Raw genomic sequence first — 112572 nt, 5'->3', positions numbered from 1 at the left:
TACCGTTAGAATAGCGTTGATTTTGGTTGTTTTTTCAACGTTGTTTCAATAGTAGCCTAATATTGGTGAAAATACCGTTAGAATCGCGTTGGTTTTTCATAATTGTTTCAATATTAAATAAGGGTGCAAAATGATGATGGGTCAACATAGTCTGACGTTGGTTCAATGAAATTAGCGTTGAAAGCGGAATGTTGATTCAGCGTTGTTTCAATGAAGTTTGCTATCTGGGTTAGTGCTTTAAAAAGGTGGTTTGGGGTGCCATAACTTGTCATGGAAGGGAATTTCCAATCTTGCTTAGCATCAGTGGCGATCGATGTGTCCTGGCTTAGGTTACTGAAATGAATTTGCGCAACAGGGATCCACCTGCTTCAGGACAAGCTCTCCCAGCTGAACGTGCCTGATTCCACCTGCAGGTGGATCACAGACTTCCTGTCTGACAGGAAGCAGTGCGTTAAGCTGGGAACACAAGTCTCTGACTCCCGGTCCATCAGCACCGGATCACCTCAAGGCTGCGTCCTTTCTCCTCTGCTCTTCTCCCTGTACACCAACAGTTGCACCTCCAGTCATCCGTCCGTCAAACTCCTGAAGTTTGCGGACGACACCACCCTTATTGGACTCATCTCTGGTGGAGACGAGTCTGATTATAGGTGGGAAGCGGCCAACCTGGTGACCTGGTGCAGCCAGAACAACTTAGAGCTCAATGCTCTTAAGACAGTGGAGATGGTTGTGGACTTCAGGAGGAACACAGCCCCACTCACCCCATCACCCTGTGTGACTCCCCAGTCAACACTGTGGAGTCCTTCCGCTTCCTGGGCACTATCCTCTCCCAGGACCTCAAGTGGGAACTGAACATCAGCTCCCTCATCAAGAAAGCACAACAGAGGATGTACTTCCTTTGGCAGCTGAAGAAGTTCAACCTGCCAAAGACAATGATGGTGCACTTCTACTCAGCCATCATTGAGTCCATCCTCACCTCCATCACCGTCTGGTACGCTGCTGCCACTGCCAAGGACAAGAGCAGACTGCAGCGTATCATCCGTACTGCTGAGAAGGTGATTGGCTGCAACCTGCCTACCCTCGAGGACCTGCACACCTCGAGGACCCTGAGGTGAGCGAGGAAGATTGTGGGCGACTCCTCCCACCCTGGTCACTCCCTGTTTCAGTCACTCCCCACCGGCAGAAAGCTGCGGTCCATCAGGACCAATACCTCACGCCACAAAAACAGTTTCTTCCCTTCCGCTGTTGGCCTCTTCAACAAGGCCAAGGGACCACACTGACTCTAATGACTGCCTGCTTAAAACATACTGCTTTTTGCACTGCATTACAAAATTGTATCTTGTACATTTGTATTTTTTGTAATATTTGTATTTTTATATTGTAATTTACGGCAACTTATATTTTATTTTATTGTATATTTAATTCAATTCTAATCCCACTTAGTACTGCTAGTTTATGTACCCTTAGTATAGATAGTCCACATATTTAAATTTTAGGTCCCTATATGTTTATTGTATGCACCTTCCTGCCAAAGCAAATTCCTTGTCTGTGCAAACTTTCATGGCAAATAAATCCCAATTCTGGAATCAGAATTCTGATTCTGATTCACCTGTGGGATCCACCTGAACAATAAATATACTTCAGTAGAGAACTGGGTTGTGGATCTGACACGGCATGCGTAGTGCTATGGCTAACTCTCATATCCACCTGTTTTTTAACCCTCGACCATACACTTGGTTCAGAAATGGCAGGTGGGTGATGTAAAAACAGCAGATCATATTCAACATTTATCGGTGCGTTTATTAATTACTACAATTTCACAGCAGTTATTCAACAAGTAACCAGCAGATATAGCCTACCCGCTGCACACCTCCCACACCGTTGCATTTAGTATGCAGGCATCATAGCAGAGGCCTGTTCCTTAAAGCGAGTTTACCGAATAAGACAGATTTAGGCCTATGTCAGTTAGTCGGAATAATTTCGAGTTCATTCGGTTCTATAAAGCTAGCTCAACGTAGTTCGAACTCAGTTACTATGGTAACTTATAATTCGAAACTAGCCTGGTCCGGGTCAGGCTAATTGTCAGGTTTAGACCGTGTTCTTGCTTAACCCTCGTGCTGCCTTCGGGTCACATGACCCAAAGGTTCATAACGAACCATCGTTGTGTTTACCCAATTTTACCCAATACAAAAACAAATACAAATAATTTTCTTTTAACCATTCCAATGTGGGGGGTCTGAGACAGCCCGACAGTTAAAAGAAAATGCTTCACTTTGTTTTTGTATGAGGTAAATTTGTCGCAATACGACGGTGGGTCACAATGACTGATGGGTCAGAATGACCCGAAGATAACACAAGGGTTAACCAGACGTTCCTGTAACACTGACTCAACGGGAAAACGATGATTTACCACGGACTCTCATTTTCTTATTCTCATCAGTTCAATATGTAGGCTACATTTATAGAAATTCAACTTAAATAATAAATAGCCTACAACATTTAGCCTAATGCATTAAACAATGATGAACAATGATTTGATACACACCATAGCCGTTAAATGTATGGCTTTGGTAGTTTGTGATTTCAAATGTTTAGGCAGTGGCGGTGCATCAATAGTGGGCGCAAGTGCGCCGCCCCTCTTAAAAAATTTTGATAAAAATATGTCAAAAGACATGTCAAAAAACATTATATACCAAATAATACAAATAAGACATGTACCGTGTTTACGCTTTAAATGTGTGTGGGAGACCGTGAGCCCCTGACAACAACCACTTAAATGTGACCAAACATTATATATTGCCATTCGTCATTACTGAGAGAAAAGCCCCTCCTTCAGGGGAAGGGCACCGGTAACAGCAAAGTCTATGGAAGCGAGTTAACGTTTCGCTGTCATTTCAGCAGGGACAGCTTTTCATTGGCGGATTGAAAGTTCAATTCTGGGGCGCAAATCTTTGCGCCCTAACCAATGACATGGTTTTCTATCGTTCTTACTTCAACGCGATTGACTGATTCGGCGAATCAGCGGCCTTTAAAATTACCTTAGTTACCAGAACAAGCATCTACGAGAGCAGCATGGCTAGCATAAACTTTGCTTTTGTGAATCAGTGGCGGTGCGTCAAAACAAATTCTGTCATTGACTTAAAAACTTTCACTAGACGTTCGCTGGAAGATAAAAAGAGGATAAAGGATCTCGGACCAACACGATTTACAAATCCAGCAGCAGGCTAGTGACCGAGGACGAAGCTAACCGGTGCTACAGTACTTTGAATTTTGTATCGTATTGTCTTGCTCTTCTTAAATACATAGTTTAAATAAAGTAGTGGTGGTTGTTTTGCCCAGTTTCGAAGTGTTTCTGTTTATCCCCCCCCCCCCCCCCCCCCCAAAAAAAAAAACGCCCCCCCAAAATAATGTATCACCAGCCGCTACTGTGTTTAGGCATCAGGCATAGGCCTATATCTCAATCTAAATTAGTATAATTATCATAGCTATATAATTGTTAACAGTAGCCTGTTGCAAAACGAACCTAAAATCCATAGGACATCTATCCTCCATTTTCCCGACACAAAAACCATGTTAAAAAGTTAGGCTACTGGATAATGTATTGATTAATAGTAGGCTATTTATTTTAAACAATGTCAAAAAAGTCCATTTAGATGTGTTTAGAGGGTGTCTGTTTTTTAATCAACGAAGTAAAGGTCTAAAAAAGGACCACGACCTAAGTAGTTATAGTTCACTCTTTAGCCCCGCTTGACTAATTAAACTAATTCAAGTCAGGTTTGGGACTTCAAGTCCAACTTTCTTGAGCGGCCTTTATGGAACAGGCCTCTGGTCTAGGTCTTTTTAAGCCGTCATGTCTTAATATGTACGTTGTTTGTTGACTCCCATTTAAAAAATAGTTGTAGGCATCAGACTTTTATAGGCTCCAATAACCTCTTTACTGACAGTAAACGCACTCTACCAAATACTATTTGGTAGGCTAGCTACTATTTGAAATAGTGGTAGACATCGGGATAGATTAGCTCTAGCTCTTAGGTAGGCTATTAATTTCAGATCAGCCTAAAATAAATTATAGACTAAAATAAATAACGTTCTGATCCAGTGGGTCGGTTAGGGGACACTATTCGATGTATCGCTGCTATTCACAGCCAGTTAAAGATCCTGTAAAGTGGACCTGGAAACAAGTTTTAAGTTCGCCACATCACAGAATAATGTGTTATTAACTACCAATCCAAATTCGAATGAAAAAATAACACCGACAAGTATGTTAAATTAGGCTTTGAAATCGTGAAAAAATCAGCATTCTTCTCTCCTTGAGACTGGGGGGGCGTGTCGCCTGAAGGAGCTGAAGCTACGCCCCTCGCTGCCTAGTGCCTACCTCCGACCCAGATAATGGACGCTATGTCAAGCCGAACAAAACCGTATAGAATTAGTATTTATTTGTTCAATGAGTGAAACATACAGATGCATATAAATGAAATGTTCCCCTGAGCTGTAACAGTAAAAATGGACACCAGAGACAGCAGACAGTGAACTCTCCAACTAGGCTACTTCTAACACATTAGCTACCATTTCACCAAAATACCATCATTCTACACCGAGTAGCCTAATATCAATTTAGCGGTTTGCACTAACTCATAGCAGAGATACCTCTGGAAAAGAACGGAAGAGAAACTGTTCTTCGGTTTAACTCCACATTTCAGTGTGACAAAGTTTTAGCGCTTTGCACATGCTTTCAGGAACTCATCAGAATCAGAAATCAGAAAGGGATTTATTCGCCATGAAAGTTTGCACAGACAAGGAATTTGCTTTGGCAGGAAGGTGCATACAATAAACATATACCTAAAATTTAAATATGTGGACTAACTATACTAAGGGTACATAAACTAGCAGTACTAAGTGGGATTAGAATAGAATTAAATATACAATAAAATATAAGTTGCCATAAAATATAAGTTGCCATAAAATATAAGTTGCCATAAAATATAAATTGCCGTAAATTACAATATAAAAATACAAAAATACAAATATTACAAAAAATACAAATGTACAAGATACCATGTTGTAATGCAGTGCAAAAAGCAGAGTGTTTTAAGCAGGCAGTCATTAGAGTCAGTGTGGTCCCTTGGCCTTGTTGAAGAGGCCAACAGCGGAAGGGAAGAAACTGTTTTTGTGGCGTGAGGTATTGGTCCTGATAGACCGCAGCCTTCTGCCGGAGGGGAGTGACTGAAACAGGGAGAGTCCAGGGTGGGAGGAGTCGGCCACAATCTTCCTCGCTCGCCTCAGGGTCCTCGAGGTGTGCAGGTCCTCGAGGGTAGGCAGATTGCAGCCAATCACCTTCTCAGCAGTACGGATGATACGCTGCAGTCTGCTCTTGTCCTTGGCAGTGGCAGCAGCGTACCAGACGGTGATGGAGGTGAGGATGGACTCAATGATGGCTGAGTAGAAGTGCACCATCATTGTCTTTGGCAGGTTGAACTTCTTCAGCTGCCAAAGGAAGTACATCCTCTGTTGTGCTTTCTTGATGAGGGAGCTGATGTTCAGTTCCCACTTGAGGTCCTGGGAGAGGATAGTGCCCAGGAAGCGGAAGGACTCCACAGTGTTGACTGGGGAGTCACACAGGGTGATGGGGTGAGTGGGGCTGTGTTCCTCCTGAAGTCCACAACCATCTCCACTGTCTTAAGAGCATTGAGCTCTAAGTTGTTCTGGCTGCACCAGGTCACCAGGTTGGCCACTTCCCACCTATAATCAGACTCGTCTCCACCAGAGATGAGCCCAATAAGGGTGGTGTCGTCCGCAAACTTCAGGAGTTTGACGGACGGATGACTGGAGGTGCAACTGTTGGTGTACAGGGAGAAGAGCAGAGGAGAAAGGACGCAGCCTTGAGGTGATCCGGTGCTGATGGACCGGGAGTCAGAGACTTGTGTTCCCAGCTTAACGCACTGCTTCCTGTCAGACAGGAAGTCTGTGATCCACCTGCAGGTGGAATCAGGCACGTTCAGCTGGGAGAGCTTGTCCTGAAGCAAGGCGAGGATGATGGTATTGAAGGCAGAGCTGAAGTCCACAAACAGGATCCTGGCATAGGATGCTGGGGAGTCCAGGTGCTGTAGGGTGAAGTGGAGGGCCATGTTAACTGCATCGTCCACAGACCTGTTGGCTCTGTAGGCAAACTGCAGGGGGTCCAGTAGAGGGTCAGTGATGGATTTAAGGTGTGCCAGCACCAGGCGCTCGAAAGACTTCATTACCACAGAGGTCAGGGCGACGGGTCTGTAGTCATTATGTCCTGTTGGCCTTGGATTTTTGGGCACAGGGATGATGGTGGAGGACTTGAGACAGGCTGGCACATGGCATGTCTCAAGGGAGGTGTTAAAGATGTAGGTAAACACCGGAGACAGCTGGTCAGCGCAGTGCTTGAGGGTGGCTGGAGAGACAGAGTCCGGCCCAGCTGCTTTGCGGGGATTCTGCCTCTTGAAAAGTCTGTTAACTTCACCCTCCTGAATGGAGAGAGTCGTCACTGTAGAGGGGGGGAGGTGGGAGGCCTCCTGGGTGGGAAGGGGTAGTTCAAGACTGTCCAATTGTCTTTCAAATCTGCAGTAGAACTCATTCAGGTCGTTGGCCAGGCGGGAGTCGTTAGTGGAGTGGGAGGCTCTGGGCTTGTAGTTGGTAATTTGCATGTACCAACTACTCATTTCACACGTATATAATGTACTTAGAAGCAAAACATGGAATTTACTTTACAGGATCTTTAATTGATGGTAATATGCGCCAGTCATGTTAACTCGATGGTAAAGTAGCTAGCGACTAATGTAGGAAACGCACTAGCCGGATGTAGTTCTGGGGCCTGTTCCATAAAGGCCGCTCAAATAAGTTGGACTTAAAGTCCCAAACCAGACTTGAATTAGCTTAACAAGTCAAGCGGGGCTAAAGCGGTTCCATAAAGGCCAATTTCAGCTCACGCAGTCCTACTAATTCAAGTCAGATTTAAGTAGTCAAGCTAATTGCACGTGCACCCTATTCTTAAGCAGCCCGAGAAGTAAAACATGGATCATACAATCCACCATGGCAAAAGCAATGCACACGGCCACGTGACTTCTTCCAGAAAGAACGTTCCCTTTAAGCCTTGTACTATGACAGCTCCCTCATCCACCGCTTCATCAAAATGAAACGACACGCCATGATTGAAATGAACGATAGGCTATGTAGGTCGAGGTCCTTTTTTAGACCTTTAGTTACTTTGTTGATTAAAAAACAGACATTCTCTAAACACATGTAAATTTACTTTTTTGACATTGTTTAAAATAAATAGCCTACTATTAATCAATACATTACCCAGTAGCCTAACTTTTTAACATTGTTGTGTCAGGAAAATGGAGGATATAGATGTAGCCTACGGATTTAGGTTTGTTTTGCAATTGTATACTGTTAACAACTATACAGCTTTGCTAATTATACTCAGATAATTTAGATTGAGATAGGCCTATGCCTGATGCCTAAACATTGGAAATCACAAAATAGGCAAGCCATAGGCTACGTTGAAATCAGTTCAAATGTTGAACATATTGAACTGATGAGAATAAGAAAATGAGAATATCCGTGGTAAATCATCGTCTTCCCGTTGGGTCAGTGTTACAGGAAGGTATGGTTAAGCACCAAGTCACGCTAAGCCTGACAGTTAGCCTGCCCCGGACCAGACTAGTTTCGCAGCCTAAGTTGCCATAGTAACCGAGTTCGAACTATGTTGAGCTAGCTTTATGGAACCGAATGAATTAGAAATGAGTCCGACTAACTGACATAAGTCTGGCTTATTCGGTAAACTCGCTTTATGGAACAGGCCTCTGGGCCTTACGTTCTAAACTGATCTGTTATTGTTTACGTTCCAAAAAAGGTCTATAGTGAATAACATATGGGTTTATGAGATCTGCAAATCATTTTATTCCGTTTTTTATTATATTTTACTCAACGTCCCAACTTTTGGGGAATTGGGATTGTATGTGTTACTGTCAACGATTTTTTTTTTTTTACAAACATTAATTTATGTTTTCAGGCGTTTTGCAAAAGAAATCTAACGTTTTTTAACGTTAGCTAACTCTGATATTTTATAGTCCGCATAGCTCATAGAACCAACACCGGCTTTCCCTTGGCTGAGCTATTAGCCCGAAAGCTAACGTTATGTTAGCAAGATTCAGAGGCATTAACATTGTGTACAGTTGACAAACAGTAAATATAATTTTACAGTATGTTTGACAAGAAGATTTGCTAGCTAACCAGCCATGTCACTGTCCCAAAATCAATATAAAGATTTTCACGAAGTATCGGCCATACTAGTTCTAGGCTACAGTACGGCCGCAGCCTGTGGAGCGAGTTGAGTCGAAAATGGATGTGAGATGACCGCATCAAAGTTGACATATTCTCCAAACAGTAATTATACTTTTACAGTATGTTTAACAACAAGACTAGCCAGCTATCGAGCCATGTCATTGTCCCCAAATAAAATCAAGATTTTTAAGAAGAAAATAATCGGCCATGTGTAAAGTTGCTGCTACTGTCGTGTTGGCTGCAGCCTGTCTGCAGTAACTAGATTGAATAGCGAGCTGAAAAGCGAATGGGATGTGAGATGAGCGGTTACGTGACACTGACACACTACATTCAGAAAAGTAACATTTTTCAAATAGGTTAAAATAAATATTCAAGTCACTCATTGTTGTAAATACAAGTTAGCTTGTTAAAGTCTTTCAAAATTGTAAATGGAGGCTTTGACTCCGTCCCCGTTGTTACGGTTACTTATTTCAGACCCTTTGAACAGGCTCATATCCTATGTAGCCAGCGGAATAATTTAGAACGGTGAAAAGACAGTTTTGCTGCAATGACGCAGTAGGTGTCTGTTATCACCCGATAATGGACACCCCTGCAGCCAATCAGAATCGAGTATTCACCCAGACCATGGTATAAGACTGAACAATGTATGTTTCCTAAGTCAGAATTGATGGCATTGTTATGGTCAAACAAGCTTATTTTGTGATGTGTGTAAAGTGATTTGGTGGTTTGAGTGAGTTTTGGAAGTGAGATTAACTGTTTGGGCAAGATGCAAGTTGGTAATGCAGACTGTGTGAAAAGTTTAGAAGGTAGCTTAAGTATTGAGTCATGCATGCAATACACCTATTGTTGATTTTCCTCTGAATAACGTCAAGCCAGCGTGACGTAGTTTCTTTTGTGGTCAGACTGGATCGTACATTTGACCCGCTGGAGATCACGCGCAGCCGCCGCTGCGTCTGCTCGGTAGGTGGCGGCAGTGCACGCACAAACAACACTCGAGGATCGAGGATTGTTTGGTGAAATGTGATGCTCGCGCCCCCGAAACCCATTCGCTTTTTACCGTGACCGCACTTATCACCGTGAGCCGAGCAATCACTTTCTCAGATTGTCAGCATGTAGAGCAGCGAACCGTTATCTAGTCTACCAAGCTGTTATATGATTCAAATCCTCAGTCTACCTTAAACATGCTCGATGTTTAAGACTTCAAAAACTAGTTAAACCGTAGTTTAGATTTTAAATATATAGGCCCATAAATAAATAATAAAGCCCCGGAACTGTGACAGCGGGCTTTCTTCGTCTCTTCAAGTTTCACCGAGGAGTTGTGGAGGATGCAGGGAAGGATGGCCGGGCGTCTGGACATACAGAAGGGCGTTTTGAACTTTTTATGCGCGTGTTTGTCTCTTACTGTAGTTACCTCCTACAACATTGACTTGGAACATCCCATAGTGTTCCGTGGACCGAACTCCAGTTTTTTCGGATATTCAGTTTTGGAGCATTATCATGACAATACACGTTGGTGAGTCCTGAGATCAGTAATGTAACTGATTATTAGACAATTAATGTGGAAATGATTTCTTAATCAATAACTCACCGCCCAAATAAATTAAATGACTTGCGCAATTGTCCGAAAAGGACTTTTAACTTCGAACCTTAGGTCTTTTTTGCCAAGCTTCGGACCAGCTGTTGTATGATAATTATTATCGTAAAAGGATATACCCTTCGAAAATAACCCAAATTCTTTAAGGGAAGAGTAAAATTAAATAATAATTTAATTGTGAACTTTAATGGACAGTTTATCAATTGTGACTTATCAGACGAAATAACAGTGAAAATGAAAAAGCTTAATTTAGCTTAAAAACAGGTTTAGCTGCACTGCGTGGGCCTACCAGTTTTTCCTGTCAGCTCCCACCGTGGGTTAGGGTGTGCAGCCTGCATGGTGAGGCTGACGTCCGTGTTGCAGGGTGCTGGTGGGAGCTCCCAGAGCCAGCTCGGCCTACAGCAGCGCGGTCCACACCCCAGGAGCCCTGTTCAAGTGTCGGGTCCACAGCAACCCGGGTCGCCGCTGCACGGAGATGGACCTCGGCCGAGGTTAGTGGACACACACACACCCTCACACATACACACACACACCCTCACACATACACTCACCCACCCTCACACACACACATACACCCTTACACACACACTCATCCTCACACATACACACACACACTCATCCTCACACATACACGCACACACCCTCACACATACACACACACACCCTCACACACATACACACACACACACACTCAAACATACACACACACACCCTCACACATACACACATCCTCACAAACACATACCCTCAAACAGAAACTTGGGCTGTGCTGCCCCGGCAACGATCAGACAAGCAGTGCTGACCACATGCACACATGCTCGGGCAACTTCATGGGGCTTAGAGGGTGTCTGATCAGGCAGACCATCCCATGGACACACACTATTTCACACGCACTACCATACACACTCAGTTACACACGTGCACTCACACACTACAACTCCTCTGTGTGAGGGTCAGGGTTGTGTGAGGTTGTGTGAGGGTCAGGGTTGTGTGAGGTTGTGTGAGGGTCAGGGTTGTGTGAGGTTGTGTGAGGGTCAGGGTTGTGTGAGGTTGTGTGAGGGTCAGGGTTGTGTGAGGTTGTGTGAGGGTTAGGGTTTGTGACATTGACCATGAAACACTGAACTGCTGTTCTTCTATTTTTCAATCAAACAAAAATGTATGGAGAAAAACTACTTGGTGAGCAAGTCTAGAAATATTTTGATAGATATGATTAATGTTTCAGATAATATTTTCCGAGCCATCCAGCCAAAACCTTCTAGACAGTTCCAGTTCCTTTTTTGTGGCGGTGAAGTGAGGGTTCTGTGGTTTCAACATAGCCCCACCCCCTGCTGCCGTCTTCAGGATCACAGTGTCACAGAGAAGATTATTGAGATTTTGATAGATTGCATATTATTACGGTGTTACACTATTATTTTATAGAAATGGCTCTGATAGGGAGATGAAGAGAGAACATAGAGCACCAACACAGACAAACACAGAGAACACTGAGCACCAACACAGAGAACACAGAGAACATAGAGCACCAACACAAAGAACACAGAGAACACAGAGCACCAACACAGACAAACACAGAGAACACAGAGAACATATAGCACCAACACAAAGAACACAGAGAACACAGAGCACCAACACAAAGAACACAGAGAACACAGAGAACACAGAGAACACAGAAAACATAGAGAACGCAGAGAACACAGAAAACACAGAGAACATAGAGAACACAGAGAACACAGAAAACATTGAGAACACCGAGAATACAGAGCACCAACATAGAGAACACAGAGAACACAAAGCACCAACACAGAGAACACAGAACACTGAGCACCAAAATAAAGAAGATTGAGCACCAACACAAAGAACACTGACAACACAGAGAATACATGAAAATGAACACATCAATGAGCGGGACATATCTGAGAACATATCTGCAATATTGTTCATGAGCCTTTTTCTCGTGTGTGTGTGTGTTTGTGTGTATGCGTATGCATTTGTGTGTGCTTGTACAAGTGTATGTGTATGTGCTTGTTTGTATGTGTCTGTTTGCATGTGTATGCATGTGTGTTTGTGTGCATGTGTGTGTATGCATCTCTGTGTGTGCAGGTGGCAGGCCCAGGGAGTCCTGTGGGAAGACCTGCCAGGGAGACAGAGACGACGAGTGGATGGGGGTCAGTCTGGCTCGGCAGGACAAACCCAACGGCAAGATTTTGGTGAGTCCTGAACCCCCCACCTTAGAACCTCTGAACTTTAGAAGGTCAGTAGGGAGGCTTTGGGGGAGTGCAGGGGAGATGCTGGGGGAGGGCTTAGAATAACACACACACACACAAAATTCAGTCCAGAGGGGTTATATCATGAAACATGCATGTTTATATACAGTAGAATGTTCTGGAATGTTCTGGAATTTTCTAGAAGTCTGTGGCTCCTCTGGCCATGGTCACACTGCTGTTCACATCCCAGAGCTGATTGGTCCAGAGGACCGGCCCTGATGACATCATTGAGTGTTCCAGTCCTCCAGTGGAGGACTGTGAGATACACACACCCACCCCTTCACCCCCCTTCCAACCAACGAGGGTCAACGGTTGAGAGGCCTATACTCCAGATATTCTGGTGTGGCCTGGTCCTGGTCCTAACCCTGATTGTGGTCTTGATCTTTTCTGGAGCCAGATGAATAAAAATAGACCTAGTCTTAGACTTAAATGTAACTTTAAGTCCGACTTGCCATAGACACTTCAATTGACCTGTTGCATAAAGCTTTACGATCAGTGACTAACGTTAAACTGACTTAGATAGCCTGTTGTGATTTGCATTATGGGTAAAATAAGACACTTTAAGAAAAAAGAAAAGATGGCGGACAAAACAGTGACACTTAACGGAGGAAGATTGATACATTTAAACCTGATGAACACTTAGATCTGTTTGAGGAATACAATACTGAAAAAGTTGTCTTATTAACAAATAGTGTTGCGATTTTAAGGTTTTTAATTTAAACCCAACGCTAGTTCCATTTATCAACAATTCCAACGCAGATGGCTGTTGCTAGCGTCAATAAAGTGAGTTATGTTGTCATCTACTCACTTGTTTAATAAAATGACATTTTAGTGGAAAAGTAGAACCCAGTCAACTTCTTCTGCAGTTATAATTAAAAAACTTAATTCCTTTCGTAATAAATCATGCTAAGATAATGACGTAGCCTGCTAACAGATCGTTGGCATAACAACTAAGCCCTTACCGCAAGGTTTAGCCAGCAGGAGAGGTGGATAACCTTTTACCTCAAATTAAGTCAGTCTTACTATTTATGCAACAGACAGGCATAGGGCCCTATTTTAACGATCTGAAACGCAAGTATCAAACCCGAAACTCAAGTAACTTTGTGGGCGGGACTCAGCGCTGCTGCTATTATACCGGCGGGATAAATGACTCTTGCACCCAATGCAAATCTAAAATGGGTTGGTTAGCTACATTACTACATTAGCTACATTACTCATTGGTGTGGTTTGGGCAATAAACCAATCAGAGCGTCATCTCACATTCCCTTTAAGAGCAGGCACGCTTGTTCCATGGCGGATTGATATTATAATGGCGAATTTGCCAGGCGCACGCCAGGAGCGGTTCACAGCCGAGGAAACAGACGTTCTCGTCAGGGCCGTAAAAGATAGAGAAGTGACATTATATGGGGATGGGAGAAGAAACCCACCCAAATTAGCTTCGGTTAAACAGGCGTGGGAGGAAATTTGCCACAATTGTTACAAATCAAGTTCACATACATAGAGATTTCTCATGAAAATCTTTTTAATCATTGACATGAAAGAAATGTAACACAGCCATACAATAAATCAAAAAAATGTAATGTAACTTCGCAGGAAGAAGACCCTGGCCTCGCCAGCAGTGCGCACAGGCCAAGCATGCGCTCTTAAAATAGCATCTGAATAACGCGCCACTGACTTTAGACTACGTTTTTCCTGGTCTGTGGCAGAATTGTTTTCTGACACTGCAAAATAGCACCAGGGAACGTTTGCGCTGGAACACACTTCCTCTTTTCGCTGAACCGTAAATTAGGGAAGTTCATTCCCTAATTTACCAACGTGCGTCTGTGGAGGAAAAAGTCCGCTGTGCGTCGAGTGCAAAATAGGAATGATGCATGTGTCGGTGTACAAAGTCAATTGCGCTGGGTGCAAGATAGGGCCCTTAGTTTGACTAGTCTAACCTGACAGCTTACAGTCTAAGGCTGAGACTAGTCTTAAACTAAGTTTATGCAACTGGCCCCTGGTCTGGTCCCGGTCTAGTCTTGGTCTGGATTCGTCCTGGTTCTGGTTCTGGTTTTGTATGGATGTTTGGGAGCTCAGATGTTGTGAATTCTTGTCTTTCACCACATATGAAAACATAAAAACATAAACTGATGTTTATGAAGCTGGCCTACATTCACACCACAGACCAGAACAGGGTTGTGTGTATCAAATTTGGCTTTGGCTCCATGGAGACATAGTGACTCCAGCTCACATAGAAAGAATGGTCTTATGCTCTGTGTGTGTTTGTGTGTGTGTGTGTGTGTGTGTGTGTGTGTGTGTGTGTGTGTAAGCCAGGCTTGTCATCTGCTCTTAGTACATGAGGTTAAACAATCAACAGGGACAAGGATGGCCATTAGTGTGTTTACGAGGTCATAACTATGTGTTACCATGTTTCTCTGTGACCATGTCTCTCTTTCTCTGTGTGACCATGTCTCTCTGAGACCATGTCTCTCTGTGACCATGTCTCTCTGTGACCATATCTCTCTCTCTCTGTGACCATGTCTCTCTGTGACCATATCTCTCTCTCTCTGTGACCATATCTCTCTCTCTCTGTGACCATGTCTCTGTGTGACCATGTCTCTCTGTCTGTGTGACCATGTCTCTCTCTGTGTGACCATGTTTTTCTGTCTGTGTGACCATGTCTCTGTGTGACCATGTCTCTCTCTCTGTGTGACCATGTCTCTCTCTCTGTGTGACCATGTCTATCTGTGACCATGTCTCTCTCTCTCTCTCTGTGACCATGTCTATCTGTGACCATGTCTCTCTGTGACCATGTCTCTGTGTGACCATAGCTCTCTCTCTCTGTGACCATATCTCTCTCTCTCTGTGACCATGTCTCTCTGTGACCATATCTCTCTCTCTCTCTGTGACCATATCTCTCTCTCTCTGTGACCATGTCTCTGTGTGACCATGTCTCTCTGTCTGTGTGACCATGTCTCTCTCTGTGTGACCATGTCTCTCTGTCTGTGTGACCATGTCTCTCTCTCTGTGTGACCATGTCTCTCTCTCTGTGTGACCATGTCTCTCTGTCTGTGTGACCATGTCTCTGTGTGACCATGTCTCTCTCTCTGTGTGACCATGTCTCTCTCTCTGTGTGACCATGTCTATCTGTGACCATGTCTCTCTCTCTCTCTCTCTCTGTGACCATGTCTATCTGTGACCATGTCTCTCTCTCTCTCTGTGACCATGTCTATCTGTGACCATGTCTTTCTCTCTGTGACCATGTCTCAGTTCAGTTCAGTATGCTTTATTGGCATGACAGTTTGGGTTGAGCAGTATTGCCAAAGCAGTCCATATTGAATGGACATTTTAACATATATATATCATAACAATTAACAAGGAGCCTAACAATAATAATATGGCAAAACAACAGTAGCATAGTAAGTTGGGGACTGTAGAAAAGTAACAGATAAATGCATGTTAAGATGACAGAAGACAAAAAGTTTAACAGTCATACAAGGTTGATTCACTGTCCATCAGGTTGTGACATTGAGATACATATCTAGCGGAAAGGCTTGCAGTAGGCCCTTTGCCCAGAGATATCCTTAATTTCTCATTTATGTCAAGTTCTGTGTAGTTTAAATTAAATGTTTACATTTTTCCAGATATTGGTTTCTTATACTTTTATACTTGTAACATTTAAGTAGGAAATGTTTTTCTGTTTCAATTTCCCCTGATGTACAGTGCCCACAGATTCTATGCTCTTTAGGTAACCATGTTTTTTTATGTCTTCCTTTTTCGGGGTGTGTTCACTCATTCTGTATTTTGTGAGCAGCTGTCTTTGCTTTATGTCCTTGACAATATATAGATATTCAGCCATTTCCTAGTTTCTGTTTAGGCCCCGATAGCAATCTAATTTGTATTGTGTCTTGGTTTCTTTTTCCCAGTGTTCTAGGTAGGAGTTTTTGTTTTCTGTTGTGATTAGTTTTATTCTGTTTGGTGTTAGTAAAGAGGAAGGAGGTGTGCCGGGCGGTACCTGGTTTGTTAGTCTCATAACCAGCTGGCACAGGGGGCTCCTCTCAGGGTTACCTTCATGGACTGCAAGGGCTTTACAGTGGAGGGTTTCCCTCAGGACTGGATTTTAAATGGGTGTAAAATGTTAATGATCTTTTCTGGATTTCTAATGTTAGTGGGAATTGTCCTAATTCTGCACGACATGCGTTTGTGGGGGGTTTTCTTTGTATATTTAATATATTTCAACAGAAATCAGCATGTAGAGTCTCTATTGGGTGCTTTTCCCAATTGTTGAAGTCTAGATGGCTGGAAGCTACCAGAGGCTGCCATTTGTAGGCCTAGGTTTGTATAACTCATTGTGTGTTCTATAGTTTTGTTTTCCCGGTGTGAATATGTGCCTCTTTTCCTGACATTTAGGCTTTTTTTGTGTGACCATGATTTTAGTCTTTTTTGTATTGACTTCCATGGCCCAATTTTGGCAGTATTCTTCCAGTAAAGCTAGTTGCTGTTGTAGCCCTTCTTTTGTGGGTGACATCAGAACCAGATCATCTGCGTAACACAGGGATTTGATTTCTGTGTCATGGAGAGGGAGGCCGGGTGCAGTTGATTGTTCGAGGGTCTCTGCTAGTTGATTGACAAGATATGAAATATAGTGGGGCTTAGGTTACAACCCTGGCGGACACCCCTCTTTTGAGAGAAAATATTAGTGTGTTGGTTTCCAATTTTAATACTGCATTTGATGCGTAAGTACATAGATTTAATGATCTCAAATGTCTTCCCTCCAATGCCACATTGAAGTAGTCTTTAATAGAGTCCCTCATGCCAGATGGAATCAAAGGCTTTTCTAAAGTCCACAAAACAGGTAAACATTTTGCAATTTTTCGTTTGATTTACATTTATGTAGGGTGTAAATGTGGTCCGTGGTGCGATATTTTGGAAGGAACCCAATTAGATTTTTGCTGAGTGTACTATGTTCATTAAGGAAGTTTACAAATCTGTTGTTTAGGATGCTACAGAATAACTTCCCCAGATTACTGCTCACACAGATACCTCTGTAGTTGTTGGTCACATTTGTCTCCACTCTTGTAAATAGGTGTTATAATGCCTTGATTCCAAATGCTAGGAAAGTGTCCAGATTTGAGTATTATATTGAATAACTTGAGTACTCCTGTCTGCATTTTTGGAGAGATACTTTTCAGCATTTCATTTCTAATGCGGTCGGGACCACAGGCCTTTTTGGCTTCAAGGGACTGGATCTTTGTTACCTATTATTCCTTTGTAATCTGGAAATCAAGTGGGTTTTGATTGTTCTTAATGGTTGCTTCTAGTTTTCTTAGTTGTTTGATTGTTAGATTTTGGTTTTGGTTTATACTTTCTAGTAGGATTTCTTCGTATAGGCTTTCAAGTGTTTTTTCCAGATTTCCCCATTTTGGATAGGTGGTACCACTGCTCTTGATATTCCACCTTTCCCAGAATTGGTTTTGGTCAATTTACTGTTCTATATAATTAAGTGTTTTCTACATATAATTGAGCTTTTTCTTTTTAATAGTTTGTTTATATTGTTTGAGGATTTCGCAGTACCTCAGGCGTGGGACATTTTTATCACAGAAGCATTTAATTTTGTTGGTAATTTTTGTTGAATTTAAGGCTAATGTGAATTTGTTGGCACTGTCTGTGTCCCATCTGTAGGGCTGGTTAAGTTTGTACAGTTTAGAGGGATCACTCATTGTGCCATTATTGCAATTTGGCTTTTTCAGGAACACATTCATTTGATTGTGGTCTGAGTGGGCTTTGTTGACTTACAGTGAATGCATTGAAGGAGGAGGGGTCCATGTCTGTGACTGCATAGTTTACTACGCTGCTTCGTAGTGTTGAGGAGTATGTGTAACTCCCTAAGGAGTCCCCTCTGACTCTGCCATTTCGGAAGAACAGGCTTAAGGTGTGACAAATATGTATTAATTCCCTCCCACTATTATTTACTCCCCCATCTAGACTATTCCTCTGAGTTAAGCTTGGTGTCATGTAAAGAGGACTCAGGCCAAACACATGGTTGTTGCCCTGCGGGTCTATATGGTCAGGTTAAGTTCCTGTCCTTGCGTTCAGGTCTCCGCACAGCAGCACATTTCTTTGCGACTGGAAATGGCTAATTTCAGTGAGGAGGTAAAAAATATCCTCATTGTAGTGGGGGGATTCTGCAGGGGGGATTAAATTGCACAAATGTATATATCTTTTTCTATGCTGCTAAGTTTTTGTAGTTTTAGCCAAACGTGTGACTTCCCTAGTTTGACTACAGCAATGTGGTTGGCCAGGTTTCCTTTGTACCATACCAGAATTCCACCAGAGTTTCTACCCCGGTGGACAGTGCTCAGTTTTAATGAAGGTACTGAGACTTCATAATATCCAGATGGACAGTAGGTTTCTATGTCTGCATTGCACCATGTTTCTGTTAGGATAAGGATGTCAACATTTTCTATAGATTTTAGGAATTCAGCATCTGTACTCTGCACACGAAAGGCTGAAGAATAAAGGCCCTGAATGTTCCAACAGCTTATGTGAAATGAACTCATTAAATTAGCAAAAAGAACCTTTTTTTCGTGAGACAGGATTTAAATGTAGCTCTGTAGATGGATATATTAAATATAAATAAATACATAAATAATAACAAATAAAATAAGAAAAAAAAAAAAAAAAGAAAAAAAAAAAAAAAAAAAAAAAAAAAAGTTATAAAATAAATAAATAAGAAAATACAAATGAATTAGAGGTAAAAAATTAATATAAAAAAAAATATATATATGCACATAAAAATAAATAAATAATGATATACTGTGTATATATTTTCTTTCTTTTCCCTTTCTCTTTCCCCTCATCCCCTCTCTCCTTATTTTCTTCCTCCCTTTCCTTCTTTACTAATTTGTAAAAATTATTTTTTAACTTCCTTACTTTCTCTCAAAATGTAGATGTGGCTGCTCTCAGTTTGTTGCCAGTCTGCTACATAAGTAGTGGAGCATGTTTTTGATTTCTCCCAGTTCTGATGAGCCCGTGGGTGCAGGTTGGGCGAGGGCAGCAGAGTAACTCCGCTGGCTCAGCTGTTGGGGGGTTCTGGTAGTGGGAGGTGCTCTCTGGCTGGTCCTTATGGTAGCTGGGTGCAGGTTTGAGGAGGAGGTCTGGCTGGTCCTTATGGTAGCTGGGTGCAGGTTTGAGGAGGAGGTCTGGCTGGTCCTTATGGTAGCTGGGTGCAGGTTTGAAGAGGAGGTCTGGCTGGTCCTTATGGCAGCTGGGTGCAGGTTTGAGGAGGAGGTCTGGCTGGTCCTTATGGCAGCTGGGTGCAGGTTTGAGGAGGAGGTCTGGCTGGTCCTTATGGCAGCTGGGTGCAGGTTTTAGGAGGAGGTTGTGGGGCGTGGGTCAGTAGGTGCGCCTCTGCTGTTGTTCTACCAGAGGCTGGGGGATGTATCTGTAGTGTTGGGGAGGGGGCGGTCCATAGTGGCCTCCTCTTCTAGGGCCGAGAGGGGGGGTTCCTAGACTGCGACCCAAGGCAACGTCTTTTAAGGTCTTAGCGAATAACTTTACTCCCTCCCTGTGGAGATGCAGTCCATTGTAGAGGTCCCAGGTGCCGATGGTCTGGTGGTGGGCAAGGTAGATGTTTGGAAAGGCTGCACATCTTCTGCTGATCTCTGTGTTGATGTCGTGGATCACGTGTGGGGGGTTGTCAGTGCGGGGTAGCAGTGTTGATATGACAATCCGTGAGTCAGGAAATTCTCTGCAGGCCTTTTCGGCTACTTTCCTTATTGCTGTAGCTGTGCCGTGGCAAAGGGATTTAAGGTCATTTGTACCAGTATGGATCAGGATGAGTTGTGGGTTCCCAAGAAGGTGATGGTTAAGCAGCTGCAAGGCCTGAACTGTGTTTCTACAGCGTTTGTATAGTACACTTTGTCCAGGAAAGAGTTTGTTGGTGTCAATGTATTTTCCGTTGGAGTCCATCAGGAAAACCACCTCTGTACCTTGCTCCTCTGGAGTGGGGGGGATAGGAGGGTTGAAGGTCTGTTGTGTGGCCTCTTGTGCATGGTTCTCGTCAGGGTTAGGGTCAGGGGACTGTTCGGAGATAACCTCATTGGGTCCTGTTTGTAGGCAGGAGGTAGGGTGGGGGGCAGCATGATGATGGCAGGCCGTGGTGTCTGAGATGGTGGTTTGGATCTGATGGAGTTGATCTTCAAGGAACTGCAGATGACTGATAATTTTGACATCTTCTCTGCATCTTCCTTCTGTTTTGACATCTACCCACAGAGGACTCTGTTCTCTACCTCCAGCTCTTTCAGTGTTCTTCTGAGGTCTGAGATTGTCGTCCGGCTCTCTGTCTGGATTTGCTGGATCTCTTCTTTGAGCTTCTGGATGGAGCTGCTTGATGGTTTAATGAGCCTGGCCTGGGTGAACTCTTTGAATTCAGCAAAGTTCATCTCAAGTAGAGCTAAGCTTTCCATCACTTTTTTGGTGTCACTGGGTGGAGCAGGGTCGATCATGTTAGTGGTGATCTCTGTCACTGGGTCCCCGTAACTGTCAGAGATGAGAGTTCCAGTTTGTTGATTTTCTACCTCTGCTTTTAGAGAAGAACAAACTGTTTCGAAATCGTTCAGGTTGTCCTCAGTTCCCTGTAGGAGGACTGTACCCTTAGTGTAGTATGTACTTTTCAGTACTGGGTTGTCAGTGGCCAGGTTCTCATCTTCACATATTGTGAGTCTGCCACCTCTTCCAATGCCCTCTATTAGTACATGTTGATAGTGTTTACATAAGATTATCTTCCAGGCTTTAAAACATCCAGTGTAGAATATAATATTGTTCTTGGTCCTTCTGTTATTTTGCTGAACATAGTCGGCAAAGAGAGTGGGGGGATGGTCATGTAAAGTATTTTCTTTGTGCTTTTTCCTAGCATTTAGACTTGTACAGTTTGTAGGGTACTTTATCTCTAAGCTAGCTCCTGTGCTGTGCACTGCTACCTGCATTGTTGGTTGTCATGGTAATCAGGTATTGTTTATGGTTCTCTAGCTAGCCAACTGTCAAAGCTAGCAAATATGTTAACGTTTGCTTGTCTGCTTGTTCAATTGCTTGTTATGTAGACCAAGAAAGACCTTTTGACTTTACCAGGTTTCTGTTTGGTTTGTCTTCTTGAGTTCTGTGACAGTATCTTTTGGGTTAGGTTTGTCACTGTTGGTCCAGTAACTAGCTGGTGATGGGTTGATTGTTGACACTTGAATGTTGTTCTCTGCTGGAGATAGTTTCTCTTCTTATTTTAAGATTGGTATATTTTTATACCAGAACTATATAGGAGAAGGTTATGTTGTTTAATTGTAACTTGTTTAACTACATGCTCTTATGGTTCTTCCCTTTGGCACTTACTTTGGTTGTTCACAATGTGTGCTTCATGTTTTAGCTACTCGCGATGTTTTTTGGCTATCTTGTTGTTATGATCAGTGACCTTTGCACTTTGTAAAGCTCTCTCTTGGAAGTCGCTTTGGATAAAAGCGTCTGCTAAATGAATAAATGTAAATGTTATGTCCTTCATATTATTTATGTTTTTAGAGTTATTTACGCTCTCTGTCTCACTTTTTGGTCAATTTTTTAAAGATTTTTAGGAGCTCATTTTTGTTGTGGCTGCTCTCTCTCTCTCTTTCTCTCTCTGTGACCATGTCTCTCTCTCTTTGTGACCATGTCTCTCTCTACTGTGTGACCATGTCTCTCTGTGACCATGTCTCTCTGTCTGTGTGACCATGTCTCTCTCTCTGTGTGACCATGTCTCTCTGTGACCATTTCTCTCTGCGACCATGTCTCTCTGTGTGACCATGTCTCTCTGTGACCATGTCTCTCTGTCTGTGTGACCATGTCTCTCTGTCTGTGTGACCATGTCTCTCTCTCTCTGTGACCATGTCTCTCTGTGACCATGTCTCTCTCTCTTTGTGACCATGCCTCTCTCTACTGTGTGACCATGTCTCTCTCTGTGACCATGTCTCTCTGTGTGACCATGTCTCTCTGTGACCATGTCTCTCTACTGTGTGACCATGTCTCTCTCTGTGTGACCATGTCTGACGTCACTACCTTTAGCAGAATATTAGTTTAGCAGCTCCTTAACTTCTGGGAGATAGCTAGGCTAACTATAGCTTTACTGCAAGGCAGCTGCAGAAACGCCACAAGCAAAGAGGCCAGGGTGATAACTATTTACTCATTTTACTTTGTGATATGAAACACAATTATGAAGTGTAATGTACAATATAAGCTGATATTATCAAGGAAGTACATCTACTTTCGGAAGCATAAGCATCATGGCATTACGCCTGGGACACACTGCCTGCGATCGGCTGCGATCTGCTGCGACGCGCCTGTAAGCGCCTCTTTTTTCTTTCGGCGCCCATGTTATCAAATGGGACCGACCACACTGGCCGCGAAGCGCCGCGATCGCCTGCGATCGTTTCGGCAGCTGGTCGAATTTTTTCGCGAGACGCTTGCAAAATCGGCTGCAGGATGATGAAATACACCATATTAGTTGATATATTTGAATAAAAAAACATGTTATTAAGATTGTACTCCATTAATTGTAGACTACGGTGAACATTTGTAAAGTTATAATTACACAATATTGGTAACGGACGGCCATGTGGTTACCCTGATGAAAACGAATGAAAATAAACGGATTGATCTGTTGAGCTAGCATGCCCGTAGTTGTTTTGTTTCTTGAAACTAACTGAGCTACGACCGTGAAAGTGTTTTTATCCTCGAGAGACATCATGGCTTGCAAACGAACGAAGCATTACCTTTGCTCAGTTTGGATGTAGCTACAAAGGAAAACAAAAATATTTTTACAGTTCCTTCATCTGAGCCTCTGAAGACCCAGTGTCTTAATTTTATTTTCTCTGGAAATGCGCCTACACAACTTCTGTTGTAGGCGCATTTGTTTTGTATGTCTGCGCCAAACACTTCTGCCACGACTGTTTCCTCAACTTGAGCTAATACAAAACTGGCCTTGCTGAAATTAAATTCTGGATCAGTACTATCTCTCCTTCGTCCAGCTACTAACCTCGGACAAGTAAGTTAACTAACGCTATATCATTTTGTAGCTTTACTGTATATGATTACCTAGCTTGCTACCCTTAGAATGTGGCTGTAACATTAGCTCTGCAGCTAACAGCTGAGTTACTGTCGCTAGTGTAAAGGTAGATAGCATCAAGTATGTGTGTGAATAAACATGCTGCAAAGTGATTGTTGTACACTTCTTTGTTATTTGGATAACCGTTCTGCTGTTGGTGTTATGGCGCGCGCGATATCCGCCTTTCCCCTCATTGAAATGACTGAGTGTGTACCTCTGCAAACCAGAGTTATCAGATGAGAATGAGCAAATTCGAGGCATCTTACAGCAACGGGCTACAGCCATTGCGATACATCCATTGTAAACATTAGCGCATGGTGCCGCCCCTCCGCTCCTCATTAGCATTTAAAGCTACAGACACCAAAACAGCACGTTCTGAGGAAAGCTCCTTGTGGGACTGCTAGTAGTGGCTGTAATTCTGCACCAAGGCTGAATTTCGGGAAAGAGACTTATGATACAGTATTAGGGGACCACTAAGGCCTATATAAAAGCATCCAAAAACAGCATGTCATGTCACCTTTAATGCAACAACCAATGGGAAAAAAGCATATCCTGTAATTTTTCACGTGATTCTGCTACAACGTCTTCCGAAAGTTTCGTTCACCTACAGAGCAAACCACTGGAGCACGAGCATCACTTTGAGCACAGTCATGATATCCTGTTTTAATGTTACAACAAATTCACAACTTGTTTGACACAAACAATGACAACTTGACTGCTGTTAGAAAATGTTTCCCAGATAATTAGCATCAGTTTTTCATGAGTGTCTTAACCAACAGTTTTACAGCCTGTTCACTGACAACACCTGCTCAGAACAAGTAGTTCATAGATGTAGCCGGTGTCTATCGGTGAAACTCACTCCTCAGCAGGGATGTAGTGGGGACTAAACGCACGTAAACGCCGTTTACGCACCTCCCGAAATTCGAAAATAGTGTTTATCCACCTCTAAATTGCGGAAATTGCGTTTATCCACCTCTAAATAGCGTTTATGTGCGTTTACGATCTAAGTTCTTTGCGCCTCGTATTCTGCCGTTGGAATAATACGAAATAAATTTGGTGTAATTTTAAAACGCCAAAAACTGAATTTCATATTGTTGAACATATTGTAGCGACCCACGGATTGGTCGCTGTTAACTCGCGCTGTTGGCGCAAAGGATTGTGGGTGGCGCAATTCACATACTTGTTTCATGTTTAATTAATGTTGCATGCATGTTTGAGTTGAGTGTTGTTGTTCTGTCGATTAGGTTTGTCAGTGGATGATGTATCGATGTTAGTAACTATAAGTTGTCGTTGTTGCCATAACTGTGAATTGTATGTGAGTTAATGACTTGTTGTTGGCATTCACATGTGATTGGAGGTGTAGTAATAAAACCTGTAGTCGAGCGGTGTATGGGACACAGGATAAAAAGGTTGTCTTCTCGGCGTCACATCTTTGAGCATCCACTCCATTATAGCCCTCTAGCGCCATTGATACAATATAAACGCTGTAGTCTGAATCATTTCAACTGCGCTGTATATGGTCTGTGACCCTCCAATCAATGCGTTGCGGCTGCGGCGTCAAAACCAATCAGGATCCACGAAGTAGGCCTACTATGTAAACACACGTTGTGGATTAGCCTACCTGTTCGGAATGGATTAATTAGCCATGGATATCAGGCGATTTTTGAAGAGATCACGGATGCCCGCAAAAGGCCTCAAGTACAGAGTAAGATCAATTCACGTTTGTAAACGTTGTTTTGGTTCGCACAACATCGCATTAAGACAGGGACAAACGCTAGCGGCGAGCCTAATAACGTGCTTTCAAATACGATGATGCAGGTACAAGCCAACCTTACTGGTTCCATCTAAATAGGCCTAATGAAACGTAATAATAAATAAATAATAAAATTCATAGTTTAGCCACCTCTAATTTTACCACTACACCACTGTGTGTGACCATATGTCTCTCTCTGTGTGACCATGTCTCTCTCTCTGTTTGACCATGTCTTTCTGTGTGACCATGTCTCTCTCTCTGTGTGACCATGTCTCTCTGTGACCATGTCTCTCTCTCTGTGTGACCATGTCTCTCTCTCTGTGTGACCATGTCTCTCTCTACTGTGTGACCTGGTCAGGGTGTGTGAGTGGAGGCAGTGAGTCTCAGCACCAACTGACATAGGGGACTCTTATCTGGGTTCAGCTCTTGGGTTTGGAGGGCTTTGGAATGGAGGGTGTCTAGAGGGCTGGATTTAAGGTGATTGAAGAAATTTAGTGCTCTCTTTTGGATATTAATTATCATTGGGTATCTGCCTAATTCTGCTCTACATGCATTTGTTGGCGTCTTTCTGTGAACATGTAAGATGTATCTGCAGAATTCTGCATGTAGAGATTCTGTTGGGTGTTTGTCCCAGCGGGTATAGCTATGATGACTGAGTGGACCCCATACTTCACTACCATACAGCGCAATGGGCTGGATCACACTATCAAATATTTTAAGCCAGATTTTAAATCTGGAATTTGCAAATTATAAAATGTTCTTCTAATTGCATTTAGGGTAGGGATGGGCGTGGTTAATCGAATATCCGGATATCGTAAAGTAAGTTAGTAGTCGAATACTTTTTTCGAATACTTATGAGCATAGTTTAATTAAAAAACGTTTTTTTTAATGAAAAACCATTGCGTTGTGGTGTGAATTCTTATAGTTGTGACATTAGAAATGATGAAAACCATCAAAAAAGGTATGCTACGTGACCCTGCGTTCTGCTGCGAGTCTCCTTACATTTCATTTGGCGCTAGAAGAAGCTTAGTTTCCTGGCTAAGCAGTAGGTACCTCGCCGCAACCTCAGTTCCTGCAGAATCGTTTCTACGCCGGCCTGCTAGTATATCGACTCCGTACTCGCCTCTCCCCGTTTATATGCTCATTTTCCTGAATAAAAATGCAGTTGCTAATGCAGTTGTGGCTTATTTTATTTTTTTACCAGTAGCCATGTAGAGCTAGCATAATCGGCTATTTATGTTTACATTGTGTGGTGGAGCACCGTATCCTAGGATTCTGGTTCCAAGTTAATATCAAAGTTAATATGCCATAGTTCTCCATGCGTGTCTTTCGTTTTTATCGAGGATAGCCTACCCAATGTGTTTAATTTTGTCCAATGTATTTTTATTTTTTTATTTACTTTTTAATACACATAATAGCTCAGCGCTATTCCGCCAATTTAAGAGCCTATACGTCTGAAGACGCAGCGTTTTTTCAAGTTCATTGTCTTTTCGTCATGTTGATAAATTGATCTTTCATTTGTTTTCTTTATTCAATCCTTATTTAATCTAATAGCTTAACAGTCCCAATTATTGCCAGAATGTTTGGTGGTTCATGTGTTTACTGTATGCTTTGCGTCATGTCAGTCTAATTACATAACGGAACCGCATTAATAAAAATAGATTATCCGGATATTCGAAAATAATTTCGGATACTATTCGAATAGTGAAATCAGTTCAAATCTCCATCCCTAATTTAGGGCTCTTCGAGGTTTTTCTTTTAGTGCATTCACTGCCATGTTGAAACTCCCTGATGCTGTTATGGTTAAACCAAGATAGTTATAACTCATAGTATGTTCAATTACATGATTTATAATAAACTGGTATTTCTCTTCCTGGCATCTGGGGCGTTTTTGAAATATCATGATATTAGTTTTCTTCATATTTATTTAGCAACAAGTCTCTGAGCAAGAGTCATTGTGATCCTTGAGGAAAATTTATTGCAAGGGCCCAGTTTTGACAGTATTGTTCAACAATGTCCAGCTGTTGTTGTAGTCCTTGTTTGGTTGGAGACAGTAAGATAAGGTCGTCAGCATAAAACAGAGACTTCACCTCTTTGTCCATGAGGGAGAGGCCAGGAGCAGTACATTGATCTAGCTTAACAGCAAGTTCATTTATATATATATTAAATAAAGTTGGACTTAAATTACAGCCCTGACGAACACCCCTTCTTTGAGTGAAGAAATCTGTTTGTTTATCCCCAATTTTGACAGCACATTTATTTTCCAAATACATTGATTTAACCTTTAGTCACACACACAGTATATAATCTTTGTACAGATTTTCAAAATGTGCTCTCAGATGTCACCATTTTTTTGGTTGAAGTTGTTCCACATATAAGTTTTTTTTGCGTTGAAGTTGTTCCACATATCCCAAAATTGATTTTGATTAATTGCGTTCTCAATATCTTCAAGTTTCATCTGGGTATAGTTTTGTTTTTTGTTTCTAATTGTACGTTTATATTTTTTTTAAATGTCATTGTACCTAGTGCGTAGGGCTGGGTTTTTTGGTTGGCAATGTTTTTCATTTGCTATTTTCCTTAGGTCTTTTCAGATGGTTTTACATTCTTGATCAAACCATTTTTCAGTATTTTGCCTTTTAATTGGTTTCCGTCTGTGTTTGAAAAGGTCTGCTTTGATAGCTGCTTTGTGAAATATCATATTTACATTATCAATGGCATTGTTTACACCATCTATGGTTGGGGCGTATTGATTTTGGTCATATTTTGATATGTCACTCATCAGATCAGGTGAGTTCAAGGCCATGATGAACTTGTCTCCACTGTCAGGGGCCCATTTGTATGTAGGATGTAATTTATACAGTTTATTGGGTTCCTTCTTTGTTTCACTCAGTTGACCTGGCAGTTTAAAAAACAGATTGATTTGGTTGTGGTCTGAGAGGGGGGATTGCTGTCTGACAGTGAATGCACTGATAGTGGAGGGGTCCATGTCAGTGATTGCATAGTCTACCACACTAGACCCAAGAGCTGATGAGTATGTGAATCTCCCCAAAGAGTCCCCTCTGAACCTACCATTAACTATGTACAGGCCTAAGGCCCGACAGAGATGCACAACCCCCTTGCCACTTTGATTTATTACAGAGTCAAGGTTGTTCCGGTGGGTGATGGTAGGTGTGGTAAACAGGGGAGACTGACCAGACACATGGTTGTTGCCCTGTGGGTCGATTATGTCAGGTTCGGTTCCTGTCCGTCCATTCAGATCTCCAATTAGGAGCACGTTTCCCTGGGTTTGGAAATATGTAATTTCGGAATGGAGAGTTTCAAAAATGTCTTCTTCAAAGTAAGGAGAATCTATTGGGGGTATATAAATAGCACATAGATATAGATCTCTATCAGTGATGCCCAGGGTTTGATCTAACCTTAACCAGATATAGGATTTACCCAGTTTAACTGGTGAGATATGATGGCAAAGACCTTCTTTATACCACACCAAGATCCCACCCGATGTTCTGCCCTTGCGTATGTTAGTTAGTTTTAAAGAGGGTACCATGACTTCATTGTATCCTGGGGGACAGTGAGTGAACAGATTATTTTGACACCATGTTTCTGTCAGCACAATTATATCAACATCTTTGATAGAGTTCATAAATTCAGGGTTTCCACTCTTCAGTTCAAAGGTTGAGGAGTGAAGACCCTGTATATTCCAACAACTTACATGAAATGAACGCATTTGAAAACAATCAAAATGAACCTGGATAGTGAGACAAATTAAAACACCTACAATTATTTCTCTATTAATAACACTATATAATAAATGTATATGTATTTTATGGAGGCGTACTGTTTTGCAAATATTACCGCTGTATGGGTTACTACTATTTCTATTACTACTACTACAAACAGTATAGTTCCATGTTGTTCTGTTTGTCAACTGGGAAGGTGTACAGTACAACTTAGCTGGATAGAAGCCTGGTGCACAGGGTGTGCAGCATCTCCCTGATGTCTCCCAGCTCAGAGGTAGCAGGGGAAGGGGCTGTGGCAGCAGCCTGGGCTACAGCTGCAGCATAGCTCCGCTGCTGTGGGTGTGGAGGGGGACAAGGGGCTGCAGCATAGCTCCGCTGCTGTGGGTGTGGAGGGGGACAAGGGGCTGCAGCATAGCTCCGCTGCTGTGGATGTGGAGGGGGACAAGGGGCTGCAGCATAGCTCCGCTGCTGTGGATGTGGAGGGGGACAAGGGGCTGCAGCATAGCTCCGCTGCTGTGGATGTGGAGGGGGACAAGGGGCTGCAGCATAGCTCCGCTGCTGTGGATGTGGAGGGGGACAAGGGGCTGCAGCATAGCTCCGCTGCTGTGGATGTGGAGGGGGACAAGGGGCTGCAGCATAGCTCTGCTGCTGTGGGTGTGGAGGGGGACAAGGGGCTGCAGCATAGCTCTGCTGCTGTGGGTGTGGAGGGGGACAAGGGGCTGCAGCATAGCTCTGCTGCTGTGGGTGTGGAGGGGGACAAGGGGCTGCAGCATAGCTCTGCTGCTGTGGGTGTGGAGGGGACAAGGGGCTGCAGCATAGCTCTGCTGCTGTGGGTGTGGAGGGGGTTGGAGGGGGTTGGTGGGCAGAAGTTGGGGAGGGGGAAGGTGGTCTCCTCTGGTTGTGCCTCACAGTGGTGAGGTGGTGGCTGTGTGGGGAGTGGGATGTCCAGGCTGGATTGTTGTGTCTCCTCGCAGCAGGGGGGATGATTCTAGGGTGGTGGTGGTTAGGAGGAGGGTGGTCTCTGAAGCTCCCAGTAGGGGAGGGGGTGGAGGGGCTGCGTCCCAGGGCTGCATCTTTGAGGGTCTTTGCAAATATCCCCACCTTCTCTTTGTGGAGATGGAGTCCGTCATAAAGGTCCCAGGTGCCAGGTGCCAATGGTTGGTTGGAAGGCCAGGTGGACATTAGGCAAGGTGGAACATCCTCTTCTGACCTCCATATTAATATCATGGATGACATGAGGGGGGGTGTCTGTCCTAGGAAGTAGAGTGGAGACCACAATTCGGGTATCAGGGAACTCCATACTGGCCTGCTCCGCCATCTTCTTTATTGCTTCAGCGGTGTCCTTTCGGAGGCTGTGCAGGTCGTTCCTGTGTGGATCACCAGGCACTGAGGGCTCTTGAGGGTCTCCTTTTTCAGCAGCTTCATTGCCTGGCCTGTGGTGCTGCAGCATTTAGACAGCACTTTTTTACCCGGAAAAGGTTTGCTTGTGTCCAAGAATTTCCCATTTGAATCGGCCAGCAGGACCACTTGTGGGGCTTGTTCTTCAGGAGTGGAGGTGAGCTGGGATGGGCAGGGCTGGCCGTTGGCAGCTGGGTGTGTGGATGTATCAGGAGGTGTCAGGGTGTTGTTGGTCTGGGTGCTGGTTAGTGAGGATGGGACAGAATCAAGGCAAGGATTTGGGACACTTGCAGGGAGAGTCTGTGTCTCTGTACTTGTTGTTGTGGGGATTGATGAGAGTTTGTCTGTCAGGTGTTGGACTTGTCTGATGAAGCTCCTTTCTCTCTTCTCTGCATCTTCCTTTATGTTTGTTAACTGAGCACGGAGTACACTGTTTTCCTGTCTGAGTGCCTCTAGACTTCCTCTGAAGTCAGATGCAGAGGCCTGGTTGTCCCTCTTGAGCTGCTGGAGCTCCTCTCTAAGCTGCTGTAAAGTGCTGTCTGGGAGGTTGGACAGCCTGGCCTGGGTCAGCTTTTTGAACTCAGCAAAATCCAGTTCCAGCAGGGCCCTACTCTCCTTGAACTGATTGGTGGAGCTGGCAGGTGTGGGAGGGGCCGAGATGGAGAAGGTGGTGGGGTTCTCTTCCGGGCTCTCATCTTCACTGTTAGAGGAGACATTGGTCTTCTTGGTGGCCACCTCAGCTTTTAACAGGGGGAATGCCTCTTCAAAGGACTCCAGGTTGGCTTCATTTCCTTGGATCATGACCTTTCCTTTGGTGTAGTATGTGATGGTGAGCAGAGGGTCATCCTTGTCAAGGTGTTCATCTTTACAAATCTTTAATCTGCCTCCTGAGCCGATGCCCTCACTGGATACATATGTGTAATTGTTGCACAGGGTATCTTTCCAGATGTAGATGGAATCAGTGAAGAATAAAATGTTGTTCTTTTTTCTTCCGCTTTTTTGCTGAACATAATCTATGAAGAGGACTTCTGGGTTTTCTTGTAGAGTCTTCTCTTTGTGTTTCTCTCTAGCTGTCCCACTCTTACATTTGGCAGGGTATTCTACCTCTCTGCTCTGTGTTGTGAGAGCTGTGCTGCACTTAGGTGCTAGCTGGTAGGTTTCCATGGCGACCAATTGTCTCGCTCCAAAAAGTTAGCTTAGCTATTTACTCAGTTTAGTTTTGACAGTGTTTAGAAGAAGAAACAAAGTATAGTTGACAGGATACACATTTTATTAATTAACTAATAGTCAAAGTTACCGACAATAATCCTTATAATCTTCTGATCTTCATAAAAGTAATATTTTCCCTTGGAATGTTGGTAACTGTCAGTTGACAGTTGAGAGCTAGCAGTTTATAGCAGTTGATAGCTAGCTAGTTTGTTTGATAAAAATTTATCCAAGGTGTGTTTTTTTTCTTCTTTTCGAGTTGATAGGTGTTGTTACCTCATCTTTAAAGTCCTTTTAGGAAATTATTGAATGGTTGTCTTATGGTGATGTCCCACTTCTAGGACCTTATTCGAGAGATATTCAGGAGCACATTTTTATGCAGCTTGTTGCCCGGAACTCTCTCTCTCTCCCTGTGACCATGTCTCTCTCTCTGTGTGACCATGTCTCTCTGTGTGACCATATCTCTCTCTCTGTGTGACCATGTCTCTCTCTCTGTGTGACCATGTCTCTCTCTCTGTGTGACCATGTCTCTCTCTCTGTGTGACCATGTCTCTCTCTCTGTTTGACCATGTCTCTCTCTCTCTGTGACCATGTCTCTCTCTCTCTGTGACCATATATCTCTCTGTGTGACCATATATCTCTCTGAGTGACCATGTCTCTCTCTGTGTGACCATATATCTCTCTGTGTGACCATGTCTCTCTCTGTGTGACCATATCTCTCTCTCTGTGTGACTATGTCTCTCTGTGTTCCAGGCGTGTGCCCACAGGTGGAAGAACGTGTACTATGACACAGAACACATCCTCCCTCACGGTTACTGCTCCGTCATCCCCTCCACCCTACAGGGAGTCTCTCGACCACTCATCCCCTGCTACGAAGGTTGAAACACACACTTACACACACTTACACACACACTTCAGGGCTCCAGACTAACTTGTTGCCTTGGTTGCACTGGTGCGCCTAACTGTTTTATTTAGGTGCACCAGCACAACATTTAGGTGCACCCAAATTTTTCCTTGCGTCGCCACAATTTCAAGGTCACCTTTTTATCACGCTCCATATACATTCATATATATTATGTAAATGATCTTAAACAAGAATAAGGTGTAGGTAAATATATTTTTTATTTGAAGCACAATCATACTGTATATATATATAAAAAAAAATATTTTAAGTGATTCACTGAGCTACCAAACTAAAACATTTTAAGCAAAATAAAACATTTCAAAATAGAAAGTGCTACTGTTTAAAAGTGCTTCCCTGAACTGAGACCTAACATTTCTTGGCTCAAAGTCTTATAGCGGGTCCCATCTTGCTGTTCCATGCCCTTCAGATGGCCAACACCTGTAATTTGGCCTTCTTTCCCTATGGCCTTGGCTAAATCATCTTGCCACACTCTCCCTAGCATCAAAATCCTAGCTCCATGGGTTAACTCCATGACCCAGCTTCATAACTCAGGGGTCCGCAATTCATTTTTACAAGGGGCCACATGAGAAACCTGAAATGTGAAACTCATCAATTTGCTCACTATTCATTTTCTCCCATTGTAAAAAGCAGTAAAGTATATATTTTGATTAGCTGCTACTGGTTATCAGAAGAATAAGGATATTCTGTAAATATTTATATAAATATTTTAGATTTTGGTGTAGGTCAAATAGGAAAGATTATAGAAGTAATAAACAGTATAAACAACAACGTGTTTCATTTTATTTGTAACCAGTTAATCTTCACAAACACTGAAAAGTTGTTTTGCAGTATGTTAAAAATGTGGAATTGATCAACTTTATACAAAAAGCAATACGTTTTTTCAGTTCATTTTGTTCTGTGAGAGAAATCCAATGGGCTTGAACAAGTGCATCGAAATCTGTCTGAATGTCTGAGGTGGATATGCGAAGGACAGCTGACAGGTAATGATCAGGGTCTGCAGTTCAACTAGCAAACCATCAGCCCGCGCCCACTGAATCAGTCAAGTTCTTATTATGTCCGCGTTAGTTTTTTCTTCTTCACAGCTTTCACTTTGACCTCAGTAAACAGATACTTAGAAGTCCATGTCTAAAAGTTAGTCTATGTTAAAAGTTAATCAGTGGCAAAGTTTTTCATTTTCGAGGGCTAACCAACAGCTAACTCTCCTGTCGGTGAGGTTGCGCAAGTGCACATATGTAAATCGCCTGATCACTGTAGTCTTTCAGGACTACATATTTACTACCGCTCAACACATTTATTTATTTTAAATTTTTTATTTACCTCACGCGGGCCGGATTGAGACAGCCTGTGGCCGGATATGGCCCGCGGGCCATACAATGCCCAGGTCTGCTAAACTGACTCTGGTGCTCAGGTCGTAATTTCAATCACACAGCACGGAGCTACAGGAATATCTGGACCACAGCCAATCAGAGGCAAAGACCCGCCCCATCTCTGTCTCTGATTGGTTTAGACCACGATATGATCCAACCATGAGTGTCAGTTTCGTCTTAGGATGACAAACGCTTCGTTTGAGGAGAGACAGCGGATGCGAGGAGGTTAGGTGCACCGGTGCGACCTTGGAAAAAATTTAGTCGCACCCGTACACATTTTGGGCGCATAGTGCGACCAAATTGGTTGCACTCTAGAGCCCTGCACTTACACTTTCACACACACACACACACACACACACACACACACACACACACACACACACACACAGCTGCTGTAACGAGTCTGCTTCTGAGATTCAAGCCCAAGATTTTCTGCAACAAAACTGAGCAGTTTTGTCACCCCCTCTACCCTCCCCCTCCCTCTCCTCCTTCCACCACCTCTAACCTCCCCTTCCTCCTCCCATCCCCTCTAACCTCCCCCATCTCTCCCTGAAGTCAGTTAGCTGCAGAAGAAATGCAGGTTAATCTGCAGGCTCAGCCTCTCTGCCAACTCGTGTGTGTGTTATGTGTGCATGTGTGTATATTTCAGACCATAAACAGAAATACGGGGAGGAGCATGGCTCATGCCAAGCGGGCATCGCTGCAGTCTTCACAGAGGTTAGTATTGGTCCGTACATCTGGACCATGTGACTGGGCTGCTGCAGTCAGCTGCTCCACAGCACCAGGGGTTACAGTGAGGGGGCAGGGGTTAGAGCGAGGGGCAGGGGTTAGAGTGAGGGGGCAGGGGTTAGAGTGAGGGGGCAGGGGTTAGTGTGAGGGGGCAGGGGTTAGAGTGAGGGGCAGGGGTTAGAGCGAGGGGCAGGGGTTAGTTTGAGGGGGCAGGGGTTAGAGTGAGGGGGCAGGGGTTAGAGTGAGGGGGCAGGGGTTAGAGTGAGGGGGCAGGGGTTAGTGTGAGGGGGCAGGGGTTAAAGTGAGGGGGCAGGGGTTAGAGTGAGGGGGCAGGGGTTAGAGTGAGGGGGCAGGGGTTACTGTGAGGGGCAGGGGTTAGAGTGAGGGGGCAGGGGTTAGAGTGAGGGGGCAGGGGTTAGAGTGAGGGGGCAGGGGTTAGTGTGAGGGGGCAGGGGTTAGAGCGAGGGGCAGGGGTTAGTGTGAGGGGGCAGGGGTTAGAGTGAGGGGGCAGGGGTTAGAGTGAGGGGGCAGGGGTTAGAGTGAGGGGGCAGGGGTTAGAGTGAGGGGGCAGGGGTTAGTGTGAGGGGGCAGGGGTTAAAGTGAGGGGGCAGGGGTTAGTGTGAGGGGGCAGGGGTTAGAGCGAGGGGCAGGGGTTAGTGTGAGGGGGCAGGGGTTAGAGTGAGGGGGCAGGGGTTAGAGTGAGGGGGCAGGGGTTAGTGTGAGGGGGCAGGGGTTAGTGTGAGGGGGCAGGGGTTAGTGTGAGGGGGCAGGGGCACCATCCCAAGATGGTGGCAGAGCATTTGACATCAGGTGAAGCTGGAACTTGTCTGCTAATGAGCTGCTCCACATGATTCCTGAACTGTCTGTATTTCTGGATCTGGGTCGGGTTCAGCAGGTTTTACTGGAAACAGAGACAGAACCCAAACCTTCCTTCTCTTCCTCCTCCTCCTCTTCCTCTGTCTCCTGGCAGAAAAAGCAATGTTTAGACAGGAGGCATCTCTAGATAATTACGTTTTTGATTATGTTCACTTGCTACAGACACCTCAACACCTTCCTTCTCCTCTTCGAATTCCTCCTTCCCCCTCCTCCTTCTCTCCTTCCTCCTCTCCTTTCTCCTCCTCCTCCTCTCCTTCCTCTTCCTCCTCTCCATCCTCTTCCTCCTTCTCTCCCTCCTCCTGAGAGTCTGGGAGAAAGAGAGAAAATGAAAAAGAGACAGTGAGAGAGAAAGAGGAAAAGAGAGAGGGATAGAGAAGGAACTAGAAGGGGAGAGAGGACAGATGTAATCTTACATTTACATTTAGTCATTTAGCAGACGCTCTTATCCAGAGCGACTTACAGTAAGTACAGGGACATTCCCCCCGAGGCAAGTAGGGTGAAGTGCCTTGCCCAAGGACACAATGTCATTTTGCAGAGCCGGGAATCGAACCGGTAACCAGAATCAGAATCAGAATGGGATTTATTCGCCATGAAAGTTTGCACAGACAAGGAATTTGCTTTGGCAGGAAGGTGCATACAATAAACATATACCTAAAATTTAAATATGTGGACTATCTATACTAAGGGTACATAACCTTCAGATTACTCCACACCGCTCAGCCACCTGACTAATCTTACATAAGGGTAACTACCCGATACCCTGGGACACCAGGCTGCCCCTCTCCCACACACAATACAAACGATGTGTGTGTGTGTGCTTTTATTGAGTGTGAGGGTGTGTGCATGTGTGTGTACATCTGTGTTTGTGCTGGATTAAAAGGTTATCACCCCAGCTGAACTGTATTGTGTGTGAAGATTTATTCAGGATGGGGGGGTGAGGTGCAGAGGAGGTGTGCGGTAGAAGGGGTGGGGGGAGTCAGAGGAGGTGATGGAGTGGGGTGTAAGGGGGGTCCATCACAACTGAAAATGTTTTAGAGAACATAAAATCTACAATGTAAAAATATGTGTTCTTCCTGTCTGGCTGTGTGCGTGCACATGGGGTGTGTATGGGGTGTGTATGGGGGGTGTATGGGGTGTGTATGGGGGGTGTATGGGGTGTGTATGGGGGGTGTAGGAGCTGGTGGTGATGGGGGCTCCGGGGTCCTACTACTGGAGAGGAACAGTGAAGGTGTTCAACCTGACATCCAACACCACTTACAACCCCGACAAGGACCATGTTGACTCCCAGAGATACAGCTACCTGGGTAACCCCCCTGCATCTACCCCTGTATCTGCCCCTGTAACTACCCGCTGCATCTGCCCCTGTATCTTCCCCCTGTATCTACCCCCTGAATCTGCCCCCTGTATCTACCCCTGTATCTGCCCCTGCATCTGCCCCTGTATCTACCCCCTGTATCCACCCCCTGTATCTCCCCCTCTATCTACCCCCTGCATCTGCCCCTGCATCTACCCCCTGTATCTGCCCATGCATCTGCCCCTGTATCTGCCCATGCATCTGCCCCTGTATCTACCCACTGTATCTATTCCTGTATATACCCCCTGTATCTACCCCTGTATCTGCCTCTGTATATCTACCCCTTCATCTGCCCCTGCATCTGCCCCTGCATATACCCCTGTATCTAACCCTGTACATACCCCCTGTATCTACCCCTGTACATACCCCCTGTATCTACCCCTGTACATTCCCCCGTTATCTACCCCTGTACATTCCCCCTGTATCTACCCCCTGTATCTACCCCTGTACATTCCCCCTGTATCTACCCCTGTATCTGCCCCCAGGCTATGCTGTGACAGCGGGACGTTTCTCCTCCCCCAGTGTGGTGGATGTAGCAGCAGGAGCCCCACAACACAGTGGCGTGGGGAAGGTACGCACACTCACTCACACACATGCGTACACACACACACTCACAACCACACTTTCATTCACACTCACAAACACGCATTGACACACTCACACTCGGACACGTATGCACACACACAACGTACGTGTGTCTGGTCCTCTTTACACTGACCTCTATGCACCTCCTCCTACACCTCTTCTCCCTCCTCCTCTCCCTTCTCTTCCTCCTCTCCCATCTCCTCCTCCTCTCCCTCTCCCTTCTCCTCCTCTCCCTCTTCCTTCTTCTCCTTTTCTCCTTCCTCATCCTCCTCTCCCTTCTCTTCCTCCTCCTCCTCTCCCTTCTCTTCCTCCTCTTCTCCCTTCTCCTCTCCCTTCTCTTGCTCCTCTCCCTCTCCCTTCTCTTCCTCCTCTCCCTTTCCCTTCTCTTCCTCCTCCCCTCCCTTCTCCTCCTCCTCTCCCTTCTAATCCTCCTCCTACACCTCTTCCTCCTCTCCCTTCTCTTCTTCCTCCTCCTCTCCCATCTCCTCTTCCTCCTCCTCCTCTCCCTTCTCTTCCTCCTCCTCTCCCTTGTCTTCCTCCTCTACCTTCTCTTCCTCCTCCTACACCTCCTCTCCCTTCTCCTCCTCCTCTCCCATCTCTTCCTCCTCCTCCTCTCCCTTCTCCTCCTCCTCTCCCATCTCTTCCTCCTCCTCCTCTCCCTTCTCCTCCTCCTCTCCCTCCTCTTCCTCCTCCTACACCTCCTCTTCCTCCTCCTCTCCTTTCTCCTCCTCTCCCTTCTCTTCCTCTTCCTCCTCTCCCTTCTCCACATCATCTCCCTCTTCCTCCTCCTCCTCTCCCTTCTCCTCCTCTCCCTCCTCTTCCTCCTCCTACACCTCCTCGTCCTTCTCCTCCTCTCCCTTCTCTTCCTCTTCCTCCTCTCCCTTCTCCACATCCTCTCCCTCTTCCTCCTCCTCCTCTCCCTTCTCTTCTTCCTCCTCCTCTCCCTTTTCCACCTCCTCTCGCTCTTCCTCCTCCTCTCCCTCCTCCAGGTCTACATATTCAGAATAGATGGACAGTCACTAGTGAAAGTCTTTCAAGCATCTGGAAAAATGGTATGTGGATCCTGCGTCCTCATCGACATGGCAGCGTGGGCACCTCGGTGTTTACTCATGACTCTTAGGATTGTTTTCCAGTTTCTCTTATTTTTATAGTTTCAATCTGCTCAATCTAAAACACCAGACATCAGGTCTCCACCTCTCTATAAACTCCCAGAGATGAAGAGGTCAATAGCTTCTCTCCTTGAAACAACAATGTTGATGTTTAGACTGTGTGTTTACACAGCAGTGATGGTTACAGGGGACAAGGGGGGAGGTAGTGGTTCCTGAATCGTGCCAGAAGGGAGGCAGGGATGTAGAGATGCAAGAAGGGAGGGAGGAAAAGAAGTAGTGAGGGTGGAGAGGAAGACAGGCAGGGAGGTAGTGAGTGGAGCAGGAAGACAGGCAGAGAGGTAGTGAGGGTGGAGAGGAAGACAGGCAGGGAGGTAGTGAGTGGAGCAGGAAGACAGGCAGGGAGGTAGTGAGTGGAGCAGGAAGACAGGCATGGAGGTAGTGAGTGGAGCAGGAAGACAGGCAGGGAGGTAGTGAGGGTGGAGAGGAAGACAGGCAGGGAGGTAGTGAGGGTGGAGAGGATGACAGGCAGGGAGGTAGTGAGGGTGGAGAGGAAGACAGGCAGGGAGGTAGTGAGGGTGGAGAGGAAGACAGGCAGGGAGGTCGTGAGGGTGGAGAGGAAGACAGGCAGGGAGGTAGTGAGGGTGGAGAGGAAGACAAGCAGGGAGGTCGTGAGGGTGGAGAGGAAGACAGGCAGGGAGGTAGTGAGGGTGGAGAGGAAGACAAGCAGGGAGGTCGTGAGGGTGGAGAGGAAGACAGGCAGGGAGGTCGTGAGGGTGGAGAGGAAGACAGGCAGGGAGGTCGTGAGGGTGGAGAGGAAGACAGGCAGGGAGGTCGTGAGGGTGGAGAGGAAGACAGGCAGGGAGGTAGTGAGGGTGGAGAGGAAGACAAGCAGGGAGGTCGTGAGGGTGGAGAGGAAGACAGGCAGGGAGGTAGTGAGGGTGGAGAGGAAGACAGGCAGGGAGGTAGTGAGGGTGGAGAGGAAGACAAGCAGGGAGGTCGTGAGGGTGGAGAGGAAGACAGGCAGGGAGGTAGTGAGGGTGGAGAGGAAGACAGGCAGGGAGGTAGTGAGGGTGGAGAGGAAGACAAGCAGGGAGGTCGTGAGGGTGGAGAGGAAGACAGGCAGGGAGGTAGTGAGGGTGGAGAGGAAGACAAGCAGGGAGGTCGTGAGGGTGGAGAGGAAGACAGGCAGGGAGGTCGTGAGGGTGGAGAGGAAGACAGGCAGGGAGGTAGTGAGGGTGGAGAGGAAGACAGGCAGGGAGGTAGTGAGGGTGGAGAGGAAGACAGGCAGGGAGGTAGTGAGGGTGGAGAGGAAGACAGGCAGGGAGGTAGTGAGTGGAGCAGGAAGACAGGCAGGGAGGTAGTGAGTGGAGCAGGAAGACAGGCAGGGAGGTAGTGAGGGTGGAGAGGAAGACAGGCAGGGAGGTAGGGAGGGTGGAGAGGAAGACAGGCAGGGAGGTAGTGAGGGTGGAGAGGAAGACAGGCAGGGAGGTAGTGAGTGGAGCAGGAAGACAGGCAGGGAGGTAGTGAGGGTGGAGAGGAAGACAGGCAGGGAGGTAGTGAGGGTGGAGAGGAAGACAGGCAGGGAGGTAGTGAGTGGAGCAGGAAGACAGGCAGGGAGGTAGTGAGTGGAGCAGGAAGACAGGCAGGGAGGTAGTGAGGGTGGAGAGGAAGACAGGCAGGGAGGTAGGGAGGGTGGAGAGGAAGACAGGCAGGGAGGTAGTGAGGGTGGAGAGGAAGACAGGCAGGGAGGTAGTGAGTGGAGCAGGAAGACAGGCAGGGAGGTAGTGAGGGTGGAGAGGAAGACAGGCAGGGAGGTAGTGAGGGTGGAGAGGAAGACAGGCAGGGAGGTGGTGAGGGTGGAGAGGAAGACAGGCAGGGAGGTAGTGAGTGGAGCAGGAAGACAGGCAGGGAGGTAGTGAGGGTGGAGAGGAAGACAGGCAGGGAGGTAGTGAGTGGAGCAGGAAGACAGGCAGGGAGGTAGTGACGGTGGAGAGGAAGACAGGCAGGGAGGTAGTGAGGGTGGAGAGGAAGACAGGCAGGGAGGTAGTGAGGGTGGAGAGGAAGACAGGCAGGGAGGTAGTGAGGGTGGAGAGGAAGACAAGCAGGGAGGTCGTGAGGGTGGAGAGGAAGACAGGCAGGGAGGTAGTGAGGGTGGAGAGGAAGACAAGCAGGGAGGTCGTGAGGGTGGAGAGGAAGACAGGCAGGGAGGTAGTGAGGGTGGAGAGGAAGACAGGCAGGGAGGTAGTGAGGGTGGAGAGGAAGACAGGCAGGGAGGTAGTGAGGGTGGAAAGGAAGACAGGCAGGGAGGTAGTGAGGGTGGAGAGGAAGACAAGCAGGGAGGTAGTGAGGGTGGAGAGGAAGACAGGCAGGGAGGTAGTGAGTGGAGCAGGAAAGCCAGTGCTACTGCTTTAGAGTAAATCAAAGTAAAAGAGGGGGGAGGCGGCGGGGGTGGGGGTGGCAGAAGGGTTTGTTCATGTGATGAGATGTGACGTGATGAGATGAGACGCACTTACCTGGTGTTCTGCTTTCGTCCAGATGGGTTCATATTTCGGCTCTGCGCTGTGTGCGGTGGACCTGAATGGTGACGGCCTGTCTGACCTGCTAGTGGGGGCGCCCATGCACACCTCCCAGAGAGACGAGGGCCAGGTCACCCTGTACCTCAGCCGTGCCAATGTGAGGGGGGGGGGGGGGGGGAACTGTGTGTTTGTGTGTGTATCTCTGTGTGAAGATTGGTTTGTATGTTTATTACCCATAGAGGTTTTTGTGTCAGTCGGGTGTAGTTTAACAAGAGTTGCTGTCTCTTGTTAGCAAGGAGAATCTCTGTAGCGTTTGTGCATAGCTCTTACAGTGTTATCCACACACACACACCCACATCACTTATCTACAGCTTGTTATATCTGTAACACTACAGCTTGTTATATCTGTAACACTACAGCTTGTTATATCTGTAATACTACAGCTGTGTTGGGGGATGTGTTAGTGTGTTGGGGATGTGTTTGTGTGTTGGGTTGGGGTATGTGTTAGTGTGTTGAAGGATGTGTTTGTGTGTTGGGGGATGTGTTCATGTGTTGGGGGATGTGTTAGTGTGTTGGGGTATGTGTTAGTGTGTTGGGGGATGTGTTCATGTGTTGGGGGATGTGTTCGTGTGTTGGGGATGTGTTCGTGTGTTGGGGGATGTGTTTGTGTGTTGGGGGATGTGTTTGTGTGTTGGGGGATGTGTTTGTGTGTTGGGGGATGTGTTTGTGTGTTGGGGTATGTGTTAGTGTGTTGGGGTATGTGTTAGTGTGTTGGGGTATGTGTTTGTGTGTCGGGGGATGTGTTCATGTGTTGGGGGATGTGTTCATGTGTTGGGGGATGTGTTAGTGTGTTGGGGGATGTGTCAGTGTGTTGGGGGATGTGTTTGTGTGTTGGGGGATGTGTATGTGTGTTGGGGGATGTGTTCGTGTGTTGGGGGATGTGTTCGTGTATTGGGGGATGTGTTAGTGTGTTGGGGGATGTGTTTGTGTGTTGGGGGATGTGTTCGTGTATTGGGGGATGTGTTAGTGTGTTTGGCTTTTGAAAGCCCAAGCTGACCATGGGCTCATTCTCTCTCTCCCACTCTCTTTCCCACTCTCTATCCCACTATCTCTCTCCCACTCTCTCTCTGTCTCTCTCCCACTCTCTCTCCTCCCTCTCTCTATATGTCTCTATCTCTCTCCCTGTCTCTCTCTCTTTCTCTCTCTCCTCTCTCTCTCTCTCTCCCTTCCAGTTCAGTTCAGTATGCTTTATTGGCATAACAGTTCGGGTTGAGCAGTATTGCCAAAGCAGTCCATATTGAATGGACATTTTAACATATATATCATAACATTTAACAAGGAGTCTAACAATAATAATATGGCAAAATACCAGTAACAGTAGCCTCCCTCTGTGTCTTTCTCTCTCTCTCTCCCTCCCTCTCTCTCTCCCCCTCTGTCTTTCTCCCTCTCTTTATCTCTGTCTGTCTCTCTTCTCCCTCTCCCCCCCCCCTGTGTCCAGGGGGTGATGGAGGAGGGGGGTCTACTGAATGGAGACCATGCCTACAACGCCCACTTTGGGGAATGCATCGCTGCGATAGGAGACATTGATGATGACGGATATCAAGGTCAGTCTACATCACCATGGCTACCAAGGTCAGTTCACAGTCTACACACTCACTCACACACACACACACACACACACACACACAGGAATTTGTCATTCACATCAAACACTCACCGATGTGCTCACTTAGGCGACAGACAGAGATGTTTACAGAGACCCAAACCCTAACCCACTAGACACACATTTGAACATAGTGTTTAACTTTGGCACTCGTGTGTGTGTGTGCGTGTGTGTGTGTGCGTGCGTGTGTGTGAGAGAGAGAGGCTGATTTGGGTCTTGGAGAGAGGCTGTGAGGGAGAGAGGCTGTGAGGGAGAGAGGCTGTGAGGCAGAGAGACTGGAAGGGAGAGAGGCTGGGGGACTGGAAGACTGGGAGTTAGAGAGGCTGTGAGGGAGAGAGGCTGTGAGGGAGAGAGGCTGTGAGGGAGAGAGGCTGGGAGGGAGAGAGACTGGAAGGGAGAGAGGCTGGGAGGGAGAGAGACTGGAAGGGAGAGAGGCTGTGAGGGAGAGAGACTGGAAGGGAGAGAGGCTGGGGGACTGGGAGACTGGGAGTTAGAGAGGCTGTGGGGGAGAGAGGCTGGGGGGGAGAGAGGCTTGGAGTTATAGAGGCTGGGAGGGAAAGAGGCTGGGAGTGAAAGAGGCGGGAGAGGCTGAGTGGCTGGGGGACTGGAAGACTGGGAGTTAGAGAGGCTGTGAGGGAGAGAGGCTGGGGGGGAGAGAGGCTTGGAGTTAGAGAGGCTGGGAGGGAAAGAGGCTGGGAGGGAAAGAGGCGGGAGAGGCTGAGTGGCTGGGGGACTGGAAGACTGGGAGTTAGAGAGGCTGGGAGGGAGAGAGGTTGGGAGGGAGAGAGGCTGGGCGACTGGAAGACTGGGAGTTAGAGAGGCTGTGAGGGAGAGAGGCTGGGAGTTAGAGAGGCTGGGAGGGAGAGAGGCTAGGGGCCTGGAAGACTGGGAGTTAGAGAGGCTGTGAGGGAGAGAGGCTGGGGGACTGGAAGACTGGGAGTTAGAGAGGCTGGGAGGGAGAGAGGCTGTGAGGGAGAGAGGCTGGGAGTTAGAGAGGCTGGGAGGGAGAGAGGCTGGGGGACTGGAAGACTGGGAGTTAGAGAGGCTGGGAGGGAGAGAGGCTGGGGGACTGGAAGACCGGGAGTTAGAGAGGCTGGGAGGGAGAGAGGCTGGGGGACTGGAAGACCGGGAGTTAAAGAGGCTGTGAGGGAGAGAGGCTGGGAGTTAGAGAGGCTGGGGGACTGGAAGACTGGGAGTTAAAGAGGCTGTGAGGGAGAGAGGCTGGGAGTTAGAGAGGCTGGGGGACTGGAAGACTGGGAGTTAAAGAGGCTGTGAGGGAGAGAGGCTTGTATTTAGAGAGGCTGGGAGGGAAAGAGGCTGGGAGGGAAAGAGGTGGGACAGGCTGAGTGGCTGGGGGACTGGAAGACTGGGAGTTAGAGAGGCTGGGAGGGAGAGAGGCTGGGAGTTAGAGAGGCTGTGAGGGAGAGAGGTTGGGAGGGAGAGAGGCTGGGCGACTGGAAGACTGGGAGTTAGAGAGGCTGGGAGGGAGAGAGGCTTGGAGGGAGAGAGATTGGGAGGGAGAGAGGCTGGGCGACTGGAAGACTGGGAGTTAGAGAGGCTGGGAGGGAGAGAGGCTGGGGGACTGGAAGACTGTGAGTTAGAGAGGCTGGGAGGGAGAGAGGCTGGGAGTTAGAGAGGCTGTGAGGGAGAGAGGTTGGGAAGGAGAGAGGCTGGGCGACTGGAAGACTGGGAGTTAGAGAGGCTGGGAGGGAGAGAGGCTGGGAGGATGAGATAAAGGTGTCCCTTTCCTGCTTGCTCTGCTGAAAACAGGAGCTCAGGAGCTGTCTCTCCAAACACTCCCTTGTCTCCCCCCAAAAGTTCAAAACTTTAACAACGTTATTGTTCAGCTGAATTGCAGGAGTGCCTGAAATATCCTGCTGGTCAGCATTTGTTCCGTATACTGATGGTGAGGTATGTTAAACTGTTCCTTCTGCCAAGGTATTCACCCCCCCTTGCAGAGATGGGGTAGAGGGACGTTGTTTTAATCCTTCTGCTGTGTTTTATGGCCCAGTTTCCACCCCCTCTGAGCCCCCCAGGTCTAAAAGCTCTGACAAACACTTGAGTGTCTGTTAAGAGACTTAACAAGGTTCTCCTGCTTGCCTGGCCTGGAGCTGACAGCTTTATGGGGTCCAAACATACACTACAGCTATTAGTAGACTCTTCTCTCTTTCTCCTCACTCTCTCTCTCCTGCTTTCTTCCCCGATCTCACCTTTTCATTGTCTCTCTCACTCTTCCTTCTTTCTATTTTTCTGTTTTCCGCCCGTCCCAGATGTTGCCATAGGAGCACCGAAGGAGGATGACTACGGAGGTGCGGTCTATATTTATCATGGTGACGCCTCGGGAATCATCACTAAATACTCCATGGTAACCACAGCCACAACCTTCAACACTAGTTGACACCAGCAGATACCTGTAGTCACCAGTAAACACCAGCAGATACCTGTAGTCACCAGTAGACACCAGCAGATACCAGTAGTCACCAGTAGACACCAGCAGATACCAGTAGTCACAAGTAGACTCCAGTAGATGCCAGTAAAAACCAGAAGATACCAATATATATCAATAGGCATAAGTAGATACCAGTAGAAACCAATAAAGACCAGTAGACACCAGGATAGACAAGTCGACACTGGTATAGACCAGTAGACACCAGTATGGACCTGTGGAGATCAATAGAGATCAGTAGACACAAAGGGTGCAACAATTCAACAAGCCCATAGTTCGCTTCTGTTTTTTGGGTCACGGTTTCGGTTTTGTTAAGCAAATTAAGGGGAAGAAAAAAACATGACCATTTCAGTGTTTTCTCTGTATTTTCTGTGTATTTTCTGTATATCCGGCTAAGTGGGAGGTCCTGAAGCGCAGAAGGGGGGTGGATCCGGCGACTCAAAACGGGGTTGGAGGAAACCGGAAAACCGAACACAAAAAAATACACTGCCTACATAGCTTCTCTGACTAAAAAAACCTGCTTGTACATCAGAGCAATGTATATTTTAATTTCAGAACATGCACTGCATGGGTGTGAAACGTTAAAAATAAACACGGCAACAATCGTTTTTACAAGCAGCAATTATCCATTGGATTAAATTAACCAAAAAACACAGGCTACTTGTTGGACTTATTTGAAAAAGTTAAGCACATTTTGTTGTCTTTTTTACATTTTCCCCCTGAGGGAAACGAGGCTAACAGCTAGCCCTCTCAACCAGCACAAGCTCAAGTGAGGGAAACGAGGCTAACAGCTAGCCCTCTCAACCAGCACAAGCTCAAGTGAGGGAAACGAGGCTAACAGCTAGCCCTCTCAACCAGCACAAGCTCAAGTGAGGGAAACGAGGCTAACAGCTAGCCCTCTCAACCAGCACAAGCTCAAGTGAGGGAAACGAGGCTAACAGCTAGCCCTCTCAACCAGCACAAGCTCAAGTGAGGGAAACGAGGCTAACAGCTAGCCCTCTCAACCAGCACAAGCTCAAGTGAGGGAAACGAGGCTAACAGCTAGCCCTCTCAACCAGCACAAGCTCAAGTGAGGGAAACGAGGCTAACAGCTAGCCCTCTCAACCAGCACAAGCTCAAGTGAGGGAAACGAGGCTAACAGCTAGCCCTCTCAACCAGCACAAGCTCAAGTGAGGGAAACGAGGCTAACAGCTAGCCCTCTCAACCAGCTCAAGTGTCACTTGAAGCGTCTCCCCCTCTGTCTTAACCTGAAAATTCACCTCAAAACGCATCGAAAATGCAAACACAAGATTTTTGTGAAACTTCAATGGAGGATAAAGACTAACAAGACATATAACAACATTGAACACTACACAAAAATTAAAAAATAATAATAATTTAGGCAAGTCATTTTCCATAGTGACAAAAGGTGCCATATCCAATAAAAAAAGGTTCCGGAATAGCCCTGGTTAGATCGCCAGATATAGCGAGAAAGTCGCTGGCAACACTGCTCTGCGGGTGTTCGGTTGTGTACCCCTAGTAGACACCAATAAAGACCATTAGATACCGCTATGGACCAGTGGACACCAGTATGGACCTGTGGAGAACAATAGAGATCAGTAGACACCAATAAAGACCATTAGATACCGGTATGGACCAGTGGACACCAGTATGGACCTGTGGAGAACAATAGAGATCAGTAGACACCAATAAAGACCGTTAGATACCGGTATGTGTGTGTGCTCACCCTCCCATGTGTGTTCCCTTTCTCAGCTGTGTGTGTGTGTGTGTCTCCAGAGGCTGTCTGGTCACAGTGTTCAGCCTGGTCTACAGATGTTTGGACAGTCCATCTCTGGCAGCGTGGACATGGATGGCAACGGATACCCAGGTACGGTCCAGAACACACACCCATACACACACATGCTACAGACACCCATGCACACGCATGCTACGCACACACGTAGCGTGTGCTCTACGTGTTTGTGTGTGTGGGGGGGGAGGGGGGGGCGTGTGGAGGGAGTCAGGTGGCTGAGCGGTTAGGGAATGCTCTACGTGTGTGGGGGGAGGGGGGGTGCTCTACGTGTGTGTGTGGGGGGAGGGGGGGGGTGCTCTACGTGTGTGTGTGGGGGGAGGGGGGGTGCTCTACGTGTGTGTGGGGGGAGGGGGGGTGCTCTACGTGTGTGTGTGGGGGAGGGGGGGGTGCTCTACGTGTGTGTGTGGGGGGAGGGGGGGTGCTCTATGTGTGTGTGGGGGGAGGGGGGGGGTGCTCTATGTGTGTGGGGGGAGGGGGGGGTGCTCTATGTGTGTGGGGGGAGGGGGGGGTGCTCTATGTGTGTGGGGGGAGGGGGGGGGGTGCTCTACATGTGTGTGTGGGGGGAGGGGGGGTGCTCTACGTGTGTGTGTGGGGGGAGGGGGGGTGCTCTACGTGTGTGTGTGGGGGGAGGGGGGGTGCTCTACGTGTGTGTGGGGGTGCTCTACGTGTGTGTGTGGGGGGAGGGGGGGTGCTCTACGTGTGTGTGTGGGGGGAGGGGGGGTGCTCTACGTGTGTGTGGGGGGAGGGGGGGTGCTCTACGTGTGTGTGTGGGGGGAGGGGGGGTGCTCTACGTGTGTGTGGGGGGAGGGGGGGTGCTCTACGTGTGTGTGTGGGGGGAGGGGGGGTGCTCTACGTGTGTGTGTGGGGGGAGGGGGGGTGCTCTACGTGTGTGTGTGGGGGGAGGGGGGGGTGCTCTACGTGTGTGTGTGGGGGGAGGGGGGGGTGCTCTACGTGTGTGTGTGGGGGGAGGGGGGGTGCTCTACGTGTGTGTGTGGGGGAGGGGGGGTGCTCTACGTGTGTGTGTGGGGGGAGGGGGGGGGTGCTCTACGTGTGTGTGTGGGGGGAGGGGGGGTGCTCTACGTGTGTGTGGGGGGAGGGGGGGTGCTCTACGTGTGTGTGTGGGGGGAGGGGGGGTGCTCTACGTGTGTGTGTGGGGGGAGGGGGGGTGCTCTACGTGTGTGTGGGGGGAGGGGGGGTGCTCTACGTGTGTGTGTGGGGGGAGGGGGGGTGCTCTACGTGTGTGTGTGGGGGGAGGGGGGGTGCTCTACGTGTGTGTGTGGGGGAGGGGGGGTGCTCTACGTGTGTGTGTGGGGGGAGGGGGGGTGCTCTACGTGTGTGTGTGGGGGGAGGGGGGGGTGCTCTACGTGTGTGTGGGGGGAGGGGGGGTGCTCTACGTGTGTGTGTGGGGGGAGGGGGGGTGCTCTACGTGTGTGTGTGGGGGGAGGGGGGGGTGCTCTACGTGTGTGTGTGGGGGGAGGGGGGGTGCTCTACGTGTGTGTGTGGGGGGAGGGGGGGGTGCTCTACGTGTGTGTGTGTGGGGTACGGTCGTTCCCATGATGTCCAGGGATCTTGTTTACAACATTACACTCTGGACATTCCCAACACACCAGCAATTAATAAGGTAAACCTACTTTCAAGAGCTCAAAGACTGAATCTATAAATGACTGACTCAGTTACATCATCTACCTCCACCTGTCAGAAAGCAGCAGGTCCAGCCACTAGTCCTTTGACAGGTGAACTGTGCCATAGTTGGCATCTGTGTTAGTTCTGGTTGTTTTATTTTCATAGTGGTTCTCAGTGTTTCCCCTAGGACTTTTTGTCAGGGGGGGCAGCCTCCCATTCATTTTCAATGGAAGTCACGTGACAGGTCCCGCAAAGCAGTGTGATACACCTGGCAGCGCCAACAGGTAGCCAAGCAAGAGAAGCAAACCCTATTAGAGCATTTGTCGATGAGCAACGTCAGTATGTTGCCAGTCAAAACGAAACTAGCTAGCACAAAACAGCTAGCACCGTATATGCAAGGAAGTAAATACTATTCCCAGCACCACATGGATCCATTCGAGAGGAGCGAATAGGTCAACATCAACAGGTGATCAGGTGCTGCCGGTGGATATAGTGTGCTCATCAACAGGTGATCAGGTGCTGCCAGTGGATATAGTGTGCTCATCAACAGGTGATCAGGTGCTGCCAGTGGATATAGCGTGCTCATCAACAGGTGATCAGGTGCTGGCAGTGGATATAGTGTGCTCATCAACAGGTGATCAGGTGCTGCCAGTGGATATAGTGTGCTCATCAACAGGTGATCAGGTGCTGCCAGTGGATATAGTGTGCTCATCAACAGGCGACTCATCGACAGGTGATCAGGTGTAAATAACAAGGGCACCGTTGTGCAAACTTTAGTCGCAAATGAATCAAACTTTTGAAGGGACGAGCAAGAAGCAAATTGCCTGTATGTATGAAAACAGCTTTATCTTATTATTAAATTTTTTTGTCACACTGCTCCTCCAAAACAAGGGTTAGGGTTATGGTTAGGGTTGGGGAATCACTGGGTTCTCCTGAGAGAAGGTCTGAATCCACGTCTCCTCCACTCATCGTATTTCTCTCCTCCAGATCTCACCATTGGTGCGTTCATGGCTGACAGCGTGGTCCTGCTGAGGTGAGTGACCCGATGATGGAGGACCCAGGTGCTGGCCTAGTTCTGAGAGAACCACAGCCGAACCAGTACCACAGCAGAACACTAGAAGAACCACAGTAGAATCACAGTCCAACCATAGTAGAACCACAGCAGAACCACAGCAAAAGAATACATCTTTAAGTGGTCGCTCCCATGTCCTGGTCAGGGACAGGGGCAGGAGAGAGATCTATTCTGCAGGTTTATACATGTATATTGGGGTTATTAGCGGAGGAACCCATGTATTGCTACCAGGAACAACAATAGAACCACTGCAGAAGCAGAGCAGAACCAGTACCATGACAGAACCACAGCAAAACCAGAACTATGACAGAACCACAACAGAACCAGTACTATGACAGAACCAGAGCAGAACCACAGCCGAACAAAAGCAGTACCACAGTAGAACATATCTGAATCAGAAGCACTGTAGGACTATTGTAAAGCCACAGCAGAACCACAATTCAACCATTGTAGAACCACAGTAGCAGGGGCGTTGTTAGACGTAAAACTCTACTGGGGCACAGGCCCCTATTCATATCCCTTTTTTTTTTTACTTTCAAGCTTTCTGCGCACAATGCACTACTAGGCTATAAAAAAGCCCCTTGCTTAACCCACTTTACACAGTTCAGGGACACAAGATGATATCAGCTTTCAGGGGCATCAATAGTTAATGTGAGCGCACAAATTTTTTTGGCATTCATTTGAGCGTAAATACGTTTTTTTGAGCTTCAGGTAATATTGTTTTTATTTTTTAGTCAAAATAAGATGATAATTTAGAAACTATTTTAGTCATGTTTTCTTAGCCTACCTCAATTCTGACTTGTGTGCCGAGTCCGACACCTGGACTTCTGTGTGCGTGCTGCAGTGGCTATTTGGCACACAGAAGAGCGCGCTGACATGGAATTCTGCGTGCATCGGTTTGTTTTCGGTTAAACTGCTTTGATTTTACAAGCATTGATTGGGATACTGCGTTAATTTTTTGCGGGATTATCAATCTATTATTAATGCATTGACTAATAAAGTAAATTGTTAAAACTCAAACTTTGGATTTATACTGGGGCACAGCAGATTTATACTGGAGCACTTGCCCTGAGTAAAAAGGGTCTAACGACGCCCCTGCACAGTAGAACCAGAACCACAGTAGATCCATAATAGAACCACAGTAGATCCATAATAGAACTACAGTAGAATGAAGATGGGTGGTTTTGACATTGTTGATTCTGTTATACAGTAGGGCTGCAACAAATGATTATTTTGATAGTTGACTAATTTAACGATTATTAGAACGATTTATCGACTAATCGTTGAGAGACACTCACCCATATCGTTCTGCATTTAATTAACAAGTAACTGCCTGACTGATGCAGCATTCTTCCTAATACCTCCTTTTGTATGTCATATGAATATGCAACAGAACAAGGGTGAGTGATAAGACATTTTATTTGTGTATAAACTATACAATGTTTTATCACATGTCTCTCATAATCCAAACTGTCCCGACTCCTATGATAGATCACTTTTCTATGCCAGGGGTCCCCAAACTTTTTTCTGCGAGGGCCAGTTAATTTTTCCTTTCTTTAATGTGGGGCCGGGTCTGTCGGTAACAGAAGATTACATGGGCCGGAGTAACTACCAGTATTATTGTGGAGATTTTATTGTGATTTTAAATGTATTTATTATGCTAGATTAGTTTATTATTTTGTTATGCACCATACATCCATACAAATCAAGTGATATATAGCCGATTAAAAGAGCATTATTACTATTGTAATGACCTTTTTTCATATCCATCGCTATGGAAATCAAAACATTTACTTACATATGCATATTAATCAGTGTGAACTTTGTTTTGTTTTTTTATACAAAAAAAAAGAAGAAAAGAAAAAGTCTGGTATTGTTCAGTATTCGGCCCGTGGGATGTAGTTTGGGGACCCCTAATCTATGCAAACCAAACTACCACTTTACTGCAATAATGTTTTTTATATATTTTTTTTTCTTATTTTCATTCACAAATAAAAATATTTAACACATACGTATATATATATATATAACACAACATATTTAAGGTGCTTTCCTACTCAGAAGTCGGAATTTCAGAGTGTCATTAAAATGGTTGTGCACTACTGTCTAACCGCTGTCTGCTGACAAGTTGCCACGGTGTTAGTTGCACGGTGTTAGTAAGCCTATGTGTGAAATATGAGAGGACACATAACTAGCCCTTTTTTATCAAGTGGTGTCATTAATAATGGCTATCCTGTGTCCTCTTGTGCCGGGATGTTTCCGCTTTAAATGCTTCAACATGCCCGTTGTGCTCCCATGAAAGGCATGTTCCGCCCTGCAGCACAGCAAAGCTCTGCTAGTTTGGCTTTGTTTGCACTCCGACATTCTCGTAAGCATTGTGTTGTCTGGTCTTCTATTGGATTGCATACAGGAGTGTTACAGTCTAGCGCTACTGCGCCGCGCTGATCAAATCGCTTTCTTGCAGGCCCTTAAAATAGGTCATATGAGATCAAACGACTTGTCAACAACAGAAATATTTGTTGACAATTTTCTATTGTTGAAGTTGTTGATAATGTCGACAAATCGTTTCAGCCCTATTATACAGTATTCTACAGTATAGAGGAGTATGGTGTGGCATATTGCGATATAGTGTAGTATACTGCTGCATTGTGGGATACAGTGCTGCACAGTGTAGTATAGTGTAGGAGAGAGGAGTATAGTGTACGAGAGTGTAGTGTAGTGTAGGAGAGTGTAGTATAGTGTGCGAGAGAGGAGTATAGTGTAGGAGAGTGTAGTGTAGTGTAGGAGAGAGGAGTATAGTGTAGGAGAGAGGAGTATAGTGTACGAGAGTGTAGTATAGTGTACGAGAGTGTAGTATAGTGTACGAGAGTGTAGTATAGTGTAGGAGAGAGGAGTATAGTGTAGGAGAGTGTAGTATAGTGTAGGAGAGAGGAGTATAGTGTAGGAGAGAGGAGTATAGTGTACGAGAGTGTAGTATAGTGTAGTATAGTGTAGGAGAGTGTGGTATAGTGTAGGAGAGAGGAGTATAGTGTAGGAGAGTGTAGTATAGTGTAGGAGAGAGGAGTATAGTGTAGGAGAGAGGAGTAGAGTGTACGAGAGTGTAGTATAGTGTACGAGAGTGTAGTATAGTGTAGGAGAGAGGAGTATAGTGTAGGAGAGAGGAGTATAGTGTAGGAGAGAGGAGTATAGTGTACGAGAGTGTAGTATAGTGTACGAGAGTGTAGTGTACGAGAGTGTAGTATAGTGTACGAGAGAGGAGTATAGTGTACGAGGGTGTAGTATAGTGTACGAGTATGGAGTTAGATTAGTTTCATAATTCACAAACAAACGTAACACGATTCACAAATGTATTTCATGATTCACAAATAAATGTAACACGATTCACAAATGTATTTCGTGATTCCAAATGTAACGCGATTCACAAATAAATGACCCCATTACATTTGTTTGCAGCCTGACGAATACGAGTTACAAATCGGAGAACACGAGTTACAAATCCCTGCATTTGTGTGTGTGTATTTTTTTAATTTTCCTGACGCGCTTAGATTTACAAATTCCCTGCAGCCTATCAGATGTCTCTTCCAATTTTAGCCAATCACAGCTAGCTTGCTAAACGTTAGCCTAGGAAACACTTACAATTAGTAAACATGGATCCTGCCATTCTCAAGAATATTCAATCACGTATGATAACCGGTTTAATAAGATTAACAAGTAATATTTCACCTACATGCTACCAGACGGCATTGCTCTTGATCTGAAGGAGACATTTTGTCTGTTATTATGGCAGGTTGTTGAAGTCCACATAGACACGTTAATGTGATTGGTTAAAATTTGAAGAGACAATCTGATAGGCTGCAGAGAATAACTTTTTGAAGAAAATGCATTTGTGAATCTAGGCGCGTCAGGAAAGTTCCAAAAATCCACACACAGAAACGCAAGGATTTGTATTATTTGTGAATCGTGTTACGTTTGTTTGTTTGAATTATGAAAATGATCTAACTCCATATACAAGAGTGTAGTATAGTGTACGAGAGTGTAGTATAGTGTACGAGAGTGTAGTATAGTGTAGGAGTATAGTGTACGGGAGTGTAGTATAGTGTACGAGAGTGTAATATAGTGTACGAGAGTGTAGTATAGTGTACGAGAGTGTAATATAGTTTAGGAGAGAGAATATAGTGTACGAGAGTGTAGTATAGTGTACGAGAGTGTAGTATAGTGTACGAGAGTGTAATATAGTGTACGAGAGTGTAGTATAGTGTACGAGAGTGTAGTATAGTGTACGAGAGTGTAGTATAGTTTAGGAGAGAGAATATAGTGTACGAGAGTGTAGTATAGTGTACAAGAGTGTAGTATAGTTTAGGAGAGAGAATATAGTGTACGAGAGTGTAGTATAGTGTACGAGAGTGTAATATAGTGTACGAGAGTGTAGTATAGTGTACGAGAGTGTAGTATAGTGTATGAGAATGTAGTATAGTTTAGGAGAGAGAATATAGTGTACGAGAGTGTAGTATAGTGTACAAGAGTGTAGTATAGTTTAGGAGAGAGAATATAGTGTACGAGAGTGTAGTATAGTGTACGAGAGTGTAGTATAGTGTACGAGAGTGTAATATAGTGTACGAGAGTGTAGTATAGTGTACGAGAGTGTAGTATAGTGTACGAGAGTGTAATATAGTGTACGAGAGTGTAGTATAGTGTACGAGAGTGTAGTATAGTGTACGAGAGTGTAATATAGTGTACGAGAGTGTAGTATAGTGTACGAGAGTGTAGTATAGTGTACGAGAGTGTAGTATAGTGTACGAGAGTGTAGTATAGTGTAGCATTGATATCAGTAATAAGAAAACTAACCTCCTACACCCCCCTGTCCTGCCCTGACTATGGTTGGCATGGTAACAGGTCTCGTCCGGTGATCACGGTGGATGTGTCCATCTTCCTCCCCGCTTCCATCAACATCACTGCCCCGCAGTGCCACGAGGGAACGCACCTCAACTGCTTCAATGCCACTGTGTGTCTGCGCTTCAGGGGCAAGCAGCTGCCAGGACTCATAGGTAGGAATGGACGCAGCACTGACACACACACAGAGGTAGTCCTGTAACAGCACCACTGAAACACACACACACACAGGTTTACACAGCACTGACACACACACATTTACATTTATTCATTTAGCAGACGCTTTTTTCCAAAGTGACTTCCAAGAGAGAGCTTTACAAAGTGCATAGGTCACTGATCATAACAACGAGATAGCCACAAAACATTGCGAGTAGCCAAAACATGAAGCACACATTGTGAACAACCAAAGTAAGTGCCAAAGGGAAGAACCATAAGAGCATGAGTTAAACAAGTTACAATTAAACAACATGAACTGCTATAAGTGCAAGTGTACCTGTGGAGAAAATAAAAAAATAAAAACAATATATCACAGCGAGTACAAACAATTTTAAATCAGTTACCACTAACCACAAGAGCAACAAGTCTCTGAGCAATAGTCATTGTGATCCTTGAGGAAACTAACATCGGGTCAAGCGAACCATTCCTAAGTACCGTTGTACTCCCGGAACAAGTGTGTCTTGAGCCTTTTCTTGAAGGTGGAGAGACAGTCAGTGTCTCTGATGGAGGTGGGGAGTTGATTCCACCACTGGGGGGCCAGACAGGAGAAGAGCTTGTGTTGGGACCGGGCGGTCTTGAGCGGTGGGACCACCAGGCGGTTGTCTGAAGAAGACCGTAGGTGACGGGTGGGGGTGTAAGGCTGCAGGAGAGACTTGATGTAGACGGGTGCAGTCCCGTTCACTGCTCGGAAGGTCAATACCAGGGTCTTGAATCTGATACAGGCCATAATAGGTAGCCAGTGGAGAGAGATGAGGAGCGGGGTAACATGGGAGCGTCTGGGTAGATTGTAGACCAGGCGGGCCGCTGCGTTCTGAATCCTCTGAAGAGGGCGGGTTGCACATGCTGGGAGACCAGCGAGCAGCGAGTTGCAATAGTCCAACTTGGAGAGGACAAGTGCTTGGACTAGCAGCTGGGTGGAGTGCTCAGACAGGTATCTCCTGATCTTCCAGATGTTGTAGAGGGTGAATCTACACGACCGGGAGACCGCAGCAATGTGGGCCGTGAGGGAGAGCTCGTCGTCCATGGTAACCCCAAGGTTCCTGGCAGAGGATGAAGGGGTCACCGTCGCAGATCCCAGGGTGATTGAGAGATCGTGGGAGATGGAGGGTTTAGCCGGGATGATGAGAAGTTCTGTTTTGGCGAGGTTCAGCTGGAGGTGGTGCTCGGTCATCCAGGCGGAGATGTCTGTGAGGCAGGCCTCAATCCTAGCTGAGATCCCCGGATCGGTCGGGGGGAACGACAGGTACAGCTGCGTGTCGTCAGCGTAGCAGTGGTAGGAGAAGCCATGGGAGGTGATGATTGGTCCAAGTGAGGTGGTGTACAGAAAGAAGAGGAGGGGTCCAAGGACGGAGCCCTGTGGGACACCAGTGGAGAGCTGGCGAGGGCCTGACAGTTTGCCTCCCCAGGAAACCTGGTAGGATCTTCCCGACAGGTAGAATGAGATCCACTGGAGTCCAGTGCCAGTGATGCCCATCTCAGAAAGTCTGGCGAGCAGGATCTGGTGGTTAACTGTATCAAACGCTGCAGATAGGTCCAGCAGAATGATGATGGATGACCTGGAAGCCGCTCTGGCAGACTGGAGGGCAGTGGTGACAGAAAGGAGGGCAGTATCTGTGGAGTGGCCAGTCTTGAAGCCCGATTGGTTGGGGCCAAGCAGGTTGTTCTGAGAGAGAAAGTTAGACAGTTGGTTAGATACAGCACGTTCAATTGTTTTTAAAAGGAAGGGTAACAGTGATACCGGTCTGTAGTTCTGGAGGACGGCGGGTTTAAGGGAGGGTTTTTTGAGTAGAGGGGTAACTCTAGCCTGTTTGAAGGCAGAGGGGAAGGTGCCAGAGGTAAGAGAGGAGTTTAGGACATGGAGAAGAAAAGTTATGATGGAGGGGGAGATGGTTTGAAAGAGAGGGGAGGGGATAGGATCAAGGGGACAGGAGGTGGGGCGATGAGAGACAATGAGGTCAGAGATCTCTGCCTCAGACAGGGGAGAAAAAGAGTTTAGACATTTAGTTGGGTCAGTCATGGAGGGTGAGAGGGTAGGAAAGGTGGGTTTAGGGAACCGACTGCTAATGTCGCCGACTTTTTTCTCAAAGGAGGAGGAGAAGTCGTCTGCTGTCAGGGTGGGGTGGGGGAGGTGGGTTAAGAAGGGTGGAGAAGGTAGAATAAAGTTTGTGGGGGTTTGAAGCAGAGTTAATTTTGTTCAGAAAGTAGAGGGTTTTAGCACCAGTTATGTGAGAAGAGAAGGATTTGAGGAGGAAGTGATACTTATCAAGGTCCAGACCGCCTTTGGACTTGCGCCATCTCCTCTCAGCTGCTTCACGAATAACATCCGTAAGCCACGGGCAGGAGGGAGAAGATCGTGCAGGCCTGGTTGACAGGGGACAGAGAGAGTCAAGTGATGCAGTTAAAGTGGTTAACAAGGTGTCGGTGGCAGTGTTAGTGGGGTGGGACGAGAACTCGTCAATGGGGGGGAGGGAGGATGTTACAATAGAGGAGAAATGGGAGGGGGATAGGGAGCGGAGGTTGCGCCGGAAAGTTACAAGAGGAGGGGAGGTAGAAGGAGTTGGAGGGAGAGAGATAGAGAATTGTATAAAGTAGTGATCAGAAATATGCAATGGGGTTATAGAGGTTAAGTCAGTGATACAGTTACGTGTCAGGATGAGGTCTAGCTGTTTGCCTGCCTTGTGGGTCGCCGGTGTGCTCAGCAGCGTCAGGTAGAAGGAGGTCAGGAGAGACAAGAAGTCGACGCATGAGAAGCATGAGATGCAAACGCTGGGATGAAGTCTGCCTTGTTCACAGCAGACTGGCAGTTCCAGAGCCCTATAGAAAGAGAGAGGGCAGGTGGAGAAGATCTGGATAGGTAGTGAAGGTTAGAAGTTGACCGTATATACTTTGTGATATATCTACGTCTACGGGTAGTGTAATGAACGGGAATGCTGAAGAAACACATGCTAGCTATGAATATGTTCTAGGTGGATTAGAATACAAATAGGGTGATGCTTATCAGAAGAGGTGATCCACCACGTCGGCCGTCCTCGGTGGACTCCCGCAGGTAGACTCCCTGTCTTTGTTCGACCGAGTCTTCGTGCACCGAGGCTGCCAGACTAATTGCCTAAATATGCTAAACGTCATTTGGCAGAGCCGGGAATCGAACCGGTAACCTTCAGATTACTAGCCCGACTCCCTAACCGCTCAACCACCTGACTCCCACTGCCTTGAGGCAAAGTTTTAGCAAAACACAAATGAATGAAACAAACTCTGGTTACTTACAGTCAGATGGCAGTCACGAAGTACACTCAGTAAGACACTATTAGCTCTGAATCTGATTACAGAAGTCAGGGCTGATTTAACCAAATCCAACAATGGCCCTAATTATGTAAACAAAGCCAGGGTCTCACTCGGCGGCAAGTACCCTGAAACTCGATCTCTAGCTAGCTACCTATTGACCAATTTAGCTGCTATACCCTTACCCTCTGTCCTTGAGGCAAAGTTTTAGCAAAACACAAATGAATGAAACAAACTCTGGTTACTTACAGTCAGATGGCAGTCACGAAGTACACTCAGGTCTCAACACACACAGAGGTAGTCCTGTAACAGCACCACTGAAACACACACACACACAGGCTTACACAGCACTGAAACACACACACAGAGGTAGTCCTGCAACAGCACTACTGAAACACACACACAGGCTTACACAGCACTGACACTCCCAGACAGAGGTAGAACAGGTACACACTAGTGGGTAGGAGACTGGGTTGTGAGGTAAGCCATGTCCGCACCAGATATAGCCTGCTGTAGACTACTGTAGACTGCTACAGACTGGTCTAGACTATTATAGACGGCTAGCGACAGACTGCTGTAGACTACTATAGATGGCTGGCGACAGACTGGTGTAGACTGATATAGGCTGTTATAAACTGGTACAGGCTGTTATAGATTGTTGTAGACTTGAGGTGAATGATGGAGACTGGTGTACACTACTGTGGACTGCTTTAGACTAGTTTGAACAGCTCTAGACTGCTAAAGACTGGTATATACTGATATAGACTGACAGATGTAGACTTGTAGTAACTGGTGAAGAATGATGTACACCAGTCTAGACTGCTATAGACTGGTGTGAATTGCTCTAGACTACTATAGACTGGATTAGACTGCTCTAGACTAATATAGTCTGCTACATTCATTCATTTATAAAAAGAATTCCCCAAAGGGCAATTCAGACCTCTCTACACTGGTGCAGGCTGGTTTATATTGCTCTAAACTGGTATAGACCTGTATAGACTGGTGTAGACTGGTGTACACCGCTCTAGACTGCAATAAACTGGTCAAGACCTGTATGTAAGGCAGGGGTGGGGAACCTTTCTTCTGCCAAGGGCCATTTGGATATTTATAAAATCATTTGGGAGCCGTACAGAATCATCAACTTAAAAATGTGCCTGCTGTATTTGGTCAAACATTTCATTAACTCACCCCTAATGTGATGGCTGAAACTGCTTCTCTTTGGTGAGGTTTGTGATGTTAGCTGGCACGGATGCAGTCTGCTTTGACTAGGGGTGCATCAAACATTTCTTGGGGGGTATCATGATTACGGAAAGGGATCCTATCATTTTTTAAATTGCTACCATTTTTGAGACTGCTTATCGATCTGAGTGTTAATCAGGCGTGGGGCTTAGCCCAAACCAACAACATATTCTGGGTTTGATTTGCTAGAAAGGAATTCCACACTAAATGGGAAATTTTTGGGTACATTGGTACGCAACGCTGCGCGCCTCCACGGTCCTCTTCCACATATTAAAATAGTGCTGCTGCCAACGAATAATGCACCTAATAATATGGTTCCTGCAGTGCCATGGCGGGCCGGACCAAATGATTTCGCGGGCCGTAACTGTACGTTCACACTGCAGCGTTTTTTAACGCTCTGCACCGCTCGCCTTCCCACAGTACACCACGCTCGGGGGCGTGTTAGACTAGTTAATACAGAGTTGTAGTTCTCTAAGGTCACTGTTGTAGTCATGGCCAAGCGTGCAGATTTGGGTTCATGTACTCACAATATCGATCAAAATACCACTTTTACACAACATTTATGTAAAAATACCGAATTTTTACTAGTGCAAGATTACAGTAGAGAATACATGTTACGCCACCAATCACTCAACCAGTCGTTTGTAGGCTGGGCTAGCGAGCTAGCAGTGGCACAGAACAGTCACGTAATGTGACGAGACTGAATTTAAAAGTAGGCTATAAAAACACACTACGAACACTGACGACATCGGCAACCATGTACCATGCATTATTAGTTTAATGTAATCTTTAAATTCAGGCTCATCACATTAGTAACTTTGTTCTGAACAGAACTGGGTGTGCAGACACATACGAAAAGTTTCTCCTCCATCTTGAAATTGTGAAACCTAGAAATGTTTATCATGACCAACGGTTGATACGTTACAAGAAACCAATCCGATTGGCCAACGCTAGCGTTTTCACGCTCCTCATTTATATAAAGTTGAGAAAATCCAACTTGCAACGCTCCGCTCCGCTCGCCTTCCCACAATGCCCTACGCGAGCGTCAACGCCTGGTTTCATTGAAAATGAATTGGAAGCCGACGCCCCGCGCCGCTCCACTCCGCTGCAGTGTGAACGCACTGTAAGGGATAATGCCCAACGAGGTGTCCAATATCACCTGATAATGGACGATGTGGAGGCGTGAACCGTCCGACGCGCAGCGGAGGCCATTATCAGGTGATATTGGACACATCGAAGGGCATTATCCCGCTTATACCATGGTCACTTGCCAACGATTTTTTTTTACAAACATTAATTTATGTTTTCAAGCGTTTTGTAAAAAAAAAAGTAAGGTTTTTTAACGTTAGCCAACTCTGATATTTTATAGTCCGCTCAGCTCATAGAACCAACACCAGCTTTCCCTTGGCTGAGCTATTAGCCCGAAAGCTAACGTTATGCTAGCAAGATTCAGAGGCAATAACATTGTGTACGGTTGACAAACAGTAAATATCAATTTACAGTATGTTTGACAATAAGATTTGCTAGCTAATCAGCCATGTCACTTTCCCAAAATCAATATCAAGATTTTCACGAACAAAGTATCGGCCATACTAGTACTAGGCTACAGTACGGCCGCAGCCTGTGGAGCGAGTTCAATATCAAATGGATGTGAGATGACTGCATCAAAGTTGACATATTCTCCAAACAGTAATTATAATTTTACAGTATGTTTAACAACATGACTAGCCAGCTATCGAGCCATGTCATTGTCCCCAAATAAAATCAAGATTTTTAAGAAGAAAATAATCGGCCATGTGTAGAGTTGCTGCTACTGTCGTGTTGGCCGCAGCCTGTCTGCAATAGATTGACTAGCGAGGTGAATAGCGAATGGGATGTGAGATGAGCGGTTACGTGACACTGACACACTACATTCAGAAAAGTAAAATTTTCAAATACGTTAAAATAAATATTGAAGTCACTCATTGTTGTAAATCCAAGTTAGCTTGTTAAAGTCTTTCAAAATTGTAAATGGAGGCTTTGACTCCGTCCCTGTTGTTATGGTTACTTATTTCAGACACTTTGTACAGGCTCATGATACTATGTAGCCAGCGGAATAATTTAGAACGGTGAAAATACAGTTTTGCTGCAATAACGTTGTAGGTGTCCGTTATCACCCGATAATGGACACCCCTGCAGCCAATCAGAATCGAGTATTCACCCAGGCCATGGTATAATTAAAGATCCTGTAAAGTGGAATTAAAAACGAGTTTCAAGTTCACCACACCACAGAATAATGTGTTATTAACTACCCATACAAATTCGAATGAAAAGAAACACCGACAAGTATGTTAAATTAGGCTTTGAAATCGTAAGAAAATCAGCAGTCTTCTCTGTTTGAGACTGGGGGGGCGTGTCGCTTGAAAGAGCTGAAGCTCTGCCCCCTCGCTGGAAGGCACCGTCTCTCTCAAGTAAGCTACCTACGACCCAGATAATGGACGCTACGTCAAGCCGAACAAAACAGTATAGAATTATACCTCCATTTCCAGATACCTCTGGAAAAGTTATCTAGTATAATTATAACAAGCACACAGAACTGAGTGATGAACTGCTGGCGGTGGTGGATGGTCCAGGTGCGACCGGAGGATGAACGGCCGGGGGGGCGATGCTCGGTACGGCTCCGCGCTGCAAGAGAAGCCGTATGTTGGTGAACCCCGTCTGTCTCTGGTCCATGTTAAAACTGTCCGCCGTGAAATGGTCAGTGGCGCAGAGGCGGCTGTTGGAGTTTATCCGAAGCTTTCCCTGAGCGTGGCTCTTCACAAAATCTATCCACATATTTTTCCTTTCATTATCAACAGGGAACTTAAATGGCGTTGCAGCGCAGCTGGAGTTCTTGCATCCAGGGAAGATGCAGTTGCGGGTGGTGGGAGACATCCTGAAACTAGCTAGGTAACTGATGTAAGCTACAATAACAGTACTGCAGGAGGAGCCATTCAGTGATCTGATGTAGATAGGGCGAAATGACGTCGATAGGGCATTTTTTGGCTCCGCCCATTAAAACCTGATCTGAAAACGGAAGAGAAACTGTTCTTCGGTCTAACTCCACATTTCAGTGCGACAAAGTATATAATGTACTTAGAAGCAAAACATGGAATTTACTTTACAGGATCTTTAAGCAATAAGGTACGAGAGGCAGTACATTATCGTCAATAAAGTACGTCTTCCAGGGTGTTGTTAGGCCCGATGCGCATGTACTGCCTCGAGTACCTTATTGCTTTTATACGGTTACCAGCTAAATTATAAATAGTAAATAAATAGTAAGCTGTCTTTCAGCACAAAATAGTTATAGCCAACAAACGTTGTGTATCCATTTCAGTAGCCGAGAGAAAATAGTCCCGTACGTGTGGCTGTTGCTATTCAACAGACAAACAGCATTGTGAACTTCACGTTTGTTAGCCTAGCTAGATCTCGCACCATCTCATTCATTCTCAATGCTCATTTTATCAAAGTTGCCTTTAAAATAACAACAATGACAATGGGACACTTTCAATAAAATAATATTTAATTTAAACATTAGGCCTAAACATTCTAAATCATTCAAATGTAGGCACTGGGTATAGGCTATACTATAGTTGGTTTTCCCCACCTCTTTACAGAAAGAGGAAGTCATCCCCCCCAAAAGATCGAAGTTAACATGAAACATGTTGATGTGATTACTGTCAAGCTTGAAATGACAACTAATAACGGTCGCGTTATATTGATAACGCACCAATATGGAACGCTCCTCAGCTTAATTGTAAACAGGTGTACAGTTACTTTTTGAGTGCGCACTAATATGGAACGCTTCCCTTTTAAGGTAAATGTAAAAAGGCGCACAGTACTTTATCGCTCAATAATGCACACCCCAGAACTCCCTTTCAACCAATCAGAATGCTTGATTTCATCCACCCGTATTATAAAGACTGATATTGACTGCTGTTGACTTGTGTAGACTAGGGTGTACACAGCTGTTGACTGCTATAGACTGGTGTTAACCTCTCTTGACTGCTATAGACTTGTGTAAAGCTCTCTAGACTGCTATAGACTGGTGTAGACTATTCTAAACTATTATTGACTGGTGTAGAATGGTCTAGAATGGTGTTCCCCTACCATTATATTAGGGGGGCGCCCCGCCCCCCCAACGGCACCCCCCTGGAAGGTCAAGTAAAAAAACAAATTTTATTTTATTTTTATATAGCGCCCGATCACAAAATAAGTTATCTAAAAGCTGTAAACCTAGGGGTAACACTAAGTTATGTATAGACATTCTACAGACATCTATAGACTGTTACATACTGGTGTAGATTAGATTAGACTGGTGTAGATTAAATTAGACTGGTGTAGATTAGACTGGTGTAGATTAGACTGGTGTAGATTAGATTAGACTGGTGTAGATTATAACTTTATTCATCCCCAAAGAGAAAGTCAGATGTCACAGCAGCCCCAGTAATACAATAAAAAGCATCAATGGAAAACCATAAATACATATAGCTGCTAGTAGCAATATTGGATTCAAATTAATCCAATATTGGGGATATAAATATATATTTGACCTGGGATCAAACCTTCAACCCTTTGGATACAAGTCCACATCACTGCCAACTGAGCTATGGACACTGCTGCTTAGACTGAAGTTCTGTTTTTGAAAAATAAATAAATTGTTTTTCCTGACAACTAGCAATGTTAGCATTATTAGCAAGGGCCACATTAGGCCCATATTCGCGCCGCTCTAATTCTGTCATCATTTGACAGGGTTAGGGTTCATTTTGCACAGTACTTCAGAGTGATGTCATCCTGACGCCGGTTAGGTTAGAAAAATCTGAGTCTTCAGACAGTTTGGGCTTCTAATTAAAGTAATATAATTATACACAGCGATAATACAAGTATACACAGTGATCATACAAGTATATACTGCAAAAATACACAGCGATAATACAAGGATTCACATTAAATTCATAGTATAACCAAGAATAGTATTTTAAAAAGAAGCATGATGTATCTCCTTCATTACACTGGCTCAAGGATGCACCCAGTACTCAAACTTAACGGACTGTCAGGAAGGACCAGAAAACATTGCATTTTGTTGAGCACCGTGGCAGAAGAAGTCCTTGAATGAAAGTGTTCTTATGCTCAGCCAGAATCTAGTCTAGTGGGTGTGCAGGTTGTCCATAATGGCCCCCATTCTCCTCTCTGCCACCTCTTTGACAGAGTCAGTGCTGGCCCCGAAAACAGAGCCTGCACTCTTAATCTACGTATTTCTCCTTAACAATTTGTAGAATTGTCAAGACTTGGTGTAGACAGCTATAAACTGGTGTAGACTGATATTGACTGGTGTAGACTTGTATGCAAGGGTGTAGACTGATTGACTGGTCTAGATTGGTAAATACTGTAGATTGATTTACATTGGTTTACACACGTCTAGACTGATGTAGACTGGTGTACATTTACATTTAGTCATTTAGCAGACGCTCTTATCCAGAGCGACTTACAGTAAGTACAGGGACATTCCCCCGAGGCAAGTAGGGTGAAGTGCCTTGCCCAAGGACACAACGTCAGTTTTCGTGACCGGGAATCGAACTGGCAACCTTCGGATTACTAGCCCGACTCCCTCACCGCTCAGCCAACTGACTCCCTGACTGGTGTAGACAGCTTTAGACTGGTGTTGACTGGTCTTGACTGGTGTTGACTGGTGTAGACGGTCTGGACTCCTGTAGACTGGTGTAGACAGCTATAGACTGGTGTTGACTGGTCTTGACTGGTGTAAACTGGTCTGAACTCCTGGAGCCGAGTGCACCAGCTGGGCGTAAAAAAGTTGGTCTTAACTCCTACGTCGGTCTTAGCTACGTCCGACTTTGTGATTTGAATTTACACCAAGTGCACCAAGCTTGACAGACAATGGTCGTAGCTATGCCTGGTTTTAAGATGCGCGTCCTTGTGAAAATGCAAAAGCGTTGATCGTTGCCAAGCAACACATTTAAGAGCCTATCCAAAGCGCACTCTATAGCTAGCCTATCTGCCTTCAAAACAAGCCATGGATTAAAAAACAAAAAAAAACAAAAGGAAAATATATTTTAGTGATAGAGAAATTAGAAAACTTCTAGTTGTTTACTCAGAAAAGAAGCGTGCTCACGGGGATTTTATATATCACAAGGAATTTTATAATATCAACACAAACAAACAGAAACAATCAGCTTGGAAATCGATCACCAATAAAATTAACAGTGGATTTGTGCGATGACGGACAAATCTTTCTCGCCTTAATGCCCTTTCCATATGTTGCCTATAAACAAGACGCGCTGCATGTGCGATCAAACTGTTGTACATAATAATTACCATGTAGCCTATATTAGTCCGCTTTTCCAACTTACGCCTGCTCCCCACTAGGCGTAAAATGTACACCCAGGTGCTACTCTAACTGGTGTACTAGTCGTAACTTTAAGTTAGTCTTAACTTTCAGTTCTACGTCGGACGTAGCGTTACACCCAGGCGTACGCCCAGCTGGTGCACTCGGCTACTTTAGACTGGTCTAAACTGGTGTTGTCTGGTCTAGAATGGTTTTGAATGCTTTGAGGGAACCCGGGTTTGGTCACGCTCAGCCATAAGGTGTGGGCAGGTCGTAGCCAATAGCAACAGGCATTGTTCATCCAGTTAGTACGAGCAGTGTGCAGCCAGGCAGTGGGTGTGGTGTTGTGTGTGGGAGAAGTTCTGGCCTGGACTGGCCTGGAGTGTGTAGGTGTGGTCTAGGATGCCCCAGGGGAGCTGTGTGTGTGTGTGTGTATGTGGCTCATGGAAAGTGCAACACCTAAGGTGGGGACAGGCTGATGTCATGGCAACCACTCTGTACTTCTGTGTATATGTGTGAGGTGGGGAGGGTGTATGTGAGATGGGGAAGTGTGTGTGAGTGTGTGCACGTGTGTGAGGGTGTCTGTCCAACCCACCCAGTGTAATACCCTGTGAGGTCATCACTTAAAATGAGACTGGTTCTTTGTGTGGATTTTAAACATGGCCTCCTTCTCTTCCCCCTTTCCTAATCTTCCCCCTCCTCTCCTCATCCACCCTCCTCTCATCCTTACCCTCCTCCCCTCTGCTCCCCCTCCTACTTCCACCCTCCTTCCCTCTGCTCCCCTTCCTCCTTCCACTCTCCTTCCCTCTGCTCCCTCTCCACCTTCCCCCCTCCTCCCCTCTGCTCCCTCTCCTCCTTCCCCCCTCCTCCCCTCTGCTCCCCCTCCTCCTTCCCTCTGCTCCCCCTCCACCTTCCCCCCTCCTCCCCTCTGCTCCCCTTCCTCCTTCCCCCCTCCTCCCCTCTGCTCCCCCTCCTCCTTCCCTCTGCTCCCCCTCCACCTTCCCCCCTCCTCCCCTCTGCTCCCCCTCCACCTTCCCCCCTCCTTCCCTCTGCTCCATCTCCACCTTCCCCCCTCTGCTCCCCCTCCTCCTTCCCCCTCCTCCTCTGCTCCCCCTCCTCCTTCCCCCCTCCTCCCCTCTGCTCCCCCTCCACCTTCCCCCCTCCTTCCCTCTGCTCCATCTCCACCTTCCCCCCTCTGCTCCCTCTCCTCCTTCCCCCCTCCTTCCCTCTGCTCCATCTCCACCTTCCCTCCTCTGCTCCCCCTCCTCCTTCCCCCCTCCTCCCCTCTGCTCCCCTCTGCTCCCCCTCCACCTTCCCCCCTCCTTCCCTCTGCTCCATCTCCACCTTCCCCCCTCTGCTCCCTCTCCTCCTTCCCCCCTCCTCCCCTCTGCTCCCCCTCCTCCTTCCCCCCTCCTTCCCTCTGCTCCCTCTCCACCTTCCCCCCCCCCTCCCCTCTGCTCCCCTTCCTCCTTCCCCCTCCTCCCCTCTGCTCCCCCTCCTTCTTCCCCCCTCCTTCCCTCTGCTCCCTCTCCTCCTTCCCCCTCCTCCCCTCTGCTCCCTTGCTCCCTCTCCTCCTTCCCCCCTCCTCCCCTCTGCTCCCCCTCCTCCTTCCCCCCTCCTATCCTCTGCTCCCTCTCCTCCTTCCCCCCTCCTCCCCTCTGCTCCCTCTCCCCCTTCCCCCCTCCTCCCCTCTGCTCCCTCTCCTCCTTCCCCCCTCCTCTCCTCTGCTCCCCTTCCTCCTTCCACCCTCCTTCCCTCTGCTCCCTCTCCTCCTTCCCCCTCCTCTCCTCTCCTACTGCAGAGCTGCAGTACACCCTGACAGCAGATGCAGCGAGGCGCCAGAGGAGCCAGGCCTCCAGAGTGTACTTCTCCCAGGCTGGGTCCCAGATCAGCTCCTTGAGCCGGCTGCAGCATCTGAGCATCGACACACAGGATTGCCAGCAGTACACCGCCTACGTCAAGGTAAGAGACTCACCTGAGCTGAACACCTACCTGAGCCCCACACCTACCTGAGCCGTACACCTACCTGAGCTCTACACCTACCTGAGCCCTACTCCTACCTGAGCCCCACACCTACCTGAGCCCTACACCTACCTGAGCTGTACACCTATCTGAGCCCCACACCTACCTGAGCTGAACACCTACCTGAGCCCCACACCTACCTGAGCCCTACTCCTACCTGAGCCCCACACCTACCTGAGCCCCACACCTACCTGAGCCCTACTCCTACCTGAGCCCCACACCTAGCTGAGCCCTACACCTACCTGAGCCCCACACCTACCTGAGCCCTACACCTACCTGAGCCGTACACCTACCTGAGCCCCACACCTACCTGAGCTGTACACCTACCTGAACTGTACACCTACCTGAGTCCCACACCTACCTGAGCTGTACACCTACCTGAGTCCCACACCTACCTGAGCCCTACACCTACCTGAGCTGTACACCTACCTGAGCTGTACACCTACCAGAGCCCCACACCTACCTGAGCCCCATACCTATCTGAGCCCCACACCTACCTGAGCCCCATACCTACCTGAGCCCTACACCTACCTGAGCCCCATACCTATCTGAGCCCCACACCTACCTGAGCCCCATACTTATCTGAGCCCCACACCTACCTGAGCCCCATACTTATCTGAGCCCCACACCTACTTGAGCTGTACACCTCAGCTCCTGAGGTGTACAGCTCAGGTGTGGTGCCTCTTCCCTCTCTTACAGTGGCTGAGGTCAAAAGTGAACCCAGGGTCGGTCACAGATCATAAAACCTCTCTGTGCTTCATTAAAGAGTGTTTGTGTGTGGGTAGGGGATAATTTAGGACGGAACTGAAGGGAAAGACAAGGGAGGCGGGGGGGGGGGGACTTTGGGGGAGGTTAGGGGGGGGCTGGGTGGGAGGTTGAATGGGAGCTGGAGGAAAAGCCCCTCCTCAACCCCTCAACTCTCCTCACACTCTCTCCCTACACCTTAACTCGAACTCACCCCTCCTCACCCACTCACTCCACCTGGAGAGTGAGTGCAGTAAACTTGTCAGCCAGACACCAGTGTAGACAGTCACTCATGGAGGGTTAGAATGTGAAGTATGATAATGACTCCTAACCCCATCAGAAAAACCCATCAGTTTGTTAAACTTGACTTTGGGAGGGGAGGAGTCTCCCCCCCCCATTAGCCTGGCATCTTTCTTCTCCTCCCCTCTCCTCCCTTCACCCCCCCCCCTCATTAGCCTGGCATCTTTCCTCTCCTCCCCTCTCCCCTCCACCCCTCCCCCCCCATTATCCTGGCATCTTTCCTCTCCCCCCCTGTCCTCTCCTCCCCTCTCCCCTCCTACTCTCCTCTCCTTTTTTCTCCTCACCTCTCCTCTACTTTACTCTATTCTACTCTTTCCTCTACTCTCTGACAGATGGACCTGACAAACACAAAAAACAGTAACTAAGCTTGTTACCTCTAGTAGGCCTACCTACCTGCTACCCTGTATTATCACAGACCACAAAGTCAAGAGAAACCGTTCCTGTGTTTGTGTACAGCAACAGCTAGAATCCCTATAATCAGAGCAGACTAGGTCCTGGTCTGGGAGGGTAGACCCAGAGCCCATCATTTATCTGGCTCCAGTATCTCCCCCCCCCCCCTCCAGCTCTCCCACTCTGCTCTACAGGAATGCTAATGGAAACCAGCTGGTGCCTTCCCCAAACCTCCTCCCCATAACCCTCCCAGCCCCAGTCCCCTGCCCCCTAAGCCCCCAGAACCCTAACCTCCCAGCCCCCTAACATCCCAGTCCCCTAACCTCCCAGCCCCCTAACCTCCCAGCCCCGTAACCTCCCAGCCCCCTAACCTCCCAGTCCCCTAACCTCCCAGCCCCCTAACCTCCCAGCCCCGTAACCTCCCAGCCCCCTAACCTCCCAGTCCCCTAACCTCCCAGCCGCCTAACCTCCCAGCCCCCTAACCTCCAGGTCCCCTAACCTCCCAGCCCCCTAACCTCCCAGTCCCCTAACCTCCCAGCCCCCTAACCTCCCAGCCCCCTAACCTCCCAGCCCCCTAACCTCCCAGTCCCTTAACCTCCCAGTCCCCTAACCTCCCAGCCCCCTAATCCCCCAGTCCCCTAACCCCCCAGTCCCTTAACCTCCCAGTCCCCTAACCTCCCAGCCCCCTAACCTCCCAGCCCCCTAACCTCCCAGTCCCCTAACCTCCCAGCCCCATAACCTCCCAGCCCCCTAACTCCCCAGTCCCCAGCCCCCCTAGGGCTGAACAGCTAGTCTTTCATGTAGACCAGCTAATCTTTCAGTTAAACCAGCAAATCTTCTTGTAGACCAGCAAATCTTTCAGTTAAACCAGCAAATCTTCTTGTAGACCAGCAAATCTTTAATGTAGACCAGCAAATATTTTATGTAGATCAGAAAGTCTTTCTTGTAGACTAGCTAGTCTACTTGTAGATGGTGTTAGTGTGTATAGAGTGTTAGTGTGTGTAGAGTGTGTTAGTGTGTGTAGAGTGTGTTAGTGTTAGTGTGTATAGAGTGTGTTAGTGTGTGTAGAGAGTGTTAGTGTGTATAGAGAGTGTTAGTGTGTGTAGAGAGTGTTAGTGTGTATAGAGAGTGTTAGTGTGTGTAGAGAGTGTTAGTGTGTGTAGAGAGTGTTAGTGTGTAGAGAGTGTTAGAGTGTGTAGAGAGTGTTTGTGTGTGTAGAGTGTGTTAGTGTTAGTGTGTGTAGAGTGTGTTAGTGTGTGTAGAGTGTGTTAGTGTGTATAGAGAGTGTTAGTGTGTATAGAGAGTGTTAGTGTGTATAGAGAGTGTTAGTGTGTTAAACATGTTTGGGTTGGCTGGCTGCGCTGAGCAATGCTCCTGATTGTTTTTTTTTAGCTGAATAAAGGTCTTGACTACGCCTCCCATATCGGCGGGAAACATTGCCACTGCGATGAAGATTGAATGATTACACGCCAGGGGATGAGGAGGGAGTGTTGATGTGTGTAGTGTTAGTGTGTAGAGAGTGTTAGTGTGTGTAGAGAGTGTTAGTGTATATAGAGAGTGTTAGTGTGTGTAGAGAGTGTTAGTGTATAGAGAGTGTTAGTGTGTATAGAGAGTGTTAGTGTGTGTAGAGAGTGTTAGTGTATATAGAGAGTGTTGGTGTGTGTAGAGAGTGTTAGTGTGTGTAGAGAGTGTTAGTGTGTGTAGAGAGTGTTAGTGTGTGTAGAGAGTGATGGTGTGTGTAGAGAGTGTTAGTGTGTGTAGAGAGTGTTAGTGTGTGTAGAGAGTGTTAGTGTGTAGAGAGTGTTAGTGTGTAGAGAGTGTTAGAGTGTGTAGAGAGTGTTAGTGTGTGTAGAGAGTGTTAGTGTATAGAGAGTGTTAGTGTGTGTAGAGAGTGTTAGTGTGTGTAGAGAGTGTTAGTGTGTGTAGAGAGTGTTGGTGTGTGTAGAGAGCGTTGGTGTGTGTAGAGAGTGTTAGTGTGTGTAGAGAGTGTTAGTGTGTGTAGAGAGTGTTAGTGTGTGTAGAGAGTGTTAGTGTGTGTAGAGAGTGATGGTGTGTGTAGAGAGTGTTAGTGTGTGTAGAGAGTGTTAGTGTGTGTAGAGAGTGTTAGTGTGTAGAGAGTGTTAGTGTACAGAGAGTGTTAGTGTGTGTAGAGAGTGTTAGTGTGTGTAGAGAGTGTTAGTGTGTGTAGAGAGTGTTAGTGTGTGTAGAGAGTGTTAGTGTGTGTAGAGAGCGTTAGTGTGTAGAGGGCGTTAGTGTGTAGAGAGCGTTAGTGTGTAGAGAGCGTTAGTGTGTAGAGAGTGTTAGTGTGTATAGAGAGTGTGCTTATTTTATTGATGAAACGGCTAATTTGTAAATTTGCTCCGATTTTTGGATAACCTAGCTAGCATCGCAGTGCAGCGCCACCTACTCTTCTGGCGGTGAATTATTTTCAGCACCCACAGCCTACGGAGAACCATAAACAAAGTCTGTCCGTATCCGTCCGCCCGCCCATCCGTTAACGGGAGTCGGAGTAGTAATCCAATAGTGGAGAGTAGAGAGTGTTAGTGTGTGTAGAGAGTGTTAGTGTGTGTAGAGAGCGTTAGTGTGTAGAGAGTGTTAGTGTGTAGAGAGTGTTAGTGTGTGTAGAGTGTTGGTGTGTGTAGAGAGTGTTAGTGTGTGTAGAGAGTGTTAGTGTGTGTAGAGAGTGTTAGTGTGTAGAGAGTGTATAGAGAGTGTTAGTGTGTGTAGAGAGTGTTAGTGTGTGTAGAGAGCGTTAGTGTGTAGAGAGTGTTAGTGTGTAGAGAGTGTTAGTGTGTGTAGAGTGTTGGTGTGTGTAGAGTGTTAGTGTGTGTAGAGAGCGTTAGTGTGTAGAGAGTGTTAGTGTGTGTAGAGTGTTGGTGTGTGTAGAGAGTGTTAGTGTGTGTAGAGAGTGTTAGTGTGTGTAGAGAGTGTTAGTGTATATAGAGAGCGTTAGTGTGTAGAGAGTGTTAGTGTGTGTAGAGAGTGTTAGTGTGTAGAGAGTGTTAGTGTGTGTAGAGTGTTGGTGTGTGTAGAGAGTGTTAGTGTGTGTAGAGAGCGTTAGTGTGTAGAGAGTGTTAATGTGTGTAGAGTGTTGGTGTGTGTAGAGAGTGTTAGTGTGTGTAGAGAGTGTTAGTGTGTGTAGAGAGTGTTAGTGTGTATAGAGAGTGTTAGTGTGTATAGAGAGTGTTAGTGTGTGTAGAGAGTGTTAGTGTATATAGAGAGTGTTGGTGTGTGTAGAGAGTGTTAGTGTGTGTAGAGAGTGTTAGTGTATAGAGAGTGTTAGTGTGTATAGAGAGTGTTAGTGTGTGTAGAGAGTGTTAGTGTGTGTAGAGAGTGTTAGTGTGTGTAGAGAGTGTTAGTGTGTAGAGAGCGTTAGTGTGTAGAGAGTGTTAGTGTGTATAGAGAGTGTTAGTGTGTGTAGAGAGCGTTAGTGTGTAGAGAGTGTTAGTGTGTAGAGAGTGTTAGTGTGTGTAGAGTGTTGGTGTGTGTAGAGTGTTAGTGTGTGTAGAGAGCGTTAGTGTGTAGAGAGTGTTAGTGTGTGTAGAGTGTTGGTGTGTGTAGAGAGTGTTAGTGTGTGTAGAGAGTGTTAGTGTGTGTAGAGAGTGTTAGTGTATATAGAGAGCGTTAGTGTGTAGAGAGTGTTAGTGTGTGTAGAGAGTGTTAGTGTGTAGAGAGTGTTAGTGTGTGTAGAGTGTTGGTGTGTGTAGAGAGTGTTAGTGTGTGTAGAGAGCGTTAGTGTGTAGAGAGTGTTAGTGTGTGTAGAGTGTTGGTGTGTGTAGAGAGTGTTAGTGTGTGTAGAGAGTGTTAGTGTGTGTAGAGAGTGTTAGTGTGTATAGAGAGTGTTAGTGTGTATAGAGAGTGTTAGTGTGTGTAGAGAGTGTTAGTGTATATAGAGAGTGTTGGTGTGTGTAGAGAGTGTTAGTGTGTGTAGAGAGTGTTAGTGTATAGAGAGTGTTAGTGTGTATAGAGAGTGTTAGTGTGTGTAGAGAGTGTTAGTGTGTGTAGAGAGTGTTAGTGTGTGTAGAGAGTGTTAGTGTGTAGAGAGCGTTAGTGTGTAGAGAGTGTTAGTGTGTATAGAGAGTGTTAGTGTGTGTAGAGAGTGTTAGTGTGTGTAGAGAATGTTGGTGTGTGTAGAGAGTGTTAGTGTGTATAGAGAGTGTTGGTGTGTGTAGAGAGTGTTAGAGTGTGTAGAGAGTGTATAGAGAGTGTTAGTGTGTGTAGAGAGTGTTAGTGTGTAGAGAGTGTATAGAGAGTGTTAGTGTGTGTAGAGAGTGTTAGTGTGTGTAGAGAGTGTTAGTGTGTAGAGAGTGTTAGATTGTGTAGAGAGTGTTAGTGTGTGTAGAGAGTGTTAGAGTGTATACAGTCTCAGGTAGTCGTAATAGTAATTTAAAAGTAAGAACACAAGAATTTATCTGCCACACATGCACACACTCAGACACACGTACACACTGGCAGGGAAACATGTTACAGGGTGAACCCCAGAGAGCTGGGAGGGAGAGCCAGGTCCTCACCACTGAAGCTAGCCTGACACACAGGGTGCTTTGTCCACCCTCACACACACACTCTCTGTCACACACACACACTCTCTCTCACTCACACACACACTCTCTCTCACTCACACACATACTCTCAGACACACACTTTCACAAACTCTCTCGCACACACACTCTCTCTCTCTCTATCTCTCTCTCACTCTCACACACACACTTTCACTCTCTCTCTCTCTCTCTCTCTCTCTCTCTCTCTCTCTCTCTCACACGCACTCTCTCTCACACACACACTTTCACAAAGTCACTCACACTCTCTCTCTCTCTCTATCTCTCTCTCTCACACACACACTTTCACACACTCTCTCTCACACTCTCTCTCTCTCTCACACACATACTGTCACACACACATACTGTCACACACTCTTACACTATCTCCCACACACACATACGTTCACAAACTCTCTCGTACACACACTCTCTCTCACACACACACACACAAACACTCTCTCACACACACACACACTCTCTCTCACACACATACACACTCACACACACATTTTCACACACTCTCTCACACACACGCTCACACTCTCTCTCTCTCTCTCTCTCTCACACACACACATATTGTCACACACATTTACACTCACTTTCTCTTACACACACGCTCACATTCTCTCTCTCTCTCCCACACACACATACACATACTGTCAAACACATTCTTACACTATCTCTCACACACACGCTCTCACACTCTTTCACACACACACACTCTCACACACAGTCTAGCACACTCTCTCTCATACACACACTCTTACACACTAACACACTCACGCAGTGTCAAACATACCACATGAACACTCACACACAATTCTGCCGTCCTGTATTGTTTCCCCAGCACTTGGTTCATTAAACCCCGTCCAGGAAAGCTGATACAACGAGGCTATGACTGAAGTTAACCACAACACACACACATGCACATACACACTAATCATGACCAGCTGGCCTTTATTTAACTCCACCAGGGATGCAGCACCTATTTATACAGCTGAGCTGCATGGTAGCAGGAATACAGTGGAAACATTGAATGAATCCTGTTGTGTGTGAGTCGAACTTGTGAATATGCAGTAAGTAAAGGCCGAATTATACTACTCTGTTTTCCAAAAAACGGACACATGGGAACACCCTCGTCTACGTGGAACGCCCTCTATGAGCTCTCTGAGAGCCTTCGGAGAGCCCCGGAGAGCTCGACATGCACCTCCTGAATTTCATAACTATCCGTCGTAATTTCGTATAGTTACGGATACCCACTCGCCATTGCTGTAAGTTTTTACAATTCATATTTCAGCTAAACAGTACATGTAAATCAGCACCAGAATTAAATGTGACGAGAAATGGGCAGTGTAGTTGCAGAAAATGTGCTTATTTTATTGATGAAACGGCTAATTTGTAAATTTGCTCCGACTTTTCGATAACCTAGCTAGCATCGCAGTGCAGCGCCACCTACTCTTCTGGCGGTGAATTGTTTTCAGCACCCACAGCCTACGGAGAACCATAAACGAAGTCTGTCCGTATCCGTCCGCCCGCCCATCCGTTAACGGGAGTCGGAGTAGTAATCCAATAGTGGGATGGGTGTAGCTCAGTGGTGGAGAATTTGACTGCAGATTGAAAGGTCACAGGTTCAAATCCCTCTGTACATCACTTTGGTTAAAGGTGTCTACTAAATGGATGCATTACCAGCAGTATTAGCATTAGGATTAGCTGTCACAGGCAGCAGCTACGCAGGCTCACTACATTTTCAAGTATCTTGCCCAACACTGGATGTTAGCTACATAAACCTCAGATAGAGGGAGATGCAAGCTACACATGCTAAACCAAGGACAGGGAGATGCTAACTATGTTAAACCCAGGAGTGAGGGAGATGCTAGCTATGCTAGCTGGTTTTTACAAATCGTGGACTCTTTTAATTTAACTCAGTCTGTAACTGGCCCTACACATGATCGTGGCCATACTCTCGACCTTGTTCTATGTTTTGTTTTTCCTGTCTTAAATGTTGAGTTGGATGATATTTGTCTATCTGACCATACACCTGTGATTTTTAATGCATCACTCTCTTGTCCATTACCTAAGCCTCATATGCCTGGTCACTACATTCCGGCACTGGATCACTCGACTGCTGGGCAGTTTTCTGATGCCTTTACAGCTTCTCCATTTACCAGCCTTACAGGGACAACCTCCTCTCTGGGTACAGAAGAACTAGTTACTCTGTTTAACACCATAGTTACAGGTATTCTTGATACTGTTGCCCCACTCAAACTTAAGCGACCCAAAGTCAAAGCTTCTCCCTGGCTTAACAGTGAGACTCGTGCCCTTAGACAAAAGTGTACGAAAGCTGAGAGGAAATGTAAATAGATAAGTTGCAAGTGTCTTATGAGATACTGAGAGATTGCCTAGGATCCTATCAACGTTTTGTTAAAGCCTCTAAAGAAAAGCATTTTTCTGATATTAATGCTAAAAATGCAAATAGCCCCAAAACCTTGTTTAGTGCAATACACACTGCACTAAACCATGTTGTTGTCCTCCCTGATGTTACTCTTGAAGTTACAGAAAAATTATTGAGTTTCTTTATCAGCAAGGTTGACATTATTAGATCTCATATCACACTTCCTGATCATGAACCTGATTTAGTCCCTTGCCCTGCTTCTCTCCCTTGCTTTGAGCCTGTGTCCCTCTCTACATTGATGGACATAGTGTCACATATGAAGTCTACTTTCTCCCCTACAGACATAGTTCCCTCACGCCTTTTGAAAGAGGTGTTAGATACTGTTGGTCCAAGTCTTCTGTCTATAATCAATAGCTCTCTTATTAATGGAACTGTTCCTTCCAGTTTTAAACACGTTGTGGTTCAGCCTCTTATTAAAAAACCTAATCTAGACCCTACAGATCTTAAGAATTTTAGACCGATTTCTAAATTATTATTTATGTCCAAAATACTGTAGAAGGTGGTTCTTTCTCAGCTCTCTCCTTTTCTTAGTGAGAATGTTGTGTTGGACAACTTTCAGTCAGGTTTCAGAGCACACCATAGCACAGAAACAGCACTGCTTAAGGTACTGAATGATTTGTTGTTGTTCGGTGATTCTGGGAATTGTGCTGTTTTTACATTACTTAACCTCAGTGCTGCTTTTGATACTGTTGATCATTCTATCGTCCTGGATCGTCTCCAGCAATGGGTTGGGATCCAGGGTGTGGCTCTACAGTGGTTCCACTCTTATTTGACAGATCGAACCTTTTCTGTTAATATTGGAAATATTTCCTCCTCTTCGGCAGCGATTACATGTGGAGTACCTCAAGGTTCAATCCTGGGTCCAATTCTATTTTCTTTGTATATGCTCCCTCTGGGCTCCATTCTCCGTAAACATAATATACCATATCACTGTTATGCTGATGATACACAGTTATATTTACTGTTAAAACCAGGTGATACCAACTCTCTGGTGTCCCTGTTTGATTGCCTTAAAGACATCAAGTGCTGGATGGATAATAACTTTCTCCAACTTAATGAGAGTAAGACAGAGGTGATTCTGTTTGGTACCTCCAGATCGATTGATGATTTATCTAAAAAAAATGGGGCCCTTGTCCATCAATGTGCACTCCCATGCCAGAAATCTGGGTGTTATCTTTGATTCAGCACTAAAATTTGACAAACAAATTAATTATGTTATGGAGTCAGGTGGCTGAGCGGTGAGGGCATAGGGCTAGTAATCCGAAGGTTGCCAGTTCGATTCCCGGTCATGCCAACTGACGTTGTGTCCTTGGGCAAGGCACTTCACCCTACTTGCCTCGGGGGAATGTCCCTGTACTTACTGTAAGTCGCTCTGGATAAGAGTGTCTGCTAAATGACTAAATGTAAATGTAATGTTATCAAAGGTAGTTTCTTTCATTTAAGGACTATCGCAAAACTAAAATCTTTCCTCTCTTTCAAGGACTTGGAAATTGTTATTCATGCACTTATATCGTCTCAAATTGATTATTGTAATTCTCTGTATTATGGCATTTGTCAATCATCATCATCACGCCTGTTGCTTGTCCAGAATGCGGCTGCTAGAATGTTGACTGGTACCAGGAAGAGGGACCATATCTCCCCAATATTGGCCTTTCTTCACTGGTTGCCAGTCAAATATAGAATAGATTTTAAGGTGTTGTTACTTGTTTTTAAAGCTTTACATGGATTGGCTCCATTGTATATTTCAGATCTTCTTAGGCTGTATAACACTTACAGGCCCCTTAGATAATCAACCCAGCTTCTTTTAGCCAATCCACAGACTCGGTTAAAAACGAAAGGTGATCGTGCCTTTTCAGTTGTAGCCCCTACTCTGTGGAATAAACTGCCAATTTTTATCAGGTCATCCCCCACCACCGAGACATTTAAGTCTCGTCTTAAAACATAATTTTATTCTTTGTCTTTCGAGTCAGTTTAGGGTCACTTGTGCTTACTGTAATTGTGTTGTTTGTCTGTTGTTCTTATTTATTGTTGTTTTGCCCTATTTGAAGATTTTGTACAGCACTTTGGTCAGCATTGGCTTTTTTAAATGTGCTCTATAAATAAAACTGACTTGACTTGCTATAAACCCAGGACAGGGAGATGCTAGCTATGCTACACTCAGGACAGGGAGATGCTAGCTATGTTAAACCCAGGAGAGAGGGAGATGCTAGCTAAATTAAACACAGGAGAGAGGGAGATGCTAGCTATGCATGCTAGCTACTCATGCTAAACCCAGGATGGAGGGAAATATCTCTTCCCATCTTCCTCCCTCCCTCTCCCTCCTTTTATCTTGTTCAGACTATCTCCCACTCACTCCTTCCGCCCTCTCCCTTCCTTCACCCCCTCCTCCTCCCCCTGTTTCTTATCTCCAGACTGTCCCTCAAGTGTTTGTGGAAGTGTAACTGCAGCTATTACAACCGCAGACAGATATTCTGGTTCCTGTTCATGAGCGCGGTGCCTCTTCCTGGAGCCAACACACTCTTCAGTGCATGGGTACTTCTGTAGCAGAGCCTGGCTCATGTGTGTTTAAGTGTGTTATCTGGGAGCAGGAATAACACTCCCAGGTTCCACCACCACACCAAGGACAGGATGCATGTGTGTGTGTGTCGGCCCCGTTCCCCAGGTCTACTGACCACACCAAGGACAGGAAGCATCTGCTGTCCAAATCAGGATGGACTGATGCCACACACATTCATATGCACACTTACACACACATGCAGGCACACACACGGACATGTCCAACACCATCTATGCTCCACACTTCTGCAGACATTTGTTGGATCCAGAGTGAATCACCTTGCCAATAAGAAACAAAACTAATCTTTCAGCCCCAAAACGCCTCAGGCCCTTTAAAAATAACGTCTTCCTCCAATCAGATGTTCAACTGGGACTCAAACAATTCCTATTTATGTTCAGTGAGGCAGTAATCAGGATGTCACTTGAGACTTTTGTTGTTGGGTCCAAATAGCAACATCTTATGTCTCTTAGAAGGTTCTGGTGTTATGGTTTCTATGGTCACAAGCTTGGTTCTGGTGTTGTGGTTCTGATATTGTGGTTAGAAGCTTGGTTGTGGGTTTGTGGTACGGATCAGGGTTGTAAGTAAGAACTATGCTTGTTGATCCAGTGAAGCACCACCCCCTCCAGGTCAATTTTTCCTTTCAATGGGCTGGGCTGGGCCGGGCTGGATTTGGCTGGGAATAAAGTTTACAATGCCAATTCTATTAATACCTTTCCTCAGACAGGTCAGAGTTTACACAGTCAGTTGTCTCCTTGTTTAAAAGTGAGGCAAGATGAACTGTGGCTGTGATCTCATGGTACAGTACGATACGTTGTGTGTGGATCTATCTAAGGCTCCCAGCTGTCTTTGTTAGTGTGAAGTTTCAAGCTTTAGATTTAGAACTTGCTGATCTTTCCCTCCCTCCGTCCCTCTCTCCATTCCTCACCCATCAAGCCTCTACCTTAAAAGGCTCTGCTCTAAATACAGTTTTTCTGGACCTCCAGATTTGTTTAGGACTTTTTTAGGCCCCTTTGTCAGGGAGTTGATTCTGTCACAGAGCATATTGTGTCAGGGGCTAGTAAGGGGAGGAGCATGCAAGGAGGGAGCATTAAGTGGGGGGAGGAGCCCACAAGGAGGGGGGGGGGCAGTAGGGGGAGGAGTCAGCAGGGGAGGAGGAGTCAGCAGTGGGAGCAGGAGCCAGTAGGGGGAGGAGCCAGTAGGGGAGGAGGAGTCAGCAGGGGAGGAGTCAGCAGGGGGAGCAGAAGCCAACAGAGGTTAGTTACTGCTTGGTTACACATCCACCCTTATGCAGATCTGAAGGTGTAAACTTGGACGTAAACATTGTGATGAATTTCTCTATGGCCACACTGTCATGCGGCTCTCTTTTCTCCCTTCTCTCTCTCCCAGAAGAACAACTGATGAGTGCATGTGTATGAGCAAGTGTTTCAGTAGTTTCTCCCTAGACGGCCTCATAGTCCCCCCTTCTCCTCTGCTCTTCTCCTCCCCATTTCTCCTCCCCTCTTCCCTCCTGTCCTCCCCCACTCTCCCCTTGTATTCCTTGTATTACTCGACTCTGAGACTGTTGACTGAAATGGAGTTCACCCTGATATAATTTAACCCTGACCCTAATGCTGAGACACTCAGGCCCTTACAAGCATATCTAGCACAATGCACTCCTTCCTCCCCCATCCTGTCTTTCCTTTCCCCCCTCCTACCCCATCCACCTCCTGCCTCCCACATCCTCCCTTTTCATCTCCCTCCTTCTCCCCAATCGTCCTCCACCCCCTGTCCGTCCTTCCTCTCCTCCTCTTCTCTTCTCCCCTCCTCTCCTCCCCCCTCCTCCCCCTTCCTCCCCCCTCCTCCTTTCCCATAACCCTTCTCCCCCCCTTTCTCCATCTCCCCCTTTTTCCTTGCCACCCAGACCCTCCTCCCCTCTCCTCTTCCTCAGGAGATAAAGCAAGGAGGGGAGGGATAATTCTCCAGTCAATAGTGTCTCAGCTGAGCAGCCTGAATAGCCCTGTGTTTGGGAAGGAGGTGACATGGTCTCTCTCACACACATTCTGTTCTACACCCCACACTCACACACACTTGGTTCATCACACACACAACCCTCCGGACCAAGCACATGTTTAATAAAATTGCTAATGGCTCAGCTCATTCTCAAGTAGGATAGAACACAAACACACACACACAGACAACAATGTATGTTTTGTAACAACAATGTTATCTGTGTCCCTCTACTCACATGGCCTTAAGAACAGAAAACAGCTGGACTGGAGACTGGGAACTGGAGCTGAGGCTGCAAGGTTTGAGTTTAGCTGGGGCTGGGAGGTTACAAACTGAGGCTTTTAGCTTGAATTGGAAGTCAGGTTTAGGGAAATGTGACTTGATGGCCGGATATCTGGCTAGTAATATGATTTGTGGCTGGATGTCTAGCTAGTAATGTGACTTGATGGCTGTATGTCTGGCTAGTAATATAACTTGTTGGATAGATGTCTGGCTAGTAATGTGACTTGATGGCTGTATGTCTGGCTAGTAATATAACTTGTTGGCTGGATGTCGGGCTAGTTATGTGACTTGATGGAGGGCTGTGGAGTAGTATTCCTATGGACTTAAGTTTCTGTCAAGTCATCTCCTGCCATACATCAACTTCCTGCCAAAACTTCCAATGTTACTGGGCAGCACATGCAGGATGTAATTGCTGTGTGTGTGGCCTGGTGTGCTCACACACACACACACACACACACACACAAACATGCACATAATAGACACAGGCACACACATTGAGGAAAGGGATGGGTGGAGGAACAAAAGGAAAAGTATGATAAAATAGCAGATAAGGAAAGAGTTGGTGGTAGAGGGAGGGAAAGACAGTGAAAGGGATGGAGAGACAGAGTAGGAGAGAGGGAAAGAAACATATAGAGGGGGAGAGACATATAGAGGGGGAGAGAGTTAAGAGAGAGAAAGAGTGAGAGAAAGACACAGAAAGGAAGAGAGACAGACAGACTGAGAGAAAGAGACAGAGTGAATGACAGAGTGACAGAGTCAGAGTGAGAGACAGAGTGAGAGACAGAGTGACAGAGTCAGAGTGAGAGACAGAGTGAGATAAAGAGTGAGATAAAGAGTGAGAGACAGAGTGAGAGACAGACAGAATGAGAGAAAGAGACAGAGTGAGAGACAGAGTGAGAGACAGAGTGAGAGACAGAGTGAGAGACAGAGTGAGAGACAGAGTGAGAGACAGACAGAATGAAATTAAAGGAGCAGGAGGCCCAGTGACCACAGGAAAGACCCGCATGTTTACATTTGGGGTTTGGCTTCATGTTGGCAGACATTAAGTGGGCAGAGACAAACGGCTGAGAGTGTGTGTGTGTGTAAGTGTGTGCATGCGTTACTGTAAGTATTGTAAGTTTTATACCCTACATGTTGTATAAGCTAATGACGCCATCTGGCAGCTGTTTAGCAACACAGACAGTTTCTACGTTTTTTACTGGCAGGCTACTTTTACAGCCAATAATGTTCCATCACTCCTGTTCCAGCCAACCTACAGCGAGATGGGCTTCCCTGCTTGGCTTATCTTGTGAAACCATCAAACATGAGCTGGAGGAAAGCACAGAAGCTCATGGGAGAGGAGAGGGTTAGCTGGGAGGGTTCGCTGGGAGGGGAGGGGAAGAGAGGGGACGGTTAGCTGGGAGGAGAGGGGACGGTTAGCTGGGAGGGTTCGCTGGGAGGGGAGGGGAAGAGAGGGGACGGTTAGCTGGAAGGAGAGGGGACGGTTAGCTGAGAGGGGAGGGTTAGCTGGGACGGGAGGGGAGGGGAGGGTTAGCTGGAAGGGGAGGGTTAGCTGGGAGGGGAGGGGAGAGGAAGGGAAGGTAGGGTTAGCTGGGAGGGGAGGGTTAGCTGGGAGGGGAGGGGAGGAGAGGGGACGGTTAGCTGGGAAGGGAGGAGAGGGTTAGCTCAGAGGGGAGGAGAGGGTTAGCTGGGAGGGGAGGGTTAGCTGGAAGGGGAGGAGAGGGGAGGGTTAGCTGGGAGGGGAGGAGAGGGGAGGGTTAGCTGGGAGGGGAGGGGAGGAGAGGGGACGGTTATCTGGGAGGGGAGGGGAGGGTTAGCTGGGAGGGGAGGGGAGGGGAGGAGAGGGTTAGCTGGGAGGGGAGGAGAGGGAAGGGTTAGCTGGGAGGGGAGGGGAGGGTTAGCTGGGAGGGGAGGGTTAGCTGGGAGGGGAGGGGAGGAGAGGGGACGGTTAGCTGGGAGGGGAAGGGAGGAGAGGGGAGGGCTAGCTGGGAGGGGAGGAGAGGGGAGGGTTAGCTGAGAGGGGAGGAGAGGGGATGGTTAGCTGGGAGGGGAGGAGAGGGTTAGCTGGGAGGGGAGGGTTAGCTGGAAGGGGAGGGGAGGGGACGGTTAGCTGGGAGGGGAGGAGAGGGGAGGGTTAGCTGGGAGGGGAGGAGAGGAGAGGGGACGGTTATCTGGGAGGGGAGGGTTAGCTGGGAGGGGAGGAGAGGAGAGGGTTCGCTGGGAGGGGAGGGGAGGGGAAGAGAGGGGACGGTTAGCTGGGAGGAGAGGGGACAGTTAGCTGGGAGGGGAGGAGAGGGGAGGGTTAGCTGGGAGGGGAGGGTTAGCTGGGAGGGGAGGGGAGAGGAAGGGAAGGGAAGGTAGGGTTATCTGGGAGGGGAGGGTTAGCTGAAGCTAGGATCTAGGATCAGAAGAATGCTCTGGGTTATTGTTGTTCTACTGTTAACCTGGACCAACTACTCTCTGCTTTGCCTAAGGGCACTGAAAGCAACACTTAGCAGTACATATCTTCTGGGATACCTCCAAATTTGTCCCTGCTCTGCATGATGTATTTAAGATCCTGTTGTACCACGGTCACTCACTTCCTCTGCCACCCAACACCATGTACTGTACATCGCTTTTGATGCAAGCATCTGCTAAATGAATGTCAATGTAAAGTCGGACTGCCACACTTAAGATAATGTTTCATGTTAAACTGAATCTCACCTCACTTTTCATCAGCAAAAGAACATAGATACAGTATAATATGAAACAAGAAACATCTACTTTAAATTTAAAGATGCTGTAAAGCAAATTCCATGATTTGCTTCTCAGTACATTATATACGTGTGAAATGAGTTCCTGAAAGCATGTGCAAAGCACGAAAATGTCGCACTGAAATGTGGAGTTAGACCATCGAACAGTTTTTCTCCCGTTTTCAGCTCAGGTTTTGTATAGGCGGGTCAAAAACCCAACTTATATTCGTCACAGCGACCTATCTACGTCAGATCACAGACGTTTGCATTCTGTTAGTCAGCTGGTACGATGCAAAGACAAAGTAATTAACACATAAAACACTCAGAGACTGCAGGTAGGTCTGCTCTGATATCTGCAATTGATAGCTAGTGTTGCTGTTGTTGATAAATTCAAGGGGGCGGAGCTTCAGCTCCTTCAGGCAACACGCCCCCCCAGTCTCAAGCAGAGAAGACTGCTGATTTTCTCACGATTTCAAAGCCTAATTTTTGAAATTGGATGGGTAGTTAACAACACATTTTTATGTGGTGTGATGAACTTAAAATTAATTTTCATAGGTACTAGGTACTTTTAGGAGAACTGTAACTTAATCCTCCGAAAACAATGTGAGCTGGCGTTTGCAAGGATAGATGTGAACGTATAAACACTGTGTGTCTGCAGAAGGATGTGAAGGATGTGTTCACGGCCATCAGCTTTGAGGTGGCGTACAGTCTGGGCCCACACATGCTTGACCCTAACCCTAACCCCGACCTCCCACCCCTGACCCCTGTCCTGCGCTGGAGGAAGGGAGACAAGATGGCAGCACACAACAAGGTGAGATCTTGGCTCTAGGCTGACGTGAGGGATGAAGAAGTGGAAGGGGGGATGGAGGGAAGGATGAAGGGAGGGAGAGGGTTAGGAATGAATGAAGGGAGTTCACTATAAAGGGGACAGTGAATGAGTGAACGAGAGCAGACAGTGAATGAGTGAACGAGAGCGGACAGTGAATGTGTGAACGAGAACGGACAATGAATGAGGGAACGATAGGGGACAGTGAATGAGTGAACGAGAGGGGACAGTGAATGAGTGAACGAGAGGGGACAATGTATGAGTGAACGAGAGCGGACAGTGAATGTGTGAACGAGAGGGGACAATGAATGAGTGAACGAGAGCGGACAGTGAATGTGTGAACGAGAGCGGACAGTGAATGAGTGAACGAGAGCGGACAGTGAATGTGTGAACGAGAGGGGACAGTGAATGAGTGAACGAGAGGGGACAGTGAATGAGTGAACGAGAGGGGACAGTGAATGAGTGAACGAGAGCGGACAGTGAATGAGTGAACGAGAGGGGACAGTGAATGAGTGAACGAGAGGGGACAGTGAATGAGTGAACGAGAGCGGATAGTGAATGAGTGAACGAGAGCGGACAGTGAATGAGTGAACGAGAGCGGACAGTGAATGAGTGAACGAGTTAGCGGTTTCAGACACAGCCTGTGACAACACAGCTCCCTGTCACTGTGACCTTGTTAGGGTTAGGACCATCCTCTGACCGTAACCCTGTCACTGTGACCCTAACCCTCTCACTGCGACCCTAACCCTGTCACTATGACCCTAACCCTCTCACTGCGACCCTAACCCTGTCACTGTGACCCTCACCCTGTTTATATGATCATCCGCTCTCTAAATATTGTCTCTCTTTATCTCTTAAAACTCTCTCTCACTCCATCTCTCTCCCCCTTCTCTCATTTTCTCTTAACCTCTCTCCTTCTCTTTCTCTCCCCTCCAGACGTGGTTTGAGAAGAACTGTGTGTCTGAAGACTGTGCTGCTGACCTGGGGATGCATGGAAAGTTGCTGCTTTCTGGGTAAAAACCTACTTTAGATTCTTGATCCTCTCTTCCTCCAGCCAAGACTCCTCTCTCTCTCTCTCCTGGCCTCCGACCTTCCTCAGAGGAAGTGACATCATAGCTGTGCAGAGGGGGTTTGGTCGTGTGACGTGCTTGGCTGCCAGCCTGTGTTTTCCATCTACAGCTAGTTTGTGTGTGTCTGTTTGGGTGTGTCTGTGTGTGTCTTGCAGAGTGAACGTTTGGAAACAAAAGCGTCCAGTTTGACAAGCAGTAAAACAGCAGTGTTCTCACTGTTCCCTTCTGGAACATAAGAACTGTAAAAAGAATGACTGAAGGCTATTCATGTAAATAGATACTTATCCAAATAAATAATTTGATTATTAAAGGTACAGTACTGTACTGTCGGAACTAGTTCAACAGAAAATGTAGAATATGTATAAAGTAGATGTAGCAGATATGTAGCAGATATGTTGAGTAGTCTCTAGTGCCACATCTGACCTCTCCCCCTCTCTTTACCCTACTTCCTCCTCCTCAAACTCCCCCTACCTCCTCCTCCCCCTATCCTCCCTGCACCTCCTCCCTCCAGACTCCACAGTAAACCCTACCTGGCTCTGGGAGGAGTAAGGAACGTTTCTCTGAACCTGACCATCTCCAACGCAGGAGACGACGCCTACGACACCAACATCTACCTCAACTTCTCCTCAGAAGTCTTCTACATAAACTACTGGCAGAAGGTCAGTTAACTACTTCTCCTCTCCTGGTCTGTTAGCATCTCTCCTTTCCTGGTCTGTATGGTAGCAATCTCTCCTCTCCTGGGGCCTCATGTATAAACGTTGCGTACGCACGAAAAGCTTGCGTACGCTGGTTTTCACACACACAGTGTGATGTTTAAAATTAACTTGACGTGAGAATGTGCGGACCGTCCGCAAAGTCTGTCTGGCTCTGTAACGTGGCGAATTCTAACTGAAAAGTGCCAAAACTCACCAAACATTACAAAATAACGTTTCCACTACAGTTACTGTCATACGTCTATGACGTTGACTATTCAAAAAACATAAAAATAAAAGTTTGATCATTAATGTGCATGATCACATCAAAACCCAAACGGGAAATGCTACTGTTTAATCCGCCACCACTCAATAACTTCTGTTAAATTTGAGGGTGTCAAACATTTACATTTACATTTAGTCATTTAGCAGACGCTCTTATCCAGAGCGACTTACAGTAAGTACAGGGACATTCCCCCCGAGGCAAGTAGGGTGAAGTGCCTTGCCCAAGGACACAACTTCATTTGGCACGGCCAGGAATCGAACTGGCAACCTTCAGATTACTAGCCCGACTCCCTCACCGCTCAGCCACCTGACTCCCACTCCTGTCAAACGAACGACAAAATCACTCAGGAAATGCATGTCACGCTAACCCTATAGCTGCCATGCTGTTACTATGCGCCACCACTCGTTTCTGAATTTCAAGTTCTACATCGGACCATTTCTTCTTAATTTCTGCCATGGTCCGGTTTTCTGAATCCACAGCATTTACGGCATTTATTATTTACCTATAATAATAATAATAATAATTGTATTTGTAGTGCACTTTATATTTAGCTAAATCTCAAAGTGCTACAGGTTAAAAACAAGAAAGGGCGCACAGTGACAGTTTTCCACTCCGCCGACTTTCTTTTGTTGCTAATACCTGATGACAGGCCGCCAAACAAGACACATTTTCTCGCCTCCACCTCTGTTGTTAAAACCTTGATCTCACAGTCTGTGAAATTGTTCTTTTTTAGGTGTTTTGCCATTTTAATTCAGACAAAGAAATAACCTCAGGAGCGCATTTATAGGCCATCTGCATATTCATTTATGGGAGGAGGCAAGGCGGGGTCAGTGGCTCGTTCACGTGCCGTGCGGTCAATCTCACGTTGATTTATAACGGAAAGGTGCTTAGGACCTGGCGTACGACCGGATTTATGCATGTGAATATTTCTGTGCGTAGGTACTTTTCAAGTTTTGGCCGTACGCCTACTTCTGGTATGAAAGCTGCGCCATCTTTTATACATGAGGCCCCTGGTCTGTACGGTAGCATCTCTCCTCTCCTGGTCTGTTAGCATCTCTCCTTTCCTGGTCTGTATGGTAGCATCTCTCCTCTCCTGGTCTGTATGGTAGCATCTCTCCTCTCCTGGTCTGTATGGTAGCATCTCTCCTCTCCTGGTTTGTATGGTAGCATCTCTCCTCTCCTCTCCTGGTCTGTATGGTAGCACCTCTCCTCTCCTGGTCCGTATGGTAGCATCTCTCCTCTCCTGGTCTGTATGATAGCATCTCCTCCTGGTCTGTATGGTAGCATCTCTCCTCTCCTGGTCTGTTAGCATCTCTCCTTTCCTGGTCTGTATGGTAGCATCTCTCCTCTCCTGGTCTGTATGGTAGCATCTCTCCTCTCCTGGTCTGTATGGTAGCATCTCTCCTCTCCTGGTCTGTATGGTAGCATCTCTCCTCTCCTGGTCTGTATGGTAGCATCTCTCCTTTCCTGGTCTGTATGTTAGCATCTCTCCACTCCTCTCCTCCTCTCCTCCTCTCCTGTCTGCTAGCATCTCTACTTGTGATTAGCACACATACGCACACATACGCATGGAACATGAACCATGCACTTCATTCAGATCCCTTGTCTTCAAACTCCTTCTTTCCTAACACCAGCACCCAACACTAGATATACTCCCAAACTCCTGTCCTAACACCAGCACCCAACATTAGATACACTCCCAGAAAAGGGAATGTGTTTCCAATGTGGTGCCTGTCTGTCTGTCTGTCTGTCTCAACATGTTTCAGGTTGTAGGTTTTAGGTTCTGCAGCTGATTGGTAAAACTGAGCTTAGAGGAATATACTTTGTGACCGACTAGCTTTAAAAAACTTCACTAAAGCACAAACTTCACCAAAGACCTGGATATGTAACTAGAATCTGGTTTTCGATTGTTTTGGTAGGGTGAGTGTTGTTTTAACCCTGGCAACCCTGACAACGCTCCTGTTGTTAAGGACCTGAGAACAGGGTGTGGTAGAAAATGACAGGAAAGGAGGAATATAAAAATGAGGAAGAGAGTACAGACAGTGTTCTCCCCCGGCGCTGGTCGTTAGGTTGGAGGTGTGTTGATGCTACAGGGTCAACCTTAAACCTACAGACACACACCCATACACACACACGCACACACACACTAACACACATACACCCACATACACACATATACACACACACATAAACGCACACACGCCCACACACACACATACCTACATGCATACATACACACAAACCCACCCACAGACACACATACACACACTCATACATGCACATATATACACACACCTGTACACACATCTCTCCCTCCTAGTTCACATCTGTCCTTCCTGGTTCACATCTCTCCCTCCTGGTTCACATCTCTCCCTCCTAGTTCACATCTGTCCTTCCTGGTTCACATCTCTCCATCCTGGTTCACATATCCTCCTGGTTCACATCTCTCCCTCCTGGTTCACATCTCTCCCTCCTGGTTCACATCTCTCCCTCCTGGTTCACATCTCTCCCTCCTGGTTCACATCTCTCCCTCCTGGTTCACATCTCTCCCTCCTAGTTCACATCTCTCCCTCCTGGTTCACATCTCTCCCTCCTGGTTCACATCTCTCCCTCCTAGTTCACATCTCTCCCTCCTGGTTCACATCTCTCCCTCCTAGTTCACATCTCTCCCTCCTGGTTCACATCTCTCCCTCCTGGTTCACATCTCTCCCTCCTGGTTCACATCTCTCCCTCCTGGTTCACATCTCTCCCTCCTGGTTCACATCTCTCCCTCCTGGTTCACATCTCTCCCTCCTGGTTCACATATCCTCCTAGTTCACATCTCTCCCTCCTGGTTCACATCTCTCCCTCCTAGTTCACATCTCTCCCTCCTGGTTCACATCTCTCCCTCCTGGTTCACATCTCTCCCTCCTGGTTCACATCTCTCCCTCCTGGTTCACATATCCTCCTGGTTCACATCTCTCCCTCCTGGTTCACATCTCTCCCTCCTGGTTCACATATCCTCCTGGTTCACATCTCTCCCTCCTGGTTCACATCTGTCCCTCCTGGTTCACATCTCTCCCTCCTGGTTCACATCTCTCCCTCCTGGTTCACATCTCCTCCTGGTTCACATCTCCTCCTGGTTCACATCAAGCTCTTCTGCCTGTCTGTTGGGGGGCCGCTTGGGAGTGCTGTCTGGGGGTGCTGTCTGGGGGTGCTGTCTGGGGGGGCCGCCTGGGGGAGCCGCCTGGGGGTGCTGTCTGGGGGTGCTGTCTGGGGGAGCCGCCTGGGGGTGCTGTCTGGGGGTGCTGTCTGGGGGTGCTGTCTGGGGGTGTTGTCTTGGGGTGCTGTCTGTCGCTCCCCAGAGCGCCCTCTGCCATCACCCCCCCACACACACACACACACACAGGAGTATGGGTAACACAGTGGGTGTGTTATTATTGCTTAATAAGATTAGGAGAGGGGGGAGGGAGACTGAGTTTATTTACACTGCCAACTAATGGAGAGTAGTGGGGCAGGGATTACCTCTGGGACACGGGGGAGAGAGGGAGGAAGGACGGAAGGAAGGAAGAAGAGAGAGGGAAGGACCGAGGGAGACGGGAGGGATGGAATGAAAAAGAGGGAGGGAGGATTTATAAGAATGTGATTTAGAGATATACTGGACCTTGAAACTGTGGCCTCAGGTGAGGAGAGGAAGTGAGGATAGAGGAGGGGAGGAGGTGAGGATAGAGGAGGGGAGGAGGTGAGGATAGAGGAGGGGAGGAGGTGAGGATAGAGGAGAGGAGGAGGTGAGGATAGAGGAGGGGAGGAGGTGAGGATAGAGGAGGGGAGGAGGTGAGGATAGAGGAGAGGAGGAGGTGAGGATAGAGGAGGGGAGGAGGTGAGGATAGAGGAGGGGAGGAGGTGAGGATAGAGGAGGGGAGGAGGTGAGGATAGAGGAGGGGAGGAGGTGAGGATAGAGGAGGGGAGGAGGGGAGGATAGAGGAGGGGAGGAGGTGAGGATAGAGGAGGGGAGGAGGTGAGGATAGAGGAGAGGATGAGGGAAGAATAGAGGAGGGGAGAAGGTAAGAATAAAGAGGTGCCACCCTCATACACACCACCCCTACCACACACCACCCCTATCACACACCAGTCCTAACACACACCACCCCTATCACACACCAGTCCTAACACACATCAGCCCTACCACACACCACCCCTACCACACACCACCCCTATCACACACCAGTCCTAACACACACCACCCCTATCACACACCACCCCTACCACACACCACCCCTACCACACACCAGTCCTAACACACATCAGCCCTACCACACACCACCCCTACCACACACCACCCCTACCACACACCACCCCTACCACACACCAGTCCTAACACACACCACCCCTACCACACACCACCCCTACCACACACCACCCCTATCACACACCAGTCCGAACACACACCACCCCTACCACACACCACCCCTACCACACACCAACCCTACCACACACCACCCTTACCACACACCACCCGTACCGCACACCAACCCTACCACACACCACCCCTACCACACACCACCCCTATCACACACTAGTCCGAACACACATCAGCCCTACCACATACCACCCCTACCACTCACCACCCTTACCGCACACCAACCCTACCACACACCACCTCTACCACACACCACCCCTATCACACATAGGGAGTCAGATGGCTGAGTGGTTAGGGAATCGGGCTAGTAATCAGAAGGTTGCTAGTTCGATTCCCGGCTATGCCAACCAAATGACGTTGTGTCCTTGGGCTAGGCACTTCACCCTACTTGCCTCGGGGAGAATGTCCCTGTACTTACTGTAAGTCGCTCTGGATAAGAGCGTCTGCTAAATGACTAAATGTAAATCACACACCAGTCCGAACACACATCAGCCCTACCACACACCACCCCTACCATACACCTATCCTACCACACACCACCCCTACCACACACCACCCCTATCACACACCAGTCCAAACACACATCAGCCCTACCACACACCACCCCTACCACACACCTATCCTACCACACACCACCCCTACCACACACCACCCCTACCACACACCACCCCTACCACACACCACCCCTACCACACACTCCCCTTCAGCCACAGAGCCTCTTGATGTACCCCCCCACTCTTCGTCAGCCCTCCTCCTCCTGTTTCCCAGCGTGGGGAGGAAGTGTTTAGATAGGGCAGATGGAGAAGCTCACCACTGTTTAGACAAGCTTCCAAACACACCATCCTCCCTTCCTCCTCTCCTTCCCTCCTCCTTTCCTTTCTTCCTCATCTCTCCTTCCCTTCTCCTCTCATTCCCTCCTCTCCTTCCCTCACCCTTCACCTCTGCGTGTGTGTGTTTGAACTGTGTTTGTTTGTCTGATCTCTCTGTGTGTGTGTGTGTCTGACCTGTGTGTGTGTGTGTGTGTGTATGTGCCTGACCTCTGTGTGTGTGTGTGTGTGTCTTACCTCTGTGTGTGTGTCTGAACTCTGTGTGTGTGTGTGTGTTTGACCTCTGTGTGTGTGTCTGACCTGTGTGTGTGTGTGTGTGTGTCTGACCTCTGTGTGTGTGTGTGTGTCTGACCTCTGTGTGTGTGTTTGTCTGACCTCTGTGTGTATGTCTGACCTCTGTGTGTGTGTGTGTGTGTGTGTGTGTGTGTGTGTGTGTGTCTGACATCTGTGTGTGTGTGTGTGTCTGACCTCTGTGTGTGTGTTTGTCTGACCTCTGTGTGTGTGTTTGTGTGTGTGTGTGTGTCTGACCTCTGTGTGTGTTTGTGTGTGTGTGTGTGTGTGTGTGTGTGTGTCTGACATCTGTGTGTGTCCTCCAGGAGGAGAAGGGAATTTCCTGTGATCTGGTTGAGTTGGATTTTCTCAAATGCAGCGTGGGATTCCCCTTCATGAGAGCACAGACCAAGGTAGCCATGGCAACCCACACATTATTATGGGATGTTAACCTATATTACACCTGTAGCCCAAGGTAGCCACAGCAACCCACACATTATTATGTTCCTCCTCCTTTCTCCTCTTCTCTTCCTCTTTCTTCCTCCCCTCCTCTTCCTTCTCTCTCCTCCTCTCTCTTCCTCTCTCCTCCTCCACTCTACTCCTCTTCTCCTCCTCTCCTCACCTCCTCCTCCCCTCCTCTCCCTGCTCTCTCATTCCCTCCTCCTCTCCCTCTTCTCTCCTCACCTCCTCCTCCCCTCCTCTCCCTGCTCTCTCCTCCCCTCCTCCTCTCCCTGCTCTCTCCTCACCTCCTCCTCCCCTCCTCTCCCTCCTCTCCTCACCTCCTCTCTCCTCCTCACCTCCCCTCCTCTCCCTGCTCTCTTCTCCCATCCTCCTCTCCCTGCTCTCTCCTCACCTCCTCCTCCCCTCCTCTCCCTCCTCTGTCCTCCTCTCCTCACCTCCTCTCCCTCTTCTCTCCTCCTCTCCTCACCTCCTCCTCCCCTCCTCTCCCTGCTCTCCCCTCCTCTCCCTGCTCTCTACTCCTCTCCTCACCTCCTCCTCCCCTCCTATCCCTGCTCTCTCCTCCCCTCCTCCTCTCTCTGCTCTCTACTCCTCTCCTCACCTCTTCCTCCTCTCCCTCCTCTCTTCTCCTCTCCTCACCTCCTCCTCTCCCTGCTCTCTCCTCCCCTCTTCACCTCCTCCTCTCTCTCATCACCTCCTCCTCCCCTCCTCTCCCTGCTCTCTCCTACCTTCCTCCTCTCCCTGCTCTCTCCTCACCTCCTCCTCTCCCTCCTCTCTCCTCATCTCCTCCTCTCTCTCCTCACCTCCTCTCTCCTCCTCACCTCCTCCTCCCCTCCTCTCCCTGCTCTCTTCTCCCCTCCTCCTCTCCCTGCTCTCTCCTCACCTCCTCCTCCCCTCCTCTCCCTCCTCTGTCCTCCTCTCCTCACCTCCTCCTCCCCTCCTCTCCCTCTTCTCTCCTCCTCTCCTCACCTCCTCCTCCCCTCCTCTCCCTGCTCTCTCCTCCCCTCCTCTCCCTGCTCTCTACTCCTCACCTCCTCCTCCCCTCGTCTCCCTGCTTTCTCCTCCCCTCCTCCTCTCCCTGCTCTCTCCTCATCTCCTCACCTCCTCCTCCCATCCTCTCCCTCCTCACCTCCTCCTCCCCTCCTCTCCCTCCTCTCTCTTCACCTCCTCCTCCCTTCCTCATCTCCTCACCTCCTCCTTCCTCCTCTCTCCTCACCTCCTCCTCCCCTCCTCTCCCTCCTTTCTCCTCACCTCCTCCCCTCCTCTCCCTCCTCTCCTCAACTCTTCACCTCCTCATCTCCCTGCTTTCTCCTCACCTCTCTCCTCCTCTCCTCAGTATCATCTTGCAGTGATCTTTGACAGCAGTCGGCTGTCAGGGCAGAATGAAACGCTGCAGTTCATAGTTCAAGCCAAAAGGTAACTTACACCTGTTTATACATGAGGAGAGTGTTCTAGTATGAAAATACTATATATACTGTCAGAACTCTGTTCTTCACACTCATTTCATGTTACTTCGGATAAATGCTGAATACATTTTCTGTGCATGATTCCTGCCTACAGTGCGAACCCAGAACACAAGCTTCAGGACAACACACTGCATTTGTCTGTACCACTGGTACACGAGGTGGACACAACTATCACTGGGTAAGGGAGGTGTGTGTTTACGTGTCTGCATGGGTGCGTGCTTGGGTATGTGGGTGTGTGTCTCGTGTGTGTCTGGTAAAAGGACAAAATGTTAAGGTAGGTGATTGTGTTTGGTTTTCTGTGCCCAGATGTGTTTTGTCTGGAGGGAGGAGAGGAGGAATAAGGATAGGCTGAGGGAGAAATTGCACTCAGGAGATATAGAGGGACGGAGAGATGGATGAAAAGGGAGAGGAGGATGGGGGTTAGGAACACAATTACTGTTGTTAGTTTGGAACTTATCATCTTGAAAGGCAGCTCTTTACCCAAACATGTCAGACATGAATAGAATGAAAAGGAGAGGAGGAAAGGAGAGAAGAGGAGAGGAGAACAGAGGAGAAGAGAAGAGAAGAAAGGAAATGTCAGGAGGAAGGGATAGGGGAGAGGGTTTTTATGTTTTGGAGGGGAGACATGGGAGACCATGCCAGTCTGCCTGTCTGCCTGCCTGCCTGCCTGCCTGCCTGCCTGTCTGTCTGTCTGCAAGCAAGCCTGACTGCCTGTCTGGCTGACCTGTCTGTCTTTTGTGTCTGCCAGGGTGGTGACCCCCAGCTCGTTTGTCTACGGTACGTATGGTAACTCCATCGATGAGTCTCGCTTTATTCAGCTGCAGGACCTGGAGTGCAACTTCCAGCCTCTCAACCTCACCTTCCAGGTACCCACTTACTTACTACAGCCTCTATGATATAGTACATACTATACCTCTCAACCTCACCTTCCAGGTACCCACTTAAATACTACATCCTGTACTTTATACTATACTACATCCTATATACTATAATCTATACCCCTCTTTCCTCCTCTCCCTCCACCTCTCCCTGCCCTTCACCCTCCCTCCACCTCACCCTACCTCTCTCTCCACCTCTCCCTCACGGTCCCTCCACCTGTCCCTCCCTCCACCTGTCCCTCCCTCCACCTCCCCCTCTTTCCACCTCTCCCTCCACCTGTCTCTCCCTCCACCCGTCTCTCCCTCCACCTCACCCTCTTTCCACCTCTCCCTCCCCCTCCCTCCACCTGTCTCTCCCTCCCTCCACCTGTCTCTCCCTCCCCCTCCCTCTCCCTCCCTCCCTCCCTCCACCTGTCTCTCCCTCCCTCCCCCTCCCTCCTTCCACCTTTCTCTCCCTCCCCCTCCCTCCCTCCACCTGTCTCTCCCTCCCCCTCCCTCCCTCCACCTGTCTCTCCCTCCCTCCCTCCCTCCCTCCCTCCACCTGTCTCCCTCCCTCCCTCCACCTGTCTCTCCCTCCCTCCCCCTCCCTCCCTCCACCTGTCTCTCCCTCCCCCTCCCTCCTTCCACCTGTCTCTCCCTCCCCCTCCCTCCACCTGTCTCTCCCCCTCCCTCCCTCCACCTGTCTCTCCCTCCCCCTCCCTCCACCTGTCTCTCCCTCCCCCTCCCTCCTTCCACCTGTCTCTCCCTCCCCCTCCCTCCCTCCACCTGTCTCTCCCTCCCTCCCCCTCCCTCCTTCCACCTGTCTCTCCCTCCCCCTCCCTCCCTCCCTCCACCTGTCTCTCCCTCCCCCTCCCTCCCTCCACCTTTCTCTCCCTCCCTCCCCCTCCCTCCCTCCACCTGTCTCTCCCTCCCTCCCCCTCCCTCCTTCCACCTGTCTCTCCCTCCCCCTCCCTCCCTCCACCTGTCTCTCCCTCCCCCTCCCTCCACCTGTCTCTCCCTCCCCCTCCCTCCCTCCCTCCACCTGTCTCTCCCTCCCCCTCCCTCCCTCCCTCCACCTGTCTCTCACTCCCTCCCCCTCCCTCCCTCCTCCCCCCAGGTGATAAACAGAGGTCCCAGCAGATTACCTGGCTCCATGGTAGACATCAGGATCCCCAGCAGGTTGTCTGGGAGTGGAGCAGAGATGTTCCACATTATTGACACTCAGGTGGGTAGACAGTCCATATACTTTCATCCCTCCATCTATTCATCCCTCTGTCTCTCACAACAGTCCATAGACGTTCATCATCCCTTCATCTATTCATCCCTACATCCATCCATTCATTTTGACTTTTCTCTTTCCGTCCCTCCCTCCCTCCCCAGGTCTGGGGGGCCAAGGCGCAGATAGGAGTTTTGCTTACTCAAAAATGTTCTGAGGGCAGAAAGGAAAATGATTGGTTACAGATTCAACCAATGAAATTGAAGGAGAGGCGTGCTCAAGACTTTTGAATTGTGTAGGGAATCGGACATTAGAATTGTGGAGGAAATCGTCAAGACGTTAGGAATTGTGTTTAAGTGAATATTTTGTTAAAATTCAACAAGCTCTGATGTTTATAAAGATAATTGGCAAACATTAATTCAAAGAACTAATAATCATCTTATCGTATGCATTTTGATTTGACTCCATCAGTCGCACCAAAGCTGCTCATGGTGTAACGTTAAATAGGGTAAAACGTGCTTTTTTTATGTTAACCATTTCATGTTTGTTTTATAAAGCCATTATGCAACGACATAATAGCTTTAGATATCCGTGACATTTCATTAATTCATTCATACATTTATACAACTTATTCATCTTCCGCTCTAGCGCTACAAGATAGCGCTGTGCTATTTTTACTTAACTAGCGCTGCTCTCAGGGCAGGAGTGCACCATAGGTTCAAACTATGCTGCTCTCAGGGCAGGAGTGCACCATAGGTTCGAAACTATGCTGCTCTCAGGGCAGGAGTGCGCCATAGGTTCGAAACTATGCTGCTCTCAGGGCAGGAGTGCGCCATAGGTTCGAACTATGCTGCTCTCAGGGCAGGAGTGCGCCATAGGTTCGAACTATGCTGCTCTCAGGGCAGGAGTGCGCCATAGGTTCGAACTATGCTGCTCTCAGGGCAGGAGTGCGCCATAGGTTCGAACTATGCTGCTCTCAGGGCAGGAGTGCGCCATAGGTTCGAACTATGCTGCTCTCAGGGCAGGAGTGCGCCATAGGTTCGAACTATGCTGCTCTCAGGGCAGGAGTGCACCATAGGTTCAAACTATGCTGCTCTCAGGGCAGGAGTGCGCCATAGGTTCGAAACTATGCTGCTCTCAGGGCAGGAGTGCGCCATAGGTTCGAAACTATGCTGCTCTCAGGGCAGGAGTGCGCCATAGGTTCGAACTATGCTGCTCTCAGGGCAGGAGTGCGCCATAGGTTCGAACTATGCTGCTCTCAGGGCAGGAGTGCGCCATAGGTTCGAACTATGCTGCTCTCAGGGCAGGAGTGCGCCATAGGTTCGAACTATGCTGCTCTCAGGGCAGGAGTGCGCCATAGGTTCGAACTATGCTGCTCTCAGGGCAGGAGTGCGCCATAGGTTCGAACTATGCTGCTCTCAGGGCAGTAGTGCGCCATAGGTTCGAACTATGCTGCTCTCAGGGCAGGAGTGCGCCATAGGTTCGAACTATGCTGCTCTCAGGGCAGGAGTGCGCCATAGGTTCGAACTATGCTGCTCTCAGGGCAGGAGTGCGCCATAGGTTCGAACTATGCTGCTCTCAGGGCAGGAGTGCGCCATAGGTTCGAACTATGCTGCTCTCAGGGCAGGAGTGCACCATAGGTTCAAACTATGCTGCTCTCAGGGCAGGAGTGCACCATAGGTTCGAACTATGCTGCTCTCAGGGCAGGAGTGCACCATAGGTTCGAACTATGCTGCTCTCAGGGCAGGAGTGCACCATAGGTTCGAACTATGCTGCTCTCAGGGCAGGAATGCACCATAGGTTCAAACTATGCTGCTCTCAGGGCAGGAGTGCGCAATAGGTTCATCTTTCGTTCATGTTATGTACAAAGTATTAAGGACATGTATTCTTGTATGTATAACTTGAATTTTGTACCTTAATTTTTTTACATTTTGTTTTTCATTTTGTTTTTGGTAAGACTTCATTTCAAAGGTCCGTCTGTTGACACGCTATAGGTTATCAGTAACTACTCAGTAGCATGTCAACAATGTATCCGTTTACATTCAACAAAACTGTTTCAACAGATATGTAGTTATGCATTCAACTAACTGTCTGTAGATTATCAGGTGCATTTCAAGTGTTAATCTACAAGTTTGACTGAATGTATCTGCTGACTTTCAAAGCTCGTTTTCAAAAGGTCATAAACCAATATTCAACTAACTGTCTGTAGATAGTGTGTTGCATTTTGAGTCCATCTGTTGGCACACTATAAGCTGTAAGTAGCTACTCAGTAGTATATCAACAATGTATCAGTTGACATTCAACAATGTCAACAGACAAGTACAATGCATTCAACTAACTGTCTGTAGACTATCAGGTGCATTTCAAGAGTTTATCTACAGACTTTACAAAATGTCTGCTGACTTTCAAGGTTTTTGAACCAACATTCAACTAATTGTCAGTTAACTGATACGTTTACTATCTGTTGATAATGTATTGATTTTCAACTAAAGATAATGCGCTTCTCTTCTTGATTATTTACAAACTATTAGTAGGCATTTTCCACTAAATGTTTGTAGACGTGTTTTAGGACCATCCAATTAAAGTGAAAAACCTTTGGGTGTAGTAGAATGCATCAACAGAACACATATAAACCATTTGTACATAAAGAGGAAAGTTTTGCTAAACTGATCACTAACACTGGTTAACTAACGTCAATACCAGGCTATGAAGTACAGTAAAACAAACATGAAAGGCAGCAAATGAAAGAAAAAAAGCTATTTTATTCTTACAACTTTTGGTCAGGTGGTCAATACCTGACCTAAAATAAAACATAACAAGCATCAACAAAATATATTTGATCCATATGTGTTCCATTCGACTCAACTCGCCTAGCAAGGGTGGCAGTATGCAGGATACCACTCATTTCACCCGAGAAAAAGAACGGAGGGGGGATACGGAAGGAGAAGATTTATTACACAAAAGTGGTAAATATTTGGCAAATTAGCAGAAAAGGTAATCAAGATAAAAAGCAACAAAAAGCTCATCCCCTTTACTGTAAAATACTAAATTCTTGTAACATGCTTCAAGCTCATGAACAAGCTTAGGGGGTGATGTCGTGTTTCTAACAGTTGATGTTAGCCTCAGCAGTATGTTCTGTTCTTCTGTAAATTGTTACTGAAACTGTACAAAAAAGAAACGTTGCCAGTGTGGTGATTGTATTTATGTTTTATTTTAGGTCAGGTATTGACCACCTGATTTAAAGTTGTAAAAATAAAAGAGCTTTTTTTCTTTCATTTGCTGCCTATCATGTTTGTTGTTGATGCATTCTACTACACCCAAAGGTTTTTCACTTTAATTGGATGGTCCTAAAACACGTCTACAAACATTTAGTGGAGAATGCCTACTAATAGTTTGTAAATAATCAAGAAGAGAAGCGCATTATCTTTAGTTGAGAATCAATACATTATCAACAGATAGTAAACGTATCAGTTAACTGACAATTAGTTGAATGTTGGTTCAAAAACCTTGAAAGTCAGCAGACATTTTGTAAAGTTTGTAGATCAACTCTTGAAATGCATCTGATAGTCTACAGACGTTAGTTGAATGTATGGTACTTGTCTGTTGAAACTGTTGAATGTCAACTGATATATTGGGGGAGTCAGGTGGCTGAGCGGTTAGGGAGTCGGGCTAGTAATCCGAAGGTTGCCAGTTCGATTCCCGGTCATGCCAACTGACGTTGTGTCCTTGGGCAAGGCACTTCACCCTACTTGCCTCGGGGGAATGTCCCTGTACTTACTGTAAGTCGCTCTGGATAAGAGCGTCTGCTAAATGACTAAATGTAAATGTAAATGTAAATATTGTAGACATGATACTGAGTAGCTGCTTACAGCTTATAGTGTGCCAACAGGTGGACTATCAAAATGCAACACACAATCTACAGACAGTTAGTTGAATATTGGTTAATGAGGTACTGTGATGGACCTGGTACTGTGATGGACCTGATACTGTGATAGACCTGAAACTGTGATGGACCTGGTACTGTGATGGACCTGGTACTGTGATGTACCTGATACTGTGATAGACCTGGTACTGTGATGGACCTGGTACTGTGTTAGACCTGGTACTGTGATAGACCTGATACTGTGATGGACCTGGTACTGTGATGGACCTGATACTGTGATAGACCTGAAACTGTGATGGACCTGGTACTGTGATGGACCTGGTGTTGTGATGGACCTGGTACTGTGATAGACCTGGTACTGTGATGGACCTAGTACTGTGATATACCTGATACTGTGATATACCTGGTACTGTGATGTACCTGGTACTGTGATGGACCTGGTGCTGTGATGGACCTGGTACTGTGATAGACCTGGTACTGTGATGGACCTAGTACTGTGATATACCTGATACTGTGATAGACCTGGTACTGTGATGTACCTGGTACTGTGATGGACCTGATACAGTGATAGACCTGATACTGTGATAGACCTGGTACTGTGATGGACCTGGTACTGTGATAGACCTGGTACTTTGATAGACCTGATACTTTGATGAACCTGATACTGTGATGGACCTGATACTGTGATAGACCTGAAACTGTGATGGACCTGGTACTGTGATGGACCTGGTGCTGTGATAGACCTGATACTTTGATGGACCTGATACTGTGATAGACCTGGTACTGTGATAGACCTGGTACTGTGATAGACATGATACTGTGATAGACCTGGTACTGTGATAGACCTGGTACTGTGATAGACCTGGTACTGTGATAGACCTGATACTGTGATAGACCTGGTACTGTGATAGACCTGGTACTGTGATAGACCTGATACTGTGATAGACCTGGTACTGTGATAGACCTGGTACTGTGATAGACCTGGTACTTTGATGGACCTAGTACTGTGATATACCTGATACTGTGATAGACCTGATACTGTGATAGACCTGGTACTGTGATAGACCTGGTACTGTGATAGACCTGATACTGTGATAGACCTGGTACTGTGATAGACCTGGTACTGTGATAGACCTGATACTGTGATAGACCTGGTACTGTGATAGACCTGGTACTGTGATAGACCTGGTACTTTGATGGACCTAGTACTGTGATAGACCTGGTACTTTGATGGACCTGATACTGTGATGAACCTGATACTGTGATGAACCTGATACTGTGATAGACCTGATACTGTGATAGACCTGGTACTGTGATAGACCTGGTACTGTGATAGACCTGATACTGTGATAGACCTGGTACTGTGATAGACCTGGTACTGTGATAGACCTGGTACTTTGATGGACCTAGTACTGTGATATACCTGATACTGTGATAGACCTGGTACTGTGATGTACCTGGTACTGTGATAGACCTGATACTGTGATAGACCTGGTACTGTGATAGACCTGGTACTGTGATGGACCTAGTACTGTGATATACCTGATACTGTGATAGACCTGGTACTTTGATGGACCTGGTACTGTGATGGACCTGATACTGTGATGAACCTGATACTGTGATGAACCTGATACTGTGATAGACCTGATACTGTGATAGACCTGGTACTGTGATAGACCTGGTACTGTGATAGACCTGAAACTGTGATGGACCTGATACTGTGATGGACCTGGTACTGTGATAGACCTGGTACTGTGATAGACCTGATACTGTGATGGACCTGATACTGTGATAGACCTGATACTGTGATAGACCTGGTACTGTGATGGACCTGGTACTGTGATAGACCTGATACTGTGATGGACCTGATACTGTGATAGACCTGATACTGTGATAGACCTGGTACTGTGATAGACCTGGTACTGTGATGGACCTAGTACTGTGATAGACCCTGGGAAACTGACTTTATCTCCTTCTCTGTTGCTTTCTATCCTTCATTCCCTCTTTCATCGTTCTTTCCATTTTCCGCCTTTTACTTCCCTCCTCTCCTTTCCTCTATTCCTCCCCTCCCTGCTCTCCAGGTGTCTGATGGGAGAGGTAACTGTTCTGTGCACAGGAACCCTAACCCATGCTTCCTGCCCAGAGACAGAGAGAGTGTTTTCCACACCATTTTCTCCTTCTTCACCAAGTCTGGACGCAGGGTCCTGGTGAATACACACACACATGCTCTAACATATAGACATTGTTTACCCCTCCTTTTGCTCAGTCTCCCCCTCTTAACTCCCTTTCCCTCCCTCCTTGCCTCCCTCCCTCCCCCTTTCCCTCCCTGGCTGTCCTCTCACCTCCCCCACCTCCCCTGCACCACCCCTCCCTCCGCTCCCTCCTTTCCCTTGCCTCCTCACCTCCCCCTCCACTCCCCTACCCACTCCTCTTCATCCATCCATCCATCCCCACCCACTCCCCTCCCTCCTTCCCATCCATACCCCACCCCCTCCCTTCCCTCATTCCCCCCAGGACTGTGATCGTCCAGGCAGGGCCTGTCTGACGATATCCTGTCGTCTGGGCTCCCAGGCCAAGGAGGAGGCGCTGAGTGTGGACATGAAGATGCTGCTAAACGTGGAGATTCTGAAGAGGGTGAGCTCTATCACTCTGACAAACCTCTAGGATGATCTATAATACAGTTGTTCCTTTATACTGAGACATTGCTTTGTCCTCTACACACTCATAAGGGAATGCATGGAACATTTACATTACATTTTACATTTAGTCATTTAGCAGACGCTCTTATCCAGAGCGACTTACAGTAAGTACAGGGACATACCCCCCGAGGCAAGTAGGGTGAAGTGCCTTGCCCAAGGACACAACGTCATTTTGCATGGCCGGGAATCGAACTGGCAACCTTCTGATTACTAGCCCGCTTCCCTAACCGCTCAGCCACCTGACTCCCATAACATGAGTTAGAGAATATGGGTGAACAAGCTCCTATCAGGTGTGTAGAGTAGTCCTCTCCTAACACTATCAGGTGAATATTGTGAATGATTATGTTTTCACTCTGTCAGTTCTTTACTGCCCTTAAACAAGGAACTATAATAAAGCTGATAAACTAGTTCAGCCAATTAAATATACAGTCTGAAGTCAGTGCCACCCCCACCCAGTGTTTGTATCAATGCATCGAGACAATAGATACACCTTGAGAGATGATTTGGCCTGCAATACATTTGAGGTAACTGAACTATCTAGACTGATATTGCTTAGAAAAGAGAATGTTTCCATGTGTATATATCCTCCATGTGATTAATTCAAAGTGCCAGTCACCAGTTTAAGGTGTCTTTGGAAATATTGGGATCTAGCCACCCTCATTATATGATTTTGGAGCTACTGAACTGGTATTGAAAAAGGTGTCCTAGTTGTGATGTGCATGCAGTTAACAGCTGTTTCCTCCTCGTCAAACCTATCAGCTATCACCTCAACTCAAAACATTTCTGTCATTATCTTTTACTCACTGTGCCTGTGGTCTATCAACACGGGTGGGATTACTGTGGTGTAAGCATGTGGGGGGTCTCCCTTTCTCATGAAGATGATTGAAAGCAGAGACTAAGACAGCTTGTTGATGGCCAAAAGACGGGCAGTTCTGGAACTGCCCGTCTGGAATGACGTGCTTCTCTCTACAGGACTAGCTAACTAGCAGGTATATGACGTGGTTCTTTCTACAGGACTAGCTAGCTAGCAGGTGTATGACGTGCTTCTCTCTACAGGACTAGCTAGCTAGCATGTATATGATGTGCTTCTCTCTACAGGACTAGCTAGCTAGCAGGTATATGATGTGCTTCTCTCTACAGGACAGCTCCTCTGTGGTCCAATTTGTGACTAGGGGGAGCGTACGTGTGGACGACAGTGCTGTTGCAACGGAGATTACCAATGGCCTATCAGAAGACGTATCTGTAAGTATGCAAAACTGTCATCAGATAAACAGCCACTCATATTGTGGTATCTGTGCGTAGGATTGACATGATGAAGCAGTGAAACCTTCTTAGACCGTTTTGATGATGTCCTGTGAGGTGTATTTTTAACCCAGCAAGCAGCTGAGGGCTACGGGTTTTTGCTGAAAGTAGGCTGGTGAGTTGGAGGCAGAGAGTTGGGGATAGGGTTGTATTCAGGGTTAGGGTTTGAGAGATGGTTGGGGTGAGGTGATGGAGAAGGATAGGTATAGGGTGAGGATTATGGTTGGTGTGAGATTGACGATTGGGATGAGAGTAGGGGTGAGGGTGAGGGTGATGTAAGGTTGGGTGAAGGTTTGGATGAGGTGAGGGTTGGGATGAGGTGAGGCTGAGGGTTGGGTGAGGTGAGGGAGAGGTGTGAGGTGAGGGTTCAGTGAGGTGTGCGGGTGAGAGTTGGGATGAGGTGATGTGAGGGTTTGATGAGGTGAGGGTTGGGATGATGTGAGGGTTGGGATGAGGTGAGGATTAGGGTGATGGTTGGGATGAGGTGAGGGTTGGGGAGTTGAGGTATGAAGTGAGGGTTGGTGTTTAAGAACCTAATAATTTAAAGATAGTAAATAAAAGAAGCAATAAACAACAGCAGCAAGCTCTTTGATATTTCTTTAAATGGCTCTCAAGGCAAAAATATGTTCACATTAATCCTCATTTGCGATTTTTTGGTGGCCAAGAAGCAAAAAAATGTATTTACAAACTTGGTATCTCGACACGGAAGCCTCTTTTCGAAAACGTTTGCCCGGTACATCCAATCTAAATGTGCCGTTAAGCCAGCAAACAGGAAGTTGGGTCGTATCTCAGCAAATCTTTGATGGATTCACACCAAACTTGCTACGTGTACTCGGAAACCTTTTCTGAGGATGTCGAAAATGTTTTCTGCGTCATTTGACTGCTTTGCCACTTCATTGCTGCCAAACTTGGTATGTTGACTCGGAACCCTCTTCTGAGAATGTCCAAACTATTTTGTGTCATGCTACCACTGGGAGTGGCCACAGGAAGCAAAAATGTGTTATTGCCAATAACCTTTGAAGTGTTTGCCTTTACTTAGAGATTCCGTTGTCTCGTGATATCTTGGGAGATCCCGTGTGTGACAGATCGTAATGCGTGACACCAGCCGAATTGATGCGGCCGCCATTTTGAATGACTTTTTTTTTTCTCTCTATTCCTCCTACAAAGTGTGTCCAATCTTCACCAAATTTGGCAGAGATTATCTTCAGATCAAGCCTTACAAAAGCTACAGGGCTCGACAGTAACGATGGCCCGGGGCCAGTAAAAAGTTACGTCGGGACAGTTAAACTAGCAACTCACTGGCCCGATCGGGCCACTGCAAATTATTGATTGATTTTTTTTTTTGCATTGTTAAAGTTAACATCCTTCATATGTTTTGCTATCTGCTAAATTAATAAATAACTTTGCAGCTTGTGGGGCGCACAGTTCCAAATCAAGAGTTGAGTAGTGAGTGACGAGTGGTTGTCAAATTTTAATTCTCTAATATCGATACATTTTCTAACAACTGGCGCGAGACAATAAAGTGAAGATGGCAGCAAAGAAGAGCTACGAGCTCAAACAAAAGCAACTTTTTTCTTTTTACACAGGCACCGACAATTTTCTAAAACAATCCCTGACCAGCCATGCTAGCAGACAGCACCTGGTTTGCGTGACAGCTAAGCGGATGGTTGACAATCCATCTTCCAGGCCGTTGACCATGCTAGTCGGGAATTTAAATGCAGATGCCCATCGTGATATTGCACGACTTATAACAAAGGCTTATCACGTAATTAAGACGGGCCAGCCTTTTGCCTCGTTCCCCCGGGCTATTGAACTTCAGCAGAAGAATGGTGTCGACTTAGTATCGACACCATTCTAGTGATGGGTACTTAGTATCATACTGATGAAATGCTATGGAAGATTTTATATATTAGCATTGAGGGACCAGAGGTTTCAGTTTCAGCCAGAGTTGTGCAGAGATGGCTGTCAGCAGGGAAGAGAGCACGTCATGTTTGAGGTTAAAAGTCAATAGTTTTGATGACTATTAACTTTTTATTTTTTATCACTAGAAATGTGATTTCATTTTTGTTCTTTTTTTATCCAGAATGTGTTTAATAAATGGTTAAACATGCTAACAGAATAACATAACTTAGAAGTCTTTGGTTTTGTTGTAACAATGATAAATTACAGCTTTTACATTACATTTAGTCATTTAGCAGACGCTCTTATCCAGAGTGACTTACAGTAAGTACAGGGACATTCCCCCGAGGCAAGTAGGGTGAAGTGCCTTGCCCAAGGACACAACGTCATTTGGCACGGCCGGGAATCGAACTGGCAACCTTCTGATTAAAAGCCCGCTTCCTTAACCGCTCAGCCACCTGACTCCCTGAGCTTTTGGAGGGGGGGCCAGTAAAAATGGTCTTGGGGCCAGTAAGTTTCAAACCCACTAAATGTTAATGTTGAGCCCTGAGCTATCACACATTTTTTTGATTTTGGAATCCGTTTGCCCGGTACAGCCAATAAAAATGTGCAGCTAAGCCACCAAACAGCACGTTGGGTCGTATCTCTGCAAATCTTTGATAAACTTACACCAAACTAGCTGCGTGTACTGTACTCGGAACCCTCTTCTGAGGATGTCTAAAATGTTTTCCCTGACATTTGACCTGCTTGGCCACCTCATTGTGCTAAATTATTATTTTATTTTTTTACATTGATGTAACTACATACACATGTCGGTGTGCTATATTATAAATCAAAGCGTTTATCTAACTAATAATGACAGGAATCTGTGTGTGTGTGTGTGTGTGTGTGTGTGTGAGTGTGTGTATACAAATTAGAATGGGTTTAGTTTCCCACGATCAGAGAAAGAACCTGGCACTCTGAAAAGTTCATATCAAACAGTCAGGTGGCTGAGTGGTGAGGGAATCGGGCTAGTAATCCCAAGGTTGCCAGTTCGATTCCCTGCCGGGTAACGTCGTAGAATAATCTTCAAAGGGGGTTCTTTATTAATGAATGAATGCAGAGTAGGCTACATGCCTGAAAATATCACGAGAAGGGAAAAACTTAAAATGACGTTTAAGTCATAGAGATTAGGTCCATTTTTACACCGGTCTGCCAAATTTATTCGTTTTGATTCAACGATGAGGATGCCTCTTGCAGGGGAAATGAGAAGACATCTATTTCATTCTACACTTCAGTCGTATTTTCAGTTGTAAATGAGCAGCAAAAAAAAATTCCGTTAAATCTATTTAATCTTTATAAATAATAAGTATGCATTTTCATATAAAATATACATAAATCAGTTATCAAAATGTCATTCAAAAACGGACCCCTGTGCAACCGACGCAAGCAAGCACACCCTACAATTTCCCCAGAAATTGTACCCTCTCTAGTTCCATAAATCTGCTGTGTGTGCCACCAATTTTATCACGGGCACTATGCACTATCCATAGTTCAAGTAATCTGTATTTGTTTGTTTCACTGACATCTTAATCACAGGCACTATGCACTAGTTTACTACAAATTACCCAAAATTGCGTTCTGTCTCTCTGTATTAAACATTAATTATTCAAATTGCCAGCCAAGAACTTCCTGGAACTATCTAGAGTCTACGTAAAGCCCTCAAGTCTCCACCTCCCAGCTCCACGGGACGGGGCAAATTTGTGTCAATGCCCAGTTTCTTTTTCAGCACACAGAAGCTGGAGAGGGGAGAGAGAAAGGGGAGGAGGGGAGAGGAGAGTGGGGAGGGGGGGGGAGAGGGGAAGGGGGTGGGAGGGGAGGGCAGAGGAGAAAGGAGAAAAGAGGGGGAAGAAGAGAGATGTGCTAGCCCTATCCCTCCTGTTATGACAACAAGCCCACTGTAATGCAGAGATGAGAGGAGGATGAGCGGTGGATGAGTTACTGCCTCACAGCAGAGGCCGAGGGGCCAACATGTCTAAGGTTTAGTGTCCGTGTCTAACACCGGCAGCTTGGCAGGACTTCAGAACAACCAGACAGATCACAGAACACGCAAGCACTCTGGAATCCAGAACAATTCAAAGATTCCACGGATTGGGGGAAAGAAACATTCAGGAGAAAGGTTCTGGGACGGTTCTCCATGTTAATGAAAGGCTGAGATGGTTTCACTCTGGGTTCAAAGCAAGGATATGGTTAAACTCTTACAGTTAAATTGATTATATTTAAGTTAAATTCTTCTTCTTCCATTTCAGGTGGAAGGGAGGTGGGAGGGTCCATACCTAGAGCAGGTGGAAGGGAGGTGGGAGGGTCCATACCTAGAGCAGGTGGAAGGGAGGTGGGAGGGTCCATACCTAGAGCAGGTGGAAGGGAGGTGGGAAGGCTCATACCTAGAGCAGGTGGAAGGGAGGTGGGAGGGTCCATACCTCTTCCCTCCACGCTGCACATGTGGGGATGTGTGTGTTCAGCACCAGAGATAGATCGTCCCGCAGTGCAGACCTGTCATGGGAAACTGACTAAATAACAAATATTTACTTTAGAAATATGACTATTTATAGGACACTGCTTGATGGGGGTTTGTCATGTGTATTTAACAAAGCTGATAAAATATTGCGTGTTCATAAATAATCTTTATCATCAACAATGTCAACAGGCCTTCCATGTTAGTTTGTATCACAGAAAGTCTGATGTGAGAAACACATCACCAGGGTCAGACTTAAAAACATAGTTATAATTTTATGTACTTCTTCAGTTATATGTATGTATATGAGTGTGTGTAACCATAGTGTGTGTGTGTGCGCGTGGTAACTGTGTTGCGTGTGTGTGTGTGTGTGTGTGTGTGTAGTAACCGTGGTGTGTGTGTGTGTGTAGTAACCATGTTGTGTGTGTGTGTAGTAACTGTGGTGTGTGTGTGTTTAGTAACCATGGTGTGTGTGTGTGTGTAGTAACCGTGGTGGGTGTGTAGTAGTCGTGGTGCGTGTGTGTGTGGGTGTAGTAACCGTGGTGTTTGTGTTACAGCTAGTGTTTGAGGCGCTACACAGCCAGGAGCCGCGAGGCTATGTGGTGGGCTGGATCATAGCCATCAGCCTGCTGATCGGGATCCTGCTCTTCCTGCTGCTCGCTGTGCTCCTCTGGAAGGTAATACACACACCACAACTACACACCACACTTCTTCTATTCCATGTCTTTCTGTCTCCCTCTATCTCCATCAATCTAATCCTAACCATCCCTTTATCTCCTTTATCTCATCTATCTCTCTTTATCTCCTCTATCTCCCTTTATCTCATCTATCTCCCTTTATCTCATCTATCTCCCTTTATCTCATCTATCTCCCTTTATCTCCTCTATCCCTTTATCTCCTCTATCTCCCCTTATCTCCTCTATCTTCTCTATCTCCCTTTATCTCATTTATCTCCCTTTATCTCTTCTATCTCCCTTTATCTCATCTATCTCCATTTATCTCATCTATGTCCCTCTCTCTCCCCTGTACCTGCCCCTCTCTCTCCCCTGTACCTGCCCCTCTCTCCCCCCGGTACATGCCCTTCTCTCACCCCTGTACCTGCCCCTCTCTCCCCCCGGTACCTGCCCCTCTCTCACCCCTGTTCCTGTCCCTCTCTCTCCCCTGTACCTGCCCCTCTCTCTCCCCTGTACCTGCCCCTCTCTCACCCCTGTACCTGCCCCTCTCTCTCCCCTGTACCTGCCCCTCTCTCCCCTGTACATCACCTTAAACCTCTAACCTCACCCTCTCTTCCTGTCTCTCACCCATATCTACCCCTCTTTCACCCGTACCTCACCCTTTCCCTTTTTCTCTCTCCCCTGTACCTCACCTTCAACCTCTCTCTCCCTCTCATCTCACTCATCTCTTTCCCCATCGTAAACACAAACATCTCGCTCTCCCTCTCTCTCTCTCCTTCTCCCCTTTTCTCCCTGGCACCCTCTGTTTCTCCCTCTCTCACTTACTCACACTCTCCCCCTTCTGTCCCCCTTCCTCTCCTCCTCTCTCTCCCTTTCCAGATGGGTTTCTTCCGTCGCCGTTACCGGGAAATCCTGGAGGCGGAGAAGAACAGGAAGGACAGCGACGAGAGCTGGGACTGGGTGGAGAAGAGTCACTGAGAGGCGTGGTGAGGGGCCCCAGTGAGCCAATGAGGGCAGAGACATGGTGACATAGGACCCATCGCCAGCCCCTTAAGCACAAGCCCCGCCCTCCTGTCTTCCATATTTGGAAGAGAAGAATATTCTCCTGATTTTTCGGAGACTTGACTGACATTTACGTTTGTGTGTGTAGAGATACAGGAAGTTTCATCCTAAGGCCTAGCGGGCGTGGCTCCTCAGGGGGGTGTGACTCCCCAGAGATTCGCTATGGAACTCTGTTGAACCCTGTGAAGATAAACATGGAAAACCCTAACCCATTGCCAGCTAACCAGCCAGCTAACCATCCTGGCGACCAGCCAGCAAGCTAACTAGCCAGGCAACCAACTAGCTAACCAGGTAGCTAGCCAACCAGCTATCCAGCGAACTAGCCAGCCAGCTAGCCAACAAGGTAGTCAGCCAGGCAGCCAACTAGCCAACCAGGTAGCTAACCAGCCTGCCGGGTAGCTAACTAGCCAGCCAACCAGCTATCCAACCAGCTTGCCGACCAGGTAGTAAGCCAGGCAGCCAACTAACCAACCAGGTAGCTAACCAGCCAGGTAGCTAGTCAACCTGGTTGCTAGTCAGCCTGCCAGGTAAATAGCCAGGTATGCAGTTGTTTCAGCAGACTGCCCTGTCTGTGGGGTTCATTGATACTAGACATCACACCCTCAGGTCTCTTGGTCATAGCACACTTTATTTTTATACCTGCAGTCTAAAGCCACATTGTACTATGTGGCTTCAGAAGAAACTGCGGGGTGGGTGAGGCCAACATATCATATATTTTTATAAAAGCACTGAAGTCAGATAAGAGCTCATGCCTTTTTTTTTTTTAGCTTGTCAGCGCCAAAAATATGTAATGTGCAGTGTTTTTGATTGAGTTTATGTGTTCAGATTTGTAAATTGAAAGATTGTATCTGGATCTCTGTTTCCTTCCCTTCGGTATGTCTCAGTCCCAGTGCCCAGAGATGGTTCTAGTCCCAATCCCAGAGTTAGTCCTAGTCCCAGTTCTAGTTCTAGTCCCAATCTCAGAGCTAGTCCCAGTCCTAGAGATGGTCCCAGTCCTAGTCCCAATCCCAGAGCAGGTTCTAGTCCTAGAGATGGTCCCAGTCCTCGTCCCAATCCCAGAGCTAGTTCTAGTCCTAGAGATGGTCCCAGTCCTCGTCCCAATCCCAGAGCTAGTTCTAGCCCCGGTTCCAAAACTAGTCCCAGACCCAGTCCTAAATATCCTTCACCTTTGACATGATCAAGGTGGCACACATGCTTGAGTCTGGTTATGCTGGGTTAGAGTCTGATCATGGGTGAACCCTAGCCCTTTCATGTTGACCAGAGACACACGACTGGAAACAGCATTCAATCACATCCGTTCTTATAAACTCCCTCTCTGAGGTAGACCTCCACACCAAACAGCTTACAGAGCTAAATTGGTGGAGGACCGAGCTAGATAGGTGGAGGACAGAGGAAGGTGGGTGGAGGGCAGGAGTGGGAAGGAAGAAAAGGGGATCTTGAAAGAGAGAGAGAGTGAGAGAGAGGAAAGGGGGACGTGAAAGAGAGAGAGGAAAGGGGGATGTGTGAGAGAGAGACAGACTGAGAGAGAGGAAAGGGGAGGGAGAGAGAGAGAGAAGAAAGGGGGATGTGAGAAAGAGTGAAAGGGGGAACATGCCCCATCGGCATGCTTCTGGGACCGGCTGCTTAAGTCAACATATTGGAATGTTGAAAGTTGAAAATTTGCCTTCGTTAGAGAACATTCTGCTCTGGAATACACAACCCCCCTGCCCCCTCCCCATTCACTCTCTCCCTCCTCCCTACAATACACGCATCCATAATCCTTGGCTTCCCCCTCCTCTCCCCCTCCCTTCTCTCCCCTCCCCCACTCCCTTATGTAGTTATGTAGTTCTGAAGTGTGTATGTCAGACTGATTGTAGTGAGTCCTCAGATTAACATGTGTGTGTTAGCAGTGTGTGTTTGCTACCTGTGTTAGCAGCATGAGGGTGTTAGCAGCATGGGTGTGTTAGCAGTGTGTGTGTTAGCAGTCTGTGTGTGTTAGCAGCATGAGAGTGTTAGCAGCATGAGTGTGTTAGCTGCATGTGTGTGTTAGCTGCATGCGTGTGTTAGCAGCATGAGGGTGTTAGCAGTGTGTGTGTGTTAGCAGTCTGAGTGTGTTAGCAGCATGAGGGTGTTAGCAGTGTGTGTGTTAGCAGTCTGTGTGTGTTAGCAGCATGAGGGTGTTAGCTGCATGTGTGTGTTAGCTGCATGCGTGTGTTAGCAGCATGAGGGTGTTAGCAGTGTGTGTGTGTTAGCAGTCTGAGTGTGTTAGCAGCATGAGGGTGTTAGCAGTGTGTGTGTTAGCAGTCTGTGTGTGTTAGCAGCATGAGGGTGTTAGCAGCATGAGGGTGTTAGCTGCATGTGTGTGTTAGCTGCATGCGTGTGTTAGCAGTGTGTGTGTGTTAGCAGTCTGTGGGCCCGATCTTGCACCCAGCGCAATTGACTTTGTCAACGACGCAAGTATCATTCCTAGTTTGTTCTCGACGCAAAGCGGACTTTTCCCTCCACAGACGCACGTCGAAATGACCTTGCGCTCCCGTGGGCGGTTCAGCGAAAAAGGAGGCCTGTTCCGGCGCAAACGTTCCCTGGTGCTATTTTGAAGTTTCCGAAAAACAATTCCGCCACTGACCAGGAAAAACGTGGTCTAAAGTCAATGGAGCATTATTCAGATGCTATTTTAAGGGCGCAAGCTTGGTCCGTGCACACTGCTGGCGAGGCCAGGGTCTTCTTTCTGGGAAGCTACGTTACATTGATTTATGGCGTGTTACATTTCTTCAATGTTTATAAAAAGATTTTCATGAGAA

At 46.9% G+C, this 112572-nt stretch overlaps 1 protein-coding gene across 1 annotated transcript; it reads left to right on the top strand.

The window, feature by feature from the left end:
- Positions 1-9572: 9572 nt before the first annotated feature.
- On the top strand, positions 9573-109893 carry itga9 (integrin, alpha 9). The gene is made up of 28 exons (XM_067235957.1): positions 9573-9823; positions 10268-10395; positions 12005-12111; positions 32120-32243; positions 34308-34375; positions 36438-36567; positions 37103-37188; positions 38192-38254; positions 40847-40984; positions 42326-42431; positions 44761-44855; positions 46713-46803; positions 49339-49384; positions 54317-54468; positions 67210-67370; positions 84070-84222; positions 85174-85250; positions 85819-85966; positions 92108-92194; positions 93577-93656; positions 93801-93884; positions 94455-94572; positions 95681-95788; positions 101744-101869; positions 102177-102296; positions 103502-103603; positions 108614-108733; positions 109610-109893. The coding sequence occupies exons 1-28, from the start codon at positions 9636-9638 to the stop codon at positions 109706-109708; spliced, it is 3105 nt and encodes a 1034-aa protein (XP_067092058.1). The 5' UTR covers positions 9573-9635; the 3' UTR covers positions 109709-109893.
- The last annotated feature ends 2679 nt before the right edge of the window (positions 109894-112572 follow it).

This window comes from Osmerus mordax, chromosome 5 (genome assembly GCF_038355195.1).
Source record: "Osmerus mordax isolate fOsmMor3 chromosome 5, fOsmMor3.pri, whole genome shotgun sequence".
Taxonomy (NCBI): Eukaryota; Metazoa; Chordata; class Actinopteri; order Osmeriformes; family Osmeridae; genus Osmerus; species Osmerus mordax.
Note: the sequence above shows the minus strand (reverse complement) of the source record. Positions and strands in the feature narration are given on the sequence as shown.

What these genes read in the sequence shown, in the direction of transcription:
- itga9 (XM_067235957.1), top strand. Translation starts at nt 9,636, where the DNA reads ATGCAGGGAAGGATGGCCGGGCGTCTGGACATACAGAAGGGCGTTTTG. An exon ending in AACACAGTGGCGTGGGGAAG is followed by an intron (nt 37,189 to 38,191) that starts GTACGCACACTC and finishes TCCCTCCTCCAG; the next exon opens with GTCTACATATTCAGAATAGA. An exon ending in AGATGGCAGCACACAACAAG is followed by an intron (nt 84,223 to 85,173) that starts GTGAGATCTTGG and finishes TCTCCCCTCCAG; the next exon opens with ACGTGGTTTGAGAAGAACTG.